The sequence below is a fragment of the Acomys russatus genome, chromosome 19 (assembly GCF_903995435.1).
Source record: "Acomys russatus chromosome 19, mAcoRus1.1, whole genome shotgun sequence".
Lineage (NCBI taxonomy): Eukaryota > Metazoa > Chordata > Mammalia > Rodentia > Muridae > Acomys > Acomys russatus.
In genome coordinates, this window is record NC_067155.1 from 3,358,676 (window position 1) to 3,480,382 (window position 121,707).

Sequence of the window (121,707 nt, forward strand, 5' to 3'; positions counted from 1 at the left end):
CTTTTCTGCTTAGGGCCCCCAGCAGGGCAGAAGCGGCCTCCTTTACCTTTGACGATGCTTGATGCTCGCTTTTCTGACCACCGCCCAACTGCAGGGCCGAGCCCCAGGAAGGGCCATGTCTTGTGCCCAGGCGTGGAGGAAGCCAGAAGGTACAGAGGTCAACAAAGGTAATTATTAAACACCCACCTTCCCCCAGATTAAAAAAAAAGTGGGGGGGGGGGGTCAGACAAGCCCAGCTTCCCCCAGAAATGTTTATCTTTTGTCTAGATCATTTTTGCTTAAAAACAAAACAAACAACAACAACAAAACCAGATTAATGGAAACCTCGCATACATCCGGCATAAACTTGGGAACCAACCTTTTACCGTCTCAATGGGCTGGATCTAGGGACTCATAGGGCAACTAAAAGTGCTGAGTCTGTAGCCTCCCTTCCTGCATGTGTGTCTTCCTCACCCAGGGAACTTCCTTCAGGGAGCAGGCAGGAGCTTGGGTGAGGTCTTCCCATCAAAGATGGGCCGGCGGAGAGGGGGGCGGGACGGGGCGGAGGGGGGCTGGGAGGGGGTGGGGGGAGGGGACTGGGACGGGACAAGGACTTACCAGGGTGCTCCATTTTCACCAGGACTCTAGCCAAGTGCTCTCAGGTGCCCATCACGTGCTGCTCAAGGAACCCAGGACTTGATCAGTGGACCATGGAGGGGGAAAAGGAATGCAAAGACGCCATCTGGTCCATCTTCACTTTGCCCATGGGGAAACTGAGGCCCAGAGAGAGCCAGCAATAGGAGGCTTTAGGGGGTCAATCCTGGATCTCCAATCTAAGTGGGAGGAGCCAGAGGGTCCCTGGCTGGGCACAATGGAGGGTCTTAGCCACTGGCTCCCCAGGCCTCAAGCGCCCCCTCATCTCACACCAGGACTTGGAGCCGAAGCTGCAGCCGAAACATCAGCATCCTCAAAGAGTGGGAAGGCACAGAAGGTCAGGGTGGGAGTCGGGTGCCGTGGGCAGAGGGGAATGGGGAGTGGCGGGGGCGGGTTTTTCAGAATTCTCTCCTAGGGCCATCTGGAGGACGAGGGGATGCTAAGAAGTCTGTTGGTTTGTTGTTCTGTTTTCTTTTGTGGAGGTTTGTTTTCAGTGCTGGGAACTGAAATGCCCCAAGCCTCTCCCTCGAGGCAGCTATCTGCTCCCTCCCTTCAGCCTGCCCTAGGAGTGCAAAGGGTAACACTTGAGCTTTCTTCTCTATGACTTTCTCTGGACGCTAGGAAATGTCTGCTTGCTAGACGCTCGCTCGCTGGTCACTGTGTCTCTGAAGACAGTGGCCCCACTGTCACCCTGCCCCAGCGAGGGCGAGGCTGGCTGGGTGGGTGGGTGCTATGCCCATGTGTGGAGGTCGGAGGACAACTTTTTGGCTCAGCAGGGAAGGACTCCTGCTACCAAGCCTGGCAACCTGAGTTCGATCCCTTGGGCCCCAGGTCGGTTTTTTGTTTTTGTTTTTGTTTTTGAGACAGAGTCTCCTGCTGACCTGGCGCAGGTGGATGAGGCCAGGACAGCTGGTACTGAGTCCCAGGCATCCATCCACTGCTTCCGCTTCCCAGAGGGTGAGGGTGGGGCGGGATGGGAATTTAACCCCGCCCCTCACGCTTGCCAGTCAGCTTCTGCTGTCATCCCAACTAGCCTAACTTCCTCTCCTCTCAACCTCCATAGGAAGGAAGGAAAGAAAAAGGAAGGAAAGAAAGAAGGAAGGAAAACCTGTCACCTCCTCTCTTGCACACACACACACACACACACACTCGAGATGGGGAGAAGGGGCATTTAGCACACATGAAACACCAGTGCTCAGGTCTGAGGGACAAGAACTTGGGTGCCATGCTCGCCTGGGCTCATGTGCCCATCCTGAGAGGAAGAGATATGGTGAGAAGAGAGAGAGGTTTGCCTTTGACCAAAAGGGAACAGAGGTAAAGATTTCTGGCCTTGATAAAGGATCTTTACTTTATTGGGTTTTTTGTTATTGCTGTTGTTTTGTTTTTTCAAGACAGGGTTTCTCTGAGTAGCCCTGGCTGTCCTGGACTCACTTTGTAGACCAGGCTGGCCTTGAACTCACAGCGATCCACCTGCCTCTGCCTCCGGAGTCCTGGGATTAAAGGCATGTGCCACCGCACCCAGCTGACAAAGGATCTTTATTATCCAGCTGCTGCAAACGCAGCACCCTGAGGGGCCCTGGTCCAGTGTGGAACCTCCTCTGCCATCCTCACAGGCCCACAAGGGGGTGCCATCGCTAGCTCCAACCCCTATGCCATGGGCTTGACCCAGGGGCCTTGAACATGCCAGACAAGTACTCTGCCATTGAACTACACCCAGTCCTTGGATTACTCTGTATCTGGAGACGGTCTCGCTAAGCTGCCGGAGCAAGCCCTGGACTCATAATCTTCCTGCAGAGTGCTGTTCTGTGGGCACTGGGTCCCTGGAGGGCCATGACACAACAACAACAAAACAACAGTGGAGATCAAGAGAAGTAAGCGGGGGCTGGAGAGACGGCTCAGAGAGGTTAAGAGCACTGGTTGCTCTTCCAGAGGTCCTGAGTTCAATCCCCAGCAACCACATGGTGGCTCACAACCATCTACAAGGAGTTCTGGTGCCCTCTTCTGGCCTGCAGGCACACAAGCAGGCAGAATACTGTACATATAATAAATATATATATACATTTCTTTTTTAAAGAGAGAAGTAAAGTGGCCGGGCGTGGTGGCGCACGCCTTTAATCCCAGCACTCGGGAGGCAGAGGCAGGCGGATCGCTGTGAGTTCGAGGCCAGCCTGGTCTACAAAGTGAGTCCAGGATGGCCAAGGCTACACAGAGAAACCCTGTCTCGAAAAACCAAAAAAAAAAAAAAAAAAAAGAGAGAAGTAAAGTGGGAATAAAACATAGGTATGATGTATTTGCTTAGTGCCTGAGTTTCAGCCGGAAGAAGCTGGGCAGAGTGTAGGAAAACAACAAAGGCTCAGAGGGCCACAGACTCTCATAAAACAATCAGCGAGGATGGGGAGAATGGGCGGGAAAAAGCATCTTCAAAGTGCCGGGGACACAGGCCCAGGTCTCCAGGCACTTGCCTTTACACCTGCCTGTCTTTCCTTCATATTCTGTGCTGGGAACTGAGCTCAAGACCCTAAAGACATGTTCTGCCACTGAGATGCACAAGACCAGGGCTGTCACTGTGTTCCAGGTAACACAGTTCCTCGTGGGACAGTCGTGATACTTCCATCATTCTCCTAAGCCCATGACTCCCGTGTCTGCCTCTAATCTCACCCTTGCCCCTTTTCTTATATTTATGTGTACAGACACACACACATTATTTGTTTGTTTAATGTGTCGGTGTTTTGCCTGTATGAGCCTTTGATAGACATTTTAAGATATCAAAAAAAAGAAAGAAAGAAAAGAAAAGAAACGTGGAGAGGTGTGAGAGTCACTGCTGTAATCCCAGCACTCAGGCATGGAGAGCAAGCACTGGAGGCTAGCCTGGGCTGTGAGGTGAGGCTAGCCTGGGCTGCGAGGTGAGGCTAGCCTGGGCAGACCACTGGGTTCAATATGTAACCCTTAAAAAAAGATAAATAAAGGAAAACTAAAAGCATTCGATGCCCTGGCTGATTTATTTCTTTCTTGCTTCCACGGGCTTCCTTGTCACACTAGCCATCCCGGGAGAGAAGCCACCTACCAGCTTGGGGGACGTGGACACCTCAGACAGGAGGTCTACGCCACAGACTCCCCAAGCCTCTGGCGGGCAGCGGTAGCCGGAAGCTGCATGTCACCATAGCTGAAATCATAGCCAACTGGCAGGTCTCCCTGAGAGGCGTCCTCGCGGGCTCCCGTGTGCTGTGTGCCTCTCCTTTCGAGGGTGGCCTGCAGAAGAGCTCGCATCCTCTTGTTCTCCTGGGCAGTGGATTCCAGAACCATCTCAAGCTCACCTTCCATTTCTCTGGGGGAAAGAGAAAGGTGGAGGGGGCATGGAAACAGAGCAGCTGGGGCTGGAGACGGCTCAGAGGGTAAGAGCACTGGCTGCTCTTCCAAAGAGGTAGATGCACATGCAGAACATATATATACATATATATGTACATATATAATAAATCTTGTGTATATATAATATATATATATATTGTTTGTTTGTTTTGTTTTTCGAGACAGGGTTTCTCTGTGTAGCCCTGGCTGTCCTGGACTTGCTTTGTAGACCAGGCTGGCCTCGAACTCAGAGCAATCCACCTGCCTCTGCCTCCCGAGTGCTGTGATTAAAGGTGTGCGCCACCATGCCCGGCCTTATAGAATAAATCTTAAAACAACAAAAACAGAGCAGCTGAAACAGTCCAGGGCGGGAGATGGCCCAGTTACTCAAGGACCTTCATTTGCATCCTTGGGGCTGACTGGTCCACTAGTCTAGTGAGACCCTGTGTCAAAAAACAGGGGAGAGTGAGTGGGGAGACCCTGATGCCAACTTCTGGTGTCCATGCACATGTGTGCACATGTGCCAGCACAGATGTATAAAGATGCACGTGTACACTTCTTAAATGTCAGTGGCCCGTCTGAGTCCTGTCTGGAGCAGTGAGCCCTCCAGTGCCAGATGCTTGAGGTCTGAGAGCCTGGGCGTTTCCTTAGGCACCACCTGTACTGCCTATTGCCACCTGGAGCGGAAGGACCTCAGACACAGCTGAAACAATGAGCCGTTGCCCTTAGCAACCTGCTGACAGCCCTCTGCTTCTGTAAAGCCCTGCTTGCCCATTCCCCCTCGTACTTAGAATATAAATGAAACTATGAACTGCGTCAAGGACCAAGGCCTTGCAGAAGCTGTCCTGGTCCACCGGTGACATCTCACAGGTATAGGGGATTCCCACAGCAGGTGAGGTGACAGGTGTGGACTCACACATGTGTACTCTCGTCACACATCACGCTGCACCCACCAATTGTAAAGTTAGCTGATGTACACTACACTCTGACGTCACAGGAAAGTGGCTCCCATTTCAGACCCAAGCACATTAGTGCCGAGGTGTCCCTCTGTCTGCTCAGGGCTGGCCTGTAACTACGTGGTTAGGAGAGAGGAACCCAAAGGTGAAAACACAGTGTCCAGGAGAACAGCTGGAAAGGGAGCCATTTCTAACAGACGTGACAACGCCCACCCCATGATACACAAGTGTTCGCCATGGGAAAGAGAAGCCATGGAAAGAAAAGTCATGATACCAAGAAGAGACTTGATACCCTATGAGCATATACAGGGGGAGCAGATCCCCCTCAGTCACAGTCACAGGGGAGAGGAGTAAGGGGAAAAATGGGAGGGAGGGAGGAATGGGAGGATACAAGGGATGGGATAACAATTGAGATGTAATATGAATAAATCAATAAGATATTTAAAAAAAAAAAAAAAGAAAGGTCATGAACTCCAGCCAGCGGCCTTAACTTCCCCAGCTGGTCTGCTGGATGCTGTGAACATGCAAACCTGATGACATCATGTCTATTGTTGGTTGCAGGATATTTGATCCCCTTGTGAACCCCAAGATTATGAACTGTAAAAATCTGTTTCTGGTTTAGTGTGGCTCAGCCCTAATACACACCTTTAATCCAAGAGCTTTCTGTTTATTATAAAGAGGTTTTGTTTTGGGTTTTTGTTTTTTTGAGATAGAGTTTCTCTGTGTAGCCTTGGCTGTCCTGGACTCCCTTTGTAGACCAGGCTGGCCTCGAACTCACAGCGATCTACCTGCCTCTGCCTCCCAAGTGCTGGGATTAAGGTTGTGCACCACCACTGTCTGGCTATAAAGAGGTTTTTACGCTGTGGCTCAGGCCTAGTGCACATTTTTAAACCCAGAACTTTCTGTTTATCATAAAGAGGTTTTTATGGTGTGGCTCAGGCCTAGCACACACCTTTAATCCGAGAGCTTTCTGTAAGCAGAATTAAATCCTAAATCAGGAGGCAGAGCAAGAAACCAGCGGACAGGGATTAAGCACACAGGATGGACATTGAGAGAAGGGCGTTTAAGGCAAGGTGGAGAAGGGGCTTTTGGCCTTTTCCCTCTGTGACGTGAGCTGAGTAGGAAGGTCATCTGAGTGCTTTCTCTGCCTCTGTGAGCTAGCAGGTTCTTACCCCAATATCTGGTTTCTGAGTCTTTATTGGTAAAATCGAACAATTGTGATTTTCTTTCTTTAAAACAACAATGTTGCTGTTTCTCTTTTACTTGGAAGCCTCACTGGAGGGGACTCTGCTCTGCCCAGGACTCCAGCTGACCGCCTTACTCAATTTCTATGGCATATTTGGAGCACCCCATTTGATGTCTGTCTGTCTGTCATTTTACCTACCTACCTCTGGCTATTAACTCTTTTACTTTAGCTTGCTATATGCTTAATAAATTCATTCATTCAAAGCTGAAAGTATGGCTGTGGCAGATCATTCCTTGGACCACACAGAACAAATTATGTCAATAAAAAACAAAAACCAGCAGGTTGTAGTGATGCATGCCTTTAATCCCAGCACTCGGGAGGCAGAGGCAGGCAGATCGCTGTGAGTTCAAGGCCAGCCTGGTCTACAAAGTGAATCTAGGACAGCCAAGGCTACACAGAGAAACCCTGTCTCGAAAAACCAAAACCAAACCAAACAAACATGCAAACAAACAAAAACAAAAAGGAAATTAAAAAGAAAATTTATGCATATTTTAAAACTTAACTATCATACATAGAACATAAAACTATGAACTGAATATTAAGAAAATTAAAACCTGTATCCACAAATGTTAAGTCTCAAACCTTGAGACAAATGGCTCTGGTTCCTATTTAATACAACAAAACAGAACTGGCCACCAGGTTCTCCCAGCATCCCTGTCTCTACCTGTTACAGGCTATGGCTGGCATGCCCCCCTACCACCCCCTACCTCCCCTCTCTGCCCCCCCCATCCCCACCCCCCACCCCGCGCAACTTCTCCAGCAGAGGGCCTGGCCTGCCCTTCTCCCAGAGGCTCTTCCCTATATAATCCAGCCATCTTTGCTACCCATTCCTCTTTGCTAGACCTTGGTCTCGTCCCCTTCCCCTTCCCCTCTCCTGACACGGCTCAGGGTCATGTCTACTCTGAACAGTCCCAGAAGTGTCTGCCTCTGGCTATGCTATCTCTTTTATCTACAATAAACTTTCTCCTCCACCATACCCAGGAGCAGTTGTGTCCTTCCTTTTTAATTCTTTTTTTTTTTTTTTCATTCAATACATTTGCAAATACCAAGAACTTACTTGAAAAAATGAGAAGACAGATTTACCAAAGGCTCAAACACAACAGCTGCCAATGAGGCTCAGGGCTGGGAAAGCCCAACACGGAGCACAGGCGAAAAGAGGATTAAGTGGAAACACTGAGCACAAAACTACCAACCAACTGACCAACCAACCGAGCCCTAAGAATGTTGATCAGGAAAGCAAACAGATGGAACCCAAGTGCCAAAGGGACTCAGATCAGGGAGCGGCCAGCGGCTCTTGCTGAGTTCCGCAGGAATACTGGGAAACAACGGGAGGTCGCAGGCACGCACGCAAGGCCTGGAGTTTGAATCCCAGCCCCAAGAAAGAAGCCAGACACCAAAACAAACACACAACTCTAACCCCTAGGGTGGCAAAAGATGGGGGATCGTGAGGGTGGCTGGCTTCCAGTCTAGCTGAGAAAAAGCAGGCCCAGGATGAGAGAGAGAGAGACCATGCCTCAAAGGCACAGGTGTGGAGGGACAGAGAAGGCAGCGCTGCTGGGTGCCGCTCCTGTGTGACACGTGACACGTGATGTGCGCGCGCAGCTACCTTCTCTGCTGCAGGGCCTCGTCCAGGACCTCCTGCTTTTCCTGCAGCATCCGGTGCAGGTGCCTCATCTCCTTCTGGTACTGAGCTGCTCGGCCAGCAAAGTCTTCCTGCTGCTCCCTCAGGCGGTGATGGACATCCCCCAGCTTTAGTGCCGCCTGCTTCTTGTACCCCTGCGGGGAGCAACTCAGTGAGGAAGGGGGCAAGTCTGGATCCTTGGGGTGGAGTGCTTGCCAGGCACACACACACACACAGAGCCCTGGATTTGATCTCCATGCATGACATGGCGAGGTGATGTGCGCTTGTAACGCCAACACTCAGGAGGCAGAGGCAAAAGTGAGTTTGATGCTGCCTGGGCTGTGCAGTGAGACTATGACTCAAGAAAACAAAATAAAGAAGTGATACAAAAGAATTTCAGGCATAAAACACCCTGGCTTGGTGGTTCGGAGCACATACTTACCGAGGACCCAAGTTCAGTTCCCAGCACCCATGTGGGCAGCTCTCAATTTCTTTTTTTCTTTTGTCTCTCTCTCTCTCTCTCTCTCTCTCTCTCTCTCTCTCTCTCTCTCTCTCGTGGGTTTTTTTTTGGGGGGGGGGGTTTCAAGACAGGGTTTCTCTGTGTAGCCTTGATTATTCTGGACTCTCTTTGTAGACCAGGCTGGCCTCGAACTCACAGCAATCCACTTGCCTCTGCCTCCCAAGTGCTGGAATTAAAGGCGTGCGCCACCACGCCCGGCCCCCTCTTCTGGTTTCTAAGGGCACTTGCACTCACGTGCACATTCCCATATACAGACCTACATTTACACAATTAAAGGCAAAATAAAACTTGAAAAGGAAATGCTAAAAATAAATTTTTTTTTAAAAATTAAAAAAAAATTAAGCATAAAACATCTGCATCCCAAAACCAACCGGATGTTTCGTAAATTAATCTACCTCTGCCTTTTTTTGCTTGTTTGCTTTGCTTTTGAGGCATGGCCTTATGTAGCTCAGGCTGGCTTCAAACCATGTATGTAGCTGAAGGTGATGCTCAACTCAGGATTCCTCTGTCTCTACCTCCTGGGTTGGGATTACAGGTATGCACCCTCAAAGTCAGCTTTCTACAGAGTAGAGGTTCACACGCACGGCCTCAGACACGCTAGGCAAGCCCTGCCCAGAAGCCACACGCCCAGCGCTGCGCGTTCTTCATGGACACCCTTTCATGGCTGGCAACTTAAGCAAGAATGTCAACATGGTTTATCTTATCAACGCTGTCTCATGTAAGACATCAGTAAGGGCTGGGACACAGACACTAAATACAACAAAGTTTAAAAACTAAATCTTGGGCCGGACATGGTGGCACATGCCTGTGGGAAAGAATAAGCCTTGTCACAGGTGGGAGCAGTCTTGGCGGGCTTTACTCTTGGGGCACCCCATGAATACCTTCTGACAGACGGAGTGGAGCCATCCTGGGTCTGGAATTCAGGAAGCAGACCTGGGAACCCCACCTGGACTATTGTCTTTCTAATTGACCCTCACCGGGAGAAGGAGACAGTCCTTCCCACATGACTCAGGGAGTTGGGGAAGAGAGAACAACAAAGTCAGCTGGGCTCGGGGAGAGCAGCAGACCAGCTGGACTAGCACGTGGGCCAGAGAGACACCTAAGGACCTGTCCCGTGGAACGGCTACCGAAAGGTTCACTCTTTTGTCCCTTTAAACTTTTTCCTTCTTGTATAAGCTAGTTGGGTTGTATAATAAAGTTTTATTGTAAAGAAACAGAGCCAACACATGCTTTTAACCCCAATCCTAGCACTTAGGAGGCGGAGGCAGGTGGATCGCTGTGAGTTCAAGGCCAGCTTGGTCTACAAAGTGAGTCCAGGACAGCCAAGGCTACACAGAGAAACCCTATCTCAAGAAAAAAAAAAAAACATTAAATATTGGGGCTGGAGGGTAGCTCAGCAGCTAAGAGCACTTGCTGCTCTTTCAGAGGCCCCAAGTTCAGTTCTTAGTACCTACAGGATGGCTCGCAACCATCCTTAAATCCTGCTCCAGAAGATCAGAATCCCACATGATAGGCATATATGCAGACAAGATACTCAAACACATTAAAAAAAAAAAAAAATGGCAGGGTGGGAGTAATGCACACCTTTAATGCCAGCACTCGAGAAGCAGAGGCAGGCAGATTCTGTGAGTTTGAGGCCAGCCTGGATTATAGAGCGAGTCCAGAAAAGCCAGGGCTACACAGAGAAACCCTGTCTCAGAAAACCACCACAAAGTGAAAATGATAAAAATACACTTAGGAGGCTAGAGAGATGGCTCAGTACTTAAATGTGCAGGCTGCTCCCCCTGAGGACCTGGGTTTGGCACCTAGAGCCCATGTGGCTCAGAAACACATGTGACTCCAGGGTGCTAGGGGATCTGCTGTTTTCTGACTGGTGCAGAACCAGCTTGCACACGGTGCACATACATACACTTAGGTGAATAAAGAAGATGGACTGGAGAGATGGCTCAGAGGCTAAGAGCTCTGGCTGTTCTTCCAGAGGTCCTGGGTTCAATTCCCAGCAACTACATGGTGGCTCACAACCATCTATAATGAGATCTGGTGCCCTCTTCTGGTGTACAGGCAGGCACACATGCCGACAGAACACTCATACATAAAGTAAATGAATAAATAAACATGATGCCTTAAAAAAAACTGTATACAGGTCTTTTTTGTTGCTTTTTGTTTTTCGAGACAGGATCTGTGTAGCCTTGGCTGTCCTAGACTCACTTTGTAGACCAGGCTGGCCTCGAACTCACAGAGATCCACCTGCCTCTGCCTCCCAAGTACTGGGATTAAAGGCATGTAACACCACACCCAGCTTTGTGTACAGCTTTTGCTTTTCTAAATTTTTTTTCCTGGATTTAAAAAAGTGCTATCACTTAAGCACAGAGCCTGCAGAGTACCCTGTATTTTTTTAAAATAACAGTTAATTGTGTGGTGTTTCACTGCACAGCAAATCCCAGGTTATTTAAGAAAGTTCGAGGTGCTGTGTGCTGGCAAAGCCAGCACGGCTTGTCTTCTTGTGTGAAACACAGACATGCCACACAGACTGTCCTTTTGAAGTTTCCTTCCCTGGGACCAGGGCCCTGCACTGGCAGCCCGTACCCCCACCCTCACACAGACTGCCCTTTTGGGGCTCCCTTGCCTGGGACCGGGGCCCTGCACTGGCAGGCGGTACCCCCACCCTCACAGACTGTCCTTTTGGGGCTCCCTTGCCTGGGGCCCTGCACTGGCAGCCTGTACCCCCACCCTCACACAGACTGTCCTTTTGGGGGTCCCGGCACTGGGGCCCTGCACTGGCCTCCTCACCTTCACCTTTTCCTCCAGCTTTCCCAGGCGGATGTTGCCTTTCAGGATCTTGTTGAGGACGCCGTGCTTCTCGCTCTCTAAACACTGAGCCTGAGGAGAGGGAGAAACACAAGTGTACCTTAGCTCACACCGGAAGGCCTATGGCTTGCTCTGACGGCAGCATGACGGCACAGCACTTTGCCTGGCATTTGTGAGGCCCCAGGTTCACACCCTATTCACACACATGCACACACACTCATACACAGAGACACACACTCATACACACACAGACGCACTCATACACGCAGACACACTTATACACACAGAGACACACTCTTAAATAAAACACACACATTCACACGCACAGATACAAACACACTCATACAATGTTTACAGACAATTCCACCTGCCCACTGTGGGACCCCTCGCTCACTGGGGGGCCGTGGGCAGAGCTTGGACAAGGGCTAAGGAGCCCGCACTGAGCATCCTCCTGGGTAGGAAAGGAGGCTCTGGGCCCCAGAGGCCAGGCTGTTAGGAGCGTGGGGACACTGCTCTCGCCTAGTGGACACACCACCCTGGAGGAGCTTGAGTAGGAAACATCCCCGGCAGGCTGCTGTATGTGAACTTGCAGCCTGGCTGCTGGTGCTTTGGGGAGATACTGGAACCTTCAGGAGGTGGAGCCTCGCTGCAGGAAGTGTGTCACTGGGTGTGGTCCCCACTCCCTGTCTACTGCCATGCTTGCATATGGACTCTTCCTTCCACAGGTAGCTTTGGTCACGGTTCCTTAACGGGATTCAAGGCGTAAGTGCTGTGATACCAGCAAGCGTGCAACTTGGCTACTTTGATCACAAGATAAAAGGGGATGATATAAACACACGGTGCTCTTCTCAGACCAACGTGGCAGGCAGTGTACCCAAGAGGGACGTCATCTAAAGCCTTCATCTAAAGCCAAGCAGTCGGGAGTAGTACCCAGGTGGGACACAAGCTCCCATGCGCCATTAAAGGCTCAGCTGCTACAATTAAAGAGAAAGGTGTGGCACACCTCCCTCCCGCCCGCCGGCAGTCTAGTGGCGGCAGACGCATTTTCTAGAAAGGAAGGATCAAGTTCAATAGCCTGCCCAAGCCACGGGGAGAAGCACCCAGATGGCAACTACAATGTCCGCTCCTCAGACCACTCTGTCTCCCTCAGAAAGGTGTGAATGATATAAATGAATCCAAGTGGGGGACTGCTAGGTTCCATGTGGCCACTGGCCACCAGGACTCACTGCCCAGAGCAGAGTGAAGGCCTTTCTTAAAGACTGCAAGGGGCAGGAGGGTCATGACAGCCAGGTGACCAGCAGGGATGTGACCAGCAGGGAAGCCAGCATCACCTGGGTGGGAGATACAAGGCCCTCAGTGCCCCACAGCTCCCACACACCCTTCCTTGTCCGTGTGGCCACAGAGTCTTGGTATATCAGAGGTCCTGCTGGCGAGCGGGGCCAGATGCAGGCCAGCAGCGCTCCCCACAGCTAGTGCTGACACAGTGGCCTGGCTTTTAGGCAGTACAAAGATAAGGCTGGCTAAACCTACAACTTTTAAAGGTATACACACAGGGTACGTGGCTTGCACTGTATTTCCACGCCTGCTCCACAAAGCTGAGGTGTGGGCCTGACGGGCCATCTGAAGTCTGGAAGTATCTCCCCTGCACCACAAGGGACTGCCACACTCTAAGTGGGATTGAGAGCCGTATCTCAGGTGCAGGGATCCCCACGTGTCCTGCCCTGGAGATAGCAGGGCTTTACGTTTGCCGTGACACTGTGTGGCGGGCAGGTGCTGGCAAGGTATGGCCAATGAGTGGTTTTGCTTGGCTTTTGCTTGGCCTCTCAACATCCCAGTGGGCACTTGGTGGGGCACGTTCAGCTCTGCAGCTGGGACAGGAGAAGCCTGAGTCGGAAGATCTGAGTTGCTTCCAGGTTCTACCATGCTGGGTCACAGTCGGGGAGGACGTGGAAATTGCCAGTAATGGGGCCCATTGAGATGGCTCAGTGGGTACCCAGTGGAACAGGGAAGGTTGTTGGCGGCCTCTCGTGTGCAGTGACATCCATGGACACCCACTCACACCTGCACAATGATGACAACTACATCTTTTAAATGGCCGGTGCTGTACAATGAGGCTTATGGGAGCCCTGCCAGCTACTGCTACATTGTGAAAAAAACCTTGTAAGGCTAAGTACACACAATATCAAGACACATGCAATTAACATTTCTTTTATTAATAATAAGCAACACCCCCCTCAAGTCTTCTATAAGCAAGGGCTAGAACCTCTGCCCACTGCCCTAGGGAGGAGCTGCCTAGCCTAGCTCTTGCCAACAAGCCTCCAGCCCTCATCCCTGACTAATGATGGCCCCTCATGTCTCTCAGGACACTCGCTAACCCCTGCCTTCCAGTGTTGAGAGGCCAGCAACTGCAAGGTTGAAGACCTGTGCATGCTTATACGTAGGGAAGTGTTATGTGTCCAAAACACATGGAAAAGAAAATTTAAATAAGTAAGAGGGCTTATAGAAAACGTCACCTGTAGCCCGCCCCTGGGAGGCAACTCACTGTCAGAGCTGGGGGGGATCTACGAGACCTTTCTCAATGCACATGGCTTGACACAGAGAAGCTGTCTTCTTCCACCACAATCTGCTGCAGACATCTTTTGAATCGGTGTGGAAATGGCTAGACGCGTGCCAGGTTCGTGCTGGCTGTGTGCGGCTCCAGCATCTAGGACACCGATAATTGACTTAATGCCCTTCCCTGCTATATGTGATTCCAGGAGTCTTGCTCATTCGCCCTCCCTCAGTGCTGCGAACCAAACCCAGGGCCCTGCATGCATGGGGCGTGCACTGACGACCCTGCCTGGCGTTCTCGGGAGCTATTCAGGCACGGACTGAAGGAGATGGACAGATGTCCCCTGCTGCAGTGTGATGGACACAGGTGTCACCACACCTGGTCCCATAGTTCACCTTCTAAAGTAACACTGGCTGTTGTTTAGAACTTCTGGCTGATTTTCTTTAAAACATATTTCGGTTGAGCTACAATCCCAGTACCTGGGAGGCTATGGCAGGAGGATCGTAAGTTTGAGGTCAGCCTAGGCTATGCAGCATTTACCTTGTCACAAAATAAGAAAGAAAGAAAAAAGAAGCCAGGCGGTGGTGACTCACGCCTTTTACCCCAGCACTCGGGAGGCAGAGGCAAGTAGATCGCTGAGTTCGAGGCCAGCCTGGTCTACAGAACAAGTTCTAGAACAGCCAGGGCTGTTACACAGAGAAAGCCTATCTCAAAAAAACAAACAAACCAACGACAAACAAACAAACAAATAAAAAATTCTCACCCATCAAGAGATAAAATCTTGGAGAATTTGGAAGTATGGTTGAAATATTAAAATGTGAAGGTTTTTAAAAATAGATTTGCTTAAAAAATAGTCTTAAAGTCACATTTGCATATGAAGCTTAAGTTTATATAACTTTGAGGAAACTCACCAAATACTTAAGATTGTCTCGTTCCTTGGTGACGTTCTCGGCCAAGCCTACCAGATTTGCCAGGTACTGGTGGGCAGACATCTCCTTCCCCATGGCTTTTTCTACTTGCTTTCTGAGGACATCAATTTTCTTTTGGTATCGCCTGCAGAGGCCCAAAATGGTGGAAAAATAGAACTTGAAAGTTCGTGTACCTGCATACAAAACACACACACATACCCCCTACACACACACACATATATACCTACATATACACACACACACATATATACCTACACACACACACACCCCTACATACACAGACACTTATATATACTTACACACACACACACACACACACACACACACACACACACACACACACACACAGCTACTACATCTGTAGGCAATCTCTAACTCTAGGAGTCTTGTCTCCACCTACCCCACCCCATCCCTGCCCTTTTTGGAGATGGTCTCACTACATAGCCCTGGCTGTCCTAGAACTCACTATGTAGACCAGGCTGGCCTCAAATTCACAGAGATCCCCCGCTGGAATTAAAGGTGTGTGCCACCATGCTTGGCTACTAGGTAGGCAATACATAAATATTACACTCAGGCCCGGGGTGTGGCTTGGTGATAGAGTACGTGTCTCAAATGCACAAGGCCTCGGGTCCCAACCCCTAACACCACAGAAATAATTAAATGCTACTGTTCAGCGACACACATCTACTTTTGAGTTTCAAGAAGTACTAAATAAATCTAACTTGAAGCCAGGTTGATGACTGAGTTCAAATTCAGCTAACAGGACTCAAAAGCCAATGGTGCTGGTGCATGCTATTCCCACACTTAGGAGGTGGATCCAGGAAGACTGTGGGTACAGTGCACCCTGGGTACAGCGCACCCTGGGTACAGCGCACCCTGGGTACAGTGCAACCTGGGTACAACACACCACGGATACAGTGGGTAGAGTTCCAGGCCAGCTGGGCCTACAATGTGGGCCTGGTCATAAACAAACAAACAAACAGTCAAACAAACCAGGACTCAAAATGCCTAGCAATGAATCAGCTAATTAAATATTATTCTCCTAACTTTTTGACTCATGTTCTAAAAGACATGTTTGAAAATGGGATCCAGGCACGAAGGTGCAAAAGTATGTGCCAGTGTGTGTGCGTGTGTGCGTGCGTGCGTGCGTGTAAGGAAGGGAGGAGTTTGGGGGTGATGATCAAGAGTCAGTGTATAGCTGGGCGTGGTGGTGCACACTTTTAATCCCAGCACCTGGGAGGCAGAGGCAGGTAGATCTCTGTGAGTTCGAGGCCAGCCTGGTCTACAGAGAGAGTTCCAGGACGGCCAAGGATATACAGAGAAACACTGTGTCGAAAAACAAACAAGCAAAGAAACAAAAAGAGTCAGTGTATACATACATGTGAGACATAGTCAAAGAATAAAAGATATTCCAAAATAAATAAATAAATAAATGTATATGTATTAAAAACAACAACAAAAAAGAAAGGAAGGATGGAAACTGGGATGCGGTAATGGCGAAGCAGGCTCTGAGGAGGAGGCGAGGAGACCATCCAGAGCCCAGGCCTGCCATGTGTTATCAATATCTGCACACAGACTTAAGAAGCTTCTCTTACACTTACACTCTGGTGTCTGTCCCTTTGGTTATTATTTTCCATTTTATTGCCACTATCAAAGAAAGAAAGATAAAGGAAATAAAATGAAGATGCAAAAGAGATAAAACGCTGCTCACGCACGTGCACACCAAGGTACCTGTTGGCTGCGCGCGTGCGCTGCAGCTCAGCCTCCAGCGCTCTGCTGCTGGCGGTCCAGCTGCTCTTCTCCAGAAGTAGGCTCTCCCTCTGCACCTGCAGCGCCGTCAGCTTCCCCATCAGCTCCTGCATCTCAGCGCTGTCCTTCTCTTCTTCCCTCTGCAGCTGGCTAAAGGACAAGACATGGCACACACATGTACAGGGACACAAGTGCAGTGCATGTGGGTACAGTGCACCCCAGGTACAGTACACACCACGTACAGTGCACCCCAGGTACAGTGCACACCATGTACAGTGTACAACACGTACAGTGCACCCCATGTACAGTGTACAACACGTACAGTGCACCCCATGTACAGTGCACCCCAGGTACAGTGCGCACTGTGTACAGTGCACCCCATGTACAGTGCACCCCAGGTACAGTGCGCACTGTGTACAGTGCACCCCAGGTACAGTGCTCCCCAGGTACAGTGCACCCCAGGTACAGTGCACCCCAGGTACAGTGCACACCATGTACAGTGCACACCATGTACAGTGCACACCGTATACAGTGCTCACCATATACAGTGCACCCCAGGTACAGTGCTCACCATATACAGTGCACCCCAGGTACAGTGCACACCATGTACAGTGCGCACCATGTACAGTGCACCCCAGGTACAGTGCTCGCCATGTACAGTGCACCCCAGGTACAGTGCACCCCAGGTACAGTGCTCCTCGGGTACAGTGCACCTCAGGTACAGTACACACCAGGTACAGTGCATACCATGTACAGTGCACCCCAGGTACGGTGCACACCATGTATAGTGCACCCCAGGTACAGTACACACCACGTACAGTGCACTGTGTATACAATGCATCCTGGGTATAGTGCACCATAGGTACAGTGTACCCTGTGTACAGTGTACTCTCTATACAGTGCACCTGTGTAGAGTGTACCCTATATACAGTACACCCTGGGTACGATGCACTATGAGTACAGTGCACCCCATGTACAGTGCACGTGTGTACAGTGCACGTGCGTACAGTGCACCTGTGTACAGTGCACCCGTGTACAGTGCACCCGTGTACAGTGCACCCGTGTACAGTGCACGTGCGTACAGTGCACCCGTGTACAGTGCACCCGTGTACAGTGCACCCCATGTACAGTGCACGTGTGTACAGTGCACCCCATGTACAGTGCACGTGCGTACAGTGCACCGGTGTACAGTGCACCCGTGTACAGTGCACCCGTGTACAGTGCACCCGTGTACAGTGCACGTGCGTACAGTGCACCCGTGTACAGTGCACCCGTGTACAGTGCACCCGTGTACAGTGCACGTGCGTACAGTGCACCTGTGTACAGTGCACCCGTGTACAGTGCACCCGTGTACAGTGCACCCGTGTACAGTGCACGTGCGTACAGTGCACCCGTGTACAGTGCACGTGCGTACAGTGAAGACTCCGAACACTGAACCCTGGGTACAGTACACCCTGTGTATGATGCACCGTGGTAGAGAGCACCCTATATACAGTGTCGCCTGTGTACAGTGCACCATGGGTAGAGTTTACCCAATGTACTGCTTGGGTACAGCGCACTCTGTGTGTGAGTACAGCACTCCCTGTGTACAGTGCACCATGGATGCACTAGCTTCCAGGCCCTGGTGGATACCCAAAACCAAAAAGCAGCATCAAAACAAAAATAAAAAAGTTGAGAAGCCTCTTTGTACTCTGTCTGTAGCACACAGAGGGCTCAAGCGTCCTTGGGTAAGCATGACACCCTCACCTTTTTAGTTCATTGACAATCGATGTATGGACATCTACAGCGATCTTGCTATCCAGCTGTGCTTTGAGTTCGTGGCATCTGGCCTGTAAGCTCTCCAGCTGTTCCTTGCTTTCCATCAGCTGCTTTTCCTGGCCCTGAGTCTTTGCCTCCAGGAGCATAAGCTGTTTAGTCAGCTTAGAAACTGGAAGGAAACAACATAAAGACTTGGTACAGAAGACTGGTTAAAATATGAGTATTAGCAGGCTGGGCGTGGTGGCGCACGCCTTTAATCACAGCACTTGGGAGGCAGAGGCAGGCAGGTCACTGTGAGTTCAAGGCCAGCCTGGTCTACAAAGCGAGTCCAGGACAGCCAAGGCTACACAGAGAAACCCTGTCTCAAACAAAACAACAACAACAAAAAAAAAAAAAAAAAAAGGAGAAGCAGGCTGTAATCCCAGCACTCGGGGAGGCAGAGGCAGGCATATCTCTGAGTTCGAAGCCAGCCTGATCTACAAGGAAAGTTTGAGGGCAGGCAGAGCTACACAGAGAGACCCTGTCTCGGGAGGGGGTGGGGTGGGGGAAGACAGGAGGGAGGCAGGAATGTAGCACTCAATGACAATGGTGTGTACCTAGCCTGCATACGGCTGAATGTTACTAAAAAAAACAAAAAAATTCAGTCAGCTTACAAAGTGACCTTTTAAGGCCAGGGATGCAGTCCAGCTGATGAAGTGTTTGTTTTGAATGCATGGAGTCCTGGGTACCATCCCTAGCACCACATACAAAAACAAACAAAACAAGCAGACTTGGTAAGACATGTCTGTCACCAGCACTTGGGAGGCAGGGGCAGGAGGATCAGGGCCTCTGAGGGGACCTCCCGTAAGGATCCCAGGCCCCCCCAAAAGTTCCAGTTTACTTGACTAGTCCAACTCCATAACAGGCTTCAGGTTTTCACTCTGCCTAACTAGGCCAGGGTCCTAACAATTCCTGAAAAACCACAAGTTATGCACAGCTCACGGCAGCTCACGGGCAGCTAATCAGTTTATAGAACAAAATGACTAGCCACCATGTTTTTATTACTTCATGGCCTTGGTAAAGAACCAATCCATCCAATCAAATTAAAAGCCAACTCCTGAGTAAGAGCCAAAATTTCAGCGACTCGGAAGTCCCCAATAACCAAACAAACAGCCAGTCCTAAATCCTCTTGTACACCCTGACTCAATTCTGTCATCACAACTGTCTATAAACTGAGCCTGCGTGCTCATTTGGGGTCGCCCTCTGGAGAGAGGTGATCCTAGCATGCTGGAATATAAACACTCTGTTTTTGCATACTGCCTTGGAGTCTTTCTTGAGTAGATCGCCCGAACCCAACTCAAGCTCATTCTTAGCTGTACGGTGACTCTGAGGCCAGCCTGAGCGACACAGACCTTGTTTCAAAACAAACAAAAACAATAAAAGAAAAAAATATTTTTAAAAATTTGCTGGAGACTTTTAAGTTAATATGCAGAAATTACTATTTTTTTGTTTTTGTTTTTTGAGATAGGGTTTCTCTGTACAACAGCCCTGGATGCTCGGACTCACTTTGTAGACGAGGCTGGCCTCAGACTCATGAAGCTCCACCTGCCTCTGCCTCCTGAGTGCCAGGACTAAAGCCTGTGCCACCACACCTGGCTGCACAGAAATTATTTTCCCTGTGTTAAGCTTTCACGTACTATAACATTAACATTAATGTTCAGAAAGAGCCACCAGCTGTCCACGTGGGCAGACCCCACAGCTGTCAGCCACTAGCTGTCCACATGAGCAGACCCGACAGCTGTCAGCCACCAGCTGTCCATGTGGGCAGACCCCACAGCTGTCAGCCACCAGCTGTCCACGTGGGCAGATCCCATAGCTGAGCCAGTCAACTGCGAATGGACAATATAGTGCTGGGGATGATGACATACTCAGGTGGTGAAGTGCTGGCCTTACATGTATAAGGACGGGAGTTCTATGGCCAGAACCCATGGGAAAAAAAGCCAGGAATGGAGTGCACACCTGCCATCCCAGCACTGAAGGCAGGTGCATCTCTGAGGGCTCAAAAGCCAGGCAGCCTAGCCTATCTGACACGCTCCAAGACAGTGAAAGACGCTATCAAAGAAAGAAGGTGGTCCATTCGTGAGCAATGACAGCCAAGGTTGTCCTCTGGGTCACACACACACACACACACACACACACACACACACACACGGTTGTTCTCTGACACACACAGACACACCATGGTTGTCCTTTGGGTCACACACACACACACACACACACACACACACACACACACACACACACACCACAGTTGTCCTCTGGGACACACACACACACACACACACACACACACAGTCTGCATCTATAACAAAACACGTACAGACTCTTCCTTATCATGCTACCCCAGACAATATGTCCTAACAGCTACTTACACAGAACTCATATCACATTGGGCTTTATACTTCATCTAGTGCTGACCTTTCACGTGTGGCAGCATCTGTGTAGGCTGTGTGTGGCCAGCACAGTGTTTTACGAAGGGATTTGTAACTAGAAGACTTTACTACAGCTCACTGCAATACTGAATGAGACACGGATCTAGGCCTCAGTGACAAATCATACATAGGTGTGCAAGCATGTATCACGCATGACTTGTCTCGAACTGAAAGAGTTTTAGCATGATCACAGACACCACACTAATGAGACAGTCTCTGGGCACAGGACAACACTGCCCCTGGGAAAGGCACTGGGTACAGCTTGAAATCCTCCACTCCATGACAGCACAGGGCTGACCAGAGCGAGGGGCTAGTCCCAGGGAAACTGAAAACAACACGGTGAGCCCCAAAGGCCCCCGAGCCAGCCTGTGAGGGAGCTCCCTTAGGACTCTCTGAACACTTGGTCATCAGGTACCCAGCACGGAGGCTCGGCACCTGCAGCTGCAGCAGAGGCGGGCGCTGTTACATGAGCGGGCAGGAGAAACAGGGAGGCTCACAGGAATCAGGCAAGACAGCCTGTTCAGACCCCTGTCCTGTGCCGCCTGTCTTCAAGGAGTAAAGGGGTGCCACTATTTGGGGGCTCATATTTTGTTCTAATTAAAGCAAGAGGAAAAAAAAACCTCTCAACTTGGCTCACTTTGAAGACCATTGTCATCTCCTATGGTGGCTACAGGGAGGGACAGGGAGGGACACACTGGGAGAAGGGACATTCATGGGAAGTCCTGGAGAACCACAGAGATTTAACCTATGATGTCCTTAGCCCCAGGAGTGGTGGGGCTATTATCCTTACATTAGAGATGTACAGATGGGGGGTGGCGGTAGGGGTGGGGTGGGTACTGTGATTTCAAAGGCACTCTGGGCTCCATGGCAAGTTCTGGGCTAACCTGGTCTACACGGCAGACCCTGTCTCAAAACCCTAGAATTAGGGATGTCTGGTGATTTGAATACGAATGGCCCCCCAGGCTCATATATTTTAATGCTTAGTTACCAGAGAATCTAGACATATTGGAAAGGATTAGAAGGACCAGGAGGTGGGGCCTTGTTGTAGCAGGTGTGTCACTGAGCCACTTCTGAGGTTTCAAAAGTCCATGCCAGGCCCAGACTCTGCCTGTGAGTCAGGCCATAAAGCTGTCACCTACTTCTGCAGCACCGTGTACAAGCCACCAAGCTCCCCGCCTGCGCGGCTGTCTCTGCACAGCAACAGAGCACTGACTAGGATAAGCTGTCACTCAATGTAAAAGTGCTTCTTTGCATGCTGGGGGGTGGGAGAGGGTGTGGAAGGAGGGGAGAGCAAAGTTCTACTTTTTTTTTTCCCAGTCAATAAGTATCTGGGAAAACAGTCCGGGTCGTTTCAGATGCTGCATTCTGTCACTTCCCCAACTTCTCAGGTGCTACCCTACCCTAGAGCCCTTTCAGCTGAGCCTTCAGGGGCCAGAGAACCCATGGCTCACTGCAGACCAACTGTGAGATGCAAGGAATTCTGAGAAGCTGTGCTGCCCCGTCCTATGTTCTGAGGGTCACCGCTGCCGCTCACCTTCTTGGACGCGCTCCTGATGGGCGTCCCTGGCTTTTGTCTGCTGGATCTCCAGTTGCTCTATCAGCAACTTGTTCTCCTCAAGAACCAGCTCCGCTTGCGTCTGAAGCTGCCTCCTGCGAGGGAGTCAAGAGATTAAACACTGGGCTGGAGAGGTGGCTCAGAGGTTAAGGACACTGGCTGCTCTTCCAGAGGTCCTGAGTTCAATTCCCAGCTCACAACCATCTATAATGTGATCTGATGTCCTCTTCTGGCCTGCAGGTGTACATGCAGGCAGAACACTATATGCATAATAAATAAATAATTTTAAAAAGAGAGAGATTAAACACTGTCCTTGGGGTCTGAGCGATCACAGAACTATACCACACTGTGGCTCAACCCCTGGCGTGGTTTAGTGTCCACCACGTTAGTGACATGGCAAATGCTGCTGCATGCAGCGACTAGGGGAAAGGACAGCAACCATGCCTCAATGATAAGCAACTGCAAAGGTGACAGTTCATGCACACACAACAGGCAGAGGACAGAGAACTGCCATGTGCACTATACTCAAGGGAGACAGTCACAAAATGGCCAGTTTTGTTTGCTCTGCCAAAGCAGCCAATCCCTGACGCACATAATTGTTTTGAAATCCACATGACATTGTTGGATGCTGGGAGGTCCGATTTTACTTTGAAACCATTCACTCATAACCAGTAGCAGCTGCTCATGGTGGCCACACTTGCAAGTCCCAGCATTCCTGAGGCTGAGGCAGGAATCCAGGACCTGAGGGCAGGCCTAGACAACACGGTGATGCTTTCATCTCCCAAGAAATAAAAATAAAAGGCTGGAGAGATGCCTCCATGGTCAGGAGCACTGGTTGCTCTTCTAGAGAGCCTGAGTCCGATTACCAGCACCCACAGGGCAGCTCCCACTGTCTGTAACTCCAGCTCCTGAGGACCCTAAGCCCTCTTTTGGCATCCAAGGACACCAGGCTCTCAAGTGCTATACAGACACATGCTAGGTAGACAAAATACCAACGTGCATTAAAAACACAAAAAACAAAAAAAAAAAAACTTAAGTAAATAAATCTTTAAACAACAACAATAACAACAACAAAAAGACCCAGATGTAATGCTACAAGCCTGAAACCTCAGCATTTGGGAAACTGAGGCAGGAACTGTTGCAGGCCAGAGTGGACTACCAGTGAGGCTATTTTTTTTTTTTTTTTTAAGTAATGTTTTGTTATCTGTTAGAAGCTTTTCTTTTTTAATGAGAGACAGAAAGGGAGTGGATCCAGATGGGAGGGAGGTGAACAAAACAAACAAATATTAAGAATAAGCTATTAAAAAAATTACTAGATGGCTTTGAAAGTGTCTTAACACTATACAAATGTACCCCAACCTCAATTTCCCCATGAGGAAGCTCCCTATTTGTGTGCTGCACTGTAAATCATCTATCAGTTCAACCTTCAAAATTCCATCTGTAATGTGCTGAAGAACCTTTGATGCTGCCCCATTAAATGTTTCCTGCCACAGTTCACCATAGGGCAGAAAACCAGGTGGATGAAGAGACAGAAGTGGGCAGAGCCAGGCGAAGGCAACTAAATGAACTGCCAGTGAGCAGGCCTCCTTAACTCATCTTCGCATCTCTCCACCTCCTCTGGCAGGTCTCTCTCTTTCTCTCTGTGTTCTAGGACTTTCCTACTCTCCTTTACCCAGCTCCCTCCTCCCTTTATTGCCTTTTGTTCTCAGTTTGAGACCAGGTGCCACTATGGAGTTCAGGCTGCCCTGAAACTCAAGATCCTCCTACATCGCCCTCCTGTGTTTGAGTCAGGGTCTCACTATGTAGACCAGGCTGGCCTCCAACTCACAGAAATCCTCCTGCCTCTGCCTGAGTGCTGGGATTAAAGATTGGACCACCACATTTGGCCAAAAAAAAAAAAAAAAAAATCATTAAAATACTAATTTAGAGCTGGGTGTGGTGGCGCATGCCTGTAAGCCGAGCACTAGGACTGCAGAGTTCAAGGCTAGCTTGGAGCTACACAGTGTGACCTGTCTTCAGAAGCCAGGGCTAGGGACGTGATTCAGGGCTACGGTGCTTGCCCACCACAAGCCCAGGCCCCAGGTTCCATCCTCACCACTTCAAAAATAGAAAAAAAAATATTTTAAAGTCCAATTTAGAAGAGTTTACTGAGGTTGTATCTTATTCATGTCTTAGAAAGTCTCCCTTTAAAAAAAATTTATAAGCTTTTTTATTTGAAAACCTTGCAAACAAAAACATCACACACTAAAATTAACCTGACTGTAAGTGTGCAGAGTGGACAGGAATTACTGAGGAGCTATAAAGCCCGTGGCCTTTCTTGTTCTAATTCCATCGTGGTTAATCCGGGTTCAGCTGGCAGACAGTTGTGTCACAAACTGGATCCTGAAAGCGTGAGCCTCACTGTGGCACTCCGAGCGTCTGTCCCGGATGCCTGCTCTAACCGCACAGAGGTGCACTGAGCTGTGCAGGCTTTGGGCAAAGCGCTCAATTTAAAAGACAACAACAGTATTAGGTGATGTCACCTCCTGCTGTAAGCCAGCAGACAGCACTTGCCATTCCTCGCGGGTGACGGGGCCACTCTTCTCTAACTCCTGGCGCAGGCCTTCGTTCTCCTTCACCACTTCCTGGACTCGCACCCTGAAGGCTCTCATCTCCTCCTGAAATAAAAGCGTGGAAAGTGTCACGCGCACCTGCACACCAGTACCAGCTGCGACTCTAAGCTGCTGCTGGGAAAAGTCACATGGAACAGCCACCTGCTGAGTCTCGCTCTAGCCCCAGGCTTAAGCTCTGTGTCCCAGAGCCCCGACATGTGCTCAGGAGCACAGTCCCCTGAGAGGACACCCAAGGCACCGCAGTGTCACTAAGCACAGGGACAAAGAACTTCCTGACGTCACTTTGCTATAAGTGACAAGGACTTGAAAAATTTAAAGGATGGGATTAGAAAAACAAACAAACCGGAAGACCAGAGACTGGAAGGTTTAGACTCTAGAGGTCAAATTGAAGGGATTTTTGTTTTTTGTTTGTTTGGTTGGGTTTTTTTCAAGACAGGGTTTCTCTGTGTAGTCCCGGCTGTCCTAGAACTGGCTCTGTAAGTAAACTGGAACCTTATTTTTTTTAATTAATTAATTTATTTATTTATTTTGGTTTTCCGAAACAAGGTTTTCTCTGTGTACCCTTGGCTGCCCTGGACTCACTTTGTAGACTAGGCTGGCCTCGAACTTACAGAGATCCACCTGCCTCCTGAGTTGCTGGGATTAAAGGCGTGTGCCACGACTGCCTGCCTTGGAGTTTTATATAAAAAGAATTTTCGGTCCTTTGGTCCTAGATGAATCTTGTGTGAGTGGGTAAGGGTGTTTGTACAGGGGTTTCTGAAACCTTGCCCTGTCAACAGCACAGAGGCCCCAGCTCAGGGGCTTGGTCAGCCAGGCACCTAGCCATATGCAGCGTGGGCAGATATGGCCTCCGGACCTGGGTCTCTCTGTGTCCCAGCTGGCACTTGGTGTGGCGGCCTTTCTTCTGGAATGCTTTGAAGCAGTCTCTTGCTGACTGATTTGCGGTGCTAGAGTGAACCCAGGGCTCTGTGCATCCTAGGCAGGAATGATGCCTCCAGCTGTGCATCTCTTACAGCGGTACTGCCGGCACCTCTCCCTCCTCACGTTTGGCCAGGACACATTCACTTGCTGCCAGCAGTCTATGTGGCTATTTATTTGCTTATTTATAACTGTCTTGGGAGACTAAAGCTGCCAGGGCAGCTGTTGGGTTTTATTGAGTTTTACTAGAACACAGGCCCACCTATCACTGGCACGGCATCCTTGGCTGCTGCCATGCTGCAGCAGAAACTGCACAGCCCACGAAGCCTGCAATATTTGTTAGCTGGGTCTTTAAAAAGAGTATCTAGCTGGGCGTGGTGACGCACACCTTTAATCCCAGCACTCGGGAGGCAGAGGCAGACGGATCGCTGTGAGTTCAAGGCCAGCCTCGTCTACAAAGTGAGTCCAGGATGGCCAAGGCTACACAGAGAAACCCTATCTCGGGAAAAAAAAAAGTATCTAGCCGGGAGATGGTGGCGCACGCCTTTAATCCCAGCACTTGGGAGGCAGAGGCAGGGGAATCGCTGTGAGTTCAAGGCCAGCCTGGTCTACAAAGTGAGTCCAGGATAGTCAAGGCTACCCAAATTTAAACTTTATTATTGGCTTTTGATCGGTGAGCCCTTAAAAACCAATGTCCAATAGCATGTCATAAAGCTCGTGGGAAGGAGCAGGAAAGGGGACGCAAGACGGAACACAAGGTCATTGGGCTTTTAAAACACCTGCCCCACTCAGGACCCCTCCCTGGATCCTGCCAGTGCAGAGACCTGCTTGGCCCCACAGTGAAGACCGCTAAGTGTGTGTGAGGCATAGAAGAGCCCAGGTGTCGGTGATGCCCACGTCCGGACCATTTACTGTTGCAACAGCTGTCATTCTCAAGAAACAGGCGACAAACAGAAATGGACAAATCCTTGTTTCTAATACTGCCAAAAACTAGATCATGATACGCCTCTGAGGTCAATGCTTCCTGGGATCCAGGAGTGTTAAGTTTCCCTAAAAGACCCTGGGTGCGGTCTCCGTGTGCCCAGCATCTGTTTTGGTGGTGGTGTCCACAGCTGCAGAGGCAGGGGTGATGCTCCACCCGCTGCTCTCCCTGCCTTCGGCCGTGTTAGGCACACGTGCCTTTGGGTTGTTTCTGCAGTCTGAGTGGCCTGACTTGGGACAGCTCGTCTTTGAGACACTGCCAGCCTACCTCCAGGGCAGCACCGAGTTCGTCCTTCTCTTTCATCCTGTCTTCATACGCCAGCAACAGTGGGGAGAGGTACTTTATATCCACCTGAGCGGGGCAGTGAAGCAAAGGGTGATTAACACAGTTCTGCAATCTTGTTTTATGGAGACAGGGTTTCTCTGTGTAGCCCTGGCTGTCCTGGAGCCTGAGCTGTAGACCAGGCTGGCCTCGAACTCAGAGACCTGCCTGCCTCTGCCTCCCAAGTACTGGAATTAAAGGCGTGCGCCAACACTTCCCAGCTAATCTGTTTCTAAAAGGGCAAGGAAATGAACTTATTCTGGGATGGTTCTTAGTAGTTTGACAGAGCCAGAGAATATGGGCCTGTGATTAAATCACTTTCACTCAGCCAGGCGGTGGTGGCACACGCCTTTAATCCCAGCACTTGGAGGCAGAGGCAGGCGGATCGCTGTGAGTTCGAGGCCAGCCTGGTCTACAGAGTGAGTTCCAGGACAGCCAGGGCTACACACAGAAACCTGTTTCAAAAAACAAAAACTAACAAACTAATGAACTAACTGACTAAATAAATAAACAAATAAATAGATAAGTTTGACTTACCAGCCAGGGGGGTGTGGGGCCCTTTGATGGGAGGCCTTCGAGACAGGAACCCTGAGAATAAAGCACACGTTGAAGGTGACATGGTCCCCCTCCCCAAAATCAGTAAGAGGGAGATCACGTCTGGGAGAGTGCCTGGGAAAATGTCATAGAAAGCATGGTGGCATTTGTGTCGGTCAAAAGAAAAGTGTATGGAGTCGGGGTGCAAGGAGTCCCTGGGCCGCCCGCCCTGCCCACCCACAGCCCTACAGAAGGACATGGCCTAGGCAACGTGTTCCGGATCCAGTGAACTCCCCTAGCTTAACTGTGTTATTAGAAACACTGGGAGCTGCTATGACGGCTTGTGCCTACAATCCCAGCGCTGAGGAAGCTGAGAAAAGAGACTCCTGCTGCAAGCTGAGGCCAGCCTGAGCTACACAGTGAGTCCCTGCTTGGGCAACACACTGAGACCCTTTCTTAGAAAAAACAAGTCATTGGAGTTGGTAGAGCACCTGCCCATCATGTAGTTCAATTACCAGCATCACCAAAAAAAAAAAAGATTTTATCAGGAAAAATGAAGAAATCCGTCACAAAGGCCTCTCATAATATAAGATATATATGATATATATTTTATAATATAATATATAATATGTATAAACACACACATATATAATATATATATATATATATATATATATATATATATATATATATATAATAGCATTTCTATGAACTGTTCAAAATAAACAAATTCCTAGAATTAGAACGTAAGTCAGGACAGCTGTGGTGTCCCATGCCTTTAATCCAGAGCTCAGGAGGCAGAGGCAGGCACCTCTGTTAGCTTACTCAGTCAGCCTATGGCCCTGAACCCTGTGACTACGAGGACTTTCTCTTAGCGGTACCTCTGCAGAACAGGGCTGAGCGATGCGAACCTTTAATCTCTTCCTTTATACCTGCCTACACTGCCCCGTGGTTACAGGGTCGTCACTGCCTTCCTCTGGGGACAGGATGAAGGAAGTGGGGCGATGCTGGGCTTGGGTTTCCGGCCTCGGTTGAGTCTGGGAAGCTAGCACAGCTCCTGCCTCAGCGGTTGGTCCAGGTGGTGGAGCAGTGTGCGCAGGCTGTGGAACACAGGAGGTGAGGCTCAGCCGGCGAGACACAGGGCCATGGTCAGGCCTTGAGCATGGCAGGCTAGCCCAGCTACCAGGCTGGCTCCAGGCTTCCTGATCTGCGGAGATGTGACAAGTCACGCTGGGCTTCGGCCGCACGCCTGCCATGCCACACTGGGCTGTAGCCCTGAGCCCTGAGCTAAAGCAATCTCACCTTTAATTGTTCCTGTCATGTATCCTGCCATAGCCATCAGAGGAGAAGTTCACATTTTTTTAATGGACTAATTAATTATGCCTTTTTTCTTTTCTTGTAAATGTTTTCAGCTGTCTATGGTGGCACATGCCTTTAATCCCAGTACTCGGAGAAGCACAGGCAGGTGTATCTCTGTGAGTTTGAGACCAGCCTGGTCTACACAGCAAGTTTTAGGTACCAGGGCTACACAGAGAAACCCTGTCTTGAAACAAACATGTCTTTTTTCTTTTCTTTTCTTTTCTTGACAGGGTTTCTCTGTGTAGCCTTGGCTGTCCTGGAATCACTCTGTAGACCAGGCTGGCCTCGAACTCACAGTGATCCGCCTGCCTGTGCCTCCCAAATGCTGGGATTAAAGGCGTGCGCCACCATCGCCTGGCCTAAACATGATTTTCTTTAAAGACTTACTTTTATTTTAAATTATGTGTGCTGGTGTGTATGTGCACATGAGTACTGTGCTGTCAAGAGGCCCAAAGAGGGTGTCAGAGATCCAGAGCAGGAGTTACAGGTAGTTGTGAGCTCTCTGACACGCTGTCGGGGACTGAACTTGCAATACCAGTGAGTATTGTTAACTGCTGAGCCATCTCCAGCCGCTTGCTTTTTCTTAAAGCCAAGGTCTCACATATAGCTCAGACAATCCTTGAACTCAGTATGTAGCCCAGGCTGGCCTCAAGCTCAAGACTTCAAGACTCCTCTGCCTTAGCCTGCTAAGTACTGGGTTGACAGGCTGTGTGCACGTGTGTCAGCTGTGTGTGTGTGTGTGTATATGTCTGTATGCTTTCTGATTGTAACAACTTTTTTCTTTTTGGAGATGAAGTATCACTATGTAGACCAGGCTAGTCTAAAACTCACAGAAATCAACCTGCCTCTGTCACCCAAGTGTGAGGATTAAAGGCATGAACTACCAAAAAAGAAAAGAAAAGGTGTGAACTACCAAGAACATCTCAAGAACCAGAAATCAATTCAACAGTAAACAGTGGTGACAAAACAAACTTTTTTTAGAGTGGAAAACATTACCTCTTCCTCAGACAAATGTCGGAATTTTGTTTGGTAGCGACTGAGTTCTACGTTCAAACGATGGACGATCATTCTCAGCCCCTCGTTTTCATCCACCAGGCCTTGGCCTTGCTTCCTTAGGTAAAGTAAGTCAGCTGTGACTGCTGAAGAACAGCAACTTAATATTACACCGCAGTCAACCGGATCCTGGTCATCAAGACGTTCTGTAAGCCACTAGTCAGCCTTTCGTTCCAGTCACACAAGCTACTGCAGTCTTTTGTAGTGAACTGTCTATAGCAATTTATATAGATAAGTTATGACATTTAGCAAAAGTGATGCAACAGATAAAGTCAAAAGGCATAAGGGCCCTGATGTAGTCTTAAACATTACAACATAAATATATCCACATACGCACTGATACACAGCAGGAAACAGACTCAGGAAATGACAGTGAGTGGGGGCTGGAGAGATGGCTCAGAGGATAAGCGCACTGGCTGTTCTTCCAAAGGTCCTGAGTTCAATTCCCAGCAACCACATCTATGATCTCATCTACAATGAGATCTGGTGCCCTCTTCTGGCCTGCAGATGTACATGCAGGCAGAATAATGTATAAATAGTAAATAAATTTTTGGGGGGGTGGTTTTTTTTTGTTTGTTTTTTTGAGACAGGGTCTCTCTGTGTAGCCTTGGCTGTCCTGGACTCACTTTGTAGACCAGGCTGGCCTCAAACTCACAGCGATCCACCTGCCTCTGCCTCCCGAGTGCTGGTCTTTAAAACAAAAATGTGAGTGGAGTCCTGACCTTCCCTTCGTAATGGCACGGGGGCCGCACCTTCCTGAGGGGATGGCTTTTCTCCCTCCTTCAGCCTCCTGTTGTCCTTTTCCACCCTCTTGAGCTTCAGCTGTAAGTCCTTCATTGCTTGTCTCATTGCACTCAGTTCAAGGCTGAGAGCTTGGTTTGCGGCCTGTAGCTGCGCAGTTTCTTGTCTTAACTCCTCAGCCTTTTCTTGGGCTCCTTCCGTATGCCTCTGATGTACCCTACGGCCTACATCTGACGGGCACAGAGGAAGCCGGCGTCAAGTCACCACTTCACGTCAAGAACCCTTGACACTGTATTCCAAAAGCCCGGGAACAACTACTTCACGTTATGCTGAGGGCCATGTGCCTGGTGTCTGAAAAGACTGGGTGCCCAGGGGAAGGCAGCCTCGCAAAGCACAGCCCTCAAGCTAAACCCTTGTTTATACATAACCACACCCAGGCCTCAAGCACATCCCATGGGGCCACCTCCCCACCCAAGGACTCTGCATACCCCACAGGCCCACCCTCCTCACCCCAGGTCCTGAGCTCTCCCCACAGGCCCACCCTTCACCCACTAATACTCAGGGATTAAGACCTTCCCAAGCCCAGGCACAGAGGCAGCTGCCAGAGCCTTGACTGGGAGTTGCAAACTTTGCGTCAGGTGAGACTACGCTAGGTACTCTGCAGACACGAAGCATGTCCATCATGGTGAACTCCAAGAGGCCAGTACCTGGGGAGGGAGGTGGCTTTTCACGCAGTGGTTTCTCATCCTGAGGAGGAAAAGGCAGAGTGTGAGAGTGTGGGCGTCCCCCACAGTGAACTGGCACTGAGTGAGGGCTCAGGTAGAAGGTGGAGCTTGCCTTGGCTCCTGAGGACCTTTCTTTAGCACCTGGAGTTGAGCCCCCACTGTTTTCTTACAAATGAACCACATACACCTGGAGGCAGCCCCGCTGGAGGGCCCTCCGCCAGCTGTCTTCTGCTTTAGCCAGCGTGTTCAGTGCCTGTGTCTTCACTTTGGAAATAAAGCATGGTACATGATGAGAGAGCCTGGTGACCACAGCCAAGCAGGGCTCTACCTGCTCAGAAAAGAGCTCGTGCTTGCCTCCCAGCGGGGAAACTCCCACGCGAAAGAACGCTGGGAGCTGCTGTTGTTGTAATTGAAAAATTATAGAGGATGCCACGCCACAGATCTGGTATGCAGAGAGAGAGAAATAGACAAGACAGTGGGAGTGCAACTGGAAGGAACCTGGGAGAGTGGGAGGGAGAGATGGGGCAAGGAGGGACTCCCCAGACTCAGGGAGGCGGGAGAGCAAAGTGCACCTGGCAGCAGCAGGTGTGGTGTCAGATGTTGCTAAGCAACCTGAGGCCGGCTGGGGTAAGGGCTGCCTATATGCTAATAGCCATTAGCTTTCCCACCAGGCATGCTGTCCTGCTGAGATGAATCCCAGCTGTGGGAATCTGGGTGTGAACCACCATATCTAGTGAGAAATGTTTAACTTTTAAATTCCTAAGAGGAGAAACTTCAGTGGCGATTTATGTCCGTGCTTGCAACTTGGTAGTTGAAACTGCCCATCACTGTGTAGGAGTCATGGAAGTGACTTCTTATCTTTCATTACTAAACTCTGGAAGGCAGCACTCCCTCCAGTTTTAGGAGTATTAAGTGAGGGCTAGGTATCAGGTGCAAAGGAGACTCCACTTCCCCAGATTCTGGTGATTAGACAAACGGCCAGCATTCCTCAGGAACTTGTGAGGCTGGCTCCCCTCTACCAAAGGCGCCATTCCTTTACCACCGTGGTGCCCACAGCATCCCTATGCACATGCTGGCCTCTTCTCACCTCCCCACTACCTTACACTTCCCCAGCTCAGGAGCTCCCCTCCCCCCAGCTACCCTGCTGGTCCAGCTGGCCTCCTCTTGGTCTCACAGCTGGGCTCACACTCTCTGGGCTCGCTCTCTGTCTTATGTCTTGTTTCCCCACCTCTCTCTCCTCTCACGGCCAGGTCCAGTCTACTACTTCCTCTCTCTGCTCTGAACTCTTCCAGATGCCTCTGGCTCGTCTCTCTCGGGAGCCTCCCTACTGAGACACAGGTCACGGCATCCCAGAAGTTCTCACCTGGGAAGTGAGTTCACATCAGAGTGGAGAGGACCACATATCCTGCTGTGGGCCCTTTCCCTGCTTCCTGCCTGGGGATGGGAGAGCGTGGCTGCAGGCTGCGCTTGACCCCTCCCCATCCTTAGAAAGGTATGAAAAGGAGACCCTACTTTTGCTGTGTGGGCTCTGACTCCCCAGATTGCTCACTCTGAAGGCCCTGGCATGCTGTCTGCCTCAGTTGCTTAGGCCTCAGTAGAGCTCTGTTGTTCCTGTCTGCCTGCCTGCCTGTCTGCCCATGGCATTAACAATTCTAACAAACCTCCGAGTCCCCAGTAATCCATCTCAGTGCCCCTCCCTCCCAACACCTCGCCATGACTGGGTTATTCAATGAAGCGGGGCACCAGGGAAGAACTATTAGGATCTCTTAACATGCGTATGTTATTATGAAATAAAAGACCATAAATCAAGATTAAGCTGGTTTCCATTCAAGGAAGCCAGGGAAATTGAACATGTGGATTCACAGTACAGAGTCAGAGACAGAAGTCACATGTTTTGAAAATAAAATAAAGAAAAAAAAAAAAAAAAACAAGAGACAAATTATAGTGTAATGTCTACTTTTTAAAAATAGGAATTCTTGAAAATAAGCTTACCTCTAGATTCAGAACAGAGCGTTTATCATCTGTTTTAAAAAGAGAAACACAAAGTTTTAAAAGCATCAGAAAGTTAACACAGTAGACAAGTACCCTCATAAACTGAGAGACCTGCCTGGTCCCCAAGCATGGAGTAGGTCCTAAGACAAGGATGCAGCCTGATCTGACTGGCCATCTCTCTCTGACTCATTCATTCCTGAGTCCCTGCACTGGCTCCCCCCATCCTCCCACCCCCACCTCCCAGAACCACAGTCAAACCCCTCAGGGAGCCTGAGAGCCTGTGCTCCCACTCTGCGCTCTGCTCTCCCCTGCCTCCCCACTTACATGTCCCTGCCAGCGGAGGACAGCCACAGGCAATACAGCCATAAACACTGCAAACTGCCTCAGCCATGCGGCTGGAAACAGACCTGGCAGGGGCCTTGTCCTTGTGTGGTACCCTAGGAAGACTGACAATTCTCTCTAGAGGCAAGCTGGAAACCTCGGCTGCTTCTAACTGCCCACACTGATCTGGAGAGTACAGACAACTCACTGAACAGCAGAACAGAAAGTACAAAAGCCCTACAGGGCTCAGAGAACCTACCATGAAGTTTAATGCACACAGCATGCTAAGCCTACTTCCCAACTCAGTCAGACTCCCAGGACTTGAACCATCATCGCTGAAGGGCTCGCTCAGTTTTAACAGTTGAGTTCTGTTGTTTTTAAGACAGGGTCTCATGTAGCCCAGGCTGACCCTGAACACTCTATGGAACCAAAGATGACCTTGAATTCCTCCCTTGCCTCCAGCTCCCAAATGCTGGGGTTCCGGCTATCCGGCTATGTGGCGCTACACACAGCTCTAGCCCTGGGCTTCATGGATTCTAGGTAGGCACTTTAGCCAACTGCATCCCCAGCTCCACTAGCAATAGCTCTGAACCAGTTGCTTTCAGACAGAAGCTGTGCAACAGCCTGGACCACCTGCATGCATCAGGCACATGGTGACCCCCAGCCCTGTTTGCAGCTGTATCTCCCGGCTACTTTCTCTACTGGCAGATGCAACTGCCTTCCTTCTCCTGGTCTTTGTGTCACTATGTCGCCTGTCCTGGCAAAACAGCTGGTGTGCATTTCTAGAATCATGCCAGAAACATCTGTACATTTGTGCATCCCACAAGCCCTTCGCTGATGGCCGCTAGCACGGTGACAAGGGGCAGAGGGAAAGGCACACATACATACACAGTCACTGCCTGAGTTCCTCTGCCCAGATAACGAGGGTGCTAAGTGAGCATCTACTGTGGTCAAGGCAACCTCACATCCAGACAATCAATCAGTTTGTAGGGAGAATGAATTGTAAGTGCTTTTCTCCTCAGAATCTCAGCCCTAGGGCAGAGGTGTGACGGCCCAGAATCGGTAACCCAAAATGCTCACATTTAACTCTCTTCTTACCTTTCCGAGTGTGCTGTGGTGTGGAGAAGGAGGAGGAGGAGGAGGAGTCTGAAAGTCCGTCTTGTTCAGAAGCATCATTCCCTGTCACCATCTTTTGAGATGACAGGACCTTTTGGTTATGAAGAAAGGAACAAGCGCACAGTTATGCATTAGCTGTATACATCCTCCTAACAATTCAACTGTCTTACTTCACACAACCCCTATAGCTGCCACACTGAAAGGGGCTGAAATATGCTGTGGCAGGAAGAAACCACAGACCCTCCTGAAAAGCCTGGGTGGGAAGTCAACAGCAATGCAGGGAGCTTCACTTCCCATCTGACTGGATGGCCTGCCTCCCACATGCCTGCAGGGACCAGCTCAGGGAAGGGCTGCCTGTCACTTGCTCGGGACAGCGCTCAGCATTGGCTCCGCATTATGAAAGTCAATGTGTGACAAGAAGTGCCGGCCATCCTGGGAGACACTTCACCTGGGCAACTGTCTAGGGCTGAGGACCATCATGGTCATTATGTGACTCCACCGTTGGTGTCATTTCCTGATGAAATGGAACTGCCTCTCACTGCGTGACCACCACTTACGTAGGAACTAGGCATGGTGGCAGGGCTACAAAGCTGTCCCTTAGAGGCACCCCCACTGGCAGGGCTCTGGAAGGCAGGAGCGCAGGGTAGCTGGCCAAGAGGAAGAACGGTGAAGGGCATCCTGTGGGCACACTAGCACCCACGCCCTCAGGTGCACCCGCCTTGCGCACATGATTCTTCAGCAAAAACTTGCTTGGGCTCAGCATGGCCTAACCAAGGGAAGTATGCCCCTGTGGCTGGCAGGAAGGTGGGAGGAGCCACCAGCAAGATGATCACACGAAGGACATTTCAGAGCCAGGAGCTAAGGCCACTGCAGCTAGAGGCTCTGTGCACACGGCTCTCAGGTGACTTGGTTGAGGGTGAGTGGCCCACAGAGCTCCTAATGTCCTCTTATCTCAGAGCAGGAGAAACAATGTGACTTCTTGCTTTTTATCTCCCAGGAATGAACAGCCTTAGTAAACCTGAAGGCACAGTCAGCCACTCACTGTAGAACTGATAAGGAAATGCCAATGGCGTCACTGGGAGACTGTCCGGCAGATCTAGTTCTACGGTGGAACACACACACACACACCATGCTGCAGTACACACACACACCATGCTGCAGTACACACACATCATGCTGCAGTACACACACACACACACACACACACCATGCCGCCGCAGTACACACACACCATGCTGTAGTACACACACACTCACACACACACACACACACACACACCATGCTGCAGTACACACACACACACACACACCATGCCGCAGTAAACACACATACACCATGCCGCAGTACACACACACACACACACACCATGCCGCAGTACACATCCATGTGCGCATCAGAGGACACAGAAGTCACTGAACGCTTCTTTTGGCACTATTCTTTTTTTGTTTGTTTTTCAAGACAGGGTTTCTCTGTGTAGCCTTGGCTGTCCTGGAATCACTCTGTAGACCAGGCTGGCCTCGAACTCACAGCAATCCACCTGCCTCTGCCTCCCGAGTACTGGGATTAAAAGTGTGCGCCTGGCTGCACTGGTTGCTCTTGCAGAGGACCTGGGTTCAGTTCCCAGCACCCACATGGTGGCTCACAACCATCTGTAACTCCAGTGCCAGAGGATCTGACGCCCTCTTCTGACCTCCCTGGGCACCAGGCATGCACTGGTGAACATACTTAAACGCAAAACACTCATACACATAAAATAAATACACCTAAAAAAGAAATGTTATCAGAGGAAAATGAATATTTAGGTATGATTTCAAAATCAAGTACGTGGGGCTGGAGAGATGGCTCAGTGGTTAAGAGTGCCACCTGCTCTTCCAGAGGTCCTGAGTTCAATTCCCAGCAACCACATGGTGGCTCACAACCATCTATAATGAGATCTGCTGCCCTCTTCTGTAAAGCACTCATGCGCAATAAATAAAATAAAAATAAAAAAAAAAAAAACATTCATTAAAAAAAAAATCAAGTACATTTGAATGAGTGCATTCTTCGTCTCCACGCACATTACGTTGGAAACTGAGAAACGACTGTCAGACAAAAGCAAGAGCAGAAAGCCTGATGAAAGGAAAAAAGCTGCAGTGCCGGTGTGTGACTAAGGGACATGGCTGTGCCACCAGCACTGAGTGACCCGATAAAGCACAGGCTACACGCGAGTCTCCTGACCCCTCTCGCCATGTGGACACAAGCCTCCCCAAATGCGGCACGCGGTCGTGAGGTGCAACGCCGTGAAGGGAGCCACCGAGGGGGAAAATCTGGACAAGAAAATGGAAGAGGCCAGTTGAAGTGGTGCATGCCTTTAACCCCAGCACTCAGGAGGCTGAGGCAGGAGGATTTCTGTAAGTTTAAGGGCAGCCTGGTCTACAGAGTGAGTTTCAAACCAACCAGCTCAAGGCTGCAGGGCTATATCAAAAGAATCCAACAACAAGAGCACACACACATGCAAGCATACCACATACACATGCATGCGACCACAGCACACACACATATACACATGCAAGCACACCACACACACATACGCATATACACACAAGCACACCACACACATATACACAGCAAAAAAGGTTCTCACAAACCCCATAAAGACGTTTATCTCTGCCTTTGAAGGACCTGACTACAAAGGGTAGATCAAGAAGTTGAAGCTTTCCTCCATCCAATCACTACAGGCTGGGCACGCAGGGTGAACGCACACAGTGGAATCAGCACAGAGCTCATGTGCTCTGGGCATTTTACCGAGGGTAATGTGGAGGTCACCTGCTTCCTGTGAGGCACAGCATAGGCAGCATGTCTGCCATCTCCCACATCCTTCCAGGCGCTGGACTCTGACTCCCTGCAGCTGGTGGACGCCTGTGTTTCGGCATCCTCATCCTCCCCGTAGCCCATCGTCTCAAAAGACGGTAATGAAGTTCTTCTTGGCTCATTCTGCCAGCTTTGCCTGGTTAGGTCGTAAATGAGTAAAACAAACAAACCAGATCTCACTTTGGGCCATAATCTTCCTGCCTCAGTCTCCCAAGTGTTGGGGATACTGGCACACCCCACCCTACCAAGCTGCTCTACACATCTCCAAGTCTGTGCCAAAGAAGTATTATAATAGTAAAACACACGGAAACTGAAGGATGACAGCCCCTGGCCCCTGGCCCTCTAAGCATGCCTTCATACTTGTCTGCACACTCATGTTCTATGCGTGCACAACTCATCTTGTGATTAGTATTTTTATTTATTTATTTTTTTAATCTAATTTTAATTTATGTATGTTAGTGTGAGGGTGTCAGATCTTGGAATTACAGACAGTTGTGAGAGGCCATGTGGTTGCTGGGAATTGAGCCCGGGTCCTTTGGAAGAGCAGGCAGTGCTCTTAACCACTGAGCCATCTCTCCAGTCCCTTTTATTTATTTTTTTACTTATTTTTTGTGATTAGTATTTTTAAAAAGATTTACTTGCACATGTCTATCAATGTGACTACAGCTGTCAGCAGAGGCCAGCTGCTGCTGGATTCCCCTGGAGCTGGAGGTGAAGGAGGCTGGGAGTGGTCTAACCTGAGTGCTGGGAGCTGAACCTGGGTCTTCTGGGATAGTAGACAATGCTCTTAACCTCTGAGCCATCTCTCCACATCTGCTATTAGTAAAGCGTTATCTATTTGTTTAGTTACGTGTATGTGTGTGTAGGTCAATGCTGTGCCCGTGGAGGCCAGAGGCATCAGATCCTCCTGGAACAGGAGCTATAGGTGGTTGTGGACCGCTGAACGCAGGCGCTGGGAACCAAACTCAGTCTTCTTTTTTTTTTTTTCCCCTTTTTTTCTTTTTTAAAGATGTATTTATTATTATGTATACAGTGTTTTCTGCTTGTACACCTGCAGGCCAGAAGAGGGCATCAGGTTACATTATTGATGGTTGTGACCCACCATGTGGTTGCCAGGAATTGAACTCAGGACCTTTGGAAGAACAGGTGGTGTTCTTAACCACTGAGCCATCTCTCCAGCCCCAAACTCAGTCTTCTGCAAGAGCAGTACCTGCTGCATGCTGTACTCTTATCTGCCGAGCCACCGTCTCCTGCCCTTGCTTGTTTTGGGGGCTAGAGTCTCACTAAGTAGCCCTGGCTGGATTGGAATGTGTCATGTAGATCAGTCTGGTCTGCCTCTGCCTCCTGTGTGTTGGGAGCAAAGGCATCAATGTAGAAGGAATCTCTTGCCAATAAAAAGCTAACAGCCTATTAGCTGAGGCAGGAAATAGGAGGTGGGAGTTCCCGGCAGAGAGATGTGAACTCTGGGAAAAGACAGGTGGGAGATTTGCCAGAGGATTCTGAGAAGGAAGGACACATGACACTGAGGAGAGCTAACCAGCCATGTGGCACACCTAGAATGGTTAGTTGTGGTAGGAGCCAAAGCTTATGACCTAGGCATTTATTCATAAATAATAAATTCTCAGGGTCATTATTTCAGGAGCTGGGACGTAAGGAAGAAAACTTGCGGCTACAACACCACCCGGTCAGCATTTTGCACGGTAGACCATGTGTCTCTTTTTAACATATGGATGATGTGGCAGTCTGAATAGGTAAGGCCCCATAGATTCATGTGTTTGAATGCTTGGCCAAAGGGAGTGCCGCTATTAGGAGGCGTGGCCTTGTTAGCAGAAGCATGTCACTGTGGAGGCGGGGCTTTCAGGTCTTAAATGCTTAAGCAGCACCCAGTGTGAAACACACCCAGTCTCCCCCTGGCTGCCTTCAGATGGAGACGCAGAGTCTCCAGCACCATGTCTGCCTGCACGCTGCCATGCTTCCCACCATGACGACAGCGGACTAAACCTCTGAAACTGCAAGCCAGCTCTGAATTAAATGCTCTCTTTGATAAGAGTTGCTGTGGTCACGGTGTCTCTTCCCAGCTATAAAAGCCAATCTAAGACAGCTGATTAAAAGAAGACAATGTTACCAAGAAGAGACTTGATACCCTATGAGCATATACAGGGGAAGGAGGTCCCACTCAGGTACAGTCATAGGGAAGGGGAGTAAGGGGAAAATGGGAGGGAGGGAGGAATGGGAGGATACAAGGGATGGGATAACCATTGAGATGTAACAAGAATAAATTAATAAAAAATTAAAAAAAAAAAAAAAGAATTAGGAACAAGGAAAAAAAAAAAAAAAAAAAGAAGAAGACAATGTTTGGCTGTGGGCATAGCTCAGGGCACAGCTTTTGCCTAGCATGTAGAAGGACCCAGGATTGATCCCCTGGAACTGAAAAACAACCTTTGTTGTTTTGTTTTTGTTTTGAGACAGTATCTCACTCAGCCCCAAGCTACCCTAAAATTTACTATACAGCCAAGGATAGCCTTGAACTCCGGGCCCTTCGACTTCCATTACAGATGACACAATTCCCGGGCCCCACTCCAACCCACACACACACACACACAAAAATCAATTTATTTTACCCTCTAAATGCCTAGCTTAGAAGTACTGGGCAGATGAGTGGGCACTGAGTTCATGGTCTTACACATGTGAGTGCCTGGACCAATCCTTTCATCCCATAGGAACTGACTGTGGTGTAGACAAGGCTCAACGCTGAGTTGTTTTTTCAAATACTGTCAGTCATGTGCCAAAGCCCTTCCTTCTCCCTGGTCTATCTCAGGGCCGCCCAGTATATTCGCACCACTGAACCGAGCAGTCTCACGCTAGTATTGTTGCTTTTGCACTGTGCTTTAAAACACAGCAGGGCTAAGCCGGCCCTCACTTGGACTAGTATTCCTCCTTTGATGGTTTTCTATCCTTTTCTTTCTTTTTCTTTCTATCCTTTTTCTTTCCAGCGAACTTTATTATTTTTAGTTCAATTCAGCCAAAATATAATTCTTAGAAAAAAACAAAAAACAAAAAAACTAGCTATATCCAAATGGAGTCAAGATTTTTTTCTTCCCCCTTTCTCTTTCAATTTGATACTGGCCCAGCTACGTTGTCCAGGTCAGGCCTGAATTCCCAGGTTCAAATGATCTTCATGCCCCAACTTCTAAGGCAGGCTAGACCACAGGCACAAGCTAGGAATGTAAAACCCCACTGCACACCGCTGTAATCCCGGCTACTGGGAGCCTAAAGTGTGACAAGTATAGTCCAAGGCCATCCTGGTCTATACAGAAAGACCGTGTCTCAGAAAAATAAAGGAACAACCAGCATCCCTGGCAGTGCCTCCTAGACACCAGTGATGAAACCTAGGTGACTCCCACTGCCACCTGCCCACACGCAGTGGCCGTGCTGAGCCGCCTCTGTGGCCACTCGAGGATGCAAAGCCGTAACATGTCCCTACCGTAGCCTCAGCTCTGAAGTGGTGGCATAGGGCTCGATGAAGCTGTCCTTTTCCATGCAGGAGGCGTCACTCTCAGACCGGGATCTCTGGCGAGGCTGGGGAATGGCGACTGTCTGTCCCGTCAGCGTGGTTGCCAGGATGGCCGCGGCCAGAGCAGACCTGGGGACAGAAGCACCCCACAGATGCCTCAACAATGGACGTGCAAGCCGCAGGCTGAAGTGATGAGTTAACCGTGTCCACTGGAGCTACTGATGACTGCGACAGCTTGCCCACAGACCATGAGGCCCATCAATATCCCCACTTAATGCTCACATTGATTGTACGAATCAGATTTATGCACTCCATCTTTCTAGCAATTAAATGATTTGTAAAAACTTTATCTAGCCCAGTAATTCTCAGCCTTTTAATGCTGTGACCTTTAATACAGTTCCTCTGGTTGTGGCGACCTCCAACCATAAAATTATTTCATTGCTACTTCATAACTGTAATTTTTCTACTGTTCTGAGTTGTAACATAAATATCTGATATGACACAGGATATCTCATATGTGACCCCCAAAGAAGTCATGACCCACAGGATAAGAAGTGCTGAGTTAGTCCATAAGATGTGACACAAGGTTGCCAATCTACATAGTCGGCATCAAAGCCTATTTTCAAATAGTGTTCTTATTAAAATGGAAGATCAGAATGAAAGAGTGACATACAGGAAGTCTTGAGCCGGGTGTGGTTGCAAACATCTTTGATCTCAGCACTTGGGGGGGCAGGTGGATTTTTGGGAGTTGTAGGCCAGCCTAGTCTATATGGTGAGCGCTAGACAAGGCTGGGCTATATAGTGAGATCCTGTTTTAAACACACACACACACACACACACACACAATTTGTAATGATGAAAAGACACATCAGTCAATTAAAACACCCGCCTGTATTTCCAGTGCTAGCCAGCTGGCTAGTCTACCTACAAGGCGAGCTTCCAACTCAGTGAGTGAGCTGTCTCCAATCAGAAAGACTAAGAACAACAGAGGACGACATTACCCAGCAACCTGCACGCTCACATGTAGATAAACCACATACCACACATGCACACACTGAAGAACCACCAATGCACACCCCAAGTACTACTGTGTTCCCGATCCCTATTTTTCAGCTTGCCCTCGTTCACAGACCTGAGACCTTTAACTCTTTACTTAGGATGGCTTTTTTTTTTAAGTTTTTTGAGACAGGGTTTCTCTGTGTAGTCATGGCTGTCCTGGACTCACTTTGTAGACCGGGCTAGCCTCGAACTCACAGGAATCCGCGTGCCTCTGCCTCCCGAGTGCTGGCATTAAAGGTGTGAGCCACCATGCCTGGCAACTTAGGATGCCTTCTGCCCGTGGTCCCTCAAGCAGCTTGGTTCTTCCTCCTCCAGTGGTAGGAAGAGACTCCAGGAGCTCACGTATGCTGGGCGAACACTCGATCACCAAGCCCATCCCAGCCCTTCAGAGTTTATGCTCTAGTCAAATGCACAGGATAGACCAGGTCCAAAGAAGATGGAAGAGGCAGGGGCACTCTGAAGTGGAGTTAGTTCTTACTGATGGCTAGTGACCACATCGACGTAGCTTACGGATTAAAATCAGGCTATCAGTGGCCTGCAGAAATGGCTCGGGGGTTGAAGAAAGCGTCCTGCTCTGGCAGAGGATCTGAATTTGGGTCCCAGCACCTAGAATGAGGGGTTCACAACTACCTGTAACACTAGCTCCGGAGGACCCAGTGTCCTCTTCTGGATTCCAAAGGCACTCACATCCAAGTACAAATAAGCACGCATGCACGCACACTCACACACACACTCATGCCCACATGCATACACAGGCATGTACACACAGTTTATAAATATTTTTTCTTGTTTTTCTTCTCTGTGTAGCCCCTGGCTGTCCTAGAACTTGGTCTGTAGACCAGGCTGGCCTCGAACTCACAGAGATCCACCTGCCTCTGCCTTTCTGGTGCTGGGATTAAAGGCGTGCGCCACCACTACCGGCTATAGACAATAGTTTAAAGAATGACAACAATAAAAAAAAAAAAGAAAGAAAGAAATCAGACTAGCTAGGCATGGTAGCTCATAATTATAAACTTAGCTCTTGGGAGGCTGAGGCAGGAGGACTGCTTTGAATGCAAGGCCAGCGTGGGCTACAAAGCAAGACCCTATAAAAACCAAGCAAGTCTAAAGTTTTTTGGTTTTTTTTTTTTTTTTTTTTTTTGGTTTTTTGAGACAGGGTTTCCTCTGTGTAGCCTTGGCCGTCCTGGACTCACTTTGTAGAGCAGTCTGGCCTCGAACTCACAGCGATCCACCTGCCTCTGCCTCCCGAGTGCTGGGATTAAAGGTGTGCGCCACCACGCCCGGCTTAAGTCTAAAGTTTTACAGTGTCTAAAATCTTAGCAGACATAAGCAGTGGTCCCAGGAATGAAAAAAGTTGACTGTCTGGTACATGGACCTAGGGGGTTAGGAACACCAGGTCCTGGCAGGGAATATGTTCCTTTTAACACAAAGCAGTTTTTTGTTTTGTTTTGTTTTTTGTTTTAAGATTTATTTCTTTTGTGTATATGAGTGCTCTATCACATGTACACCTGCATGATAAAAGAGGGAATCAGATCCCAGTATAGATGGTTGTGAGCTACTATGTGGTTGCTGGGAATTGAACTCAGGATTTTTGGAAGAGCAGCCAGTGCTCTTAACTGCTGAGCCACCTCTCCAGCCCAGTTCTGTAAAAGGCAGAATTGTGTCTGAAAAGAAAACGTTGTGTGAGTCTCCTGAAAGCACTACTAACCCAAAGGGACACATAGCTGAGATGCCAGCACATGTTTAGTATGTGCAGGGCCCTGGCTTCCACTCCCAGGAAGACAGGGAAGTTTTAATAAGCTCCAGCTGCATCCAACCCTGAGCGCTGAGTTCCCACACTGAAGGAGACAAACTCCAAGCAAATCCAGCATGCCTCAGAGAAGTCAGACTGAGTGGACTGCGGAACTGCGGGAGATCCTGCAAAGGGTGTGAGGCTAGCCCTCCAGCTTGTGCCCTCTTGGCCACTGTGGTCAGTTCCAGGGCTCAGTACTTGACGGTCAGGGGCGGCGGTGCCCCTCGGTGCTGCTGGTCTTAAGACTCACCTGGGTCTCTCTGGAGATGGGTTGGGGCTTCGGGGAGGAGGTGTGCGCGGCACAGCTGGCTTGGGAGCGATGCTGGCCGCTGGGAGGAAGCCATGGATGATGTGACTCTGCACAGATGAAACCCAGGGCGGGTCACTGGGGGGAGGAGGTCACCTGGGTCCCTGTCCCACCATCACCTCCCAAGCTGAAGCCACATCAGGGCTCCAGTCCTACCAAGAGTCCCTCTCCTGCCCTGCGGTTCCCAATTCTGACTGGTGAGGCACACACACTGGGGCACGGCATCATGGCTGCCCATCGAGACAGTCATCTCACATATAGCAGCTTTCCTGACTGATTTCCACTGTTGACTTAACTGGGTTGATCAGCACCTAGAGCCTTACGAGGTACACCTTTAGGTGTCTGTGTGAGGGCTTTCCCAGAGAATTAGGGTAACCTACCCTAAATATAAAGAGAACCAACTCACAGGGTGGTGGGGAGTGGGGGGGGGGGTGGGAGGTGGGGGGTGGAGCTTGGAATGGGGACTCAGATTGAAGAAAGCAGGAAAGAGGAGAAACGCTGAGCACCAGCCTTCTTCATTCTCAGCTCCCTGGTCTGCTGAGCTGTGAGTAATCATCCACTCCACACTCCCGCCACTGTAGAGCCACCCACTGCCACGCCTTCCCCACTATGATGAACCATGTCCCCTCAAAACCCTGAGCCCAAATAAAGCTCTACTCCCATCCCATAAGTTGCTTCTTGTCAGGTCATAGGCAACAAGAAAAGTAATTAATATGCTGGCCATTGCTTTTCAGGCTTCCAATGCAGCACTGTCCCAATGGGGGGGGGCCCTTTCTAATTTTATCAACCCTGGCCACTAGCGCTGAGCATCCTGACTCCAGGTGGCCTGTCACAAAGATGTATAGTAAAAGAAACAAGCTCCTCCTTATGTTGAACCTCAGGCGGGGAGCCCCACGCCACTTTACATAACTGTGCGAAGGGTCCCTCTGAAGTGCCTGAACCCTGTCCAGTCTTTGTTTTCTGGGTGTCAGCCCCTCACTCACACCTACTAGAGGCAGGGTGCCATGAGGACAACGAAGACGCTCTGTCTTCAGCCGCAGCGTAGAGCGGGAAACGAAACGTCCGTGCAGTTGTTACAGAACACAGGAGAAATGGCAGGGGACAAGAGAAAGCAAAGTGGCCCAGGAAGAGAAGGGTTCCTTCAGGGATTTTTGTTTTTGTTTTTCTTTCTTTCTTTCTTTCTTTTTTTTAAGATTTATGTGTGTGAATGCTTTGTCTTCATACATGTATGTACACCACACACCCTGTCCTGTAAGGTCAAAGGACATCAGATCTCCTACACATGGCATTTTGGATGGCTGTGTACCACCATGTGGGTGCTAGAAGTTGAACCAGGGTCCTCTGCAAAAACAAGTGCTCTGAACCACTGAGCCACCCCTCCAGCCTTTCAGGTATTTTTTGTTTTGTTTTGTTTTGTTTTTCGAGACAGGGTCTCTCTGTGTAGCCTTGGCTGTCCTAGGCTCACTTTGTAGACTAGACTGGCCTCAATCTCACAGCGATCTGCCTGCCTCTGCCTCCTGCGTGCTGGGATGAAAGGCGTGTGCCACCACTTCCCAGTTTGGCCCTTCAGGTTTTGAGACCAGTAAGGAAATGTCACAGAGGCATTAAGAATGGGTCTTCAAAGATGGCCACTGCTTGTACACTGGAAAGGGAGCAACGTGAACAAGAGAGCTGACAAAACACTCATGGCACACGACTTATACCAGGAAAAGGGGACATGTGGGGTTGGCGGATCCCTTGAGGTTATTTCTGGGAGCTGGAGAAACAGCCCTGTGGTGATGAGCGTGCGCTACTCCTCCAGAGCTCTGAGTCCAGTTCCCACCAGCACCATTGGGAGACTCACAACTGCCTGTAACTGCAGCTCCAGGGAACCCAACGTCTTTGGCTTCCACAGGCACCCACACGCAAAGTGCACAAACTCACACTCAAGACACTTACACATAACTAAAAAAATAAATCCTCTTTTATAAAGTTATTGCAGTGAGGATATAACTCAGTGACAGAATGTTTGCCTGGTGTCCGACAAGGAAAGAGTTACTTTTCCCCTCCTTGAGACAGGGTCTCACTGTGTAGCTTTGACTAGTTTGGAGCTCACTGTGTAGTCCAGGCTGGCCTTGACCTCACAGAGGTCTGCCTGTCCCTGCCCCCAGAGCGCTGAGATGAAAGGTGTGTGCTATATTATCCCTAGCACCACAAAATATAGTTGGCATGATTAACAGGCTGTAGTGAGAGGAAAGGGTGTGTGTGTGTGTGTGTGTGTGTGTGTGTGTGTGTGTGTGTGTGTCTATAGATTAGTGGAGTCAAGATCCTAGAAAAAATAAGAAGCCAAGATGGTGTAAGCCTATAACCTCAGCACTCAGGAGGCAGGGGCAAGAGGATTGTGGGGAGTTTCCTGAGCTACATAGTAAGACCCTGTTTCAAAAGCAAACAGAAGAGGAGGAAGAGGAGGAGGAGGAGGAGGAGGAGGAGGAAGAAGAGAAAACAGCAGGGGATCAGAGGATGGATTAGGAAGGCAATACATGTCACATAGCGACACAGTGGCCTTAAGATCTGCAAGGACACACCCAGGCAGAAGGAACAAGAACAAAATGCCAGTGTGTCTGGCGAGTCAGTGTGTGGTATCGGGCGGGCAGTGGGTTCTACTAAAGGCAGTGGCACGATCAGATCTGCAGTTTTAAAAGTCCCGGCCATTGCTCTCTGTACATAGCAAATCTCGGGGGACCTCGGAGGTGAAAACAGAGACCCTAAGAAAGTTCCGATAAGGAAGCAGTCCAGGTAGACAGAAACCGAGGATAGGATGGGAATAGCCTAAAGGTAAGATCTGGAGGGCAGACTCGCTGGACCTGCTAAAGCGGGGATGTGGTGAAGGGTGCGGGGTGCGGGGAGGAACCACGAATGACTTCCCTGCAGGGACGTCCGGCTCAGGGAGCAGTTTTGAGCAAGACAGGAGTGAACTCCCGACCAAGGGGAGACTTCTGACTGGGAGGCAGTGATTCCTGTCTGGGGCGGACTCTGGAGAGGAAGGATTCTTTGGAACACGAAGTCAGGGCTTCTGGAACTGAATGGTCCCCGGGAGCGCCGCCGCCTCGCTCCCACATCAGGGCCTCAGAAGCCGCACGTGGCGGCCTGGAGCTACTCACGAACTGGCTCCGGCGGTTCCTGCGGAAGCTGAGGAGCATCCCGGCTGCGGGCTGCGGGCTGAGGCGCCCGGGGTTGGACTGGCTGGCAGAGAGAGGCCCGCAGCCTCTACAGACAGCTCCCCCACAGCCCAGCTCCCGCGGACCCACCGACTTCACAACAAGCAGGTCTCGTATTGGCTCTGTTCTCAGCCTCGACCAATCAGAGTCAACTTTATTGCCACCCGTTGCTCTTGACAACCAGGCAAGGCGTCATTCAAATTCCAGCCAGTGAGGAAGCTGGCTGAGGCTTCCCTTTCTGTTATTGGCCACCTTAGACGTCACTCTTTCACATTTCAGCCTATAGGACGCTGAATAGGGCGGGCAGATTTCTAAAAGGGGCTGGCCGGGCTTTGAGAACCCGGAAGTGGCGTGGCCTCCGCTTCTTGTCCACGGAGGTTCTAGATCCCGGCACAGAGAGCTTCCCTGCGGCTACAGCCTCCGACAGGGACCGAACAGGGAAGCCACCGTAAGCGACCTGTTAGGACACCAGATCTCAGGGAGGTGCTTAAAAAGAGGGACGGAGCCTCTAAGACAGGCATCTCCTGGGTTTTGCCCGGTGTGGTGGCGCCCGGCTGTCATTCCAGCACTTGGGAGGATGAGTTCAAGCCCAGCCTGCGCTACTAGCCAATTATCATACGGAGCCACGCTTGATAGTAAGACCCAGTCTTGCTTTTTTTTTTTTAAATAAGCAAATTCCTTGATTTTAGACTTTGGTTGAAGTAGTTCAATACCTGAAAAGCCACACTACCGATCCTGCCAAAAGGGTCCGGACTTCGTGTAGAACCGTGTGCAACAGCGCCTGCTCTAGCGAGGTCTTGTATTTTCCTTCTTAAACCAAAACCACGGATGGAAAGGAACCCCCCTGATGGTGCAGGCCCTGTCCACGTGCCACTGGGACATATTGTGGCTAGTGAAAAATGGCGCGGGTCCCAGCTGGCTCAGGAGATGCAAGGTCAGTCGGCTGCCTTCTATCGTACTCCTTTCTCCCAATACATTAAAAAAAGGGGGGCGGGGATTATGGGTATGGTGATGTTCCTTTGTAATACCAGGACTCCAAGACACTGAGGCAGGAGAATTGCTGAGTTGGAGACCAGCCTGGGCTATGTAGCAAGTTCAAGGCCAGTTTAGATTATGAGAACCTGTCTTAAAATAATCACATAGAGTAAAATAAAAGGAGACTGGAGAGATGATTCAGTGGTTAAAAGCACATGCAGCTCTTCTTGAGGAGCCGAGTTCGATTCCCGGCACCCACATCAAGCGGGAGTGGGAGTCGGGGATGATCTGGCAACCTCAGGCTTCTGTGGCCACTTGCATTCATGTGCACACATACCCTCCCCTACACATAATTAAAAGTAAAACAATTTCTTTTTTTGAGACAAGGTTTCTCTGTGTAGCCTTGGCTGTCCTGGACTCACTTTGTAGACCAGGCTGGCCTCGAACTCATAGTGATCCGCCTGCCTCTGCCTCCCAAGTGCTGGGATTAAAGGTGTGCTCCATCACCGCCCGGCAAAGGTAAAACAATTTTAAAAGGGTGTCAAAGCTGGGTGCAGTTGTGCATGCCTGTAATCCCAGCACTCCAGGAGGCAGAGGCGGGAGGATATCTGTGAGTTCGAGGCCATCCTGGTCTAGAAAGGGAGTCCAGGACAGACAAATCTACACAGAGAAACCCTATCTTGGGTGGGTGGGGGACCAAATAAACAAATATATAAAAAGGGATTCTAGAGATGGCTGATACCCAGCACCCCCATTGGGCTGCTCATTACTGCTGTAATTCCAACTCCAGAGGATTTGTTGCCCTCTACTGGCCCCTCAGGGTACCTGCACACACACACTTTTTTTTTTTTTTTTTTGGTTTTTCGAGACAGGGTTTTCTCTGTGTAGCCTTGACTGTCCTGGACTCGATTTGTAAACCAGGCTGGCCTTGAACTCACAGCGATCCGCCTGCCTCTGCCTCCCGAGTGCTGGGATTAAAGGCGTGCGCCACCATGCCCAGCTGCTCACACACACATTTTTAAAGTGAGTCTTCATATAAACAAAAAACACATTCTAACCGTTGCTACCTTATTATATGGAATCTCTAAAAACTCATTTTCTTGTCTGTATTTTCAGGGAAAGTTAGACTTGTTTTTGAGGAGGGTCTGGCACCAGCAGACTTTTACCTGTCCAGCAAATCTTGCATTCTCTATATCACTGAAGCAGATCTGGTGGCTGGACATGGCTACAGAAAGAGACTTGTTCTTCTTAGAAACGTAAGTAGTGAGTCAGAGATGCCGAAGTGTAACATCTAGCATCTCCATCACCCATCTCGCTAGCCACCCCAAGCACTGCGCGACACAACTTTCTGAACTTTAAAAGGACTTGTGGTACCAAATCTTACTCCTTCCTTTCAAAGTCTGGACACCTTCAAGGGATTGTCATCGTGGAAAAAACAAAGATAAGTGAACAGTACTTCCCGGCAGTCCAGAAGTTCACGGTGCTAGAACTCGGGATGGTGTTGCTTCCGGTGGCGGACCAGTCGGAAGCATCCTGCCTCATCTTCCAGTTGGTAAGTGCCACATTCCCACTTTACAATAGCCAGTCCAGAAGGTTCTCAGTTTCTCTCAGACCCTTACTTACCAAAGCTGCTTTTATTGTTTTTTTTTTTTTTTTTTTTTTTTGGTGGTTTTAAAAAAATCTAATCACTTTACAGCTTGATCCCAGCCCCCTCCCTTCAAACTGCCTTTATTGTAGTGATGTTGGGTTCTCAAAATAATGTTTTTTTTTTCCTCTCCCAAGACAAGATTTCTCTGTGTAGTCCTGGCTGTGCTGGACTCACTCTGTAGACCAGGCTGGCTCAAACTCACAGCGATCCACCTGCCTCCCCAGTGCTGGGATTACAGGCTTGTGATGCCACACCTGGCTTTGAAGTAATTTCTGACACAGGGTCTCCTGTAGCTGAGATCACAGGTGTTTCACCACACTGGGCTTTAGGCAGTGCTGAAGGCTGAGCCCAGGACTTCCTGTGTGCAACACTCTACCACCCGAGTGACACCTCCGTCTCGTTTCTGGGGACTTTTTTGCTTATGACTTTTACAAGAATGTAACAAAGGGGACAAGTCGGAGCTCTGATTTTGGGCTCCTGGCTGCACTGACGCCATCGGCATTGTCATCCTGCACTTGGACAAATGGCGCCTGGCAGCTGCTCTGCCTCACTCTCACATGCCATTGTTTTTTTTTGTTTGTTTTTTGTTTTGTTTTGTTTTTCGAGACAGGGTTTCTCTGTGTAGCCTTGACTGTCCTGGACTCACTTTGTAGACCAGGCTGGCCTTGGACTCACAGCGATCCGCCTGCCTCTGCCTCCCGAGTGCTGGGATTAAAGGCGTGCGCCACCATCACATGCCATTGTTTAAGCATCAGCATTTCTTGTTTTTGTGTGTGTGTGTGTGTCGCCCCACCCCCCACCACACACACACACGCACACACACACACACACACACACACACACACACTTTACCCCACTAGGGCCTTGTGTAGCCCAGACAGGCCTTGAACCCGTGACCCAACTGCTTCTACTTTCTTAGTTCTTGGATCAAAAGCATTTGTGACACCATGCCAAGCTGCGCCTCAGTACCTCTGTGGATAGGTGTATTTGCATTTATTTATTTTTTTTTTTAAAAAAACAAGAACAAACAAACCTAAAAACAAAAATAATAAATAAATAAAACAGCTTGAGGCTGGGGGTTGGCTCGGTGGTTAAAACACTTGCCGTACAGGTATGAAGACCTGAGTTTCACACACACTTACACACCCATGCACAAACTTGTAATTTCACCCCTGCGGAGAGATGGGTAGATGCCTGTGGCTTGCTGGCCAGCCAGCCTCGCCCAGCCAGCCAGCTACAGGCCAAGGAGAGACCCTGCTTTAACCCACAAGGTGCATGGAGCCTGAAGAAGAGCATGCAAGGCTGACCCCTGGTCTTCATATGCATACCAACCTCAGGAGGCAGAGGCAGGCGGATCGCCGTGAGTTCGAGGCCAGCCTGGTCTACAAAGGGAGTCCAGGACAGCCAGGGCTACACAGAGAGACCCTGTCTCGAAAAACAAAAACCCCATATGCATACAAACATGTATTCCTATGTGAATCCACACACATGCTAAAACAAATGTCACTGGCTTCCTTTGCTTTGCTCTGGTCCTGAGTTTTCCGTTTGTTTGCTTGTTACACCTTCCTAGGGAGGTTGGTAGCCTTTTGATATCAGTCTCACTATGTCGCCCAGGGTGGCTTGGAACTACTGTGTAGCCCAGGCTGACTTCAAACTTGCAATGCTCCCTGCGTGCTGGGAGTCTAACAGGTGCTATGCTGTACTCTGTTTTCCCAGGAAACAGTGTTATGAAGGGTTAGTTTTCTTGAGACAGGGTCTTTCTACCCCTGGCTGTCCTGAAACCCGCTTTGTAGACCAGACTGGCTCTCAACCCAGAGATCCGCCTGCCTCTGCCTGTCCAGTGTGCTGGGATTGAAGATACATACCACCCCTCCTGTCCTGAACTAATTCTGAATAGATCATAAGTATGTAAATTCTTCAGGTTTTTCACTAGTTTAATCTAAATATTCCAAAAAGTCAGTTTCTATGAGTCCTTTTCCTTTGCACAGTCTGTACTTAAATAATTTCACTGCCATCTAAGCATTTGTATTTCTGGCATATGAAAACTCATAAACTAAACTAGATGGAAAAGCTGTCTTAAGGGGCTGAGGGAATGACACAGTACATAAAGCACTGATCACACACACATCAGGATCCTGAGCTCATGTAGAAGCCAGCGGGGGTGTGGGGGTGCTGGGGAGGTAGAGGCACTAAGAGCCTTGGAGCTCACTGGCCTCTCAAGCCAGCTAAGTGAGTGTTTAGTAAGAGACTCCGCCTCAGAAAATATAAAGCAAACAGAAGAAGACACCCAACATAAACCTCTGCCCGCCCGCCCGCCTCAGGCATGTATAAGTGCACTGCAGTGCGTGTATGTGTACATACATACATAAACCACACATACACTTTTTTTTTAATTACAGAAACTACCTGTCCACCAGAGGGCGATCATGTGCTTTTCCTTTAATTTTCCCATTCAGGTTCAAGAACAAACCAGAGAGCCCAGCAAGAACCCTTTCCTCAGGAAGAAGCGCTCTACGCTCTCCGAGCTGCCCCTCGTTCACACTGTGCAGCAGATCCCAGGGGTCGGAAAGGTCAAGGCCCCGCTTCTGCTCCAGAAGTTTCTGAGCATCCAGCAACTGAGTAACGCTTCGGTCCACGACCTGGAGGAGGTCGTGGGGCGCGCAGCAGCGCAGCAGATCCACGCTTTCTTCACCCGCCAACAGCAGCAGCCTCGCAGCTGACCTTTCCTCATTTTGACCTCAGCGGCTCCCTTTCCTATTTAAAAAGGAGGCAAACAAGCTCTCCTCTCGGTGGCAAGGAGCTAAAGGCGTGGAGAGGACTGATGTGGTCACCCTGTGGGCCTGGGGGGCTGCCGGTAGCACTGCCCACTTCCTGCTAAGAAGAAAAGGATCCCGTGGGGATCACCAAAGAGCGCCAGAGATTGCTTCTCTGCGGCAGCAGATGTGTACTAGGCACCTTGCCCTGCATCTGGCCTCGTGGGAGGTTCCAGGTGGCAGATGTGAGGATCTAGCCCTGTGCTGGGAGCCGCCCTCTCCCTGCGCCAGGGCCACAGCAGCTCAGGTCTGCACACGGCAGGTGCCAGTGCTCTAGAGCTGCCGCTGCCATGGAAACACGCCTCTGCCTTCATCCTCCCTTCCTCCTCAATACAGTAAATGCACTTTGTGCCTTAGATGATGTGGACAAAGTAATTACGATGAAATAAAGACAACAAACAAAAAAAATGTATTAACTCAATTAACATGACTATTTATTTAAATATTTTTACAAACACAGCCCCAGGGATAGTGGGCACGCTTTCCTTAAGGCATTTGCTTTCTCAGGATATTGCACAATAGAAAAATAATTCAAATCCTTGTTACTTTTCAAATTAAGACCTTCAGGCTATATCTTTAAGCACACCACTTAAACTATGTCAACCGTGACTCTGGAAAAAAAAAAACAGTCACAGTGTCATCCAACCTACAGCCCCAAAGTCAAGTCGGTAGTTAGATACATCTTAAAAAGTCAAGTAGAGGTTTCAACTTCCAGTAAGTTTACGTCTTTACTTTGTAAGCTGCAAAACTACTGTTTAAACCAAGACTTTTAAAATACATAGTTACACACCTCCTACTTTAGACCAAAAGAGCAACGTTTTGAGTATCAAACAGCATATTATCTACCCTGTAGACAGTATCTCCTAACACTGCTGCCTGTTAGCAACTGGTCAGTGTGACATAACTGGGGGGAAAGCCAGCCTGGAGGAAGTCTGGGCGGAATTGGCACTAGACTTTCTCTGGGAAATAACATTCAATTTATGTAGGAACGATGTAAGGGGCTCCCATTTTTCATCTCAAGAATTCCCAAGTAGATAAAGCAGCCTGTTTGGGTTCTTTGTTTTCATTTGTCTGTTTGAGACAGGGTCTCTGTGTAGCCCCGGCTGTCCTGGAATTTACTCTGTAGACCAGGCTGGCCTCGGACTTAGAGATCCGTTGAGCAGCCTGGTTTTTAGTAACACCTCTAACCGGACTCCATTCAAGGTCATTGAACTCGAGGTTAAGACATCACAATTATCCAAATCTAGACCCTTAGAAATAGTACCCAGGTAGGTGGCTCCAATTCATCTCTCACAGTGCCTGAGTATCATAACCGCAGCCATTAAAAACATGTCTCAGCAGTTTAGAGCACTGGTTGCTCTTCCAGAGGACCTGAGTTCAATTCCAGCAGCTACATGGTGGCTCACAGCCATCTCGATGTCTAAAGGGATCCGATGCCCTCTTCTGGCCTGCAGGTGTACATGGAGTTAGAATACTCATACCTAAAAATACACAAACAACAAAAAGGCCATAGCATCTGGGTGGTGGTGGAGCATGCCTTTAGAGAGGCAGAGGCAGGCGGATCTCTGTGAGTTCCAGGCCAGCCTGGTCTATAGCTCAAGTTCTAGGACAGCTGGGGCTACGCAAAGAAAACTCATCTCAGAAAACGAAACAAAAACCAGCCATCAATGCAGCCAGGCTCTTCCATGCCCTACTGTATAGAATAAATAACTCCAGCTGTGTGAAAAATCTCCATGCAGCTGGGTTTCCCACCAATTTCCAGAGGTTTCTTCTCATTCTCCTAAGCATAGCAGACACAAGTTTACATCCTGAGAAGATGGGGTTGGAGAGCAGTCCCATCATGGCCCAGGTGTTCAGACGACAGCTGTCAGCTGCAGCAGTCCCATCATGGCCCAGGTGTTCAGATGACAGCTGTCAGCTGCAGCAGTCCCACCATGGCCCAGGTGTTTAGATGATAGTTGTCAGCTGCAGCAGTCCCATCATGGCCTAGGTGTTTAGACGACAGTTGTCAGCTGCAGCAGTCCCATCATGGCACAGGTGTTCAGACGACAGTTGTCAGCTGCAGCAGTCCCATCATGGCACAGGTGTTCAGATGACAGGTGTCAGCTGCAGCAGTCCCATCATGGCACAGGTGTTCAGTCGACAGGTGTCAGCTGCAGCAGTCCCATCATGGCACAGATGTTCAGATGACAGGTGTCAGCTGCAGCAGTCCCATCATGGCACAGGTGTTTAGACAGCTGCCAGCTGCAGGGTGACCTGTTCGGCTGCCTCCCTTCAGTACAGAGAGCTGTCCGAGTTGAGGAGGCTGAAAGGGGTCGGAAGCTTCTTTTTGGGTTGAGGTCTTGTCAGACCAACCTCGGGGAGGCACAGTGTGCTGGCAGACTTCTGTCTGTTCTTACTGGTGCCCCAGCTCAAAAAGGAGAGCTTTTTCGAGATCTTCTTGGCTTTGTCAGTTTTATTGTCACCATCCATGGACAGGCAGATCATGGAGTAGGTTTTCTGCATCCCCACAGAGTAAGTGGCACACTTGTTATGCTGTTCGCGGGGAGGGAAGGAGAAAAACGTTAGACGTCACTAGACGGTGAGGAACAACAGGCAAGTCTGAGGCACAGGCTGGGCCAGATGGTGCTTGGGAGGCAGAAGCAGGAGGGTTGGGAATTCACAACCACTCTTGGCCACTCAGTGAGTTGGAGGCACACCAGGTGCTGCGCTAGGAAACCAAACGTTTCACTCGGGAGGCAGAGGCTGTGAGTTCGAGGCCAGCCTGGTCTACAAAGCGAGTCCAGGACAGTCAAGGCTGCACAGAGAAGCCCTGTCTGGAAAAAAAGAAACCAGAAGTTTGAGGCTCATATTATTCACTGATGGCACCCTTTCTGAAGTAAGGGTGATGGGGGGCCAGCAAGATGTCCAGGGGACAAAAGTGCTTGGTACCAAGCAGGACGACCAGAATGCATCCTCTGAACCCACCTGATGGAAAGGGAAAATGGCTGCTGTAAGTCATCTTGTAACCTCTGCATGCACACTGTGGTGTGCTCCCACAAATAAATAAATGTTAAAAAAAAAAAAAAAAAAAATCAGGTTGATATCAATCCAACACTTGGGTGACTGATGCTTTTTCAGAATTATGCCCTGAAATGCTAGGACTGAGAAAAGATGGCTCAGTAGATACAGGCACCCACGCGTGGAAGGAGAAAACTCACTGACTCCTGCAAGCTGCCCCCTGACCTCCACATGTGCTCCATGGGCCACACACCCAATAAATAAATAAGAACTTAAAGATATGGGGCTGGAGAGATGGCTTAGAGGTTAAGAGCACTGTCTGTTCTTCCAAAGGTCCTGAGTTCAATTCCCAGCAACCACATAGTGGCTCACAACCATCTATAATGAGATCTGGTGCCCTCTTCTGGTGTGCAGGTGTACATGCAGGCCAAAGACTGTATACATAATAAATAAATAAATAAATCTTAAACTGACAGGGACAATGTGGGGTACACAGGCTGAGGGAGGGGGATCTAAAGCATTTAATACCGGGAATAATAAAGGGGGGATATTTATGGTGATTCCCCTTATGTACTGGCTAGTTTTATGTCTATGTGACCCAGGCTAGAGTCATTGGAAAAGAGGGGACCTCAGTTTGAGAAAATGCCTGTAGAGGAATTTTAATCGAGCAACTTGGCTACTCTGGCTGGAATACAAACATGCTTTTAATCCCAGGAGACAGAGGCAAAGAGATCTCTGAGTTCAAGACCAGCCCGGTATAGAGCAAGTTTCAGGTAAAGAAAAGCTTAGGTCCAGGCGTGGTGGTACATGCCTTTCATCACAGCACTCAGGAGACAGAAGCAGGTGGATCTCTGAGTTCTAGTCAGGGCTAGTTCAGCTGAGTCAGGGAGTTGGGAGGCTGTGCAGTGGAGTTGAGTTGGTAGCTGTTCAGTTCGTGGAATTCAGAGGCAGTTTTTACTGGTAGTTTTACAGAGAGAGGGAGGGAGAGGGAGGGATGGAGGGAGGGAGGGAGGGAGGGAGAGAGAGATATCGAAGACAGAACAAACTAGACACAGGTGAAGCCAGAACAAGCCAGAGGATGAGAAAGAGCCAGAAGATTAGAAAAGATTACTAGGGCTGGAGAGCTGGCTCAGTAGTTAAGAGCCCTGTCTGCTCTTCCAAAGGTCCTGAGTTCAATTCCCAGCAACCACCTATACTGAGATCTGGTACCCTTTTCTGGCATGCAAGCTCACATGCAGGTAGAACACTGTATAAATAATAAATAAATAAATCTGAAGAAGAAGAAGAAGAAGAAGAAGAAGAAGAAGAAGAAGAAGAAGAAGGAGAAGAAGAAGAAGAAGAAAGAAAAGATTACTAGAGTTAGTTTGAGGCCAAGCAGAACAATTCAGCTTGGAGCAGAGTTTGAGCCAGATGGCTGAGTTGAACCAGCCAGCAAGAGCTCAGAAAGGACTAGAAAGGTGAGTTTACTCAGCAGTTAAATCTCAGAGCCTGAAAATATTCTAGGCCTAGATTAGATTGTACAGAGGCTAGAAGCTTCCAGGGCTAGGCCTCGCTTAGCAGACAGAGGCAGTAAGCCTCCAAGATGACAGTTACCTCAGGCAAATAAAAGATACTTTTACAAATGCCTCCATAAGATCTGGCTGTAGGCAAGCCTGTAAGGGCATTTTCTTTTTTTAAGATTTATTTATTTATTTATTATGTATACAGTGTATATCAGATCACATTATAGATGGTTGTGAGCCACCATGTGGTTGCTGGGAATTGAACTCATGACCTCTGGAAGAGCAGTCAGTGCTCTTAACCACTGAGACATCTCTCTAGCCTCGTAAGGGCATTTTCTTAATTAGTAATTGATGAGGAAGGGCCCAGCCCACTGAGGACGGTGCCATCCTGGGCTGGTGGTCCTGGGTCTATAGGAAAGCAGGCTGAGCAGGCCAGGGGGAGCAAGCCAATAAGCAGCGGCCCTCCATGGCCTCTGCATCAGCTCCTGCCCGGCTTGAGTCCCATCCACTTTGCCTTCACTGGTTTTGACGGTGAGCTGAGACGTAACATGGATCTATGAGCGAAATAAAATAAACCCTATCCTCCCCAAGTTGCTTTCTGGTCACAACGTCTCATCCCAGACACAGCAACTCTAACTAGGACACCTTGGAATCTGGTAATTTGGGGTCAAGATCCTCTCTTTCCTAGAAGGCATGGGGGGGGGTACAGTATCACAAAAAACAATGACACCAAAATCTCGGAGGCAGATTCTAGCACTTGGAGCATCTCCCCGCTTCATCGGCTTTGAGTCTGCCTGATAACTGCTTTCTCACACGCATTGACAGCGCTCTTATCCTCTGGCGGGATGCCAACTCCGGTTAAATTCCACCCCCTGCCTGCCTGCCTCCCGTCCCCCCCCCCCCCCCCATCCTTCAAACAGCTCCAAAGGGCTTGAGGGTATTTCCCAAACTGACTGGTTTCCCTGACCCAGGGGCTCCGAATGACCTTTAACCCGGCGCTCCTGTCTTTTTTTCTGGGCCCACCAGCCCACTGCTCCTGTTCAAATCCTCTCTGCTCACCTCCAACCAGTCAACACATATACCCTCTGGAGAGCCTCGGCCCCACAAGCAACTGTGCGGGCCTCAAATAGCAGGCCCTCCCTCTGCCTGGCTTCTGCCCCATCTCCTCCAGGTACCAGGCCATGCCCTGCTTCCCTCCCTCACAGACTATTCCTAACAGACACGGGCTCACTCTGCTATCCATGCATGTCTCCGTGCACCCCCCCCCCACAGCCACATTCTTTGAGATGTTTCGCTAACCCTTCCCCCCCAGCCCCCAATCCTTCTCCCACCCCCTCAGCCCCCTCCAACCCTCCAACCCCCCTCCAACCCTTCCCCATCCCACAGCCACATTCTTTGAGATGCTTGCTAACCCTTCCCCCCTCCGCCCAGCCCCCCCCACTTCAACCCCCCCAACTCCCCTCCACCCCTCCCCCCGTCCCACAGCCACATTCTTTGAGATGCTTCGCTAACCCTTCCCCCCACCCCCCCACTACTCCTCCATCCCCCCCCACCCCCCCCCACCCCGTCCCAGGACCATGCCAGGGTCTGCTTCTTTTCTCCACTCTTTCTGATGTTCAGGCCAAGCGCGCTCCCTTCCCTGCTGCCGACTCCCCAGTGCGAGGTCTAACTCCTAAAACCTGCTGCCAAGGACATCAAGGTCCAGAGAGGGTGTCCAACTAGCAGAAGTCACACAGCCAGTTGACAGTAGGGGGGGTTTATTTCAGCTCTGCATTCCACTGTGTCAGCAGTTTATAAGCTGTGCCCCAGGGAGGAGCAAGGATTCCCCACCAGCCAAGACAAAGCGTGGCAGTGAGTGAGGGACTCAAGTGGGCACAGCCCTTCATTTGTTCTCACCACTGACGGATCTGCTTTCATCACCGGGGAAGGAACCCAGGACAAGCTAAGCAAGCACTACATACTGAGCCGCATGCCCAGAGCTCTCGGTTTAATTTTGTTTTTGAAGAAAGGTCAGTTAAAAAAAAAACCCAGCGTTCAAGGGCTGCAGAGACGGCGGTGTGTGTGTACGCGCGCGCGTGTGTGCATGCTAAGAGCACCTGCTGCTCTCCCAGAGGACCTGCGCTCAGTTCCCAGCACCCAGGGAAGAAGGCACACAACTGAGACTCAAGCTCCGAGGGATCTGCCACTCCTGCCACCGAGTACCTGCACTCATGTGTGTTGTACAAGCCCAGATGGGGACACACACCTACCTGTAATCAGAATTAATAACCAGAAACCGTTTTAAAGTAAACAGTGGTGTCACACGCCATTATCTGACATCCCCCTTGGCTACAAAGAATGACCATAAAAACCACGGTGTACAGCTATTATATAAAGCAATGGCTCTCCCGATGGGCTCTACGGGCCTTAGCTCCTCTAACTCACTGCGGTGCACTGAGACCCCAGGATACAGGTCCTGTCTCCCCTACTACCTTGAGCGATTCTTGGACTTACCCAAGGTCCCTGACTGGCTAAGGCTGTGTGCTGAGCGACTGCTTTTAAACCCATGCCCTGTTGGCCTGGTTCAAAGGCAGGGCAGGCGGCAGCAGAGGGGAACCTTTTGATCAGTCACTGGGGCTGAGCAAGCCCCGTGGCGTCCAGATTCCTGCGACCGGTCAAGACCATGCACAGCTGTCTGTCTATTCTCAGGCCAAGACCTTCCTGTTCCCTGCGGTGACTGGATTGCTCACGCACGCACGCACACACGCAGTCTACACCTGGCCAAATATTCACAGCCAACCCCCAGGCAGCAGATACCTTCTAAAACAAACATCAGACTACGTCAGTACCCTTCTGTGGAGATGACCGGCTTCCAACCTCCATCCACCCTTGTCACAAACCCCGCCTCACTCTCTGCCCCGCCCCGCTTCCTGCAATCCACTCTGGTCACAGCAGGCTTGCTTAAAGGGCTTCCTCTGTCCCTCGGGAACAGTCTGAGGTCCTGTTGGTGCCATGCTTAGCACACACCTTCTGATTTCCTTTCTTAACAATTATTTATTTATTATTTTACATGTATGGGTGCTTGCAATGTCCAAGGAGGCCAGGAGAGGGCGCCAAAAACAGTTACGAGCATGTGCTGGAGACTAAACACAGGTCCTCTCCCCCAGTAAAAGATGCTAGCTGCGGAGCCATCCCTTGCCAGCACATTCTTTCTTACGTTTCATCCATGGCGCTTTCCTTCTCATCACTCACACCTGGTTCAAGCTCTGTCAGCCTTGTACTCACTGCTGGACACTGGCACACGTTAGTCTTTTCCCCCCCAAATCACACACCTATACTTTGCTTTTTGTGCAGGCCTCACAGGGGTCCTTGACTTGACTGGGGAGAGACCCTAGGACCCTGGTCACTTTGGCTTTCTGTCCTACAGCAGAGTCTGTGGCCTTTCACAGTCTCCTACCTCACCACAAAGCCGGAACAAGGGGCCCACTGGGTCTGGACTTTCCAGCTCCTCAGTTGTGAACCGGATGGACCTCTCTGTTCCACAAGCAGTTTGCCTCGGGCCTGCTGTTACGGCTCAGAGTACTGTGGACAAAAGTTGTCACAGGGGGAATGGTCTAAGGTACTGTTGTTAAGTGTGGCAAAGTGCAGAAGGGAATGACACTTTGGTACACCGCTGCCGTCAGCGGGTAAATGGTCAAAGGCTCTGACTTCACACGCGACCTTACGGAAGCACCAGACTCTCCTAAGACCTCATGGGAAATGACTATTATGGTCTCTAAGCTCTTCCATGGAAATCAACCATTTGTTCAGTCTCCCTCCCTCCCTCTCTCTTCCTCCCTCCTTCTTTCTCTCCCTCCCTGTCTCTCCCTCCCTTTCTATCCCTCTCTCCCCTTCCCTCCCTCCCTCTCTCTCTCTCCCTCCTTCTTCCCCCCCTCCATCTTCTCCCCGCCCTCTGATCTGACACAGGATCTCACAGCGTACCCAGGAGGCCTCAACCTTGGCACCTCATGTCCTGGGTGACAGGGTGACAGGCATCCACTCCGCTCAGCTTTACCTCTGAGCACTTACATTGCATCACTCCTGGGATTAAACTGAATCGTCAGAAGCCAGTGAGCTAATTAGTGTTAGAGTAAACATGTCAGTTTTCAAGTTCTCTCTCTAACCCAGGGCAAGCGCAGCTCAGGATGATGCGCCAACAATAACTCGGAATGCCATGTCATCCAGGTGGGAGATAGGGGGCTGACAACTCCCACCGGCCTCCCCCACCCTGTTATCTGCCACCCGGGGTGTTTGCACTCACCATGGACGATGTGGAGTCCAGGAGGCTCACGACCTTCATCTCAATCTCCTCCGAGCCAAAGCTCTTGAGCAATTTCATAACCTCGCTCACCGTAAGCCACTTACAGTCCACGCCTTGAATGGAAACAATGTAATCTCCTTCCTTGGCTCCTGCCAGCTGGAAAGGGTTGTTTGAATAAATGTCAGGGATTGGTCAGACTCCAGGGACTGGTCCGGGTCTCGGTAGCCACTGTTTTAGTTTGTCATTTAATTTGTGCGCAAGTGCACTCGTGCCTGCGCCCAAGTGTGGTGCACCCATATGCTAATTAAGTGCCCCAGCACTGAGTCCTACATTTGTGTGAAGTTTACTACAGAAAGCAAAAAGTCATCCTGAGGGGTGGTGGAGGGTGTGAAGCTTCCAGAAGGCCTTTCACAGAGTCAGACCTTTGACACAGCCAAACCCCAAAACTCCATCACCCAGCTACCCGTGTCCAGGCCGATTGATCTGACTCCTCCACCCTCCCCCCGCCCCCAACCTACTACTGTGGACCCTCTAACTCACCGCAGCAGAGCACCGAGGATCCAGGAAGTGTACCTGGACTGGGGTGTTCCCTCGCAAAGTGAACCCCAAGTCCCCTTCCTCCACCGTGAAGTGAATGCCCCGAGGAGGCGTCCATCTCTTATTGGCCGAAAACACAGACAGGGGGCCCTTTAGGAGAGAGGGTCCTGAGGTGAAGGTTTGGAGACTGGCTGGACGGCTATGCAGGCCAGGCTGGCCTCAAACACATGAATTCGAGGGGTGGATATTCCCACTGCTGTTCACCCAGCCAGCCCCATCGCTGGGGCAGTATGAGCCAGTGCCATCATGTAAGAACAGTATTTATGCCAGGCATGGCAATTCATGCCTTTAGTTCCAGCACTCAGGGAGACAGAGGCAGTAATATCTCTATGAGTTTGAGGCTAGCCTGGTCTACATAGTGAGTTCCAGGACAGCTGGGGCTATATGGAGAAACCCTATCTCAAAAACAAACAAACAAACAAACAAAAAAAACCAATCAAACAAATAACCCCCAAAACAAAACACAATAATAAACAAAATAAAGAGGTTCAGAAGCCTTCAGGTAGTTTATATGAACTACGCGGTCAACATACCAGCTTCTGGAAGAAGTCTGTCACTGTCACTTTGGAGAACTGAGGGAAGGTTATTCCTGCCTCTCGCTCAGTTTTTGCTAGGAAAAAAAAAAAAAAAAAAAAAAAAAGATTATAAATTAGGGTGAGTGTGTATGTGTCCTGGAAAATAATTCTCGAAAACTCCAGTCTCAAGGCCTCCCTCGAAAGACACCAACCAAGTCCCTTTGGCTCAAACACACAGTAGCAAACCCCTCAGGCCTGGCCCAGGTCACCACTGGGGCACTTCCTAAGAGCCTTAAATCGGTTGCAGCTGGGAACAGGAAGGCCAGACACAACTCTGCCTTCTAGAAGCTTGTTCATATGCAGTGGTTCTCAACCCCCACAAGCCAAATGCTGAGCCCTCCTCATGTGTGGTGACCCCCCACCATAAAACTATTTCATCGCTATTTCTTTTTTATTTATTTATTTATTTATTTTTTATTTCATTGCTATTTCATAACTGTGATTTTGCCACCATTATGAGCCATGATGTAAATATCCCTGTTTTCAGATGATGGTCTTAGGGGACCCCTGTGAAAGGACTGCTCCATACCAAAAGGGTCACGACCCACAGGTTGAGAACTGCTGCTCTGGCAGAAAGCCACTCACCGAGGCAGGCTCCCTCCATTCACACAGGGACCCTACTAACAGGATACTGTCACAGTGGTAAAGCCACCTTGTGAGCCCCCTCTACCTCCTGGGCAGAGGGGAATCCAGCAGCTGAGGTGAGTCCTTGAGAGATATTTGTACTTCCACCTGATGTGGGGTCACCTGGGACAAGAACTTGAATCCCTAAGCATTTCCTCCTTGTTTGTATTTTTTCCTTGCTGGAGACGCCAACAAGTACACTGAGCCACACCCCAGCCCCTCACTGGGGGATTCTAGACAGGGGCTCTACCACTGAGCCACACCCCCAGCCCCTCACTGGGGGATTCTAGGCAGGGGCTCTAGCACTGAGCCACACCCCAGCCCCTGGCTGGGGGATTTTAGGCAGGGGCTCTAGCACTGAGCCACACCCCAGCCCCTCACTGGGGGATTCTAGGCAGGGGCTCTAGCACTGAGCCACACCCCAGCCCCTCACTGGGGGATTCTAGGCAGGGGCTCTACCACTGAGCCACACCCCAGCCCCTCACTGGGGCATTCTAAGTAGGGGCTATACCAGAGCTATACCCCAGCCCTCCACTGGGGGATTCTAGGCAGGGGCTCTACCACTGAGCCACACCCCCAGTCCCTCACTGGGGGGTTCTAGGCAGCGGCTCTACCACTGAGTTACACCTCCAGCCCCTCACTGGGGGATTCTAGGCAGGGACTCTACCACTGAGCCATACCCCCAGCCCCTCACAGGGGGATTCTAGGCAGGGGCTCTAGCACTGAGCCACACCCCAGCCCCTCACTGGGGGATTCTAGGCAGGGGCTCTAGCACTGGGCCACACCCCCAGCCCCTCACTGGGGCATTCTAGGCAGGGGCTCTACCACTGAGCCACACCCCAGCCCCTCACTGGGGGATTCTAGGCAGGGGCTCTACCACGGAGCCACACCCCAGTCCCTCACTGGGCGATTCTAGGCAGGGGCTCTACCACTGAGTTACACCTCCAGCCCCTCACTGGGGGATTCTATGCAGGGTCTCTCCCACTGAGCCACACCCCAGCCCCTCACTGGGGGATTCTAGGCAGGGGCTCTAGCACTGACCACACCCCAGACCCTCACTGGGGGATTCTAGGCAGGAGCTCTACCACTGAGTTACAACCCCAGCCCCTCACTGGGGGATTCTAGGCAGGGGCTCTACCACTGAGCCACACCCCCAGTGCTTCCTCTTCTCTAACAGGCACTATTAGCACCATCTTCAGTGCTAATACAAACAGGGCTATTGAGGCTAGCCAACCTCAGATGCTAACACTGATATGGAACAGGCCAGGATTCCGGCGTTAATAGGTCCCTCTAGGAGGGAACTCTAGAGGCCAAGAGCAAAGGTGTCAGGAACAGGGAAGGCGAGCTACTGTGATACATAATTTTAATTTTAATTTTTTTTTTGGGTCTCATACGCTGTTTCTGGTTCATGGCTCCTTCCCCACAGCAGGCTATAGAAACTAGAGCTTTTGGCCGGGCGTGGTGGCGCACGCCTTTAATCCCAGCACTCGGGAGGCAGAGGCGGGCATATCGCTGTGAGTTCGAGGCCAGCCTGGTCTACAAAGTGAGTCCAGGGCAGTCAAGGCTACACAGAGAAACCCTGTCTCGAAAAACAAAACAAAACAAAAAACCCAGAAACTAGAGCTTCTCTCCTCCCAGGCAATCATGAAAACTCTAATCCTTCTGTCTAGGGTCAGACCACAGGAACTCTGACAGATGCTTGTGCCATAGCAGGTCACGAGGGGGTCCTGCAGAGGCTCCCACATTCCCAGCTTGACCAGGGTTTTCCTCTACATCCTCAGGAGGGCCCCAACTCAATTGGATTACCCTTTACTTCTAATCTTTAATTTCTAAAAACAAGAGGGTAAAACAAACAAAAATCCTTACTGTAAAGCAACCTATCTAGTGAGGTCCTGCAGAGAGACACACTACCATTCCCCAGCAGAGCAGTGACTGTCACCTCAACACTACAGTGAGTGACACCTGGGACATGTTTACAAATGTTGGGGCTATAAAAATGAAAGAGCAAGTTCAAAGGTAGAAACAGACACACATTTGGCTTGCAAGCTAGGGAGGCAGGCAGAGGCAAAAGACGACTGACAGCGTAGAAGCTACAGGCAGGCCTGAGACCTCATGAGGAGGGGGAATACCAAACCAAATCAGAGAAAGGTCTGGAGGGTGGGCTGGACAAGAAGAGTCAGCAGAGGGCAGAGCAAAGCAGAGGAGGGGGAGCAGAACAGCAGGAACCACAATGCCAAGGAAAGCACAGGAGAAGAGGCAAGACTGAGGGGAGGCGGGGACTGAGGGGAGACTGGGACTGAGGGAGGCGGGGACTGAGGGGAGGAGGGGACTGAGGGAGGCGGGGACTGAGGGGAGGGAGGACTGTGGGGAGGCGGGGACTGAGGGGAGGGAAGACTGAGGGGAGGCGGGGACTGGAGGAGGCGGGGACTGAGGGGAGCGGGGACTGAGGGAGGGAGGACTGGGGGAGGCGGGGACTAAGGGGAGGCAGGACTGAGAGGAGGCGGGACTGAGGGGAGGCGGGACTGAGAAGAGGCGGGGACTGGCGGAAGCGGGGACTTAGAGGAGGGAGGACTGAGGGGAGGCGGGGACTGAGGGGAGGCGGGGACTGGGGGAGGTAGGGACTGAGGGGAGGGAGGACTCAGGGGAGGCTAGGACTAAGGGGAGGCGGGACTGAGGAGGCGGGGACTGAGGGTGACAGTGATGCTCTGATGGGAAAGTAGGAAGAAAAGGTGAAAAGGGTAAGAGCAGGACTTGCCAACCCGACCCCCACCTTGGTAGAAATAAGTATTTTTCTATACTGCTGACCATGAATTTACCTCAATCTTCCTGCCTCACCTCCTCAATGCTGGAATGACAGGTATACCACCACATCCAACTGAGGAGTAGCACTAAGTCCCTCCCCAATCCAGTCCTCAGGCCCCTGGGCGGCCAGGCCCAGTGAGCCCTGCCAGATGGCCAAATAAATACAGGCTTGTGTAGCTGTGGTGTGACACCACCAGCACCCACACCCCGCAGGTGCTAGCCAGCCACTCACGAAGGACGTCTGGAGCGTCAATCAAGTTCAGAAGATCGTCATCCTCTTGGTGCTGGGTGTACTTGAGCTGAGTGCGCTGATGGGCAGCGGACAGCACGTCCCGGAGCACCTGGATGTCACGCACCTTCTTGCACAGGTTGGCCTCCCTCAGCGACTCCTCATGGTAGCCGATGGCTCGGTGCAGATGTCCTTTACCTGCAGACAGAAACATCTCCCAGACCAAGAAAGGCTTTCTGATTGAGTAACTTAAAAAACAAAACAAAACAAAACAAAACAAAACAAAAAACCAATCCTATCCGGGAGCCTGTAATCCCAGCACTTGGGAGGCAGAGGCACACAGATCTCTGTGAGTTTGAGGCTAGCCTGGTCTACAAATCGACTCCAAGACAGCAAAAGCTACACAAAGAAACTCTCTTGAAAATATAAAACAAGCGGGGCTGGAGAGATGGCTCAGAGGTTAAGAGCACTGCTTGCTCTTCCAAAGGTCCTGAGTTCAATACCCAGCAACCACATGGTGGCTCACAACCATCTATAATGAGATCTGGTACCCTCTTCTGGCCTGCAGGTGTACATGCAGGCAAAACGCTGTGGACCTAATAAATAAATAAATATTAAAAAAAGAAAATATAAAACATCAAATTCTGCCCTCCCTCTCTCTGTGTGTGTGTGTGTGTATGTGTGTGTGTGTTTGATGAGGTAAATTTTCTTCTTTTTGGTGGTGGTAGGCGGAGGGGTGCGTTCTCAAATATCTCCAGCTGGCATCAAACTTACTATGTAGCCAAAGCTGACCTTGACCTTTCGATCCTCCTGCCTCCATCTCCCCACAGGCATGCTCTACCCCACCCAGGGCTGCGGGCATGCTAGGCGAGGCTCTGCCAACCCAACAGCTAGGTTAACTGTTGAGCAGAGCTCTGAAGTGAATGAAGCAGCAGCCTTGAGGCTACGTTGACAGGAGAATGTTCCTGAAAGAAAAACAAGCGCCGAGGCCCTGGGGCAGGAGCATAGCCAGGTCTTCAAGGAAGATGGATTATGAGTGGAGAGAGAGGGTACACAGAAAGGTAAGACAGGCTAGAGCAAGGACCAGATCTCTCCTGATCATAAGCATGCTGGGAGGGCCAGAGAAGAGCCTGTCAGGGTGAGAGCACAGGACTAAGGGAGGCGAGGGGCGGGGAGGAGACACGAGATAGGAGCAGAAGGGCCGGGAGGGAAGAGGACCAACAACAGTTTCCACAGCAGTGTGATAGAGGGCCAACCAAGGACAGACACAGGCTTATGAGGTAGCTAAGGACCTAGTAGCTCAGGAAAGCCCTCTGCAGCTAGGGCTGGCCCACATAATTCCTCAATGCTGGGTGGTCTACCCCTCCCCACCCCCCACCCCCGGGTCCTCTCTCGGCGCCCCGCCTTGGGGCTGCTTGTGAGCTGAGGAGTGCACAGCAGCGCCCAGCCCCAGGACAGGACTACCCACCCAGCAGCACGCGCTGCCCAGCGTTCTTCAGCGTGGCCAGAGGCGTCATCCCTTCTGGCATGTGGTCGTAGAGCTGGGAGAGACACTTCTCCTGATGGTCCTCGTCTGAGCCTGGCTTCACTGCAAAGACAGCTCCAGGTTACACTCTCTCGCTCTGGAGGCAGCGCCCCAGACCCGGCTTCTATATTAACAATGTCATTAGGTTTTGTTTGTTGTTGTTGTTTTGGTTTTGTGTGTGTGTGTGTGTGTGTGTGTGTGTGTGTGTGTGGTTTTTCGAGACAGGGTCTCTCTGTGTAGCCTTGGCTGTCCTGGACTCGCTTTGTAGATAAACCAGGCTGGCTTCAAACTCAGAGCGATCCCATCTGCCTGCTTCTGCCTCCGAGTGCTGGGATTAAAGGAGTGCGCCACCCCGCAGAGCATCACCAAGCTATTTTTGGCTCCAGGGCAGAGCCTAGGCTAACAGGTCCCGCACGCCTTTGCTACCAAGGGGATAGCCACAAACCAGGGGTTCAGGATTTGACCCTGGACCAATCTCCTCTACTTGGCCCTCCTAGTTGAACATAGCATGGAACCTTCTGGAACAGCTCTGAGCTGGTGATGGCTCCCTCATCTGCACTACCCTAGGGGCTGCCACAGCTCCCTATAAGCCTCCCTCTGTATTTCTTCCTCCCTGACAAAAAGTCATTTTTGTTTGTTTGGGAGAGAGGGTCTCTAGTCCTCAGGCTGGCCTGACACTGACTATGCAGTTGAGGAGAACCCTCACTTCTGATCTTCCTGCCTCTGTGAGGGTTCTGGGCCTGTACTGAGCCCAGGGCTTCCTGCACAGTAGGCAAGCGGCCTAACTACTGAGCCCCATACCCAGCCCGTACGAGGGTGGTACTGACTGTGGCGATGCGATGCCTGGGAGGGGAATATCCCCCAGCCCCACAAGGTTTAAAACACCAAAATGAGGCCGGGTGGTGGTGGCGCACGCCTTTAATCCCAGCACTCGGGAGGCAGAGGCAAGCGGATCTCTGTGAGTTCGAGGCCAGCCTGGTCTACAAAGCAAGTCCAGGACAGCCAGGGCTACACAGAGAAACCCTGTCTCGAAAAACCCAAAATAAAACAAAACAAAAAACACCAAAATGAAGGAATAAAGTAGCATGGGTGCTTTCTACACAGCAGTGACAGGCTGAGGCAAGGACTGCAAGCCTACAGCCAGCCTAGGATACGTGGCAGAACACTATTCAAACGGAAGAAAAAAAAAAAAAAAAAAAAAAAAAAAAAAAAACCCACAGTGAGGAAGACACCAATCGTTTTCAAACTGGACTTCGTGAGGTCTCAGTACAGACTATCTATGCAATCCCTGTTTTAATGTACGGTCTTGTTTTCTGTTTTTGGATTTAATTAATTAGAGGAATTAAAATAAACACTACTGAGAAAGGCCCTGTAGTCCATCCCCCATAACTGCCAAAATAAAAAATAAAAAACAAGCCAGGTGTGGTGGCCCACATCTTTAATCCCAGTACTTGGGAGGCAGAGGCAGGTGGATCTCTGAGTTTGAGGCCAGTCTGGTCTATAGAACAAGTTCCAGATGGGTTACACAGAGAACCCCTGTCTTAAAAAAAAAAATAAAAAAAATTAAAAAAAAAAATAATAAAAGTAATAATAAACATAATAATAAATTTAAATTATATTATTAAATTAAAATTAAATAAATTAAATAAAATTAAAATAATTTCTTATTTTATTAATAAAATAAAAATTAAAAATAATTGGGGCAGGAGAGATGGCTCAGTGGTTGAGCGTAAACTGTTCTGTAGGGGACACCAGTTCAGTTCCCAGCATCCACACCAAGCAGCTCCCAACCACTTATCCTCCAGCTCCAGGGCATGCAACACCCTCTTCTGGCCTCTGTCGGTACTGCATGCATATGCACACACTCATGTACACACTCGCACAGATGTTCCGTGGATGTTTGAAAACACTCCCCATAGGCTCATATATCTGCCTGGTTGGTCCCCAGTTGAACTGTTTGGGAAGGGTTAGGAGGTGTGGCCTTGTTGGAGGAGGTGTGTCACTGGGTGTGGTCTTTGAGGTTTCTAAAGCCCACACTAGGCCCTGTGTTTCTCTTTCTCTCTGGCAGCTGCCTATGGATCAGAATAAAGCTTTCGGTTACTCCTCTAGCACCATGCCTGCCTCCTGCCATGCTCCCTGGCATGACGGCCACGAACGAACCCTCTGAAACTGTCAGCAAGGTCTCAAATGCTTGGTCATGGTATCCCCTGGCAGCAATAGTAGCTCAGACAGCATACATTAAAATTAAAAGTAGCCGGGCGTGGTGGCACACACCTTTAATCCCAGCACTTGGGAGGCAGAGGCGGATCGCTGTGAGTTCAAGGCCAGCCTGGTCTACAAAGTGAGTCCAGGACAGCCAAAAAAATCAAAATCTCGAAAACCAAAAACAAAACAAAACAAATAAAATTAAAAGTAAATATTAAAAAATAAATTTTAAGCCAGACATGGTTGTGCATGTCTTCAATTACATCACTTGGAAATACAGAGGCAGGTGGATTCCTGAGTTGGAGGCCAGCATGGTCTATGTAATTGAGACCCTGTTTTGACAAAACAAAACAAAAACTTTAGAAAGGAAAATCCTTTAAAATCCTATTTGTCCCCCGACTCCCTTTAGCGTCAGCCCTGAATTCCACAGGCCTGTGTGATAGCCACTTGGGTCAACGTGGCCTTTCCACCTGTGCCTTTGTGGTGGGCATATGTCCAAGGCAGGAAGGCTGCTGCCACCCAGGTCAGCATCCCCCAAAGGTAGCAAGCCCATAGTCCTGAGCCTGAGCCTTACGCTGGTGGTCGATGAGGAGGGTGGCCGCGAAGTAGTGAGCCAGGGCCCCATAGTGGTGGGTCTTCACGTAGGCCACGCTGGCCCACGAATACGGAACATTTTCTTTCACCGGCTCCTGGCTCATGGCTGCATGAAGTTGCCGGTAGGCCTCTGCCACCTGGAACAGAAGGAAGATGGGCAAGGAGAGCCTGGCACGGGGCGGGACTGGAGAGGAGGCCCTCCCAAGCTTGGCTGCAGAGAAAGAGTCCTTTCTTCTAAAGCCAAGTCCCCTGCTGGAGAATGCTCCAGAGTGTGGGCACACAGCCGAGAGCGAGTGTCGTCCGTCCCCCCCCCCCCCGTCCCCCCCCCCTCCCCCGTCAGCAGCAGCGCTAACAGAGCATCAAGCAACTGTCATTAGGCTGCTTTTTCGGCTAAGCTGCTGATGGGTTCGGTGATCCGTATCAGAAACACTGGGACCTGCCAAGTAAACGCAGGCCAGCGGCCTCAGGGCGGCGCTGGCACATGGCTCCAGCTGCGGGGTGAGCTGCCGCTGAGTCCCGCCCCTGCTCCTCCCGGCATCTGTCCCAGGGGATCCCGCCCACCCGGAAGACACAGGAGCTAAGATGCCTTTACCTTGGCGGCCTCCTGAGCCACCTTTACCAGCACGAAGAACTCATTCTGGATCCCCGGGAGGCAGACTTTCTCAAACACGCTTTCTTGGGCTTGGGCGAGCATCATTTTGACCAGCACGCTGAGCATAGCAGGGCTCATGTCGTAACTTGGAGTGTGAGTGAAAGTCTCTTTCAGGTAGTTTAAGACCCCTAGGAGCAGAATTTGTGGCTCATTAGTAGGAAGCCACACTTATTTTATTATGCTGCTGGAGAGAAGGAAGAAAGAAAATACGACTGGGGTTGGTGGTGTCACTCACAAATGAGTGCTTACGTAGCGCGCAGGAAGCCCTGAGTTGAAGCCACCGGCTGTCTGTCTGTCTGTCTGTCTGTCTACCATCTATCTAATGTGCACATACACTTTATATACATATTTATATTATATATGCACACATATACACACACACACACATATATACATGGCAGGCACCTATCATCCATTAAAAAACCTGTATTTGCCAGGCGTGGTGGTACACATCTTTAATCCCAGCACTAGGGAAGCTAAAGCAGGAGGACGGAGAGTTCAAGAACATTCTGGACAACATAGCCGGACTCTGACCCTCTGCTGTCGTGCTATCTAGCCACTGCGCTCCTTTGTGCAGACTTCAATAACTGTACAAAAGACCTGTCTGCTTCCTGGGGCACCCACGCTCACTGCAGCGCTAGTCACAGCAGCCAACTGACAGACCGACCGCTCCAAATGCCCACGGAATGGTTAACAGGTGATCGCAGTATCTACACACACACACACACACACACACACACACACACACACACACACACACACACACACCCTTAAGAGGACTGAGGGATGGGGCTAGAGAGTTGGCTCAGTGGTTAAGGGCACCATCTGCTCTTCCAAAGGTCCCGGGTTCAATTCCCAGCACCCACATGGCAGCTCACAACTGTCTGTAACTCCGAGATCTGATACCCTCACACCAATGCACATAAATTTAAAAATTAAATAAAAATATTTTTAAAAAAGAGGACTGAGGGAGGGGCTGGAGGTATAGCTCAGGGGTAGAGTGTGTGCGTACAATGCGAGAGGCCCCGGGTTCAATCCCCCAGAACCACAAGTAAAATGAAGAATGAGCCGGCTGTAGTGGCCTTTCATACTAGCACTCCTCCCAAGTGCGGGAAGGGATCTCTGTGAGGTCCAGGCCAGTCAGCTCTCAAGACAGTGGAATGAAAACCCTAATCCTGCCGTGTGGACAAACGTGAATGAAGACTTTATGCCAGCTACAATAAGCCAGCCACAGAGCGAAAGATGGTACAGGATTCCATTTGGTGAGGTTCCTGGAACGGTCCAACTCAGAAGTCACTAGGAGCCGCAGGAACAAGGGAAGTGGCACCACAGTCTAACAGGTACAGAGGTGCTGGGTGTGGTGACACATCCCCGCAGTACCAGCACATGAGAGTGAAGTAGAGGGTCAGATGACCCTGTCTTTTTTTCTTTTCTTTTTTCCCCTCTCCCTTGGTATTTATTTCCAGACAGGGTTTCTCTTTGTAGTTCTGGCTGTCCTGGACTCACTTTTTGTTTTTTTTTCCAGACAGGGTCTCTCTGTGTAGCCTTGGCTGTCCTGGACTCACTTTGTAGACCAGGCTGGCCTCGAACTCACAGCGATCCGCCTACCTCTGCCTCCCGAGTGCTGGGATTAAGGGCGTGCGCCTCCACCGCCCAGCCCTGGACTCACTTTGTAGATCAGGCTGGCCTCAAACTCAGATAGATCCGCCTGCCTCTGCCTCCCAGAGCGCTAAGATTACAGGCGTGCACCACAGCACTGGCTTGACCATGTCTACATTGGTGCATAAAAGCAGGAATGAAGAGGGCTGAGCGCAGTGTGCGTGATGGGGCCGCAGTGTGCGTGATGGGGCCACAGTGTGCGTGATGAGGCCGTGCTGTGGCTGGAGGGCGGTGAGGCACTTAACGGGGCTGAGCTGCGCACTTAGAAATGGTCACCGTGGTGATTGTACCTCACGCCTGTTTACCTCAGTAAGAAATAGTTCAAACTGAGATATATGACAGCTATACCGTGCCACAATTTTTTTAAATTGGATTCTCTTCGAAGTCATTTGCATATGCACGAAGCAAGGGAAGCAGCTGGTTCTCTCTTGTTTCTGTCCCACCTGGGAAATTCCATCCATGACTGGGCATGTGGTGGAAAAAAAAAAAAAAAAAAAAAGGCGGTGGAGTGAGTGAGGGATGCTGGGCACCCTGCGGATGCCTCCGATGGACGTGCCCATGCTACCACCCTCAGCTACCTCCTGACACTTAGGACAGGACAGCTTACATCCCACCTGACTGGTTCCTCTGGTTCTGTTGCCCTGGAAGAGGATGGTGTGAGCTCCGGGCTGCTAGCCCCCCTTCCTTCCTCCATCCCAGACTGGCCTGGTACTAAAGTTTTGTTTGTGTTTCTGAAGCCCTGGAGGCAGGTCACAAAGTCTGACTCCCTGAGATTCCTCAGAAGCCACAATGAAATAAACCTGCGATCCCAACCAGCCAGAGGCGGCGAGTTCGAGGCCAGACTGAGCTAAACAGTAACACGACTATGATGCCTCCAGGAGTCAAAATGGCAGAGCTGTGGCACTTCTTGGGATGCAGAGTGGCATCTCCTGGCCGGCTCACGGGAACAGGAAGTGAAGAGCACAGAGGGCAAGGGGATGCTAAGCTGTCATTCAGGAGGCAGAGGCATGATGACCTCCTCAAGTTCAAAGTCAGCCTGGCTGACATAGTGAGTTAAGGGGCATCTTGGATTATCTAGTAACAACCAATCTCAAAGGCCGGGTGTGGTGGCACACGCCTTTAATCCCAGCACTTGGGAGGCAGAGGCAGGTGGATCGCTGTGAGTTCGAGGCCAGCCTGGTCTACAAAATGAGTCTAAGACAGCCAAGGCTACACAGAGAAACCCTGTCTCGAAGAACCAAAAAAAAAAAAAAAAAAAAAAGCGATCAGACTGGCGGCTTGGAGAGTCACACGGCAGTCTGGCCTCCAACTGCTGCTGTCACCCTCCATGCTCAAGCCCACTCTGCTGCAGACACAGGGTCCTGCCAGGAGGGAGACGCACAGAACCCTCTGATGCCTCAGTCAGGTTTTCTTCTTTGACTCTGATCCTGGTTCATACCAGGTGGAGCTGCAGGGGTGATGAAGTTTAAAATGGGGGAGGAGGGGGCGAGGACACAGGAGGAGGGGGCGGGGACACAGGAGGAGGGGGGCGGGGACACAGGAGGAGGGGGCGTGGACACAAGCTGACTGTGAGGACACGCATCTCTCATCTTGGCACTTGGGCTGAGGCAGGAGGACCCCAAGTTCCAGGCCACACCCCTGCCCCAGCACCATAGAAAAGAGCATCTGGGAGGGCTCTCGGCAATCTGGGAGAGTGACAGTGGCAGCAGGCTCCTGGTACACACGGTACCTGACACGGTGCTGAAATCAGCAGCCGCAGGCTTCGCAAACGTGGCAGGATTAGGCATAACACAAAAGCGCAGATAATAACAGTAATTCTCTTTATCTGAGGTTCGGCTCTGTTCCAGCTCAGTTACCTTCAGCCAACTGTAATACGATAATATTGCATGGAAATTTCCAGAAACAAGCAATTCATAGCATTTCTCCCACTGAATTGTTATCACTGCTCTGTTTTATGGGGAGCTGTTAATCTTTGACTATGTCCCATCTATTGTAGATGCGGACAATATACGCGAATTTTTTTCTTGGTCTTTCCTTCCAACTCCTTTCCCCATTCCTTTCATTTACCTGCAGTACCACAGGGCAAACTGGAACCTCTCACATGATGGGCAAGTGTCCTACCCCTGAACTACACCCCCCACCTGCACACAGGCTCCAGGACTGCTTGCAGTGTCACACATGCGTGTCTCGGAACACGTCCCCTTACGGATAGATGGCCACGCTGACTGATATAGCAATAACTAATAGGAAATTCTAAAGGCCACATCTCCACTAGTTAGGGCAAGTTACTGTACTCTCGCCACCAGAGCCACTCACCTGGAAAAGATTAACCATTAACTACAAGCCTCGCCATGTACATGAGCCCTACTGGGCAGAGACCACATGTTGCCAACCACGAAGTAACTCTCCAGACCAAGAAACGACACAGCCGTTCCTTCCTCCTTTATGTGCGTGACATAGAATGACCCTAGTGTCTCCCTCAAGCTAGTCAAGCTTTCTACCTCTGAGCCACCCCACTGCCCAGCCGCTCACTGGGGGATTCTAGGCAGGGGCTCTACCACTGAGCCACAACCCCAGGCCCTCACTGGGGGATTCTAGGCAGGGGCTCTACCACTGAGCCACACCCCACTCCCTCACTGGGGGATTCTAGGCAGGGGCTCTACCACTGAGCCACACCCCAGCCCCTCACTGGGGGATTCTAGGCAGGAGCTCTACCACTGAGCCACACCCCAGCCCCTCACTGGGGGATTCTAGGCAGGGGCTCTACCACTGAGCCACACCCCAGCCCCTCACTGGGGGATTCTAGGCAGGGGCTCTACCACTGAGCCACACCCCAGCCCCTCACTGGGGGATTCTGGGTAGCTGCTCTACCTCTGGAGCCACACCCCCAGTCCCCGCAAGACTTGTAAGGCATTGGTACTTGGTGGGTCTGCAGAGGACCCAGGCAAGACTTTTCAGCTAGGAACAGAACGAGCAATTCTTATGCTAGCAGGTGGCTCAAGACTGAACGGTGGCTGCCTGGAGGGCACGCACCTGCAGCTCTCTGGAAGGCATCCACAGCGCTCTCCAGCCCAGCCTGTGTCTGCCGGTTACAGCGGGTCCCAATCTGGGTGTACAGTGCCCCAATGTTGAAGAGAATGCTGGCCTTCTCCAGCAGCAGGTTCTGCTGGCTGACTGGAACCCCAGTGAGGGAGTCATACCTATGTAAAACAAAATATGCTCATGAATGCCACTTCTGGGCACCCAAGACAAAAAAACAAAACAAAACAAAAACCAAACCAAAACAAACAAAACAAACAAACAAAAAAACTGCACTTCTCACATGAAATTCAAAGACGCACAGGCAATCGAGCTTTTGTTTCCAAGCCAGACAACAAGTCTGGATCTATAGACCTCATGCCTGTCATCCCAGCACTCGGAAGGCTGAGGCAGGAGGATTGTGAACAGTCTGGGCTACCCAGCAAGAACCCATCTCAAGAAACCATCTTAGACTTTTTAAAATTTTTTTTAAAGATTGATTTATTTATCATGTATACAGTCTTCTGCCTGCTTGTACACTCGCACACCAGAAGAGGACACCAGATCTCATTATAGATGGTTGTGAGCCACCATGTGGTCGCTGGGAATTGAACTCAGGACCTTTGGAAGAGCTGCCAGTGCTCTTAACCTCTGAGCCATCTCTCCCACCCCTAGACTTTAAATTATCATGGAAGAGTCAAATCTTCTGCTTAAAAATCTTTCTGTGGTACGCATCTATAATCACAGCATTTGGGTTGCTGAGACTGGAGGCTCACAGCCAGTTTGAGGTCAGTTTAAGAAGGACTTGGGACTACACCGTGAAATCCCGTCCTTAAAAACAAAACAAAAATTCTGTTTCTCTTTGCTGTCATTGGGGTCAAACTCAATTTCAGCTCACACCCGCAGCCATGCCCAATGTAAGAAAGGAATCTTCTCAAAAAAACAAAACAAAACAAGTCTTTCTTCTCATTAGTTCCAGCTGAGAGCCCTGTTCCCCCCCCCCCCCCCCCCAGTGACAACGGGAACACACAGAAAAAAGGCCTCTTTTTCATGGTTCGTTTGTTCTGAGAAGCAAGAAGCCACAGTCGCTTGCTGGCTCTCCATCTCTGGGTCTTTCCACAAACACTTTACAGGCAGTCCCCGCAGGGCAACGGGCAGTCAGAATGGGGGTACGCAGAGCCGAGGGACCCCAGAGAGCACCTACCAGGTAAACAGGAGCCCCATGTGGCGGGTGGGCGGGAAAAACCGACTCTCCACAAAGCCCAGCTGCATGAAGTAGGATGTGAGCAGCTCCACCCCCGCCTCGTCCCTGCTGGGTGTCCGACACGCCTGAAGGGAAGACAAGAGGTGGGAACAGGGTGAGACCCGGGGCCCATCACTGCACATGTGAACACAACCTTGCTGTGGGTTATCACCAACTCTAGGAGACAAAGTCAGGAATCCCGGAGCCCAGCCCCAACATGGGCAGGGCTCACCCCTTCCATGGCTTTCTGGCACAGCAAGTGCCGCGGGTGATGATGACAGCCACTCTCTACGCCCCTGGATTCCCTAAAGCTGTTAGCATCAGTCACGTGATGTCCTGAAGCCGCAGCAAGCAAAGCTGACACCACCACCCCCCATCCGCAATGCTGAGTTTACCTGTCGCAGGTCCATAAGGTCTGCGATGTCATCCTCGTACAAACAGCTATCTTCACTGTAATGTTCCAAAATAAAATCCTGTAAGGAAAAAAAAAACAAAACAAAACCAAAAACATGCGAGTCAACACGGGTACCCTGCACATACCAGACCCGGGGTTCTGTCTCGGCAGGAGAGAAACTGAGTCAAGGCACAGATCTACACAAATGGCTTCTACTGACCAGCTCGGGTGTGCTCATATTTACAACCTGGTGATGCTGACCTTGAACAGTCTCTAAGTGAGCACTGACGAACATTCCCCACTGTAAAGATCTGGGTTAGCACCCCAAGTACCGATGGAGAAGTTGGGGCTATGATGAATTGCTTGGGCCTGGGGAAGAAGCGGGCGTAACCAGATACCAGGGTCACTGTCCCAGTGCTTTAAGGGACAAAACAAAGGCTTCTGGCATTGTGACTATTCCTCACAGTTACCTGAGCATTCTCTAGCCAAAAAGTTATAGACTATAACTTTTAAAAGGAAGCTATAAAATCATTTGAGAAAAAAAAAAAAAAAACGTGTTTATAAAACCCAAGAGCAGAACTGCAGGGCATGGTCATGCACATCTTTAATCCCAGCAATTGGGAGGCAGAGGCAGATGGATCGCTGTGAGTTCGAGGCCAGCCTGGTCTACAGAGTGAGTCTAGGACAGCCAAGGCTACTCAGAGAAACCCTGTCTCGAAAACCAAACAAAAAACCAACCAAACAAAAAAGAAGAAGAAGAGGAAGAGGAGGAGGAGGAAGAAATAAGCTGGTGGCATACACCTTTAATTTCAGCACTCAGGGAGGCAAAAGCAGACAGATGAGTTTGGGGCCAGCCTGGTCTACAAAGCAAGCCCAAGGACAGCCATGGCCACACAGAGAAACCCTGTTTCAAAAAATAAAAAACAAAAAACAAAAAAGAATAGAAAAGAAAAGAATAAATAAATCTTAAGACAGAAAAGTCAAAGGGGGTGGGGAGGTGGCTCAGTAGACAAAGTGTGTGCTACATAAGCATCAGAACTTGGGTTTGTGTCCCCAGCACCCACATAAAAGTTGGGGCTATGGTGCATGCTTCGAACCCCAATGCCTGGGGGAGAGGTTCACTGGTCCACTACTCTAAAGAAAGAAAAAAAGTTGAATGAGCTCCAGGTTCAATGAATCATGTCTTAAAACAAGGCCCTGACAGACCAGTGCGAGCACGAACCCACGGAAACTGCGGCTGCCTGCATAAGATCTGCTGCACAAGATCAAGCCAGGTAGCATTTCAGCACAGAGCAGGGGGGCCTCCCGAGCTCCCATCCCTAGGCGAGAAGCTCTTGACAGCTGATGGCTTCTGGGGGGGGGGACCTGGTTTTCTTCAAGGGTGTGGCAGCCCCTAGGAGACCCACCCTGATCCTGTGGGTGGCTCCACATCCCTGAGTATACAGGCAGATCAGACAGGATTTGGTGAGTTATAAAAATAAAACTATAAACGTAGGAAGTGGTAGGGGAGTAGGAGGGTTGGATCTGGGAGGAGTTGAGAGAAAGACTAGGAGGGTGAATATGATCAAAATACATTGTATGAATATCTGAAGTACTCCAAGAGTTAATAAAAATATTATATGAAAAAAATAAGGTGGTGTATGACAGAGGAAACACTCAACTTTAATCTCTGGTCTCATGTCTGAACAGGTGAGCACACCTGCAAAAATACATATACATAAAACCACACAAAACAAAAACTGAACTTAAAGTCACAAATGGAAAAATAAAATCAACATTTTGGAGGAATCTTGACAAAAGGTGGAAGCAAATATGTGAGGTAGCCAGGTGTGGTAGCATGCACCTGTAGTCCTAGCAGCCAGGTGTGGTAGTGTGTGCACCTGTAATCCTAGCAGCCAGGTGCGGTAGTGTGCATGTGTAGTTCTAGCAACCAGGTGTGGTAGTGTGCATGTGTAGTCCTAGGAGCCAGGTTTGGTAGTGTGTGCACCTGCAGTCCTAGCAGCCAGGTTTGGTAGTGTGTGCACCTATAGTCCTAGCAGCCAGGTGTGGTAGTGTGTGCACCTGCAGTCCTAGCAGTCAGGTGTGGTAGTGTGCACCTGCAGTCCTAGCAGCCAGGTGTGGTAGTGTGTGCACCTGTAGTCCTAGAAGCCAGGTGTGGTAGTGTGTGCGCCTGTAGTCCTAGAAGCCAGGTGTGGTAGTGTGTGCGCCTGTAGTCCTAGCAGCCAGGTGTGGTAGTGTGCACCTGTAGTCCTAGCAGCCAGGTGTGGTAGTGTGTACACCTGCAGTCCTAGCAGCCAGGTGTGGTAGTGTGCACCTGCAGTCCTAGCAGCCAGGTGTGGTAGTGTGCACCTGTAGTCCTAGCAGCCAGGTGTGGTAGTGTGCACCTGTAGTCCTAGCAGCCAGGTATGGTAGTGTGCACCTGTAATCCTAGCAGCCAGGTGTGGTAGTGTGCACCTGCAGTCCTAGCAGCCAGGTGTGGTAGTGTGCACCTGTAGTCCTAGTAGCCAGGTGTGGTAGTGTGCACTTGTAGTCCTAGCAGCCAGATATGGTAGTGTGCACCTGTAATCCTAGCAGCCAGGTGTGGTAGTGTGCACCTGTAGTCCTAGCAGCCAGGTATGGTAGTGTGCACCTGTAATCCTAGCAGCCAGGTGTGGTAGTGTGCACCTGTAGTCCTAGCAGCCAGGTGTGGTAGTGTGCACCTGTAATCCTAGCAGCCAGGTGTGGTAGTGTGCACCTGCAGTCCTAGCAGCCAGCGTGTACCTGTAGTCCTAGCAGCCAGGTGTGGTAGTGTGCATGTGTAGTCCTAGCGGCCAAGTGTGGTAGTGTGTGCATCTGCAGTCCTAGCAGCCAGGTGTGGTAGTGTGTGCACCTGTAGTCCTAGAAGCCAGGTGTGGTAGTGTGTGCACCTCTAGTCCTAGCAGCCAGGTGTGGTTGTGTGCACCTGTAGTCCTAGCAGCCAGGTGTGGTAGTGTGTGCACCTGCAGTCCTAGCAGCCAGGTGTGGTAGTGTGCACCTGCAGTCCTAGCAGCCAGGTGTGGTTGTGTGCGCCTGCAGTCCTAGCAGCCAGGTGTGGTAGTGTGCACCTGCAGTCCTAGCAGCCAGGTGTGGTAGTGTGCACCTGCAGTCCTAGCAGCCAGGTGTGGTTGTGTGCGCCTGCAGTCCTAGCAGCCAGGTGTGGTAGTGTGCACCTGCAGTCCTAGCAGCCAGGTGTAGTAGTGTGCACCTGCAGTCCTAGCAGCCTGGTGTGGGAGTGTGCACCTGCAGTCCTAGCAGCCAGGTGTGGGAGTGTGCATCTGTAGTGGTAGCAGTCAGGCACGGGACTGTGCACCTGTAATCCTAGTTCAGAGGCAGGAAAATGGACCAGCTAAACAGATACAGTCTCAAAAGAAAATAAAAGCAAAAATAGCTGCTAGAAACATTGTTCAGTGCACTAGCCTAGCCATTGTGAAGCCGTGGGTCCAATTTCCAGTACTGCTAAAACATCTAAGAAAGTTAGATAGAGTGTCATACTTGAGAAGTAGAGGCCAGAGGACCATAAAAGTTCAAGGCCAGCCTGACCTACCTATGACCCTACATCAAAAAAACAAATCAAATCAAACTAAACCACCATCCCCCCCCAAAAAAATCCTTGATCTGACCAAAATAAGAGAATTTATTTTAATGGCATTTCTCCTCCCATCTCCTAACACTGGGAACGGAGCCCAGGTCTTACACATGCTAGGCCAGCGCTCTTCACTGAGGTGCACCCTCCAGGCCTGGGGGTGCGTGCTAAGGAATACGGCGGCATTAAAGCCTAGGTCTTTAAATAGAGCGAAATCACATCATGAAACTTGCCTGGCCTAACATTCCGAGGAAACACAGGGCAGGTCTGAAATGGAACTGCCCGGATCAAGTTCACCCGGCCACTCCTGTGGTGGCTGCATTTCTCAGACATAAATGTGGAATGGAGAAAATTGAAAGCCCTTGAACAGGTCGCATTTTTGCATGACTGACATCTGTAGACTCCCTTTTGGGCTTAAAATGAGATGGTTGGAAACCTCAGCTGAGCTGTGGTTGGCCATGTCCACAACATAGGCGCTTTTTTTTTTTTTTTTTAACTCTCTTTAACATGGAATTTGGCACGTGACCTATTTGGAGCTCTCACCCGATGCCATAAAATCCTCAGGTTTCTATGCCACAAGTCTCCTTTAGAGATGCCTGCATTCTTGTAACTCTGGCACCAAGCTAGATCTTAAAGAAACAGAGCTACAAACACAACTCAAGGCATTCCTTCAAACACGCGGACTGTCCCCCAGGGCCATGGCGGGTCACAGCTGGAAGGTCACGCACCTGTGAGAGGCCAGCAGAAGGCAGCTGCTACTCAAATGTTTTCCTCCCAGAAAAATCAACTTTTCTGACAACCTCGAGTCCTAAACTGCTACTACCTGCTTTTCTCTCCAAATGGACTACACCCCTCTCACAGGGATTCGGCCTGGATTTGAACAGAGCAGAGCAGAAGTTTAAAAAACAAAAAAAAAAACAAAAAAGAAACCCAAAAAACTGAGGGCTGGGCATAGTGGCACAGCCTTTCAGGCCAGCATTTGAGGTCAGCCTGGCCTATAGAGCGAGTTGTCCAGACAGCCAGAGCTACACAGAGAAACACTGTTTCAGTGTGTGTGTGTGTGTGTGTGTATGTGTGTAGACACAACAAAACCATGGAGGGGCTGGAGACACGACTCAGTGGCTAAGAGTTTCTCTCGCAGAGCACCTGGGTTCATTTCCCAGCACCTACACTGCAGTGGCTACAACCATCTATAACCCCAGTTCCAGGGATCTACCACCTTTTTCTGTATGCACACGATGTGCATACATACACGTAGGCAAATATCCGTACACCACATCATCCTCATCCTCATCATCATCAATAATTTGAATGCTCCTGGTAAAGGCTTGATTATTTACTTATTTTTATTTATTTACTTATTTTTTCGAGACAGAGTTTCTCTGTGTAGCCCTGGCTATCCTAGATTCACTTTGTAGACCAGGCTGGCCTTGAACTCACAGTGATCCGCCTGCCTCTGCCTCCCGAGTGCCACCACTGCCTGGCTCAACAATGATGTTTTCAATTGTTCTTAAAGGATACATTTTGAGCAGCTAGAGATGACTCCAGGGGCACTTCATGCAAATGATAGTTCTAGCTTGGGCTACATGGAGAGATCGTCTCAAAGGAAAAGGACAGCGAGGTGGTGTGGAGGGCAGAGGCACTTGCTGTCAAGTCTGACGACCTGAGTTCTATTCCTGGAACCCAGAAGACGGAAGGAAAGAACCAAGTGCAAGTTGTCCTCTGACCTCCACACCCATACAGGTTTGTATGTCCACACACACAGACACACACACACAGACACACACGTACATTTAATTTTGTTTGTTTATTTATTTATTTTAGTTTTTTTGAGACAGGGTTTCTCTGTGTAGCCTTGGATATCCTGAACTTATTTTGTAGACCAGGCTGGCCTCAAACTCACAGAGGTCTGCCTGCCTCTGCCTCCCAGAGCTCTGGGATCACAATCGTGTGCCACCAGTGCCCGGCTTAAATTTTCAAAAATAAAAACACTAGGCCGGGCGTGGTGGCCCACGCCTTTAGTCCCAGCACTCGGGAGGCAGAGGCAGGCGGATCACTGTGAGTTCGAGGCCAGTCTGGTCTACAAAGTGAGTCCAGGATGGCCAAGGCTACACAGAGAAACCCTGTCTCGAAAAACCAAAAAAATAAAAATAAAATAAAAATAAAAACACTAAAATAGAGTATTCTGTACCATCTGTCAGACACACAAAAGAAGCTACAAAGTCAGCAAAGAGACTAAGAGCACAGTTCACTGTAGAGCACTTGCCTTGCATAGACAGACTAAGAGCACAGCTCACTATAGAGTGCTTTCCTTGCATAGACAGACTAAGAGCCCAGCTCACTGTAGAGCACTTGCCTTGCATAGACAGATTAAGAGCCCAGCTCACTGTAGTGTGCTCGCCTTGCATAGACAGACTAAGAGCACAGCTCACTGTAGAGCGCTCGCCTTACATGCACAAGGTCCTGGGTTCCAGTTCCAGCACATTAAAGGGGACAGACAGGGTGTCAGAAGCCACCAGAGACGGCAGCAAGGGTTTCAGAGGTGTAAATACACAACATTCTCCCAGTGAGTGGCTGAGGGAGGCCTCAGGGTCACCTTGAAGACATCAATTGATGCTCGAGTCCATGCTGCCTAAAGCCATTGCAAAGAATGTGTCATTTCATTTCCACCCCACCGTGAGCCCAACGCCCACTGTTTGAGGCTTACCTTAAGGGTGACTGAAAAGTCAACTTCTTTGGTTTCCTTCAAGCCAAGAGGGATCAGAGGGATGGTAAAGGCCTCCCTATAAAGAACACACAGGGCTCATGAGCAACCCACCCTATAGCACCCCCTTTGTACCTGTGGCCTCGCCTCCGACTGCCCACCCTACAGCACCTCTCTGCACCCATGGCCTCCCCTCCGACAGCCCACCCTACAGCACCTCTCTGCACCCATGGCCTCACCTCCGACAGCCCACCCTATAGCACCTCTCTGCACCCATGGCCTCACCTCGGACAGCCTGGCTCAGGTCGCACGCAGCCTCCCAGCCTCTAGGTCAACCCAGCACCCCTTCCTTCTGTTTGAAAATGGCTCTCAGCATCCTAAGATGCTGGACACGACAGCCCCACCCAACAGAACCCCACTGTATTGGTCTTTCAGTTGCCCTCTATGGGGAATTGTGCTGTGTTAGGGCTGCCCATGTACAAGGCCCATGTCTGGTGTTCTCACTGTTCTCTACCTGGGTGTGCGCATCTTTGCTATGCTGTCCCTCCCTCTAGCGCCCTCCCTGGCCCCAACATCTCCCACGCTAGAACCCGGGCCTCTCAAGGCTCTCTTCTTTTAGGGGCATCATGCCATGTATCTTATTGCACATACCCCCAGAGGCCACGGGTGTCACCCCACAGATTGACCTGCGAATGCTCCTTGGGCCCACATTCCTAAGGGTAGGGCCAGAAGGAAGTGCTGTGTTTTGCAAATAGGGATTTAGCTCTTTGACCTGTAACAAGAGACCTCCATGGGCTGCTGAGGCCAGCCCAGAGAGCAGGCCAGGAATGCTGGGCAGGGTTGAGTGGACCAAGGCTGAAAGCTGAAACTGCCACTGTGACACAATGGTGCTAACAGTGAGACCCAACCCAGGTATGTGGCCACCCTGGAGGACTGAAACCTGGTGCAAGCTGGTACATCTAGATTGTTCAAGCCTCCTGGGTCCTCCCCTCAGTGCTCAGTCACTGGCCCAGTGAGAAGAGGGACCAGAGATATGATGAAGATGCAAGATACTAGGGTACCTCCCAACCTCAGGGTGGCACTAACATGCCTTTCTGTGGCGGGGGGGGGGGGGGTTGTCAGTTCACCGGCGATCCCACTAGCTTGCCGTCGGGGTCTTTGCAACTTCTTAACTCACCACCTGCCGTCATGGCCAGATGCGCCAGGTGTGTGCTGGATAAAAACGACTCACTGGCCAGTCTCTTGGTTTCTCTCAGTCGCTGCCCTTCTCTGTCCCCACATTTTCTCTCTCTGTCCTTCTCGGCCCTCATAGCTCTGTCCCCATCTGTCTGTCTGTCTGTCTGTGTGTCTGCCTGTCCACAGGTCCAATCCTCCGCCTATACCTCTCCTCTTGGAGGCTAGCTCCTCTCCCCTCCCCCTCCCCAAATAAACTTCCTTATACCAAGATGCGTTAATCACACTTAACACTGGGGCTCTCGGAGGAGTTTTCTCATTTGCACACTGAGATCGTGTCTTCTCTCCCCACCTCACGGAAGTGTTGGAAGACCTAAGGTACTAAAGAAGGGGACAATTCACTTGGGGGGCATGCAAGGCGTCACCTGGAACCCTCACGTCTCTCTACTTTTTTCCAGTGACGCAGGCGACACTAACTGGAGCCACTGTGAGGAGTAGCCACATAGGGCTGCAAGAGCCTGCTTTGTAGTAAGGACGCCCCCGCTCCTCAACGCAGCAATAGGAAACCAGACTGTGCCCACTGCCCTGCCTGGGACGCTTGAGCCCCTTAGCCCTCGAGGGTGACATTGGAATCTGAAACCAGAGCACAGGCTGAGAGAACCTTGAGGAGGGGGTGAGGGTTGGGGGAGTGGTTGCTGTTGTTGTTTTTTCTCACTGGGTTTTGGAAGCTGCATTAGAAGCCCACAGGTGTCACCGGTAATAGCCAGCAAGGTCCCAGGCATTGAATGCTTGCCTCTCCCTGAGAAATGCCCCAGATGACATACAGAGGGTTAGTATTAGGAAATGTACATTCCAAGGGGACTCAACATTCTAGTGTCTTCCTTCTGCTAATGCAGGAAATGATTTCTTGTTTCCACTTGGGCTCATCAGCTTCTTAAGAAGGTACAGCTTCCCCCATGCAAAAACTATGGAAACCACTTCCTTGAAGCATTTTGGCTATTTTGGTTTTTTTTTTTTTTTTTTTTTTTTTTTGTGACACTCAGAAATGGGCCTTGTACAAACTACATAAACACTCCACCACTCAGGGCCCCAACCAAGGATTCTAGGCAGGGGCTCTACCACTGAGCTACACCCCCAGCCCCTAACTGGGGGATTCTAGGCAGGGGCTCTACCACTGAGCCATGACCCCAGCCCCTCACTGGGGGATTCTAGGCAGGGGCTCTACCACTGAACCACGCCCCCAGCCCCTCACTGGGGGATTCTAGGCAGGGGCTCTACCACTAAGCCACGACCCCAGCCCCTCACTGGGGGATACTAGACAGGTGCTCTACCACTGAGCCACACCCCAGCCCCTCACTGGAGGATTCTAGGCAGGGGCTCTACCACTGAGCCACATCCCAGCCCCTCACTGGGGGATTCTAGGCAGGGGCTCTACCACTGAGCCACGCCTCCAGCCCCTTACTGGGGGATTCTAGGCAGGGGCTCTACCACTGAGCCACACCCCAGCTCCTCACTGGAGGATTCTAGGCAGGGGCTCTACCACTGAGCCACATCCCAGCCCCTCACTGGGGGATTCTAGGCAGGGGCTTCACCACTGAGCTACACAGACCACCCATCTTATTTTTCCTTTAACACAGTATCTTGCTACATAGCTCAGGCTGGCCTCAAACTCATGATCCTCCTTGTCTCAGCTTGCTGAATAGCTGAGATTATTGCCCCAACCTACCAGACCCTGTTAGTTATTTCTTCTTAAACACGGATATTTCTCCACCCCACCCCCAATGGTTCACCTACATGCAATGGAGGAATCTCTGGACTTTCCTGAGTGCCTCACCTCAAATACACCCTGAGGAATGGTTTTGAATCTCAGAGTTCATTTCTGAAGGATCTCCCCATTGTACCATCTTCTATGGGGATTCAGATGGGCCCCCAACTCTTCAGGGTATCATATCTACATCAAAGCAGTTTATGCTTTTTGGCATTCAATTCACATCCAAGCCCTGTCCGTACAAAGCTCACAGGTTCATCCCTGTCACCCCAGTAGCGCTGCCCGGCCCACTGCCCCAGTTGGGTGGAACATCCTAGATGTAGACACACTCTGTGGCTCAGAGAGCATGCAGAGAGCAAGGCTCACTCACTCAGTGCCCTGGTACACTCCCACAGAGATGTTGAGGCCCTCCAGCTCTTCCTTCAGCATCTGCAAGTCTGAGTTGACAAAGCTCAGCTCCAGGCGAACCTGTTCGCGCACCTTCTGGTTTGTGGCAACTCTGTTGAGAGAGAGACAGAGAGAGAGAGAGAGAGAGAGACATGGACTGTCAGCCAGTGTCCTTGCTGAGCCATCCCTACAAGGACTCTCCGGAAATGACTCTCAGAGAAGCTACCTCAGAGACCCTGGGTACCAGCACCATCCTGACCCACACCAGGTAGCAAATGGACCTGGGATGAGGCTGGCAACACCGCAAGCTGCTGGACATGAGTCCTGAGAGATCCTTGAAAGGAATTAGCCTTGAGAAGACTCAAACCAAAACAAAAAACAAACAAACAAACAAACAAACAAAAAACCTGTTCTCCATCACTCACAAACAGGTCATGAATTAACTCCTTAATGCTTGGGAGGCAGAGACCGGAGGAGTAAGAGCTTCGGTCCAGCCTGGGCTACAGAAGGCGACTGCCTCAACAAAACCAAACCAAAAGAAAACTCAGAGCAGGAATAAGGCTACGTGCAAGCTGGCAAGATGGCTCGGTGGGTAGGAATGTGTAATGCTCGGTGCAGAGGAGCAAATCCCAGCACTCATGTCAGGTGGCTCCCAGCTGTCCGCCACAAAGAGCATCTATCTGTAAGAGCTGATGTGATAGCTAACATCACAGTTATTGGCGAAAAACTGTTTCCTTCTTCTGAGCGCAGCAAATAAAGGTACGCTTGAAGTTTTTCTTTTCTCTTCCTTTTTGCAGGGCTCTGTACATGCTGGGCAAGTTCTGTATCTCTGAGGCACGCTCCCAACGATCCCTCCTTCTCTCCCCTCCCTCCCTCCCTCCCTCTCTCCTTCAATGTTCCAAGTGCTGAGATGACAGGCTGAGTCACCAAGTCCAGCTTACTTAAGGACCCCAGTGGTAGAGTAAGGCACAGAGTAAGAAGGAAGGAGAGGAGAGAGAGAAGAGGGAGATAAGAAATACATCCTAAAGCTGGGCGTAGTGGCGCACGCCTTTAATCCCAGCACTTGGGAGGGAGAGGCAGGCGGATTGTTGTGAGTTCGAGGCCAGCCTGGTCTACAAAGCAAGTCCAGGACAGCCAAGGCTACACAGAGAAACCTTGACTCAAAAAACCTAAAAAGAAGGAGGAGGAGGAAGAGGAGGAGGAGGAAGAAATGGATCCTACAATGTATCTGGAGCCACAGAGAATCAAGAAGAGCCAAAATGATTTTGGGAAAGAAAAGCCAAGTTGGAGAACTGTGCTATCTGACTTCTAAAGTTACAGCTGGACAGTGGTAGCGCACGCCTTTAATCTCAGCACTCAGGGAGGCAGAGGCAGTGGCTCACTGTGAGTTCGAGGCCAGCCTGGTCTACAAAGCAAGTCCAGGACAACCAAGGCTACACAGAGAAACCCTGTCTCGGAAAAAAAAAAAAAAAAAAAAAAAAAAGAAAGAAAGAAAGGAAGGAAGGAAGGAAGGAATAGAAAGCCCATAGGCTGTGATGATTGTAAGAGTGCTAAGGAGGCTGAAACAGGAAAATCTCCCCAAGTTCCAGGCCAACCTGGGCTATATGTTGCACACCCCCAGCATTTCCCACAGTCCCTAGCACGGAATCCAGGCCCGCCCCATTCGCTCCCCAGTAGGCAGGCAGGCACGCACGCACGCACGCACACACGCACAAACGCACGCATGCGCTGACACCTAGAAGCCTCAGGATGAGGCCGTCCTAACTAAGCAGTGTACGAAAGCAATCAGAAGCTCTAACCAGAATGGTTAAACAGCCTGTTCTTTGACTTAAAAAAAAAAAAAAACTAGTTAGTAAAAACTAAGCAGCCTGGTAACTACTTTAACCTCTTTGTTTCGAAAATGCTATCTAGTTTCTGCCTTGCCTTTCTCAGGGGAGGGAAGCAAGCTGGGACGGCAGGATCCTTCCAGCACCGAGCCTGGAGTGGTATGGTGCTTCAGAGTACCAGCCGTCTCCCAGCGAGCTCTAGGAAGCTCGCAGACTCTTGGCTGACGTGGACCGGGGGGGGGATGGGGGGGGGGTGGGTGGCTGGGGGGGGGGGAGAACAAGACGACACCTTCAAGGGACAGGAAACCTCCCTACCCACAGTATCTGCCAGGTCATGGGGGCCTGTGCAGTTAATGGCTGGGACGCTCTTTTCCAAGCCTGTGTAACTAGGGATGGTTTCCCAAATGCCCATTTGTCCATTACTGTAGTAGTTTGTCCTCGTCAAGGAACCTTAGTGGGACATCTGTCAATCTCAGGACAGGACAGCCATGCCCGAAGTATGACAGAAAATTACCTGCTGCTAGTGGCAGCAGCCAGGGACACTGTGGGCCCAGAGTGAGGCTTGGCCTGGGGCCCTCCGTGATTTCAGGAAGCTTTGGTGTCGGTTGAGTCATTGATAAATAGCTCCCGGGGCATCCTCCGACAACAGGCTCAAAGCTTTAAACTTATCAGCCTCTAGGAGAATCATTTACAACCCTGTCCCACCCTCAGCCTATCAGCCAAAGTTACTGCTAACCTAAACAATAAGTTTGATTGAGTCTGCCCTGGGCTTCAGAGAAGCTGTTTGCTAGTGCTGTTAACAGAGCAAGGCAGGCAGACCAGCCCTGGCACCTGCTATAAAAACTCTAAGACAGGGTTGGCCAGGTGGCTCAGCAGACAAAGCTGATGGCAGCCAAGCATGACAACTCGAGTTGTCACCAGGATTTTACACAGTCAAAGGAGGGGACTGGCTCCACAAAGTTATATTACAGACACACACACACACACACACACACACAGAGGTAAAAGCAAGTGAACCAGGAATTCAAGGTTGTCCTTAACTACCTAGCAAGTTCTAGGTCTGCCTGGATTACAGGAGACTCTACCTCAGAAAACCAAAGAGCTCCCCTGTGAGGCCCTGAAGCAGGAGCCTGGACAGATGGGATGGGAGCTGGGGAGACGGCTTGATGAGCGAAAGCATCTGCCACGCAGTCCTAATGACTTGGGACTGCTGTGTGCTCCAAGCGCCAGAAATGAGACCCTGCCCCAACAAGAGGCGAGAACCATCAGCTAAAGGCTGCGAGCCCTGAGAGAAGAGACTGCACCCTTAGCACGCTAGCACACTACACTTAAGGGTGGGGAAGGATTTACAGCTGTCTAGACGCCCTACAGCCTCACTGAGCGCTGCTTTGATAAGTAACCATTTTATCCCTACGGCACGGCAGTGCGAGCCCAACACCACCTGCTCTTCCTCTCTCATTACCGCTCTCGTTTTTTCCCTAGACGGGGTTTTGCTACTTTACCCAGGTGTCTCAAAGTCCAGAGTTGAAGCATCCCTCCTGCCTCAGCCGCTCAAGCAGCTGAAAAACCACAGGTACGTGCCACCATGCCCCGCTTATGTCTCCTCTCGTTAGAAACGTAGACACTAGTGACATACACGCCCCATTCTGTCCTTTCTGCGCTCCCTGCCCTTACCCAGTCAACGCGCGTTCGCCAAGCACTGACGCGCTCTACCAGGCATCACTCTGGGCAGTGAGTGGGCACAGCAGTGATGCCCAGAAGCAAATGCTAACATAGTAATTGGACATCCAAACAACACGGCTACGACTGGGGACTGGAGACATGCCCAGCAGTTAAGAGCACTGGCTGCTCCTGCAGAGGACCCAAGTTCAGTTCCCAGCACTACCGCGGTGCCTCTTTTGGCCTCTGAGGGTACCAGGTACCACATGGTGCACAGGCATACATGTAAGGCAAACACTCATACACATAAAGTTAAAATAAACAAATCATACCTATTATATGTAATATATTGGATATCATATATGCATATATACATGTGTATACACACACACATACATATATGCATACACACACACATGGCTGTGATTTCACTATTTGTCACAATTCTCCAAAAACACAGCGTGAACAAAACAGCTCTATCTTTAACATAACTATGCTTTAGACAGGAAAAGAACCTGTCCAGACACCCCAGGTGAGAAGGAATCTCAAAGCTGGAAAAGCAGGCTCCCAGGCGAGGAGGGTGTGGGCTCTGTCCACCATCTGTCCGTCCCCACAGACAGGCCCCTCAGGAGAGCCGGAGCTCCTGGCTGAGGCAACAGAGGCCCAGGTACTCACTTCAGAAGGTTTTCCGCCCCTGTCCGCATGCGCACAGCCTTCAGGATCTGCTGGTTCAAGGCAGCCCTTTGATTCTGCAGCTTGCTCCGGCCAGTTTGTGCAAGGGGATTACAACCCTGAGCGGAAAATAAGAGACACCCTTTAAAAAGATCAGTTATACCAAAATGAGGGACATTCTGTAGAATAGAAAAAAAAAAGCGGGGGGGGGGGTGCTTAGCCAACCCATAAAGGCTCACCAACATGACTGCCCGACCATGAGCTGAACAAAAAGCAGTGCAGCGGGGCGGTGGTGGCGCACGTCTTTAATCCCAGCACTCGGGAGGCAGAGGCAAGCGAATCGCTGTGAGTTCGAGGCCAGCCTGGTCTACATAGTGAGTTCAGAACAGCCAAGGCTACACAGAGAGAACATGTCTCAAAAAAACAAACAAACAAAAAAAACAACAGTGCACATGCAGAACTGGACAGGGGTCGGGATGGGGGTAGGGGGAGTCGGGGGTGGGGTTGGGGGAAGCCCAGGAAACCGCAACCTTACAGGAAGACAACTGAGGAATGCTGGGAGTCGGAGAAGTGGTTCTCCCCAAGGAAGAGCACACTAATTGGTGTTTAGAGTAGCAAAGGTACAGGAGAGGGTCACATGGTAGCCTCTCCCCTCCCCACCCCCACCCCTCGGCCACCCCACTGCCCCCAGCTCCGGAGGCCGCTTTTAGAGCTGCTGTGGGCAGGGTTGGCCCTGGCTAGTGTCTGGGAGCCCAGCTCTTTAGAGGGACTGGTGAGGCTGGCCTTGAACTCACAGAGATCCACCTGCCTCTGCCTCACCGAGGGCTGCGATTACTGGTTTGTGCGCCACCACAATGGTTTTTTCTAAGGTGGATTTCTAGGGCAGTCAGTCTAGAACCTGGTTAAAACTACCCAAGAGGCAGCCAACTATCCCCCAGGAAAGAGAAACACACAGATTTATCCTGGTTGGACACTCCTTCTGTTCACTGCCAATGGAGTAAATCTCCATTTTCTTTTCAGTAACTTCATGGAGAAATTCACACACTGAAACATTCACCCATTTACGATAAAGAAATAGATGGGGGATTGGAATGGTGTATCAGAGGAAATCCTGTCATTTGCCACTGCTTTAGGTAATGTAGAGCACAGGTTACTAAGTGAAATAAACACAAAAGGAAAAGCACTGTAAGAGCTCAGGTGTATAGCCGGGCGTGATGGCGCACGCCTTTAATCCTAGCACTTGGGAGGCAGAGACAGGAGGATCGTTGTGAGTTCGAGGCCAGCCTGGTCCACAAAGAAAGTCCAGGACAGGCAGGGCTAACACAGAGAAACCGTCTCGAAAAACAAAAAAAGAAAAAGCTAAAAAATAGTCTAAGGATGTTAAGGTATAACATAAAGCCTGGGAAGATTTACACTGTATCTGAAATTCCTGAGAAATGACATTTTAGTTGCCCTTACCACAAAAACAAAAAAACAATAGCTGTACATAGCTACAGTGTGTCAACATTTCCCTATCTGAAAGCATCAAGTTACAGAACTAAAAGGCGCCCAGCGACTTCATTGTTGTGGAAGTCTACCATTTGACCAGTGTGGCTGAGCACGCCTGTAATCTCAGCCCAGCTGAGGCAGGAGGATCTGAGTTCCAGAACCTGGCACCACAGCGAAAACCTGTCAGCAAATCAAAACCAAAGCCCCACCCATCCAACCACTCAAAACATTCCGGACTCGGACAGGGAGCACATGCTTAGTTTGTTCAGGGGCCTGGTTCAATCCCCAACCCAAGTGAGTGGTTTTTATCCGTTTGTTTGTTTTTTAACATCTTCCTGGCTATACATAGCCAGCAGCTATTTCTGATTTTGGAGCACTTTAGCGTCTCAAAAAGAAACTGAGCACCCATTAGCGCCCACTCCTTATCCCCCCCCCCCCCCCCCCCCCCCCCCCCCGAGCTCTGCTAACTGTCTTTGGCCTGTACAGACTTGCTCATTTGTGGATTCTTCATTTAAAGAGAACTATTCACTATGTGGCCTTCTGGGTCTGTCTTGTTTCACACAGCACAATGTTTTCTTCTGTGTGCATTTGTGCGTATGTGCGCATGTGTGTGTGTGCGTGCCAGTGAATGACCCTGAGTGTCCTTCCTCCAGTGTCATCTTCTTCTGTGTTGACACATTCTCTCACTGGCCTGGAACTCATTAAGTAGGCCAGAAGGTCTGGTCTACCTCATCAGTGTTCACCATGTGTGTATGCGTGCGTGCGTGCGTGCGTATGTGGAGGCCAGTGAACGACCCTGGGTGTCATTCCTCCAGTGTCATCTTCTTCTGTGTTGACACATTCTCTCACTGGCCTGGAACTCACTAAGTAGGCCAGAGGGTCTGGTCTACCTCATCAGCGCTCACCAGCGTGCCGCCTCCAGCCTGGCTTGTTTTTCACACGGACTCTGGGGGTCACACGCCAGTTTCCCAAACAATTTACCAGCTAGCTCTCTCTTCTCCTTCCTCAACCCCATTATTCTTTTGTTTCGTTGCTGTTTGAAAGGGGATTGTTGCACAGCCCAGGCTGGCCTTGGTCTGCGGTCCCTCTGCCTCGGCCTCCGGCATGCTGGCTTCCTGGCCCAGGGCCCTACACCTGACTAGCGTATTGTTTTCCAAAGTTCACCCAGATCACAGGCTGCACCGATTCACTCTTTCAGCATTAGATAAGCATACAGCATGTGCTCTGTTTAACCATTTACCCGTTGCCGGGCATTCGGAGTGTTCTCATTTCGTGCAACTACACATCAGGCTGGAGGGGCCCACACCTCAAGTCTCAGTACCTGGAACACGAGGAGCGGGAGAATCGAGAATTCAAGGCCAGTCTTGGCAACGTAAGAAGTTTGAGACCAGCCTGGTCTGCATGAGACCCTGCACCAAAACAAAACAAAACAAACAAGCAAAAAACAAAAACAAAAAACCTTATAGGACAAAGAGGAGGAGGAGGAGAAAACTTTGAGGAAAGAAAGCAACTCATTTCTGACCCTTTAGTCCAAAGGCCCCTGATTAGGGGCCCCTGAACAGGCTGGACTATAGGTTACCTGCTTTTTTCCTCCCTCTCGTTCACACAATGGGTACAGCTCAGGACAGGAGGGGGAAGGTGTATAGGGTGTGTGTGTGTGTGTGTGTGTGTGTGTGTGTGTGTGTGTGTGTGTGTGTGTGTGTGTGTGTGTGTGTGTGTGTTTGTGTTATGGTTAAGAACAACTAAAATCTGCTGGCTGTGGTGGTACACGCCTTTAATCCCAGCAACTCAGGAGGCCGAGGCAGGCAAATCTCTGGATTCAAGGCCAACCTGGTCTACAGAGTGAGTCCAGGACAGTGGCTACACTCAGAGAAACTGTCTTGAAGCAAACAAACAAACATAAAAAACAAGCAAAAAAAAAAAAAACCCAAACCCTAAAATCTCATTTTCTGTATACATTGTCCTTTAAATAGCCATTGCTGATTTTTTTTTTTAAATATATATCCACCTGGGAGCTACGTGGTTAATTCTATGTAAGCCATCTGATAATTGGCCAAAGTCACAGTCTTATTTTATATGCCCATTAGCAAGTGTCCCATAGTGGAGCCACACACCCCAGCTCTGCACTGGTAGGTCAAACACCCCATTACAGAATTGCAGCCCAGACTGCTTCTTTTTAATGGCCGTATCTTCTTGGTTAGGTTCCTACTGCTGCAATAAAACACCATGCCCAAAAGCCGACATGGCGGGGGGGGGGGGGGGCAGGGGGGGGCGGGAGAAAGTCTTATTTCATTTTACAACTGGTCACAATCCCTCACCGCTCTCTTAGTTGGGGCAGGAACTGGAGCAGAAGTCAGTCACTCAGTAATCAAGGCAACACCCCAACGACTTGCCTATGAGTCAATCTCACAGTGGCGTTTTTTCTCTTCCCAGAGCCGTCTAGGTCTGTGCCAAGCTGACGTCAAACTAGCCAGCATAGCATCCTCGTGTGCGTGGCTACGTCATCATCCTGATTGTCAATTGTTTGATTGGCTTGGCCTGGGGACAAGACCCAACAACTGAGGGCTGGCCTAGCTTGTGCAGGGCCTGAGTTCTATTCCTCATGCTGCCCCGCCCTTCCTACAAAACAAAATAAAATCACTCTGCGCGTTGTAGAGACTATTGCTAAAGGCCTTAGACCCAGGATAAGAGTTCTTGCCCCATATCAGCCTCCTTGGCTGGTCCTTGAATGTGGAAATCTGGCCCCGAAAATGTTGAGTCTTCTTTCATGGGCTCATAGCCGTTTCTTCCTCTTTTCTGGGAAATTATTGACTGAGAACCTTTGCCCATTTTGAAACTGGGTTATCTTATTTGGTAGGTTCAAAAGGGTTGGTTTTGTTTTAAATGTGTGCTCAGTTGGTTTTAAAGACAGGGTTTTTCTATGCAGCCCAGGTCAGCTTCCAATTTACAGCCATCCTCCTGTCTCAGCTTCCTGAGCATTGAAGTGCTAGCACTCGGGAGGCAGAGGCAAGCAGATCTCGGAGTCTGAGGCCAGCCTGGTCTGCAGAGTGAGTTCCAAGGCAGCCAAGGCTACACAGAGAAACCCTGTCTTGAAAACCCAAAAAATGGAGGAGGAAGAGGAGGAGAAGGAGGGGGAGGAGGAGGGGGAGAAGGAAAGAAAAGGAGATTATAGGTAGACACCATCATACCTAGCTTCCAAAAGTATTATTTATTATTATTAGTGTATATGTGTGTGTCACTCCTGTCATGACATGTGTATAAGGTCAGAGGACAACTTGTGGGACTCAGTTCTCTTTTGTGTGGGTCCCGGGAATCAACCCCAGGTTGTCAGCAATCACTTTAATTTGCTGAGGTAAAGTGTTTGACCTGACCCCAAGTATTGTTTTTCATCTTTGCAAAACTGGAAACTCAGTCTCCCAGGACTCAAGCCTTAATATCAGGTAAACACTTTTCTTTCTTTCCTTTTTTTTTTTTTTTTTTCTCTAGACAGGGTTTCTCTGTGTAGCCGTGGCTGTCCTGGACTCGCTTTGTAGACCAGGCTGGCCTTGAACTCACAGCGATCTGCCTGCCTCTGCCTCCCTAGTGCTGGGATTAAGGGCCTGTGCCAGCCTGGCTTGGTAAACACTTTTTCCTTTGCTGATCACTTAGTTTCTTTATCAGTATCCCGTGTGTTCTCTGCTTATGATTTCCTGTGGTGGTTTTTTTTTTCCCCCTTCTTCTTTTTGCAGTGCTGGGAACTGACCTGACTAGGCAATGCTCAACAATTGGGGTGCATCCCTGGCCCCCCCCTAGGATCTTTGGATTATGGCGTACCAACTGTCAGATCCGTAAACAGTTTCATTTAAACCGAATGGTGCTCTCCCTGGCTCAGACAGGCGGGGTCTGAGTGAGGACCACATTCCTTGGTGGCAGTTATCTGTGGGGCCCAGGCTACTCCCTGGGAGTGTTCCAGTAGGCAGTGTTCTCAGATGGGGCGACAACGCAGGAACCTCACACCTAACAACCCGAACCACCTCCTTCTTGTCCCCCACCCCCACCCCGCACTCCCACAAACACACCCCAGCACCCACAGTCTGGACCCCTAGGAGGGACAGGCAGGTTATCTACAGCCCAACCTGCTCAGCGGCCCCAGAATGTGGCCTTTGAACCAGAGAGGAGTGAATTCCGTTCCTTCCTTAGGAATTTCTCATTCTCTCTTCCCAGAAGGGAACTACCCTACCTCCAGCACAAAGATTCCATCCTCCCACCCCGCCTAGTTTCATAATGATACTTTCCCCTCTATTGATGTTGCTGGGGGGCTTAGCAGTTAAGAACACCGGCTGCTCTTCCTGAGGTCCCGGGTTCAACTCCCAGCACCCACGTGGCAGCTCACAACTGTCTGTAACTCCAGTTTCAGGGGCTCCAACAGCCTCACACAGACACACAGGGTAGGCAAAACTTACCAATGCATGTTAAAATAAAAGTAAATAAAATTTTAAAAAATCAAATTGCTCATATCACATGTGCATTGGTGGTATGGTGGTGAGCACGGCTGCCTTCTAAATTGTACAGATATTCAGAACCTGGGTTGGAATGGATCTTAAAGGAAATTTTGTTTTGTTTTTAAATTTAGGCCATTAATTGCTGGTTTTTAAATTTAAAATGAGGGAACTATTTCCAGCACTTGAGCCTAAGATACAAGGATTGGGTGTTCAAGGTAAGCCTGCACTACAGAGTTTGAAGCCAGCTTTTATTAGACAGGGGAACCATGACAAAAAAAAAAAAGAGGACTGGGGTAGATCTTGGTATGGCGCATTCCTAGCCTAGAATGCATGAAGTCCTGTGTGTGCACCCCCATAACCCCAACACTCGGAAGAGGTAAACAGGATGATCAGGACCTCTGGGGCACGAGAGCCTTTCAAGTAACACAGGATATCTTTCTTTCTTTCTTTCTTTCTTTCTTTCTTTCTTTCTTTCTTTTTTTTGGTTTTCCAAGACAGGGTCTCTCTGTGTAGTCCTGACTGTCCTGGACTCGATTTGTAGACCAGGCTGGCCTCGAACTCACAGCAATCCACCTGCCTCTGCCTCCCGAGTGCTGGGATTAAAGGCGTGCGCCACCACTGCCCAGCAGGATGTTCTTTCTTTTTCCCCCAGAAACTATTAAAATGTCTTCAGATTTTGCGTCTTTTTACTTCATGTGTGCAACTGTTTGTCTGCATTTGTGTATGTGCACATGTGTGCAATGCCTGTGAAGGACGGAAGAGGAGGGGTCAACGTCCCTAGAACAGGGGTTACATGCAGTCGTGAGCGGGAGTTACACGCACTCACAGGAGTGCCGATGACTGAACCCGGGATCTGCTGCAAGAGGGCTGCCAATGTTCCTCACTGTTGAGCCATTTCTCCAGCCAGGGGAAAAAAAAAAATGCTTTTTACTGTGAAATCGGTTTAATAGTAAAGGGCTGAATATCCCCGTGAAGAGCTGGTCCGCCTTGCCTCAGGAGGCCACAGCACGCAGCCCTGCTGGCGTATTCACAGACACTCTATGAAGAACTTTTTTCCTGTCCCTACACCTCGAGCAGCGGCTGGGATCTCCGCTCAAAGCGGTTCACAAACTTAAAGAGTCCAGTTTCTAGATAAGTCACAGGAATGCAGGGGCTCAGACTACACTGAGTCACTAGTCTCAAAACTACATTGTTTCTTACTGACAGGTAGGAATGCTGTGCACTGCCGGAACTGACAAAAAACACCCACCAGAGAGAGAAGCCTGGAATCCCAAGGCTGAGGCGCCCAGGAACTGAGTGTTGGTGAGAGTCCTTCCCCGAGAGAACCTACCCCCAGTTATCACCTCTGGTCTTTTTGTTTTGTTTTTTGTTTTTTAGAGACAGGGTCTCTCTGTGTAGCCTTGGCTGTCCTGGACTCGCTTTGTAGACCAGGCTGGCCTCGAACTCACAGCGATCCACCTGCCTCTGCCTCCCGAGTGCTGGGATTAGAAGTGTGCGCCACCACGACTGGCCTCACCTCTGGTTTTATTTTGTGTGTGCACATACCTATGTTGGTGTGCTTGCATGTGATTCTGCATATGTACATGTGTATATGTGAATTTGTTGGGGGATTGTGACGGGATTTGAGGCCAGGGCCTCACACATACCAGACAAGTTGTCTGCCACTGAGCAGCCCTAAAATTTGGTCAAGTTACCAAGGCTTTGTTGTTGTTGTTTTTCATGCTAAAGATGAAAGCGGGGGGGGGGGGGGGGGGGGGGGGGGCTCGCATGCAGGATAAGCAGTCTCCAGCTTCCGACCAGCTCCGAGCCTCTTCCATGCCAGCAGAGGACCAGCTATCTCACTAGCTTGGCCTAGAATTCAGGCCTAACTGAGTTAATCCGTCTGTTACACTTTAAGAGTCACTGCTGACAGAGTCCTACATACAGTGAGTGCCAGGCAGGTGGTGCAAGCCTGTAATTCCAGGACTTGGAAGGCCAAGGAAAAGAGGACATGTTCAGAGCCAGCCTGAACTACATAATAGGACTTCCTTTTAAAAAATAAGCCAGGCGTGGTGGCGCACGCCTTTAATCCCAGCACTCAGGAGGCAGAGGCAGGCAGATCGCTGTGAGTTCGAGGCCAGCCTGGTCTACAAAGTGAGTCCAGGATGGCCAAGGCTACACAGAGAAACCCTGTCTCGAAAAACCAAAATAAGTAAATAATAAAATAATGAGGGATGGGCATGGTGGCGCACGCCTTTAATCCCAGCACCGGGGAGGCAGAGGCAAGCAGATTGCTGTGAGTTCGAGGCCAGCCTGGTCTACAAAGTGAGTCCAGGACACCCAAGGCTACACAGAGAAACCCTGTCTCTGAAAAACAAGAAAAAACAAACAAAAAAAAAAAAAAAAAAAAAAAAAAAACAAAAAGATGAGCTGAGAAGGAGCTGCAACAGCAGAGCTGTGGAGGAAGGGCTCACTTGCCAAGCGTGGGATTTCTGGCCCAGGGCTGCTGGGCTTCACCTCACGCTGTTTGGGGGGAGCGCTCCCCACCTCAAAGCCTGGGACGCTTAGGGAGATACATCCCTGCTCTCCTACCCCATTGCCAAGAGGAAGAATACCTGACTCAGGCCTGAGTCGTTGGAAAATCAAGTCCCTGGAACTAAGATGGGATCAGGAAAAAGTACAGGAGTGGGAAATGTCAACTGGGCTCAGTCAGAGGTCACTAACAAGAGGCCCCTGCTGGGTGTGGCTGTGCACACCTATAATCCCAGCCCTTCAGAGGCAGGGGCATCACCATGCGTCACACACTGGGACCGCATCTCCAAAGGTGGGGGTGGGGAGGGTACTAAAATGCAGCAGGAGAGTGTCTCCCTAGAAACGGAGCAAATCAGAAGAGCCTTGGCTGTTCTGGAACTCTGTAGTCAAGGCTGGCCTTGAACTCACAGTGGTCCATCTGTCTCTGCCTCCTGAGTGCTGGGATTAAAGGCGCATGCCACCACTGCCCAGCTCAACACTGGGCTTTCTTTCATTTTATTTTATTTTTTGTTTGTTTGTTTTTGTTTTTTGTTCTGAGACAAAGTTTCTCTGTGTAGCTTTGGCTGTCCTAGACTCACTTTGTAGACCAGGCTGTCCTGGAACTCACAGAGATCTGCCTGCCTCTGCCTCCTGAGTGCTGGGATTAAAGGTGTGCGCCTCCACTGCACACTGGGCTTTCTTTTTCAATTTTTTTTCTTACATTTTATTGTGTGTGTGTGTGTGTGTGTGTGTGTGTATGCACGCAAACATGCGAATGTGTGTGTGTATATATGTGTGGGTACACATGTCATAGCACTTGTGTGGAGGTCAGAGGGATAATTTCTGGGGTCATTTCTTCTATCTTGTGGGCTCTGGAGATTTTAAATGCAGGTCATCAGATTTGGCAGCCCTTATCAGCTGAGCCAGTGCACAGGTTCAGCTTTGATTTTTGTCACCTGACACTTCTGTGTGTCTTCAACCTCCATAAAGAGAATCAACATGTATCTTTATTTTGCCCAACACCGTGACTTGAGATTTGCCCATGACGTTGCATTCAGCAATGTTTGTTCTTTTCTTTTCTTTCTTTCTTTTTTTTTTTTTTTTTTTTTTTTTTTTTTGTTTTGTTTTGTTTTGTTTTGTTTTTTGAGACAGGGTTTCTCTGTGTAGCCTTGGCTGGTCTGGACTCACACTGTAGACCAGGCTGGCCTCGAACTCACAGCAATCCACTTGCCTCTGCCTCCCAAGTGCTGGGATTAAAGGCATGCGCCACCACCGCCCGGCTGTTCTTTTCTAATTGCTGAGTAAAATTCCGCTTCAGGGTGCCAAGCATGATGATACACACCAGTGGTCCCAGCTCTCAGGAGGGTGAGGGAGGCAAGAGGATCAGGAGTTCAAAGCGAGGCTGGACTACATAGGGAGGCCAGTCTTAAAATAAATAAGTACATATTGTATCTCATGGTGTGCTCATCTTTTCTGGCAACTCTAACAGGTTGTCTGCCTGTAAAACACTATTTTAAAGTAACGCCTAGGGGAAAACTGGCATTCAGTTTGGAGGACATGAGTGACTCCAGAGAAAGCCCACACATATACGAGTTGGAGACGTAGCAGCCAAGAGTGACAGCAGGATGGGCCTGGGACAAGACCAGGCCAGAGACCCCAGGGACACAAGGCAGGTGTGTTTCTCCTGTGGGGATGTTTGTCTCTGCCTTTCCTGCTCCTTCCTGCTTGCGCAATCCCTTACTCAAACCGCTAAGATCTGGAAAACAAGTATTGTTTGTTTCTGATTTTGCCAGAGCTGTCATCCAGAAAGCACAGGAATAGCAAGCTGGGCTCCGCCATCGCGCACAGCTCGTATCCCGTATCCCCTCTAGCCACGCTGGAGGCGCAGGATGGAGGGAGTCTAGGATTCCATCCCTAAGATAAACAAACACGTAGGCTGTGATCTCCCCGTTAGAGAGATTAAGGCCAGAATAGCTCGAGTCTGAGGCCAGCCTGGGCTATATACACTGCAAGACCTTGAGTCAAAAACAAAAACAAAAACAAAAACAAACCAAAAACAAACAAACAAACAAACAAAAGAAAAAAAAAACAGCAATAAGTAAATAAAACAGAGTTAAAACATGGATTTGACTTTATAAACAGTCCTCTTGCGGGGCTGGAGACGTGGCCCAGCGGCTAAGAGCACTGGTTGCTCTTCCAGAGGGCCAGGGTTTGATTCTTGGTACTCACACAGAGGCTCACACAGTCTCCAATTCCAGTCCCAGGGGATCCAACGCCCTCTTCTGGCTTCTGCAGCCACGACACGCATGTGACGCACATATGTGTGTATGTGTGTGTGTGTGTGTGTGTGTATGTGTGTGTGTGTATACACACAGGCAAAATACTACCTGTACGCGTTAATAAAAATAAAGGTTACAAAAGTTAAAGCCAAGCTGGATATGGTGGCACACACCTTTAAATCCCAGGACTTGGGAGGCAGAAGCATGCGGATCTCTGAGTTCGAGGGCAGCCTGGTTTTCAGAGTGAGACCCAGAGTGAGGGCAGCCAAGGCTACACAGAGAAACACTGTCTCTCAAAAAACCAAACCAAAACAAAACAAAACAAAAAGCAAAAAAAGAAAAACCACAAAAGTTAAAACCAACAGGCCTCTTACCCTTCCCGGTGATCTACCTGCTGGAGACCCAGTTACCCTCCCAATCCATTCCCACGGGAGTCATTCCCAAGAAAATGGAAAGCAGACACACTAAGAATCAAGACTTTGTTAACTCTAGGCTCCTTCCAGTAAGATGCACAAACCCGCCTCGGCACCTACTGTATGCCAATCATACAATCACCAAAGGGTCCACAAATCAACTGGCCTTTCAAAAGCACCCCATGGCCCCCTTATTCTAACCAGTAAGCTTGTCAAAACCATAGCAACAGTCCTTGCCTAAACAGTATGGTTGTGGGGTGGGGACAAGGGCTGGCATTTGGCTCTGACCTTGAACTCGTGTATTGCTGATTACTTTCTTTTAGACAACTTATGGTACCGTAAAATGCAAACAGCACCCAAAGAAAAACAAACCACCTCCCAAGTTGTTTGGGTCCCTGCATTCTCTTACAAGCAAATGGAAACCTGGGAGTTTTCCAAAGCCTTAGGGGCCACGTGTACTCCCAGCTCTCCCCTGAAAAGGCCGGAACTCACACGGTTCGGTTCGCCACCTCTCTGTTCCTGGCACTCTGCAGACAGCCCTGCTGCCCACGCCGTCCACACGGTCCTATGGCTGAGATGCACCTGCGCTTCCTCTGTTCTTTGTGGTGGCTTCCAATGCAGCCTTTGTGTCTTGGAGGCGTCACACCTGAGCCACAGGGGGAAGTGTTGATCCAGAGAAAGCCGATGCCCAGCAGCGTCAGGTGGTGCCTTGGCAACCCTCCAAACAGCCCCAGGAAACAAGGGACATTTACAGTTGTACAGCTCAGCACATTGGCTCTCCTCTGAGTCACCCGAAAACTCTGCTTCTGCCAGGGGACTCCTCCTGGCCACAATCCCACAGCCCTCTGGGCTGTCGGTGTGCACCAGTGCAAGCTGGGACTCTCTCTCAAAGACCCATATTAACAGTGGGTGACCCTTGGTTGCTTTGGGGTTTACATCCTTTGGGTGTGTTTTGTTTGCTTTGTAATACTGGGGAGCAGACCCAGGACTCTGTCCTTGCTAGGCAAGTACTCTTGCACCCCGCTAGTGAGAAGCAGGATCAGTAAATGTGGACATCTCTTCTCTTTCCTCCCTCCTCCCCGATCTAGGAAAAGACAGTGGCTCCGAGGGCAGAGACAATACCATTAGCCCATAAAGCTGGAGCTGCTGATCCCCTTTGATCCATAAAGCCGAGCTGAGGCAGGAGGATCAGAAGTGCAAAGACTACCTGAGGGAGCTAGAGAGATGGCTCAGCAGTTAAGAGCACTGGCTGCTCTTCCAGAGGTCCTGAGTTCAATTCCCAGCAACCACATGGTGGTTCACAACCATCTATAACGTGATCTGATGCCCTCTTCTGGCCTGCAGGGGTACAAAGACTACCTGAGATTCAGAGTGGAAAGCCAGCCTGGGAAAGTTAGGGAGCCCTTGCCCCAAATAAGAAGTAAATAGAAGACAGAGACGTAGCTTACAACATTGGAAGCCCCGACATCAACATCAAAGCAATGAAACAAGACTTCGCCATATGCCATAGGCCTCTAATATGGAGTTAGAGCCGCTCGTGCAGAGAAAAAAGAGAAGAGAACGGGCTTAAAAAGAAAAGAGCAGAGCCAGGCACGTGACACACACCTTTAACCCCAGCATTCAGGAGGGAGGCAGAGGCAGGTGGACTGCTGTGAGTTCAAGGCCAGCTTGGTCTACAAAGCGAGTCCAGAACAGCCAAGGCTACATAGAGGAAAACCCTGTCTCAAAAAAAAAAAAAGAAAGAAAGAAAGAAGAAAAAAAAAGAAAAAAGAGCACAGCACAGTGGCACATGCCTTTAATCTCTGAGTTTGAGACCATCCTGGTCTACATTGTGAGCTCCAGGCCAGTCAGAGCTACATACTGGGATCCTGTCTCAATTTTTAAAAGAAGAGGACAAAAGGGCTGGAGAGATGGCTCAGTGGTTAAGAGCACGGATTGCTCTTCCAAAGGTCCTGAGTTCAATTCCCAGCAACCACACGGTGGCTCACAACCATCTATAGAGATCTGGTCCCCTCTTCTAGTGTACAGGCATACATGCAGGCAGAACATTGTATACATAATAAATAAATAAATCTTTAAAAAAAAAAAAAAAGAAGAGGACAAAAGAAGAAGAGGAGGAAAAGGAGGAGGAAGAGGAGAAGAAGAAGAAGAAGAAGAAGAAGAAGAAGAAGAAGAAGAAGAAGAAGAAGAAGAAGAAGAAGAAGAAGAATTCTCCTCTTTCCCTCCCAGTTGGAGGCTGCAGGAAACCCAGAGTAAACAGGGCCCATAAACCAGGACACAGTGGACCTTGGGGCCCTGTCCTGGCAGCAGGTTTAGAGAACAAACAACAGCTCCTACAGCTTTTGAGTAAAAACAAAGGACACTGTTCCCCTGGGAAGAAGAGGCGGAGAGATAACCAGTGACAGAGCCGCACTGTCCACAAGCTCCCTGCATACAGGGCTGGCACCTCCCACTTTGAGCCTCTTGAAAGTCCCAGGGCAAGGTTTTCTGGCTTTTTCTTCTATTCTTTTTTTCTTTTCTTCTCCCAGCTGAAACAGGTTTTCTGGGGGGAGATTTTAGGATTACAGCCCCTGGGGGGTGGGGGAGGTCCCCAGATAAGGGGCCAGCTATCAGCACACAGGAATTCACATGGCTGGGCACTTAACAGCAATTCTAAACACACCTTCTTTGAAGCCATTTTGAAATTAAAAAAAAAAGTCTTAGGGGAGGGGGCTGCAACTGGGCCTCATCCTTTTAAAAAAGACGACTTTTTAATACATAAACAAAATGAGCCAGAGGCAGGGTGTGGTGACACACACGCCTTTGATCCCAGCACTTGGGAGGCAGAGGCAGGTGGATCGCTGTGAGTTCCAGGCCAGCCTGGTCTACAATGCAAGCACAGGATAGCCAAGGCTACACAGAGAAACCCTGTCTCAGAAAAAAAACCAAAACAAAACCAGAAAAGGAATGTATTGTGACCATATAAAATCACATTTTAATTTAACCATCATATAATTTAGGGAGAAGAAGAAGAGGAGGAGGAGGAAGAGGAAGAAAAAGCCTAATAAGAAGCCAGAGAAAGCCATGGCTGGAAAGTTCTACGTCTTTTAAGGAATCCCTCCAAGTAGTCCTCCAGACCCAGAGGACAGAGTTTGTCCTGGGGATGTCCAGGCCTGGGCTCCTGTGTCTTCAAGCCGTGTATAACCAGGTCCACACAATCCTAAAGAGCCCCTGAGATTTACCAGGGGAATCCCCTCCCAGTCATTTTGCATACCAACTTGCATAGGGATCTGTGAGCAATTAGGTTTCCATTTGTGTGCAAGTCACACAAAACACAGCTGACTGTGGCCAGGGAGCCACCCCACTGCTCACTGGGAACAACAGTGGGGGGGGGGGATCTTGTTCCTTTTCAAGCATAGCCTGAACTTTACAGACAAAGCCTTGGCTCCCAGGCCTGCTCAGCACCCCAGGAAACGAGGCCTGCCTCTAAGAGCAGGGCTTACAGGCTGAAGCTGTCACAGAGGTAGAGAGCCCTTGTCTCACTCTCTCAAGGCTCTGGCTTTCTATCCCAGGGGGCAGAGGAGCTGGGGAATCAGAGGCTAACAGTCTGTCCCTGAGCTACGGCCAGCCACAGGCACAGCCTTAGTCAACAGAACAGAATGGCACTTGAAAGACAAGAGGAAGTGATGGCAAAGAATTGATAAGAAATTAAGTTTGTCTTGGGTGGATAAGGATCGGATCCGATCTCTTGAATGAGGTCCTGACTACATTTCCAGTTTTGGGGGTGCCCATCCCTTCCCCCTTGGTTGGCTCACCACCCTCAGTACTTCCAAACCTTAGCTTCCTCCCATCAGCCAGAAGCGTTTCCCCATTTAGCCTTTTCCTGAACCTCCAAGCACCCCCACACCTGCCGCCTTCACCTTTCCCTTTCTGTTAGTTTGTATTTTGAGACGGAGTTTTACTACGTTAGTCCAAGCTGGCCTAGAACTCACTGTATGCCTAGACCGGGCAGGTCCTCCAGTCTGTCTCCTTCCTCACTGCTGCAATCTCGGGTGTGTGCTATCACGGCTCCCAGCACTTTGGTATGGTTTTGTCTGGTGAACAACTAATCTAAGAAAGCAAAGCTCGGAGCCGGCCGTGGTGGCGCACGCCTTTAATCCCAGCACTCGGGAGGCAGAGGCAGGCGGATCTCTGTGAGTTCGAGGCCAGCCTGGTCTACAAAGTGAGCCCAGGATGGCTAAGGCTACACAGAGAAACCCTGTCTCAAAAAACCAAAAAAGAAAAAAAGAAAACAAAGCTCCGCCCACCCTGTGGGAGGCGGGGCCTGCAGAGCCTGGGGGCAACAAATTCAAATTTGCTTTGTGTCCCTGTGTCTTTTCTCTTCATTCTCGCTTTTTTTTTCTTCAAGATTTATTTATTTATTATGTATACAATGTTCTGCCTGCATGTGTGTGCTTGCCCACCAGAGGAGGGCACCAGATCTCATTATAGATGGTTGCGAGCCAACATGTGGTTGCTGGGAACTGAACTCAGGACCTCTGGAAGAGCAGTCACTGCTCTTAACCTCTCAGCCATCTCTCCAGCTCTCCCCATTCCTTCCCTTAATCTGGATTTTTCTGTAGCCGGCTTCTTCACTCAGTATCTACAATGTCTATCACCTGAGGAGCTTCCAAAGTGACACCTCCAGTCCGCAGCTGGTGGATTGCCAGGTCGCACTCATCACTTCAGCCCCTGCCTTGACACCCCCGACACCCCAGCTTTCAGTCTGGACGCACGGTGTGAGTTAGGGGTATAAGCTGGTAGGAAGGACAGGTGAACAGGAGCGTGTTGGTAGAACACTCTGCTGATCTATTTTCTTTTCTAACTAATTTGTTTTCATAGTGCTGGGAAGGGAAGCCAGGATCAGGTGGGAGTGAGGGCAAGTGCTCTACCACTGAGCTACATCCCCACCTGGCCATAAGCTGCACACTGGCTGAAGCCGTCAGCAGCCTGTCCAAGATAGGGAAGTTAAAGCTGATGGGATCACGGGGTCTTAAGCACTGGTTCTCAACCTGTGGGTCACTTTGGGGGGAAAAGACCTCTTTGGGGGTCGCATATTAGATATTTACCTTACAACTCGTAACAGTAGCAAAATTACAGCTATGAAATAGCAATGAAATAATCTTATGGTTTGGTGGTCACCAGAGGACGAGGAACTGCATTAAAGGGTCGCAGCAACAGGGAGGCTGAGGACCACTGCTCTAAAGAAACACAAGTCCTTCCTGCCCGGTTTCACTATGTTCCTCCACCACCGCCAAGCACTCAGCAGTCAATTTATGACTTTCTGGTACAAATCCCACATGACTGAACCTGCTTTAAATCGCTTCCATAGATGTCCAGAGTTCCCTAGCTCCTTAGGACATGTAATCTGAAACCACTACCTCTCCTCCCAGAGGCTTCTATGCCTTTGCCCAGGCTGCTCCCCCTCCCTGCAGCGCCCTTAGGTGAGATCTTCTTCAGTGTGTCTTACATCCACTTTTATCATTACATCAGACTGCCTCAGGTCACAGAGTAGGAAAAAACAAAACAACTTTACACCAAAACTTCTTTTCCTCACACAAAGGACGACAGTCTTTGGGCTGACACGACGTAGACACATCCCAACCATCGAGACAATCGTTTCACTTTTGCAAGATGCTCCCAGTTGTGAGATAGGGATTCATTATAGTCGGCACTCGCCCAGCATCAGAGAAACTGCACCCAAGAGTGTGTAGGGACAATTGGGGAATTTTGGTTTCTTTGAAAACACAGGGGGTTGGAGAGATGGCTCAGAGGTTAAGGGCACTGTCTGCTCTTCCAGAGGTCCTGAGTTCAATTCCCAGCAACCACAGTGGCGGGCTGACAACCATCTATAATGTGATCTGGTGCCCTCTTCTGGCCTGCAGGTGTACATTCAGGCAGAGTACTGTATACATAATAAATCTTAAAAGAAAAGAAAGAAAGAAAGAAAGAAAGAAAGAAAGAAAGAAAGAAAGAAAGAAAGAAAGAAAAAGAAAACACAGAACATATTGTAAGAATGTTGTTTTAATCCCAGGTGTAGGGATATGGGGCTGCTTTCAACCGTCTGCAGCAGCTGACTGTGATTTGCCTCGTGCTCCAGCAGAGGCGTGGTTTTACCAGCTGCAGGTAGTTTCTGCTCTGAGCTTGTGTGACATCTGGAATTCTTGGAACTTTTCAGAGGGTACGTGAATGCTAGGGCCTCAAGAGGTGGTGGTTGGTGTTTGTTGGTCGTTGCGGGGGTGGGGAGTGGGGTGGGTGTTGGTTTGTTAGTAGTCATTCTCAAAGAAGAAGCCAAAGGAACTCACTCACTCTCTCTCTCCCCCCCCCCCCCCCCGCATCCTTCTTTCTCTCCTATCTAGTGATAGGTGGTGATGGGGGGCGGGGGAAGGGTGGGAAACAGAAGAGCCCACAAAGTGGCAAAGACTGCTACAATAAGAAACAGCCAGAGCATGGTGGCACAGCACTTGGGAGGCAGAGGCAGGCGGATCGCTGTGAGTTTGAGGCCAGCCTGGTCTACAAAGCGAGTCCAGAACAGCCAAGGCTACACAGAGAAACCCTGTCTCAAAAACAACAACAACAAAAAAAATCCAGACTCCAATCCTTTCTCTTCCCCACCCATGTCCTCGCCTGGGACTCACAACCCTGAAAAGCCAGGACAAGAGAACCAGCTCTGAAAGGCTTGACTCACTCTCTCTCTCTCTCTCTCTCTCTCTCTCTCTCTCTCTCTCTCTCTGGTGTGCTTCATCCTCTGTGACTTCCTGTCTTCTCCCCACACCCATCCCCCACCCCCCCCCCCCGCCAGAAGCTGCCACAGGTCCACCACCCCAACTGTTCATTAGACAGACAACCTAGCAAGAACTGAAGTCCCAGAAAGAGGCAGCAACTTGCTGGAGGCTGTAAAGCAATTTCGTGGGGGTGGCAGTCAGGCCCTCGGGCATCAGGTTGGACATCTTCAGAGTCCCAGGCCAAGAACCCCCTGCAATTCTGGCCTGTGATCCTCTGGCCCAAAGGCCATACATAATTAGAAGCTATAATCCTGTAATTCCATGATGACATCTTTCAACTTAAATATACTTTAAAACTTTTTTTTAAATGCCAAAAAGGACCTTTGAAAAATTGCCCACTGTCCCCACCTGTCGCCAGATTCCCCTCTGTTCCACTACTTAACGCTTGAGCAAAAACTCGTAAGTCGGTAGTGTCCCGCGGGAGAAGGAAGCTGCCAAACCCATTTACGAAGTGGCGTTGAACAATTAAGAATTGATTGCTCTGTGGGAAGCAGTTTCACTTCCCTATTCGTGATTACTCGCTGTGCCTTCGATCCTATCAGTTAGAAAAATATCCACGACGATCTCTCAATCCACCAGGTGATCGCTGGCCAAACTCCAAAGGCTATTTTTAGACTCACTAGGGACCCGAAAGGAAGGTGAGTACACTGTCACTGTGATTCGCACCTCCAAGGCGTCTTTGTAAGCAGCTGTTGGGCAATCCCAGAGCCGCCGAGGGCGCCTGCTGGGGTCGCTTTTGAGGAACTGAGCTCCTAGGCGAATAAAGGCTGTCGTTTAAGTTGCCGAGGAGCGCAAGGACACGCCAAGCACGGAGAGCCCAGTCTCGCCCGCCCGGTCTCTCGGACAACCAGATACAGATAAATCCGCTTTGGAAAAGGGGTGAGACTCTGATTCTTTGGCTCTCTTAGGCGACGCGAGGACAAACGAGGAAGGCGCGCCCGAGGTCCCTTTGCAGCAGCCACCCTCCCTTACCTACTAAAAAGTCGAAGGGAGCCAACACTTCCTTCACTTATTCATTTGGGAGGCAAAAGAGCAAACTCGCCCTCCTCCGCCTGCACCATGGCTAAGCGCTCCGGTGGAAGCTGGGCTCCGGGTCGCAGCTCGCAGAGACCGAGCTCGCCAGCGTGGCCAGCGGCTAGTTCCACACCGGCTGAGAAGGCTGGCAGGGCCACCCTGATCACCTCTCCAGGTTCCCACCTGAGCGAGGCTCGCCCGTGCACCTGCACGCCCCAGAGCTCGGCTGCCATCCGCTCCGGGCGCCCAGTTCCGCGGAGTCCTTTTTACGCCCTCTCCTCCCCGCTGCGCGGTCCGCACCATCCCCGCGCGTCCCCTCCCTTCCCCTCCCCCTCTGGTCCAGGCCGACCCCGGCCGCAAACCCCATCAGCGTGCACTGCACTTTGCGGAGGCAGAGAGGGTCTGCGGGTTCGCCACTCACCTTCCGAAAGTAATCGTCCCGCTCTTTCTCCAGCGGCTGGGGGGTCGCGGGTAGCAGCGCGTCAGTCATGCTGGCAACGCGGGAGCTCAGAGAGAACTGAGGTGCAGTGGCCACCAGGAGCCCTAGAAGGCGCCGGGCCCGCCCCCTGCCCCCGCCCCTCTGCCCCGCCCGGCTGCCCTGCCGTCCCGCCCGAGCCCTAGGGCGCCAGATAGCTGGAGCTCCGCCCCTCCTACCAAGTCCCGGCCACAAGCAGATCCAGAGCTTGGAACTCCGCTCCGCCAGCCTCGCAAGAGGCGAATCCGGAGTCCTGGAGTTCCGCTCCCGGCCTTTGTAGCCCTCCTGCACCCATGCCTGAGAGTGAGCCACGCCCCTGAGCTTTGGAACCACGCCCCCTATTTAGCCTTAGGGCTCCGCCTCCTCTCTTTCCCAGTCCCTAGGGAGGCTGAAACCTACCTTTCCGGAGCCCCGCTCCGCCCCGCCCACTCCTCTAAGGCCACGCCCACAGCACACGTGTCCCTCCTCCAGGCCCGCCCGAGGCTGGAACCAGAGCCCTGAAGCCCCGCCCTAATTTACACAGGCCACGCCCCTGTCCGTCCACGCCAGTATTTAGAACCTTCCTTGCCTGTGCTGTGTTCTAGAAGGGCAAGCCAATGCTTCCTTTGCATTCTGAGCCTCCGATATTAATATGCGTTGCGCGTGGTACCTTGTGAGTGCCATGATGGCGCAGTGGATTGGCAGAAGTCACCCGGAGAGTGGGGCCACCTAACGAGCAGGCGTTTTGTGCACGGAAACTCTGCCGGTATCTTTTTTTGGGAGGGCGGCTTTTCAAGACAGAGTTTCACTGTTATAGCCCTGGCTGTCCTGGAACTTGGTCTGTAAACCAGACTGGCCTCGAACTCACAAAGATCGGTCCTGCCTCTGCCTCCCAAGAGCTGGATTAAAGGCGTGTTGCCACCACCGCCTAACTTCTGTCTTAAGGATGCTTATGAGCCAGAATTCCCAGCCTCGGTTTTCTCGGTTCTAGAATGGGGCCCAAGCGATTCTTTGGCTGGTCCAGGGTTTCAGGTACAGATTTAGTTAGTACAGGAGGTTCAGGCTCGGAGTTTACACTACCTCATACTGGAGAGTACACAGACTCTAAGGTCGGATATTGGTGACACAGGGGCTACAATCCAGCTGCAGGAGCCTAGAGCTCCCAGCCCGCAGAGCCACGTTCCTCTTCGCTGCGGCCACCACCACCAAAGAATACCTTTTGTCTGCTGTCTTTGGTGGTCCGTGGGACTTAGTGTAAACCTCAAGTAAAGACACAACCAGCTTTCAAAACTAACCAACTGTTTCTGTACCCCTTAAAAAGTGTATTAGAGTGGCTTGAGAGATGGCAGGTAAAGATGCCTGCCGCTCAGCCTCACAACCTGTGTCCCATCCTGCCGACCCATGTAATAGAATCAACTTCCCACAAATTCTCTCACCTCCACACGTGCACCATGGCACATGCATGCTTCCCCTCCCCGCCCCGACAAAAGTAAATAAAGGTTAAAAAAATATATTTTTTAAAGTATATCACGGGTGGTTATAAAATAAGTACTTAAAATAAACAATGACAACAGCTGAGTGTAGGTTAATAAATAAAAATGTTAAATCCACTAGCCATGAGAAAAGGGATACTTAAATCTAAGAAAACGCCTGTCAGAGAAATGCCATGGCACACACACCTGTGATCTCCGCGTCTGTCAGGCAATTGAAACGGCAGTATTGCTGAGTTCTAGGCTAGCCTGATGTCTTAGTTTACTTTACATTACTGTGATAAAGAGCCTGACCAGGAGAACTCAGGAGAGGAAAGCGTTTATTTCATGTATACCTTACCTCACCATCATCATCAAGGGAAACCAGTTCAGGAACTCAAAGCAGGAACCTGAAGGCAGGAAACGAAGCAGGGATGATGGAAAAAGCCCCAACTGTTGTCTGGCTCCCCACAGCTTGCACAGCCTGCTTTTCTTTTTCCTGTGGTGGCACACGCCTTTAATCCCAGCACTCAGGAGGCAGAGGCAAGCAGATCCCTGTGAGTTCGAGGCCAGCCTGGTCTACAGAGCGAGTCCAGGATAGCCAAGGCTACACAGAGAAATCCTGTCTCGGAAAACAATAAATAAATAAATAAATAAATATTAATTAATATTACTTTATGTGTATGATTGTTTGCCTTCTGAATGTCTGTGCACCATATGTATGTGCCCACAGAGGTCATATACAGGTCCCAGATCCCCTGGAACTGGAGTTATAGATGGTTTGAGCCACCATGTGGGTGCTGGGAATTGAACCCAGGACCTCTGGAAGAGCAGCCAGCACTCTCTCACTGACCCATTTCTCCAGCCCTCAGCCTGCTTTCTTATTACAACTCTGGACCACCTGTGCATGGACCCACCATGACTTGGGCCCTCACACATCAATCATTAAACAAGAAAATGCCCCAGAGACCTGCCTACTGACCTTTTTCTTTCTTTCTTTCTTTCTTTCTTTCTTTTTTTTTTTTTTTTTTTTTTGAGACAGGGTTTCCTTGTGTAGCCTTGACTGTCCTGGACTCGCTTTGTAGACCAGGCTGGCCTCAAACTCACAGTGATCCACCTGCCTCTGCCTCCCGAGTGCTGGGATTAAAGACACGCACCACCACCACTCAGCCTACAGACCAATCTTATGGAGGCATTTTCTCAATTAGATTGCTTCCTCCAGGATAACTCTAGCTAGTGTCAAGCTGACGAAATTTTAACTCAGTACACTTGGGATCAGTGGAAAGACTCTGTGTCCATATTCCAATAAAGAAAGAAAAAACAAAGCCGGGCATAGTGGTGCATTCCTTTAATCCCAGCACTCGGGAGACAGAGGCAGGCGGATCGCCGGGATTTCGAGGCCAGCCTGGTCTACAAAGTGAGTCCAGGACAGCCAAGGCTACACAGAGAGACCCTGTCTCAGAACACCCTTCCTATTCGTGTCTCACTCACCCCAGGCTTGCTGACTCCTCTCTTCCCTGTCATCCTCAGTATAGTCCCATCTCCTATTAGACTGACATTCAAGTTGCCATGTTTATTTGAAAATTGTGACATACTGTGTAGCCCAGGATAGCCCAGAACCCCAGTTCCTCCTGCCTCACTCAGGCTCCCAAGTGCTAGGATGATGGGTGCTTCTCACCAAGCCTGGCAAATTGCCTTTCAAATGTGTGTTACCTACATAAACCAACTTATACTAGTGTTGGCCTAATAGTCTTTCTAGAGTTGTTCATTTACTTGTATGTGTGAGTGCCTGTATGTATGTGTGTTGGGGTTCCCCCAGAACTGGAGTTACAGAAGATTGGGAGCCATCTTCCTGAGTGCTGGGAACCAAGTCTCCTCTGCAAGAGCAGCAAGCACGCTAACCACTGATCCATCTTTCCACGCCCTTTAAAATCTGTATTTTATTTTATTTTGGTTTTTTGAGACAGGCTTTATCTGAGTTTCGCCACACCCTTAAAAGATACTTAGTCTTCCCCCCCCCCCCCTTGGTTTTTTTTCAAGACGGTTTCTTTGTGTCAACTTGGCTGTCCTGGAATCAGTCTGTAGACCAGGCTGGCCTAGAAGTCACATTGATCCGCCTGCCTCTGCCTCCCGAGTGCTGGGATTAAAGGCGTGCGCCATCATGTCCAGCTCCATACTTAGCCTCCTTAAAAGATACTTAGACAATCTTTTTGTGGAGATAGGTTCTCATTCTATGGTTCAGGTTGTCCTGAAGCTCACCGTGAAGGGCCTCGAAGCCGTCTCAGCCAAGAGCCGGAACTCTAGTCATGACCCTCCAGGACTGACTCAATTTTTTATTTTTAAAGGCAACTATGTCATCACCATAGGGGAGAACTCAATTGTACTTTGCCCTATAGAGAGAAACTTGTAAAGAGTAAATACAATAAAAACCAAGGCCTATTATTTAATCTGCTCTGACATCATCGCCTTTCCCAGCGGCCTCGTTTGCTAAAGAAGAAAGGCGGCTGGCGGTGCAGCTACTCCGTGGTAGAATTGTTTGCCTGTATATGAGGTGCTGTGTTCAACACCTGGCATAGTATACACAAGAAAGAAAAAGAAAAGGAAACGTCTCATTAAAGGCATAGCAGCCCACCTAAAATGACCTCCTGTGTGCCTACAGAACTCCGCCCAGCACCCATCCCCACGGCACAGGAGTCAACTGGACTTTAATCCTTAGGTGTACTCAGATCAGGTACCTTCCGGGGGCAGCCTCATGACTCACTTGCCCAGCACCCCACACGGGTCCTTCTACCAGAACCCTGATCTCACCATGACCAGGAAATGAGAGCTGTCACTGCTGACCCAAGAGGAGAGCAACAGCAGCCTGACTTGCTATGAAACCAAAATAATTGGCATTGGCCAGGCGTGGTGGCGCACAACTTTAATCCCGGCACTCGGGAGGCAGAGGCAGGTGGATCGCTGCGAGTTTGAGGCCAGCCTGGTCTACATAATGAGTCTAGGATAGCCAGGGCTACACAGAGAAACCCTGTCTTAAAAAAAAAAAAAAGAAAGAAAGAAAGAAAGAAAAAAGAAAAGAAAAGAAAAGAAAAAACAAAAAAGAACAACACTCAGGCTTAACCACTGGCCTACACACACACACACACACACACACACACACACACACACACACACACAAACACTCATACACACTCAGTCACTCTCATATGTTCATCTACCATGCAAATACATATATATTCACACAAAAGAAACAAAAGAACACTCCTGGCTATACTATTTGAGGTAGAAGCTATCTAGTTCTCGAACAATCAACAGCCTAACAGTCCATCCACTGTAGAGTAGATGGGCGAGGTGCAGCAGGGTCACACAATGGAAAAGTGCGAACAGTGAGACGAACCCCTTGCTTTTATGTACAGAATCACAAGGGATCTCACACTGCTATTGTTGAGCAAAGGAAGCCAGACATAGAATAGTCTATAAGGACCAGCAAAGGTGGTTCTTGGTGGTGCTTGCCACAAAAGCCTGGCCACCTGAGGTCAATAAACAACAAATGATAAACGTTGGAGAAGACAGATGCGTCTCTGCTGGTTTAAAAATTGCACAATGCAGCCGGGTGGTGGTGGCGCACGCCTTTAATCCCAGCACTCAGGAGGCAGAGGCAGGCGGATCGCTGTGAGTTCGAGGCCAGCCTGGTGTATAAAGCGAGTCCAGGATGGCCAAGGCTACATAGAGAAACCCTGTCTCGAAAAACCAAAAAAAAAAAAAAAAAAATTGCACAATGCAATGGATTCAACTCTTGAACTCATATAGTGTGCTAGGTAGGTTTGTAAATAAACTAAAGGCACAGAAAATACAATGTATTCGTGTGTCATTACAGGATGGAGGTGGGGTTGGAGCAGGAAAGATGGCTCAGCAGTTAAGAGTGTTGACTGCTCTTCCAGAGGACATACTTGATGTTTCATAAACACAAAGGCACATGTACATGCACACACACACACACGTACATGCACGCACACACACGTACATGCACACACACACGTACACGCACACACACGTACACGCACACACACACGTACATGCACACACACGTACATGCACACACACGTACATGCACACACACACGTACATGCACACACGTACATGCACACACACATGTACATGCACACACACACGTACATGCACACACGTACATGCACACACATGTACATGCACACACACACGTACATGCACACACACACACAGAAATAGATGAATGGATCCTTTAAAAATTCCACGGTGCCACATTAACTTGCATATTTTTTATGTTCTTATGCATCAGTTTAAAAAAGAACTATCCGGGGCTGGTGAGATGGCTCAGAGGTTAAGAACACTGTCTGTTCTTCCAAAGGTCCTGAGTTCAATTCCCAGCAACCACATGGTAGGTCACAACTATCTATGTCCTCTTCTGGCCTGCAGACAAACATGCAGGCAGAATACTGTACAAATAATAAATAAATAAATATTTTTTAAAAAAAAGAACTATCCATTCATTTGATTGTGGGTGTGTTTAACAATTCTTTATCCTTGTTTTGTGGGTATGAGTGTCTGCCTGCATGTATGTAAGAGTACCGTTGGGTGCCGGTGCCTAGGGAAGCCAAAAGAGGTTATTGAGGCCTCTGAAGCTAAGGACAGCCGTGAGTCACCATGTGGGTGCTGGGATCTGCACCTGGGCTCTCTGCAAAAGCAGCAAATACTCTTAAAAAACCAAGCCATCTCAGCTGGGTGTTAGCGGCGCACGCCTTTAATCCCAGCACTCGGGAGGCAGAGGCAGGCGGAGCTCTGTGAGATCAAGGCCAGCCTGGTCTACAAAGTGAGTCCAGGACAGCTACAGCTACACAGAGAGACCCTGTCTCAGAAAAACTAAAAACAATAAAAAACAAACAAACAAACAAACAAAATCCAACTGAGCCATCTCTCCAGTCCCAACCGTGTATGTATTTTAAGATAGGGTGTCGTGGCGCAGGTGACCTATAATTCCTGATCTTCCAGCCTCTGCTCTCACAGTCCCCAGGGCTGGGATTGCAGGTGTGACTCATCATACCAAACTTAGTTTTGGTTTTTATGAGGTTTTCATGTATGGACCAGGTTGGCTTCAAATTTGTATCCTCCCAAGGGCTGGCATTAGAAACATGTCACCACGCTGATCAAGTACACACACATACACACACACATGCACACACAGACACAGAGCTAACAACAGGCTAACCTAACCACTGTTGCGAGCCTTGAGTACTTACATATCATAGGAGAGAGACAAACAATAAAAATAACCACTAGCGCCGGCCCTGGTGGCACACGTCTTTGATCCCAGCCTTGGCTGTCCTGGACTCCATCTATGGACAGGCTGGTGTCCAACTCGGAGTGATCTGTCTGCCTCTGCCTCCCTGAGTGCTGGGGTTACAGGCGTGCGCCACCACGCCTGACTGAATACTGTCTTTTCAAAAGGGTTAAAGAAGTGTCTCAGAGGAAGTAACCTTAATAGCCCGGACAGGAAGTGGATGAAACAGTGAGAACCACACATGAGCTGAGTATGCCCCCCTGGAACAGTACCCATTGGGGAAAAGTACTGACTGGCCTGTGGGTGGAGCTGGGAGGGAATGAACCTTTCAGCAACGTCTCAAGAATGCTTCTGTCTTTTAACTTTCCCTTTGGAACTCTGGACTTAGGGACTGGAGAGATGGCTCAGCAGTTAAGAGCACCTGACTGACTGTTCTTCCAGAGGTCCTGAGTTCAATTTCCAGCAACCACATGGTGGCTCACAACCATCTATAATGTGATCTGACGCCCTCTTCTGGTCTGCAGATGCACATGCAGGCAAAATACTGCATACGTAATAAATAAATACTGCATGCATACATACATAATAAATAAATAAACAACTAAATAAATCTTAAAAAAGAAAGAAAGAGCCGGGCATGGTGACGCACGCCTTTAATCCCAGCACTCGGGAGGCAGAGGCAGGCGGATTGCTGTGAGTTCGAGGCCAGCCTGGTCTACAAAGTGAGTCCAGGATGGCCAAGGCTACACAGAGAGACCCTGTCTCAAAAAAAAAAAAAAAAAAAAAAAAAAAAAAAAAGAAAGAAAGAAAGAAAACCTGGACTTAGTGCTAAGTGCTTCTTCTCTGAGCTGTTGTTCAGGCAACCTCTAGACCTGGCTCTAGAACATTCCAAGTGATCTGCATTGCCTGTGGGTTTCAAACCCTGGGACAAATGGCTGAGGTGCCTATTTAACACATCAAAGCAGACTGGGCTGCCAGCTTCTCGAAGCAACCCTTAGCCCCTCCTTCTCACTGGGTATGGCTGGCACGCCTGGTCCCCTCAGGCTTAGGCCAGGGAGCTGGCCTGCCCTTCTTCCCCAGAGGCTCTTCCCTATGTAATCCAGCCATTTTGGTTGGCCCTCTTTTCCCGTCTGCCCGCTTTCTTGACTGCTATACCTGGTCCCCCTCTCTCCTCCTCTCCTCACCACACTCAGGATCTCTCCCAGATGTCCCCGCCTCTAGCTATGTTTTCTCTTTTATCTATAGTAAACTTTTTCCTCCATCGTTCCTAGGAGCGGGCACGTCCTTTCCTTTATATTTCTGTTCTTCCTTCACCCACCAGACCTAGGTGGTGAGACCCGATGGCTGACTGGTGTGGTGATGCACACGTTTAATTCCAGGTGGATCTCTGTGAATTCCAGGCCAGCCTGGTCTGCGTAGCAAGTTCTAGGCTAGCTAGGGGGGACACAGTGAGACCCTGCCAACATCCCACCCACCCACATGAAACAAAACACACAGAAAAGTCACTATCAAGCCAGCCACAGTGGCACAGGTCTGTAATCCCAACACAGGCATATTGCTGTGAGTTTCGAGGCCAGCCTGGTCTACAAAGTGAGTTCAGGGCAGCCAAGGCTACACAGAGAAACTGTATTTCAACATTCCCCCCACCCCCGCCCCCCACACCACCACCAAGAAAAAAGATAAAACAAAAAAACCAATCCTACTGCTGAAGATGACACATTGGGGACAAACACTACATGCCTGCCCACAAGAGTACACAGTTCTGTGTTACCTTTGAAAAGGAACTCCTCTTTAATCCCAGCACTCGGGAGGCAGAGGCAGGTGGATTGCTGTGAGTTTGAGGCCAGCCTGATCTACAAAGTGAGTCCAGGACAGTCAAGGCTAACACAGAGAGACCCTGTCTCAAAAAAACAAAACAAACAACAACAACAAAAAACAAAACAAAAAAAGAAAAGAAATAAAAAGAAGAGAAGAAAGAGAGGGCTCACAGTGAGTGAATATGATCACAATGAACTGTAAACAGATATAAAACTGTCCAAAAAAAAAAAAAAAAGAAAAGAAAAGAAAGAGAGCCGGGTGTGGTGGCGCACGCCTATAATCCCAGCACTCGGGAGGCAGAGGCAGGCAGATCGCTGTGAGTTCGAGACCAGCCTGGTCTACAAAGTGAGTCCAGATGGCCAAGGCTACACAGAGAAACCCTGTCTCGAAAAACCAAAAAAAAAAAAAAAAAAAAAAAAGAAAGAAAGAAAGAAAGAAAGCCTGGGCTTCCAGGAGAGGTTTTATCTCAGCATTATACCTTATTAGCTGAAAAAAAATTTTTTTCATGACTGTCCTGGACTCACTTTGTAAACGAGGCAGGCATTGAACTCACAGCGATCCCCTGCCTCTGCCTCCCATGTCTGGGATTAAAGGTGTGTGCTACTGCGCCCAGCTGAACAACTTTACTTCTCTTTCTTCTCCTCCTCCTCCTCATTATTATTATTAATTTAGTATCACCATCATCATCATCATTATTTGTGTCTTGGACAAAAGCTGGGGAAGTGAGACAACAGCGCCCATCTGACAGCCGTCGGTTCTTGAGATTTGATGACGAGCCTCAGCACCCTCCCCTGTTGTTTGCTTTTCCTCCTCTCTCTCCCATCTCATTCTCTCCCCTTGCTCCAGTTACCTTTCCATAGCATTACCTCTGCCTCCATCATTTCACGTTCCTCCTTTCTTTTTATTCATCGTCCTGTCCTTTTCTGTCAGTGCTAGAAGGGAACCTGGGTCTCCCTGCTGGGTGGGAATCCAGGCCATGAAACACGCTAAGCTCCCGCTCTGCCATTGGACAGCACCTCAAGCCTGCAGGTCTTTCGATCTATTTGGTTATTTATGACAGTGTTGCATTGTGTAGCTTAGGCTGACGTCCAGCTCTCTACCCATTGCCTGGTATCTGTTTCTCGTCTTTGACCAATCTACTTAGCTGCACTCAAGGCTTCTGATATTCCCAGGGTCAGTGAATCCTTCCAGAAGGCAGGGGTAAGAGCGGGGGTGGGGGATAGAGTGGGAGGTGGGGGGGGGTGAGGTGGGACGGGGATGCGATGGGACATGATGGGAAAACAGTTGCTTTTGCAAATGTAAAGTTGACAAGTATATGGTGAGGGGGGTGTGTGTGTGTGTGTGTGTGTGTGTGTGTGTGTGTTCCGGTTCATATAATGTGTACTGCACACACTTCTGCCTGTCGGTGCCTTCCCATTTCTAGGGCAGAGGCAGCAGAAAGGGCGCCTGGGGAAGCACTCTTCCGGAGGGTGGTTGGGATGGGTGAAGCAGGGCAGAGGACTGGCAGGCTGTATCGAATTCCAGAGACCCTGCCCTGCAGGCTGGACATCCCAGTGGCCTCCAGCATCTTACCCTGAGTCCTCCCAGTACTCAGGACATGACAGGGTCAGGATGGGGTGTTACTGATGGGGTGTTGTTGTTGTTTGTTTGTTTTTAAAGACAGGATTTTTCTGTGTAGCTTTGCTTGTCCTGGAGCTCTCTTTGGAGACCAGGCTGGCGTCGAACTCACAAAGATCCACCTGCCTCTGCCTCTCAAGGTACTGGGACTAAAGGGGTGCACCACAACATCCAGCTCACAGATAGGAATCTTTTTGTTTGTTTGTTTGTTTTTCGAGACAGGGTTTCTCTGTGGAGCCTTGGTTGTCCTAGACTGGCCTCGAATTTACAGGGATCCGTCTGCCTCTGCCTCCCCAGTGCTGGGATTAAAGTCGGGCACCACCACACCTGGCCACAGATCACAATCCTTTTTTTTTTTTTTAATGGTGTTTTTGTTTTTGTTTTTTGAGACAAGGTTTCTCTGTGTAG

At 50.0% G+C, this 121,707-nt stretch overlaps 3 protein-coding genes across 3 annotated transcripts; 1 reads left to right on the forward strand and 2 right to left on the reverse strand.

The window, feature by feature from the left end:
* Positions 1 to 3,613: 3,613 nt before the first annotated feature.
* Positions 3,614 to 47,595, reverse strand: Cep89 (centrosomal protein 89). Its single transcript, XM_051162189.1, has 19 exons — positions 47,479 to 47,595; positions 44,282 to 44,388; positions 41,151 to 41,309; positions 37,622 to 37,802; positions 34,799 to 34,907; positions 33,380 to 33,408; positions 31,370 to 31,409; positions 30,674 to 30,892; positions 29,865 to 30,007; positions 27,513 to 27,563; positions 26,922 to 27,005; positions 24,696 to 24,799; positions 22,122 to 22,237; positions 18,105 to 18,285; positions 16,341 to 16,508; positions 14,592 to 14,733; positions 11,112 to 11,201; positions 7,787 to 7,956; positions 3,614 to 3,958 (listed from the first exon to the last, which is right to left on the reverse strand). The coding sequence occupies exons 1-19, from the start codon at positions 47,515 to 47,517 to the stop codon at positions 3,733 to 3,735; spliced, it is 2,358 nt and encodes a 785-aa protein (XP_051018146.1). The 5' UTR covers positions 47,518 to 47,595; the 3' UTR covers positions 3,614 to 3,732.
* Positions 47,596 to 48,254: 659 nt separating this feature from the next.
* Faap24 (FA core complex associated protein 24) lies at positions 48,255 to 52,878 on the forward strand. The gene is made up of 4 exons (XM_051161896.1): positions 48,255 to 48,469; positions 49,627 to 49,766; positions 49,910 to 50,062; positions 52,615 to 52,878. The coding sequence occupies exons 1-4, from the start codon at positions 48,364 to 48,366 to the stop codon at positions 52,876 to 52,878; spliced, it is 663 nt and encodes a 220-aa protein (XP_051017853.1). The 5' UTR covers positions 48,255 to 48,363.
* Positions 52,879 to 55,159: 2,281 nt separating this feature from the next.
* Rhpn2 (rhophilin Rho GTPase binding protein 2) lies at positions 55,160 to 111,185 on the reverse strand. Its single transcript, XM_051162190.1, has 15 exons — positions 111,049 to 111,185; positions 91,663 to 91,778; positions 87,486 to 87,614; positions 84,178 to 84,253; positions 77,871 to 77,948; positions 77,437 to 77,561; positions 76,248 to 76,414; positions 71,496 to 71,683; positions 70,884 to 71,040; positions 68,048 to 68,167; positions 66,583 to 66,777; positions 62,883 to 62,959; positions 62,293 to 62,439; positions 61,753 to 61,908; positions 55,160 to 55,506 (listed from the first exon to the last, which is right to left on the reverse strand). Exons 1-15 carry the CDS (start codon positions 111,115 to 111,117, stop codon positions 55,246 to 55,248), a joined length of 2,061 nt encoding a protein of 686 aa, XP_051018147.1. The 5' UTR covers positions 111,118 to 111,185; the 3' UTR covers positions 55,160 to 55,245.
* Between the last annotated feature and the right edge of the window lie 10,522 nt (positions 111,186 to 121,707).

Bases quoted from the DNA above. Each gene is read 5' to 3' on its own strand.
- Cep89 (XM_051162189.1), bottom strand. From the start codon at position 47,517: ATGCTCCTCAGCTTCCGCAGGAACCGCCGGAGCCAGTTC. The intron at 41,310-44,281 runs GTGAGTCTTAAG...TTCTGTCCCCAG, and splicing joins CCATCTCCAGAGAGACCCAG to GTCTGCTCTGGCCGCGGCCA. The intron at 22,238-24,695 runs GCAAGTGCTGTC...ACTCCCTCGCAG, and splicing joins CCCGTCACCCGCGAGGAATG to GAGGCAGCTTCAGACGCAAG.
- Faap24 (XM_051161896.1), top strand. From the start codon at position 48,364: ATGGAAAGGAACCCCCCTGATGGTGCAGGCCCTGTCCACGTGCCACTG. The intron at 49,767-49,909 runs GTAAGTAGTGAG...TTCCTTTCAAAG, and splicing joins GACTTGTTCTTCTTAGAAAC to TCTGGACACCTTCAAGGGAT. The intron at 50,063-52,614 runs GTAAGTGCCACA...TTTCCCATTCAG, and splicing joins CCTGCCTCATCTTCCAGTTG to GTTCAAGAACAAACCAGAGA.
- Rhpn2 (XM_051162190.1), bottom strand. From the start codon at position 111,117: ATGACTGACGCGCTGCTACCCGCGACCCCCCAGCCGCTGGAGAAAGAG. The intron at 62,440-62,882 runs GTATGTTGACCG...TCTCTCCTAAAG, and splicing joins CAGACTTCTTCCAGAAGCTG to GGCCCCCTGTCTGTGTTTTC. The intron at 55,507-61,752 runs GTGAGTGCAAAC...CCCCGCGAACAG, and splicing joins TGGACTCCACATCGTCCATG to CATAACAAGTGTGCCACTTA.